The sequence below is a fragment of the Nicotiana tomentosiformis genome, chromosome 12 (genome assembly GCF_000390325.3).
Source record: "Nicotiana tomentosiformis chromosome 12, ASM39032v3, whole genome shotgun sequence".
Lineage (NCBI taxonomy): Eukaryota > Viridiplantae > Streptophyta > Magnoliopsida > Solanales > Solanaceae > Nicotiana > Nicotiana tomentosiformis.
The window spans coordinates 66,409,963-66,554,141 of record NC_090823.1 but is presented as its reverse complement, the minus strand read 5'-3'; the positions used below and the strand labels follow the sequence as shown (position 1 = coordinate 66,554,141).

General features: G+C 40.1%; 4 protein-coding genes and 1 long non-coding RNA gene across 7 annotated transcripts; 3 read left to right on the top strand and 2 right to left on the bottom strand.

The window, feature by feature from the left end:
* Positions 1 to 48,509: 48,509 nt before the first annotated feature.
* LOC138903623 (uncharacterized) lies at positions 48,510 to 63,597 on the top strand. Of its 2 annotated transcripts, none has more exons than XR_011412956.1 (2): positions 48,510 to 57,292; positions 63,296 to 63,597. It is a non-coding gene; the product is annotated as an uncharacterized lncRNA (long non-coding RNA). The 2 variants fall into 2 exon arrangements; XR_011412957.1 differs by lacking the exon at positions 63,296 to 63,597 and adding an exon at positions 60,633 to 60,969.
* A 6,018-nt stretch (positions 63,598 to 69,615) lies between these two features.
* LOC138902791 (uncharacterized mitochondrial protein AtMg00860-like) lies at positions 69,616 to 70,941 on the bottom strand. Its single transcript, XM_070190690.1, has 3 exons — positions 70,840 to 70,941; positions 70,013 to 70,107; positions 69,616 to 69,865 (listed from the first exon to the last, which is right to left on the bottom strand). The coding sequence occupies exons 1-3, from the start codon at positions 70,939 to 70,941 to the stop codon at positions 69,616 to 69,618; spliced, it is 447 nt and encodes a 148-aa protein (XP_070046791.1).
* Positions 70,942 to 71,223: 282 nt separating this feature from the next.
* On the bottom strand, positions 71,224 to 71,694 carry LOC138902790 (uncharacterized). The gene has a single exon (XM_070190689.1). The coding sequence runs from the start codon at positions 71,692 to 71,694 to the stop codon at positions 71,224 to 71,226; it is 471 nt and encodes a 156-aa protein (XP_070046790.1).
* Positions 71,695 to 83,345: 11,651 nt separating this feature from the next.
* On the top strand, positions 83,346 to 109,094 carry LOC104094710 (nudix hydrolase 16, mitochondrial-like). Of its 2 annotated transcripts, none has more exons than XM_009600691.4 (4): positions 83,346 to 83,763; positions 88,881 to 88,995; positions 89,610 to 89,693; positions 108,462 to 109,094. In XM_009600691.4, the coding sequence occupies exons 1-4, from the start codon at positions 83,693 to 83,695 to the stop codon at positions 108,726 to 108,728; spliced, it is 537 nt and encodes a 178-aa protein (XP_009598986.1). In that variant the 5' UTR covers positions 83,346 to 83,692; the 3' UTR covers positions 108,729 to 109,094. The 2 variants fall into 2 exon arrangements, with proteins under 2 accessions (XP_009598986.1, XP_009598985.1); XM_009600690.4 differs by having other exon boundaries at positions 108,420 to 109,094.
* Positions 109,095 to 137,293: 28,199 nt separating this feature from the next.
* LOC138902789 (uncharacterized) lies at positions 137,294 to 137,797 on the top strand. The gene has a single exon (XM_070190688.1). The coding sequence runs from the start codon at positions 137,294 to 137,296 to the stop codon at positions 137,795 to 137,797; it is 504 nt and encodes a 167-aa protein (XP_070046789.1).
* The last annotated feature ends 6,382 nt before the right edge of the window (positions 137,798 to 144,179 follow it).

Here is a 144,179-nt window from a genome sequence, read left to right as displayed (position 1 = left end):
ATTTTGGGGGTTGTGGCCTTCGCGAACGCAAGCACGGAGCCACGTTCGGGATAAAGGAAGGCAGGTTGGGGGGCATCAGGCCTTCGCGTTCACGTAGCATGGGGTCATATGGTCATCGCGTTTGCGATATGGATGTCGCGTTCATGAAGGACGATTTGGAAGCTGGTGACATTTGTGCTTCGCGAATGCGAGGCATCTTCCACGTTCGCGAAGGGAATTGACTGGGCAGTCTGTTTAAAATCCCATTTCGAGGGTTAGAGTTATTATATCATATTGAGTTAGAGAGATCAATTTTGGGCAATTTTGGAGAGAATTTTCACTATTTGGATTGGAGTAAGTGTTTTTGACTCGGATTTGTTATTATTTCATTATTTCATCTTTATTTTTAGAATTTAATTAGTGAATTAAAATGAAGAAACGAGGGATTTTAGTAAAACCTAAAGTGAAAATTGAGGATTTGAAGGTCGAATAGAGGTCAGAATTGGATAAACCTGGTATGGTTGAACTCGTAATTGAATGTGTGTTTGCAATTTGTGAGTTTGACCGGGTTCCGGGATACGGGCACGGGGTTGACTTTTTAATTTCTATAAGATCGAAGCTTTATTGTTTGAAGTTGTTTCCTACGGTATTACTTGTTGATATTAAGTTGTTTGTGACTAGATTCGAGTCGTTCAAAGGCCGATTCGCGGAGGAAGGGGGTTTTGGAGTATTGATTTTTATGTTTTAAGGTAAGTAACACATCTAAACTTGGATTTGAGGGTATTTAACCGTGGGAACTATGTTATATGAAAGGTATTGGGTGACGTACGTGTTAGGTAACGGGCGTGTGTACGTGCACCGGTGTGTTCATGGTTTGAGGTGTCTTTTAGACTATTACTGACAATTTGTTTTGCTATCATACCTTATTATACTCGTGTTTTACCTACTTGTTCAGCTATTTGAACTGTGATTCATGTTAGACATTATGTCTAGGCTATGTGCGATTTGTTTGAGACTTGAAAAGGTTATTCTTGCTGTTTCTGAGCTGTTTTCCTTAATTGTACACATGTTCTCAATCATGATGCTATATCCGTATATGATGTCTCTGTCTCAATATTTCTTATTTGATTTCCCACATGTTGTTGATGTCTCCTATGTGTAACATTGTTAAACTGAGTATTGTGAGATATGTTATCTGAGACTTGAACGGTAAGCCCCATATTGGGCTAAGTATTATTGTTTTTAGGTGACGCATGCACCAGGCCTCACTATTGTGCTATATGATTATGATTAGTGCTTGGGAAGGATCCGCCTCTCCGGAGTCTGACATGCCAGCAGTGGGCACAGGCACAGTGTCTTATGTACGTGCTTGATGATGGACAGTTATGCCAGGCACCCATACCATGCTAAGTGTGAATATTTTGATAGATCCACTATGATATTGTTGATTTGACATGTATACTTGACATGTAGGCATAGAGATGTATTTTTCTCATGCTAACTGATAAATAAAATAATTTATCTGTGTTGGGCTTAACTGTTAAACTTGAAAGCATGCCCAAATTTCTGAAATGTGAACAAGTTGAACATAATATCATTGAGCTGCCTGTTTCTACTGGTTTCCCTTTATATTCTAAATTGTTATTGATTATTGATACAGGTATCTAACTATTGTTTCTGAACTCGTCACTGCTTTCAGCCCAAGGTTAGTGCTGTTACTTATTGAGTATATGGGGTCGGTTATACTCATACTACACTCTGCACTTCGTGTGCAGATCCAGGTACATCGGGTCGAGGTGATTTCCCGAGTTGAGTTGCTAATAGTTGTTGGGAGACTACAAGGTAGTTGCTATGTCGTCCGCAGTCCTTGAAGTTCTCTTTCAGTTATTTCTATCTTTACTGTTCTATTTGTTCAGACATTTGTATTAAAGGATCTTGCTAGTATCTTGTTATTCAATAGTGCTCGTGTACTCGTTGACACCAGGTTTGCAGTCTTATGGTTATGTTCTCAGATATTTCATGATATTTTTCCGTTGTTGAGTTGTTAAACCATGTTATTCGATTTCATAGTTATTATATGACTGTTAGCTTACTTAACGGGTTGGATTAGGTGCCATCACGATTAGTGAATTTTGGGTCGTGACAGATTTAAAGTATTTAACTTACGAACAGAAAATTAAAAAAAAATTTCTTGTTGGGCGATTATTGTTTTAAGAAGTGCAGAAAGAAAATGATTATTGCATATGTCTATTGTTTTCAGCTTTTCTACTGGCTTTTTATTAAACAATGCTTTCCTACTGGCTTTAGACAAGACGATGATTATTGCATTTTGCAGCATGTCATTTATTTTTCAATTCAAACTAAAAATTATTTTGCGCATACATCGTTGTCTCTAAATGCAAGCACTAACTATGCTCTATTAGCAGACAACATTTGGAACTAAACAACTAGTAAATCTCAATTATTATACTTTCTTGAATTTAAAATTAGATTTAGAGTATGAAACGTAATGTGTCAAAAGAGGCGGTCTATTTCTTTTTTCTTTAAGAAAATAACCACACAAAAACTTGCGCTACTCACAATAAATAATTGCCAATCATATTATCTGTATTTTAAAGTTATTTCCATATTCAAGTTCCTATATATCAAATGGCCTATTAAATTGTGTTTTAATGATAAATCTTGAAAATAATTAATGTCAAAAGAAAAGAAGGTCTTGCAAAAATAACATCAAAATAAGATATTTTAAATTAATTACTATACTAAATAAGATAATTCTAATTAATTATTTTGTTAATTAATCTTACAAAGTTGTTTTATGAAATATTAAATTTTCAACTTAAGCTATTTTGTGACATGCATTTATTTTTATGAAGACATTAGCAATGAATTTATGTTTTGCCAATTTAGCCACTAGGCTACATTTACATATTATGTTATTTGGCTTAAAGCTAATCGTCTGCTTGCAAAGTTGAGTGTTTGTTTAGGGCGAACTTGCAAAGTTAATATATGATGATTTACATAGAAATTTGTATCTTATTCTATGTAAAGTTAATATTAATATTATGTTACAAAATAAAATATTATATGATTCGGTATACACCTATAACGCACGTGTGGAGAAATTAATATATTAAAAGTCATAATCTATATCTATATTATATTAAAAGCACGAAGGTCCTTAGCGAAATATCGTTCGCCTTTTATACCCTTAAAAATTATAGTATATATTGAACAAATTGGTCATTTAATTATTTTTCTAATATTTAGGACTTTAAAGTCAATTAAAATATTACACATTAAATTATTTTCTTATTTGAACAAAGGTATGAGACCCTAATATTTAGGATTTTAAGTTAGTATTTTACCTTATAGAACTATAAGGAAAAACATAAAATCTAACGTGTCAAATTTCTGGTAACATAATTATTTGAGGTGTGGATTCCAAATGACAAAGTACTCTTACATGTGAGAAAAAAGTACTGAAATAATTAAGCTCAAACTATATTATCAAACAGGTTATAACATTGAAAATTTATCTCATATAAAGCTTAACATAAATTATATAAAACTGATAAACAAAATAGATAAAGGAAAGAATTAAAAATATCAAAGAAAGAGAAAGTATGGGTTCTTGAATAATAACGGAGGTGCTTCACTTTTTAATAATTAGGGTATAAAAATTATTATAAAGACCGCTAGTGATAAAACAAATCACAAAATCGAGCAAAATCACTTTACATTAAAGTGCTAATGTAACGACCCGGCCGGTTATTTTGAGCGTTAAGGTTACGTTCAGTAGTTTGAGGTCTTGAGTGGCTTCATATTACGTATTATGACTTGTGTACGTGGTCAGATTTGATTTTCGGATGTTGCGGGATGTTTTTGGATGAATGATTCTCACTTTAGAAGTTTAAGTTAAAAATATTAGTTGAGGTTTGACTTTTGTGAAAACGATCCCGGAACAGTATTTTGATGGCTCTGGTAGGTTCGTATCATAATTTTGAATTTGGGCGTATGCCCGAAATTAAATTCGGATGTCCGTAGATTGATTTATGTTATTTTATCGAAAGTTGGCAATTTAAAGGCATAGAATTTTGATAAGTTTGATCGTAGGTTGACTTTATGGCTATCATGTTCGGATTTTGATTTTGGGAATTTGAATAGGTCCATTTTGTTATTTGGAACTTGTCTGCAAAGTTTGGCATCATTACGAGTTGATTTGATAGGATTCGGAGCGGTTGTGTTTTTAGAAATTCTTGAGTTTCATGTAAATTCTATGCATTTTGATGTCCGATTCATTGTTTTAGAAGTTATTTTTATGTTTTGATCACGCGAGCGAGCTCGTATTATGTTTTTAGACTTATGTTGATGTTTGGTTTGGAGCCCCAAAGATTCGGGTGAGTTTCAGACGTGTTTCAGAGAGTTCATAAAATGTTCAGATTTTGCTCGTGTTTCTGATCTCGCATTTGCAAGAAATATGTCGCATTTGCGGGTTTTTCTTCGCTTTTGCAAAGTACGTGTGGCCTGAAGAGTTCGCATTTGCGAACTACCTATCGCATTTGTGATAATGGCCTGGGCTGGGGGTGGATCGCTTTTGCAACCAAGTGGTCGCTTTTGCAAAATTGTCAGGGATCGCATTTGCGATCATACAGTCGCTTTTGCGATATGTCAAGAGTTCACATTTGCGAACAAATCGTCGCATTTGCGACGATAGAAGGACTGTGAGGGTTTCACTTTTGCGGATCATTCTTCGCATTTGCGAGGTTCCCATTTTCGGGGTTCGCATTTGCGAACCTCAGGTTGCATTTGCAACACTTGCGACTGCACATAAAAGCTAAAGGACGGGATTTTGGTCTCATTTTTATATTTTGGAACCCTAAACTCGGTAGGAGACGATTTTGAAGAGAAATTTTCATCTACAATCATTGGATAAATGATTTTGATCAGTTTTAAACTATGTTACATGATTATATATGATATTTAACATCAAAATTTTGGGAATAAAAGTGAAATTTTGAGAAACTTTGTCTATATTTTGAAAAATCAGAATTTGAGTTTTGAGAGTAGATTTGGACTCAGATTTTGAAACAAAACACATATATAGACTCGTGGGGTTATGGATAGTCAGAATCTATCCTTGGACCCGGGTTTTCACCGGGCGAGTCTGGGTTAACTTTTGTTGACTTTTGAGGAATTATGCAAAGATCATAGCTTTATTTATTGGAATTGATTTCTCTTGCATTATTTGATATTATTAAGACGATTTTGGTTAGATTTGAGCCGATCAGAGGTGAATTGTAAAGGAAAAGCTATTTTAGAGTATTGATTGAGGGCTTTTGAGATAAGTATCTTGCCTAACTTTGTGTGGGGGAACTACCCTGTAATGATTGATTTGTTTGCATTATTTGAACTACGTAAAAGACGTGTACTCGAGGTGACGAGTGTGTGCACGGCTTTATATGTGAAAATTTGATTGGTTTAGACTCCTAGGGTCCTTACGCACACCAAATTTAAGTTGCTCTATCATGTTATGTCCTCCATTGTTAAATTCACTCTTATATGCCTTATTTGAAGTTGTTGGTTCATGTTCTATCTTTTATTGTCAAATATACTCATACATGCTTTAATTGTAATTGTTGCCTCCTTATTGTCGTGTTACCTCTTTCATAGTTGAAGTATTCTTAATTGGAGTTATTGTTACATGTTATCTCTTCCGTAGTTGATTACCCTTATATGAAGTTATTGTTATATGTTATTTCTTCCGTAGTTGATTATCCTTAATTGAAATTATTGTTACATGTTATCTCTTCCGTAGTTGATTATCCTTAATTGAAGTCGATGTTACATGTTATCTCTCTTATTGTTGATCTATTTGTAAGGACCCGTAAAAAAATTTAAACCAAAAACTCGGGGTTTCGTGGTGCCAAGATAGATTCCTACATTATTATAGTAGAAATTCTTCGCGGCGAGCTTGCTCGTTGCGGTTCGAACTTTTTGAGTTGAACAGTACCCTATGGACTGAGAGGAAAATGTTTCGCAGAAGAATGCATTTCTGCAGCCTATTATGCAGCTGCATAATCACTCTGCGGACCGCATAATCGCGGCAGAGTGAAGCAGTAAGTTTGGCCAACTTGAGATCAGTTTTGCGGTCGATTATGCGACTGCATAATAGATATGCGGACCGCAAATCGATCGCATAACCCCTCTTGGGTTTTTGCAGAGGGAGTTTTGCGGTGCATTATGCGACCGCAGAACGAGTATGCGGACCGTATATTAGTCGCATACCTGGGCCGTAAGTTCAGGCCCCTGAGGGCCATTTTCGCAGTCACTTTGCAGACCGCATAACCATTATGCGGTCGCATATGCGACCGCAGACCTGTGTCGGGGCACCCATTTTTTTAATTTAAAACCCGACCCCTATTCCGTTAAAACACCCCTTTAGTCCATTTTGAAGCTCATTTATCATATTTCTAGTGTGAGAGAGAGGAGGTTCTAGAGGGAGGGCCTAATTTTCATCAATCAATCTTCAACCATCACTCAAAGCTTGGAAATACTCAAGTAGAACACCCAATTTCTTCATCCAAAAAGGTAAGATTTCATCACCCCAGCTCTAAATTTCAAACATAGCTATAATGGGGTACTAGGGTAATACTTCATGGGTATGAGAGTGGTTCATCTTGCATGCATGTGATAAAGAGTGTGGGAAAAATAAAAAGTGAACTAGAACTATGAACATTTTCCTAATTTTGGGGGGTTCAATTTGATATTGCAAAAATAGATTGAGGTTACTAAGGGTTCCGGATAATTGTAGAGTCTAAAGAAGCGTAATTGAGGTATGTATGGCTAACTCTTTTCTTCCTAGAATCGAACTCCTGGTGTCCGAATATTTGGTGTAAGTTCCGACTTGATACTACTAGAATTGTTTGCCTTAGTGTGTTGGGTTGGAAGGTTCATGTTCCCTAATTGTTTTAAATATTTACCATGTCATCATGCTATTTGAGAACGTAACTATGATTTTCCAAGCTCCTTCCCTTATGTGTGAAATGCCTTATGTGATGGTACTTATCGACATGAATGATGATGTTACTTGAACGAATAAAAAGGGAAAGACTTGAACTGTAAAATGTGTCAAAGTGCCAAGAACTATTTAATAAAAGAGGTTGATGTGCCATGTAATGAAAGATGGGAAAGAGATGTGAATTGAGTGAATAATTGAAAGAGGTTATGTCTCAAGTGAGATGGCCTAGCCGATCGGGCCGAGATCGGATGCCATACCGTACACATGGTGGCATTTGTGTTGGAATTATTGATTTACATTGTAGATATGGATATGTCTCACTTGGGATGGCTTAGCCGGTCTGGCCGAGACCGGACTTCGTGTAAAAACACGGTGGCATTATGAGTTGTGGCTTTGGCACTAAAGATTATTAACCTAAAAAGATGGAAAGATTGAATTGGAAATTATGTGACCCTTACTTGGTGATTCTTTATATTTCTGTGAAGTAATTATTGATTGTTATGATTAGTGTTTGCCTTACATACTAGTACTATTCGACAGTACATACATTCCTTTAGCCGGGGGCACTACATCTTTGAATGAATGTAGGTGGTTCCATCGCAGATAGCGCTGATCGCAAATAGTGGTGTTCTCCCTCACACTCATCACAGCAGTCTTGGTGAGCCCCATTTTTTTCTGGGGTCATGTAGTCTTTCTTTTGTATAAGTTTTCATATTTTGAGATATAGTCGGGGCCTTGTTGTCTGCATTGTCATGTTGATCTTTTGTACCCTTAGAGGCTCCGTAGATGTTTATATGGGTCATGTATGTATGTTGGGGTGGTCGTTGGATCGAGTTGTATTTTGGAAACTTAACTATGACATAATGTATATAATGAAAACTGAACTAGTAACGTTTACATATTTATATAACTGATCTCTTCCCTATTTTTACAAATGGTGATGCGTTCCCTTTTTGGATTATGACTGAGTCGGGTAGGAAAGGTTTAATAGGCTTGCTCGACCGGGTTCACTCGGTTGAGTGCCGGTTGCGCTCCCCGAGGTTGGGGTGTGACACTATTCTTACTTGAAGTAATTATTACTCGTTATGTCTTTCATTGTTGAGCTTTCTATTGTATTGTTGTCATTCTTGTGTCGATTTACTTGTCGTACCTCGTGTTATTATTGTTCTTGTTGCACTCGGTATTGTTGAGCAGGGGGCTATATGTGGTTGTGGTATTGAAAATACTGTTATGGAAATATTGTTGTATATGGGCACATGTGGTGCAGGTTGTTATATTGTGTTGTTATGTTTTTGGCACATATGGGATTATTGAGAGAATTGTTGGGGTGTTTGCACGTCAGTTATTCATGGATAGATATTTGTACATGCGGCGTGACAAGGCAGGCTATATATGTTGGGTTTGTACATATGGCAAGATAAGGTGGGATAATTATTATGCGCGTGTGGTGAGACAAGGCGGGCATTTACTTTATTATTGCGCACGAGGCAAGACAAGGGGGTTATGTTGGGGATGATTTATCATGGCCTGGGGCCATTGTTATTGATGATAATTATGTGGTGGTGTGACCTTCTTGTGTGTGTCATTCATATTACAAGTTTTGTTGTGTTGTTTTCAATGTGCTACTCGGTGTCTCTGATCTTACCTGTTGGTTTGAGCTGTGATAGTACACTTGCACAAGCATACACTGTAGCATGTCACCTAAATCATTCCAAGAGTATAAATCTTGATGATAAATGATCATGTACATGTAGTCTTGTATACCTGCCTTCCGTGTGATGAGTGGATTGTTGGCACGTGAGTTGTCCATACGGATATGAGATATTGATAGTGTTAGCATGTGAGTTGTCCATGCGGATATGAGATATTATTACCGTCGGCACGTGAGTTGTCCGTGCAGATACGAGGTATTAATGATATTGGCACGTGAGTCGTCCGTGCAGCACGTGAGTTGTCTGTGCGATTGTGATTGGTAATGTGGGCACAAGATGTCAAGTGATTAGAGTTCGTGATTTGTGACCCGTGATTTGTTATTATGAGGTGTGGTACCTCAGGGTAATTCTTGTATAAGCCTTGCGTAAGAGCGGTTGATTATTGGGCTACTTGTTTTACATTACTTGGTTTCACTAGACTTTACTGTATTCTGCTTACTTTACGGCGTTATTACCTATTTTCTCCTTGTTACTAATTGTTGCTTCTAGTTTTGCAAGTATTGTATTGTTATTCTTACCATTTTTTGCTTTATATTGATATCGTTCCCTGTTAGTTTTATATTCATACTTGTACAGGTTATTATGTCTAGTAAGTGTCTTGATTGTTCCTCGTCACTACTCCATCGAGGTTAGTCTTGATACTTACTGGGTACCGTTGTGGTGTACTCATGCTACGCTTGCTACACATTTGTGTAGATCCAGGTATCTCGGGGCGTGCTGCTCATTAGATAGTTGATCGAGTATTGTGGTAGAGACTTCAAGGTATACCTACCATCGCGTTCGCAGGCCTCGGAGTCACCTTCTGAAGTTTTACTTTGTACTGTTTATTTTTATTCCAAACAGTGATGTATTTGATATTCTTAGTTATTCTTAGAAAGGCTTATGACTTGTACTACTGGTTTTGGGATGTTGTATATCTAATTTGGATTGTTGGCTTTATATAGAAATCTCTGGTTCATGTTTAATAGTTGATCAGTTAAAATCTATTATTAACTCAGTAAGTGTTAGGCTTACCTAGTCCTAGAGACTAGGTGCCATCACGACTGCTAAGGAGGGATTTTAGGTCGTGATAAGTTGGTATCAGAGCTCTAGGTTCATAGGTGCTACGAGTCATAAGCAAGTTTAGTAGAGTCTTGCGGATCAGCACGGAGATTTCTATACTTATCTTCGAGAGGCTACGGAACTAATAGGAAACTTCACTTCATTCCTTCCTATCGTGCGAGTTTATTGATTTCAGATTTTGATCCTTTGTCATTCTATTCTCTCACAGATAGTGAGGACACGAGCTGCAGTTATTGATGACATTGCCCCAAGAGTCGTTTCTAGGGGCGGGGGCAGGGGCAGAGGCCGAGTAGGAGCATGTGCTACAGCTAGAGCACCTACCAGAGTAGTAGCTCAGGGGCCACCAGTAGCTCTGGTTGGGGGAAAGGCACCGGAGGTGCCTGTTGCTACACTAGGACTTCAGGAGACTTTAGCGCAGTTCTTGAGCATGTTTGGTACACTGGCTCAAGCGATACTGCTTCCGGTTGATCCAACTACTTTACAAACCTAGGGAGGAGCTCAGACTCCCGCCGCCCATACTCTAGAGCAACGGGTCCATATTGGTCAGGTTCCGGGTGTTATGCCAACACAACCTGTTATTCCGGTTCAGCTTGAGGTCAGGCCAGGGGCATCAGAGGAGGAGTAGAAGAGGCTTGAGAGGTTCAAAAAGTATCATCCTCCTACTTACTGTCGCCTAGCTACCGAGGATGCGCAGTGTTTTCTAGAGAATTGCCACCGTATTCTCCGCACCATGGGTACTGTGGAGACAAGCGAAGTTGCTTTTACTACGTTTTAGTTGTCTGGAGCAGCATATTAGTGGTGGCAAGATTATGAGGGGGGTAGGCCAACGGATGCAGCGCCACTCACTTGGGCTCAGTTTTCAGAGATGTTTTTGAGGGAGTTTGTTCCCCAGACCCTCTTGGATGCATGGCGCACAGATTTCGAGCAGCTGCATTAGGACACTATGACAGTATCAGAGTACGCCATCAGATTCAGTGAGTTGTTCCTTCATGCACCTGCTTTGGTTTCTACAGTTAGAGGGCGAGTCCGCAGGTTCATTGAGGGGCTCAATTATGGTATCCGATTCAGCATAGCTCGGGAGTTAGAGTTGAATGTTCCGTTTCAGCAGGTGGTAGAGATCGCTCGGCAATTAGAGGGTATGCGGGGCCAGGAGAGGAAGACAGGGAGGCTAAAAGGCCTCATGGATCAAGAGGATCTACTGATCCTTATTTTGGAGGCAGGGTGCGCGTAAGCCCCATAAAATATTTCCTAAAAACCGAGGTTCTGTGATGCCGGGGTAGGCGTAGAGTTTAATAATAGTAGAAATTCTTCGAACTTTTCCTAAAAATCGGGGTTCTGACTTTTTGGATTGAACAGTGCGTTGGGGAGTTGAAGGAAAATATTTTGCAAAGATAGCCATTTCTGCGGCCCATTATGCAGCCGCATAATCACTCTGTGGGCCGCGGAATGGCCGCAGAGTGAAGCAGCTACTTGGGCCATTTTTGATGTTTTTCGCGGCCAGTTATGCAACCGCACAACCATTTCACGGGCCACACTTGGGTCGCGCAATCAGCCTTAGAATTTTTGTGGAGGGAGGTTCTGCGGTGCATTATGCGACCGCAGAATAGGTTTGCAGGCCGCATAATGGCCGCAGAGTGAAGTAGGCTAGCCCAATTTTGAAGGCCATTTTTCGCAGACATTTGGCGGATCGCAGAATCATTATGTGGTCGCATATGAGACCGCAGATCCTGTCCCGGGGCTTCATTTTTGGGTTTTTATAACCCGACTCTACTTCGATAAAACATATGCCATAGTCAAATTTGAGCAAATTTCTGATACTTTTAGAGTGAGAAAGAGTTCTTAGTATGGGGGACTAACCTTCAAACTATTATCCATCAATTCTTACTCAATCATTGAGGATTAACAAAGAAAGTCTTCATCCTAAAGGTAAGAATCTATGTCCTAGCTCTCAATTTCAAAAATTTACAAAAAATGGGATAATTAGAAAGACAATTCTTGGGTGTGGGGGTTGTTATCTTGCATCCATGTGTTATCAAAGAATGTGGGAAGGTTATGAGCTAAAAATGGTAGAGAATGGGTTGGGGAATGATGGAATCTTTCACAAAAGGGCCTTTAAAATATTAATGCACACCTAGTATTTGATAATGTGCTCAAATGAGCTAGAACCATGATCATCTTCCTAATTTTAGTTCAATTTGTTATATTTCTCAAATAGATTTAAGTTGCTATGAATTCCGAAATATTTTAGAGTCTAAGGAAGCTCTATTGAGGTATGTTGGCTAAACCCCCTTCTTCTTAGAATCGAATCCCACGGTGTTCATGTAATTGGTGTAAGTCCCAAATTGATCATAATAGAATTGGTTATTCCAAATGTGCTTGTGTTGAAGGATATATGCTCAATATGTACTGTAAATGCTTCATCATATCACCTCATCATTGAGGATGTGTTCAAAATAAGGAATATTGTGCTATGAACCCTATGGACGGTCTATGAAACGCATAGGAATATTGTGTTATGAAACCTATGGACGGTCTATGAAACGTATAGGAATATTATGGTATGAACCCTATGGACGGTCAATGAAACACATAGGAATATTGTGTTATGAACCCTATGGACGGTCTATAAAATGCATAGGTATATTGTGTTATGAAAGCCTATGGACGGTCTATGAAATGCATAGGTATATTGTGTTATGAAACCCTATGGATGGTCTATGAAATACATAGGTATATTGTGTTATGAATCCTATGGACGGTCTATGAAACGCATAGGTATATTGTGTTATGAAATCTTGTGGACGGTCTATGAAATGCATAGGTGCATTATGTATGAGATGTATAGGTGTACGGTATGAATAAGCACTATGGACGGTCTATGAAACGCATAAGTGTATAATATATTATGTGTTCCACGTACAGATCATATGGCTCGGTTGACCCTAAAAGAAGTTTAGAATGATGCAAGTATAAAAAGGCTTGATATTTGAACCTACGTGATGTTTTGTAGTCTTTTGATGTACTTTATATGCCTCTTATTTGAGTTACCATATTTTTAAATATTGTTATGTATGCCTTTCATATGAGTACTATTCCACATGTACTCACGTCCCTTTTTGCCGGGGGCTCTATATCTTTTAATGGATGCAGGTGGTTCCATAGCAGGCGGCACTGATCAGTGAGAGCGGTACACTCTCTTCCCAGCAGACTTAGTGAGCCCCACTTCACTTCGTGGTCATGTATATTTTGTTCTTGTATATTGTGTTTGAGGTATAGCCGGGGCCTTGTTATCGGCATTATCATAATACTCTTTTGTATCTATTAGAGGCTCTATATTGGTGTTGGGGAAGTCAAACTAGTTATGTTGTGTTTGAATTACTTGTTCCACTTTACACCATGAAAATGTGTGTGAAATTTGAGATTTTAAAATAAAGTAACAAATGGTAAGAATTGGTATTGCAGACCTGATCACTTTATTGTTTGATTAACGAAAATATGTATTCTCTTTATTCATGGATGAGTTTGGGTAGAAGGAAATCTAACAGGCTTGCTCGGCCGGATTCAATCGGTAGAGTGCCGATCACGCTCCCTGAGTTTTGGGGCATGACAAACTTAGTATCAGAGCCTAAGGTTTTAACGTGTCCTAGGATGTCTCGGAGCCTTGTCTAGTAGAGTCCTCCTTATTGGTGTGTTGTCGACCATATCTATAAGTTGGAGGCTACTTGGACATTTAGGAATAATACCCTTCTTTGATTTTCTGGATCGTGCGATGAAACTGATTGTGAAACTGTTCCTCCTCTAACTCGTGCATTTCTTTAACTTTAAGTACATGGCACCTAAGAAGAGAGCAAGAACTAGCCAAGGAGCCAATGCCGCCTCAGGAGTGAAAGTTGACCCTTTATTTGATGATGCGGGTAAATACTCGAGGGGTAGGGATAATCCCCCGACTACTACACTACCTGATTCCACTACACCTAACCAGGCCACACCAGTTCCTGTACATACTGAGGGTGCATCGGTTCCTCCAAATAATATTCCGGTTCCACCTCCAGCTCCATCTTCTGATTTTGGTATTTCTGATGTTGATCTTAGGGGAGCCATACAGATGTTGGCACAAATAGTGTCTTCTCAGGCCCAGAGATCGAGTGTTGGGCCTAGTCCTTCCAGTCAGCCAGGGGAATCTGCTAGTTCCAGGGAGAACAAGTTTGATGTCTCGCCTGCTTGCTTGGTTATAGGGCTATAAGTGAGCAGTTCTTCAGTTAGATCCTCCAATGTTTACGGGTACTAATCCTGAGGAGGACCCCAAGGACTTCATTGATGAGATGCACAAAACTCTCCGGGTTATGCATGCTACAGAGACGGAGGGAGTGGAGTTGGCCTCCTACCGTTTGAAAGAGGTGGCATATTTTTGGTTTGAGCTATGGGAGGAGTCCCATGAGGAGGGAAGTCCTCCGGCAAGGTGGAGTGAGTTTACCGATGCTTTCATTGACTATTTCTTGCTTGCCGAGACTAAGGCAGCCCATGCCGCTGAGTTTGAGAGCCTGAGGTAAGGTAGCCTGAGTGTGTGGGAGTACCATATGAAATTCACGCACCTATCCAAGTATGTTATTTATATGTTGCCCACTATGGAGGCTAGAGTGTGCTGGTTTGTGTAAGGACTTAGTCACTTGGTAATTAATGAGGCCGCTACAGCTGCCTTGAATTCTAATATGAACTATGGGAAGATGGTAGCATTTTCTCAAGCTATAGAGAACTGTAATTTGAAGAACAGAATGGAGCGAGAGGGTACCAGCAAGGCCCGGTCCGCGGGCAACTTTGGGGAGTCATTTGGCGGGGGAAGATCAGCTTTTAAGGGAGGGTCATTAGGGCCATCCCGGTCTTTTGTTCAGTCTTCAGCCAGTGCACCGCCAGCAGGGCCCAGTCAGCAGCAGGGGAGTCATTTTAGGCCCAATCAGGGCAGTAGAGGACCCCACCAGTAGGGCTGATCAGGAGGGAGATTCCAGCAGCAGCGGAGGCCCCCATGCCCAGGTATGGGAAGATGCACTTGGGGATCTGCTACATGGACCTACCTATATGTTACGGGTACAGATTGAGTGGTCATATTCAGAGGGAGTGTCATTCATCCCGCCAGGGTGCGGGTAGGGGCACAGCACAGCCATCCAGTTCTGCAGCTGCTACATCTTCAGCACCCCCTCCAGCTCGAGGCACTCTAGCACCAGCAGGGCATGGTGTAGCTAGGGGTGGTGTGCAGAGTTCAGGAGGACCCAGCTGTTTCTATGTTATGAGTGCTCGCCAGAGTGCAGAGGCTTCTCCAGATATTGTCACAGGTATATTGACTGTCCAATCTCATGATGTATGTGCTCTTATTGATCCCGGTTCCACCTTGTCCTATGTTACCCCTTATGTTGCTATGGAATTTGGGATAGAACCGGAATAACTTCCTGAGCCGTTCTCTGTATCTACTCTGGTTGGCCAGTTTATTGTGTCTGTACGGGTTTATAGGGGTTGTGTTATCACGGTGCGTGGTCGGGACACCGTGGCCGATCTCATTGAATTGGGGATAGTCAATTTTGATGTAATTATGGGAATGGATTAGCTTTATTCATGTTTTGCCATGCTCGATTGCCGAACTAGGACTGTGAGGTTTGAATTTCCAAATGAGCCAGTTGTTGAGTGGAAGGGGGATAATGTAATGCCAAAAGGTAGGTTTATTTCTTACCTTAAGGTCACAAAGATGATTAATAAGGGGTGTATCTATCATTTGGTCCGGGTTACGGACACCGATGTTGAGGTGCCTACACTCGAGTCTGTGCCAGTTGTGAAAGAATTTTCAAAGGTCTTTCCTGATGAGCTCCCTGGGAATCTGCCAGATAGGGAGATTGATTTTGGGGTTGATGTGATGTCAGGCATGCATCCTATATCTATTCCGCCCTACAGGATGGCACCAGCAGAATTGAAGGGGCTAAAGGAACAGTTGAAGGATTTGTTAGAGAAGGATTTCATCAAACCGAGTGTGTCACCATGGGGCGCACCGGTTCTCTTTGTGAGGAAGAAAGATGGATCACTGAGGATGTGTATTGACTACCGGTAGCTCAACAAAGTCACAATCAAAAACAAATACCCATTACCAAGAATAGATGATTTGTTTGATCAGTTACAGGGCGCTAGGTACTTCTCCAAAATTGATTTACGGTCCGGGTACCACCAATTAAAGATCAGGGAGCAGGATATTTTGAAAATAACTTTTAGGACCCGGTATGGGCACTTTGAATTTCTGGTAATGTCTTTTGGGCTAACAAATGCCCCGACGACTTTCATGGATCTTATGAATCGGGTTTTCAAGCCTTTTCTCGATTCCTTTGTGATAGTATTCATTGACGATATTCTTGTGTATTCACGAGGCCGAGAGGACCATGTCGATCATCTCAGGGCAGTTTAGCAGACTCTTCATCAGCACCAATTGTACGCGAAATTTTCAAAATGTGAATTTTGGCTTGAGTCTGTCACATTCTTGGGTTATGTTGTCTCTAGAGAAGGAATTAAGGTTGACCCTCAAAAGATTGCAGCGTGAAGGATTGTCCTAGACCTACAACGCCAACCGAGATTCGCAGTTTCATGGGCTTGGCAAGATATTACAGTAGGTTTGTGGAGGGGTTCTCTACTCATGCCTCCCCGTTGACTAAATTGACTCAGAAAGCAGTTAAGTTCCAATGGTCCGATGCTTGTGAAAGGATCTTCCAGGAGTTGAAATCAAGATTCACTACGGCGCCGGTGTTGACCCTGCCAGAGGGTACAAATGGGTTTGTGGTATATTGCAATGCTTCAAGGATCGGGCTTGGGTGTGTGTTAATGCAACATGGCAAGATTATAGCTTACGCTTCTAGGCAACTCAAGAATCATGAAAAGAACTATCCAACACATGACTTGGAACTTGCGGCGGTTTTTTTTTGCATTGAAAATTTGGCGTCATTATTTGTATGGGGTCCATGTAGATGTATTCACGGACCACAATAGTCTTCAATATATTTTCAAACAAAAGGAGCTGAATCTGAGGTAGAGAAGATGGCTTGAGTTACTCAAGGAATACGGCATCAATATTCTATATCACCCGGGGAAAGCCAATGTTGTGGCGGATGCTCTTAGCCAGAAATCTATGGGTAATTTGACTCACTTGGAGGCATGTCGAAGGCCGTTGGCCAGGGAGGTTCACCAGTTAGCTAGCTTGGGAGTTCGTCTTGCGGACTCTAGTGAAGGAGGGTAATTGTGCAAAATAGGGTTGAATCATTGCTTGTCGTGGATGTCAAAGAGAAGCAATACGACGATCCATTGTTGGTACAACTGAAGGAGGGGATTCAAAAACATAAAACTATGGCTTTTACTCTTGGCATGGATGATGGTACACTAAGGTACCAAGGGTGGCTATGTGTTCCAAATGTAGATGGTCTCCAGGAAAGAATCATGATCGAGGCTCACACTTCTAGGTATTCCGTACACCCAGGTTCTACGAAGATGTATCATGATCTCAAGGAAGTCTATTGGTGGAGTGACATGAAAAGAAATGTGGCAGACTTTGTGGCAAGATGTCCGAATTGTCAGCAAGTGAAGGCCGAACACCAACGGCCTGGTGGATTGGCACAGAACATAGAAATTCCAATGTGAAAGTGGGAAATGATTAATATGGATTTTATGGTAGGATTACCATGTAATCCGCACAAGTTTGACTCAATTTGGGTGATTGTGAATCGGCTCACGAAATCAGCACACTTCTTGCCAGTTAAATCTACCGACACAGCGGAATAGTATGTTTAGTTGTATATCAAGGAAATAGTCAGGCTGCATGGCACTCCAGTTTCTATCATTTCTGATCGAGGGGCTCAGTTCACGGCAAATTTTTGGTAGAAATTTCAGCAAGGTTTGGGTACTCAGGTGAATCTTAATACAGCCTTCCATCCACAGATAGACGGGCAGGCAGAGCGGACTATTCAGACACTTGAGGACATGTTGTGTGCTTGTGTTCTTGACTTCAAGGGTAGCTGGGATGATCATTTGCCACTCATAGAGTTTTCTTATAATAACAGCTTTCATGCTAGTATTCAGATGGCACCATTTGAGGCATTATATGGTAGGAGATGTAGATTTCCCATTGGGTGGTTCGAGATTAGGGAAGCTGAGTTGATAGAACCAGACCTCGTGCATCAGGCTATGGAAAAGGTTAAAATCATTAAGGAGTGGTTGAAAAGTGCTCAGAATCATCAAAAATCCTATTCGGATGTTCGTCGTGGAGACTTAGAGTTCAAGGAAGATGATTGGGTATTCTTGAAGGTTTCCCCTATGAAAGGTATAATGCGGTTTGGAAGGAAAGGGAAATTGAGTCTGAGGTATGTCGGGCCGTACAAAATCATTCAGAGGATTGGTCAGGTAGCGTACAAGCTTGAGCTACCACCCGAGATGTCATTAGTGTAACCGGTATTCCATATGTCTATGTTGAAGAAGGTAGTTGGAGATCCGTCAGCTATTGTGTCGGTCGCGCTCCTGGAGTTTGGGGCGTGATAGCGCATCATGGTAGAGGCTTTGTGGGTCAACCAGTTCAGTTTGCACTTCAGGCTTTACGTGGTATTTCAGATATCCATGGGTCCCAGAGTTCCCGTACCGGATAACTTCCACAACCACATCAGCGAAAAGGTTGCTTTAAGTCTGGGGATACCAACCATATGGTGAGATTTTATCCCAAACTCTGTACGGATGTGTCACAGCGAGATATTCAGGCTTTAAGCTCTGCTTCAGTTGCTACTATACCTGCAGCGCCAGCTCGGGGTGGAGCCCAAGGAGTTAGAGGTTGTCCTAGAGGGGAAGCCGAGCCCATTATTATGCTTTTCCTGGTTGGGCGGAGGTTGATGCACCAAATGATGTCATTACATGTATGGTTTAGGTTGATTATAGAGGTGTTGGTAGGATTCGCCCTACCTTGCTTCAGATATTGTTGTGTTTTGTCCTTCTTGTACTTTGTTCATGTGTTCATGCCAGTTGGGGGATCCTATTGTGATAGCCCGTATCTATCGTTCTGATTTGGTCGCTATTGTAGGTTATGAGGCTTGGGTGGACTTTTTGTTAGTTGAATACGGTAGGTTTTGATATGATTTCTGGATGGTTTGGTCCGACTTGTGTTTTGGGTGTGCTACAGGTATGGAAGTTTGTTACGTGTTGTAGGTGGTTCTACGAGATTGAGTTAGTAGAGTGGTTTAGTTGCTGAGATGTTTATCTTATTCGTGATTCCAAACAAAGGATGGGAACCTAGTATTCTTTGTGGATAGGTGTGTTTGTATCGGGCTATACGCCATATTGGGGTTATTTTAGGGTGAGATTCGTTGTGGTCTTTGCATGTGTATTGCTTCTTCCTGGTGGAATAGATCTGTAGTACAGTATCGATGGGGAGTTGTTCCTGTTAGACTTGTTTAATAGTTCTCTCATGTGATCCTCCTTCCATAATCAGTCGTATTCGGGTTGTGCTTGTTGGGGATTGAATTGTGATGTATGTACCGGGTGGAGTTTGATGTGTCTTGTTGATCAAGTGAGTAGTTATGAGTTTCACATGTTTCTTGCATCACAGTCAGTGTTGTGAAGGTCTGGAACAAGGTTCTAGTCAATATGAGTCTATTTGCTGGTACTAGGCTTGGTAATAGGTAGCCATTGTGGCTAGAGTTGATGCTATGGGAATATGAGTGATGTGTTATATCGTGAGGTTGTGTCTTGTGGATTTATGCATGATCTGTATGATGGTAGGCTAAAATTGCGGGTTTTAGTAGCTTTACGCACTATAATTTACTGCACTTTAATTGAGTTTGAGCTTTAATCACAAGTATTTTGCACTAATTATGTATTTTATGCCTTGTAGGAGTGATTCCGAGCTATGTAGATATTATGGAATGAATTCAAGCTATTCTGGTGCTTTAAAATCTGAGTAAAAGCTCAAGGATTAAGTTGGGATCGAGTTTGGGGATCAACGGACAATTGTGCATTCAATGAGAGAAATGAAGAATCGAGCAGGACGACACCCAGGTGCACGAGCGCGCACTGGGGGCGCATGTGAGGTAGAAGACCATCCAAAGTGCGCGGCCATATGCGCGAGAACACTCCCAGGTGCGCGGCCACGCACGTCCTATGGAAAAAGTCCTATTTCACGTTGGAAAGGTGTGTTCGTTTGGGCCCGACACTACTTGGTATAAATACATGGAAAAACGGTATTTTTTGGACTTTTTACATACTTTAGACCTAAGGAAGCTAAGGAGAAGTAGGAGGAGCAAGAGCACAAGGATTTCATCATTCAATCCTCACTCAAGACAAGAGTTTGAATGGTTGTATGTTTTGCTTTAACTTAAACTTATTTGTGATGAATTACACCATATATATGGAGTAGTTCTCTTTAGAGATTGATGGATTTGGTGTATTGAGAATTGTTTGTGGATATTAACTCTAGTTTTTATGTATTGGATCATTTTGGGTATTTTAGTTGTTGCATCATTTTTCATATGTTCATATAATCGGAAGAGGCATAACTTGTGATATTTTTGCATTATCTTATTGGTTGAATTCATTGATTCTTCTTAGTAATCGAAAGAGGCTAGTTGAGTTATTGTGTAGACCTAGTTAGGAGGATAATCGAAAGAGGTTCTCCTAAAGACAAATCCACTACGAATTCTTGCATATCTTCACCGAGTATAAATTGGTTCATATTATGAGGTTGAGACCTAATCGAGAGAGGAGTTTCTACTGAACGTCTGAATTAATAATTGAGTGAATTCGAGAGACTAACTTGAACCTTAGGAGTGAATTAGCTAGAGTTAAATCCCAGATAAGTATCTTGCACCTATCTAATCAACCCCTATTTTCTCCCATTGATATCTTCTTTGCTTACTCTTGTCGTGATTATCATTAGCCAATAGTTTTGACTTTTTGTTAATTATAGTTTTTAATCGCATAAATCTCAACGGTTGATCATCTTGGATAGCAACCAAGCTATATAACGCGAAAATTCTGTTTAAATCCAATCCCTGTGAATACGATATTTTTCTATACTATATTCGACTAGCGAGCATATTTAAGTGTGTATTTTGCGCTCGTCAATTTTGGCGTCGTTGTCGGAGATTGGCAATTAATAGTGTTTGAAATATTTTGTGGTACTAATTCAGGAATTTTTTATTTTTATTTTATTTTTCTCTTTTTGTGTTTGGTATTACTTGACTGTACGCAGGCTACAGGTTAGCTTGGTGCATGACTCTATCCTCTGGGAAGGAAGTGCCCCCATACGAACTAGAAATCGAGAAACAACGGCGACAGTTGAGGAAGGAAATAAATCTCCCCGAGAATACAGAAAAGGTTGGACAATCCTCAACCAAGGAAGTTATGGCGGGAGATAAGGATAATGTTGATTTGGCTGCAAGAGAGGCAGCCCAGCAAAGAGAAAAAGCTGCACGAGATACTGAGGAGACAGCTCTTTGAAATGCACAACATGTCTATGAGATTTGAGCTTTAATCACTAGTGTTTTGCACTAATTATGTGTTTTATGCCTTGTAGGAGCGATTTTAAGCTATGTAGATATTATGGAATGAATTCAAGCTATCTTGGAGCGTTGAAATCTGAGTAAAAGCTCAAGGATTAAGTTGGGATTGAGTTCCTGGATCATGGGATAATTATGCATTCAATAAGAGAAATGAAGAATCGAGCAGGATGACACCCAGGTGCGCAAGCGCGCACTGGGCGCGCATGTGAGGCAAAAGACCATCCAAAGTGCGAGGTCATATGCACGATCACACTCCCAGGTGCGCGGCCGCGCACGTCCTATTCCGGAAAGAGTTCTATATCGCGTAGGAGAAGGTGTGTTCGTTTTGGTCCGACTCTACTTGGTATATATACATGGAAAAATGGTATTTTCTAGACTTTTGACATACTTTAGACCTAAGGAAGCTAAGGAGAAGTAGGAGGAGCAAGAGCACAAGGATTTCATCATTCAATCCTCACTCAAGACAAGAGTTTGAATGGTTGTATGTTTTCCTATAACTTAAACTTATTTGTGATAAATTACACCATATCTATGGAGTAGTTCTCTTTAGGGATTGATGGATTTGGTGTAAATCTCCCCGAGAATACAAAAAAGGTTGGACAATCCTCAACCAAGGAAGTTATGGCGGGAGATGAGGATAATGTTGATTTGGCTGCAAGAGAGGCAGCCCAGCAAAGAGAAAAAGCTGCACGAGATGCTGAGGAGACAGCTCTTTGAAATGCTCAACATGTCTATGAAGAGGAGAGGACTCGGAGAATTGCTCAGAATCTACCTTTAGGTGCAGACTAATTCGGAAATATAGCTCCCGGTGTTGGGAGACCACTGGGTGATTAAGGTAGACCGGTCTACAAACAAGTCTTATCAAGTGTGAGACCACCTCCAGTTGCAGCTAACAATTTTGAGTTAAAGTAGGGGTTGCTTCAAACTCTTCAAAACAGTTGTGTCTTCAGAAGAAATATGAACGAAGACCCAAACAGTCATCTAATGGATTTCAAAGAGATTATGAACACCTTTCAATACAATTGTGTGTGTCAAGATGAAGTTTACTTAAGGTCATTCCCCTTCACTCTCAAAGAAGATGCAAAGCACTGGCTTCGAAGCTTACCTAATAGATCGATTAGAACATGGGATGAGATGACCAGAAAATTTCTTGAAAAATATTTCTCATCAGCTAAGATGGGCAAGTTTAGAAGAGAAATCCATAACTTTTGCCAAAACGAGACTGAAACTGTGTTTGAAGCCTGGGAGAGGTTTAAGGAGATAGTGCGAAGGTGTCAACATAGCGGAATTGAACTCTGGATGCAACTCTAGGACTTTTGGGATGGATTGACACCCACCGCTCACAGAACATTAAGTAATGCAGTTGGAGGCCCTTTGATGAAGAAGACTCTAGAGAAGATAGTCACAGTTCTAGATGAGTTATCTGAAGATGCAAATAAGTGGCCCTCTGAAATTGCTGAAAGAAGAAGATTAACTAGTGTTCACCAGGTTAATGCTAATACATCTGTGCAGGTACAACTTGATGTCATGGCGAAAGAGATAAGGAAGTTGACCTTAGCTTTAATACAGAGTGAGAATCACCCAGCTTGTGATATATGTGGAAGAGGACACCCTACTCGTGAGTGTCAGGCCTCAACTGAGGCCACTTGTGATATATGTTATCACCCGGGGGTACTGTAAATGCATGGCAACAAAACAATCCCAGATTTCAAGGACAAGGAGCTCCTGGTTTTGCAAATCAGCCGAGGCCGCAGTTCCAGCCTCAACATTCCACTCAGCCTGGGCTAGAAGATCTAATGAAGTCCTTCATTGTCAAGACAGATGAGAGATTAGATGCTCATGGTTCAGCTATCAAAGAACTTGGCACTGGTTTGCGGAACTTGGAGAAGCAAGTGGGACAAATTGCAACTGTACTATCTGAGAGAATCCCAGGTACTCTCCCAACTGACACTGAGAGTAATGTACTGGGCTATGCGCCACAGTGGGGTTATGTTAGGGTGAGATTTGTTGTGGTCTTTGCATGTGTATTCCTTCTTCCTGGTGGAATGGATCCATAGTACGGTATCGATAGGGAGTTGTGCATGTTAGACTTGTTTGATAGTTCTCTCATGTGATCCTCTTTTCATAATCAGTCATATTGGGGTTGTGCTTGTTGGGGATTGAATTGTGATGTATGTATCGGGTGGCGTTTGAGGTGCTTGTTGATCAAGTGAGTAGTTATGAGTTCCACATGTTTCTTGCATCATTGTCAATGTTGTGAAGGTATAGAACAAGGTTCTAGTCAATATGAGTATGTTTGCCAGTACCAGGGTTGGTAATAGGTAGCTATTGTGGCTAGAGTTGATGCTATGGGCATATGGGTGATGTGTTATACCGTGAGGTTGTGTCCTGTGGATTTATGCATGAGTTGTTTGATGGTAGGCTATAATTGCGAGTTTTAGTCGCTTATCGCACTCTTATTTACTGCACTTTAATAGAGTATGAGCTTTAATCACTAGTGTTTTGCACTAATTGTGTGTTGTATGCCTTGTAGGAGCGATTCCGAGCTATGTAGATATTATGGAATGAATTCAAGTTATCCTAGAGCTTTGAAATCTGAGTAAAAGCTCAAGGATTAAGTTGGGATCGAGTTCGGGGATCATGGGACGATTGTGCTTTCAATGAGAGAAACGAAGAATTGAGCAGGATGACACCCAGGTGCGCAAGCGCGCACTGGGTGCGCATGTGAGGCAAAAGACCATCCAAAGTGCGCGGCCATATGCGCGAGCACACTCCCAGGTGCGCGGCCGTGCACGTCCTATTCCGGAAAGAGTCCTATTTCGCGTAGGAGAAGGTGTGTTTATTTGGGCCCGACTCTACTTAGTATATATACCTGGAAAAATGGTATTTTCTGGACTTTTGACATACTTTAGACCTAAGGAAGCTAAGGAGAAGTATGAGGAGCAAGAGCACAAGGATTTCATCATTCAATCCTCACTCAAGACAAGAGTTTGGATGGTTGTATGTTTTCCTTTAACTTAAACTTATTTGTGATGAATTACACCATATCTATGGAGTAGTTCTCTTTAGAGATTGATGGATTTGGTGTATTGAGAATTGTTTGTGGATATTAACTCTAGTTTTTATGTATTGGATCATTTTGGGTATTTTAGTTGTTGCATCATTTTTCATATGTTCATGTAATCGGAAGATGCATAACTTGTGATATTTTTGCATTATCTTATAGATTGAATTCATTTATTCTTCTTAGTAATCGAAAGAGGCTAGTTGAATTATTGTGTAGACCTAGTTAGGAGGATAATCGAAAGAGGTTCTCCTAAAGACCAATCCACTACGAATTCTTGCATATCTTCACCGATCATAAATTGGTTCATATTATGAGGTTCAGACCTAATCGAGAGAGGAGTTTCTACTGAATCTCTGAACTAATAATTGAGTGAATTTGAGAGACTCACTTGAACCTTAGGAGTGAATTAGCTAGAGTTAAATCCTAGATAAGTATCTTGCACCTATCCAATCAACCCCTATTTTCTCCCATTGATATCTTCTTTGCTTACTCTTGTCGTGATTGTTATTAGCCAATAGTTTAGACTTTTAATTAATTATAGTTTTTAATCACATAAATCTCAACGTTTGATCATCTTGGTTAGCAACCAAGCTATAAAATGCGAAAATACTGTTTAAATCCAATCCTTGTGAATACGATATTTTTCTATACTATATTCGACTAGCGAGCATATTTAAGTATGTATTTTGCGCTCGTCAATTTTGGCGCCGTTGTCGGGGATTGGCAATTAATAGTGTTTGAAATAGTTTGTGGTGCTAATTCAGGAATTTTTCTTTTTATTTTATTTTTCTCTTTTTACGTTTTGTGTTACTTGACTCTGCGCAGGCTACATGTTAGATTGGTGCATGACTCTATCCTCTAGGAAGGAAGTGCCCCCATACGAACCAGAAATCGAGAAACAATGGCGACAGTTGAGGAAGGAAATAAATCTCCCCAAGAATACAGAAAAGGTTGGACAATCCTCAACCAAGGAAGTTATGGCGGGAGATGAGGATAATGTTGATTTGGCTGCAAGAGAAGCAGCCCAGCAAAGAGAAAAAGTTGCATGAGATGCTGAGGAGACAGCTCTTTGAAATGCACAACATGTCTATGAGCTTTGAGCTTTAATCACTAGTGTTTTACATTAATTGTGTGTTTTATGCCTTGTAGAAGCGATTTCAAGCTATGTAGATATTATGGAATGAATTCAAGCTATCCTGGAGCTTTGAAATCTCAGTAAAAGCTCAAGGATTAAGTTGGGATCGAGTTCGGGGATCATGGGATAATTATGCATTCAATGAGAGAAATGAAGAATCGAGCAGGATGACACCCAGGTGCGCAAGCGCGCACTGGGCGCACATGTGAGGCAAAAGACCATCCAAAGTGCGAGGCCATATGCACGAGCACACTCCCAGGTGCGCGGCCGCGCACGTCCTATTCCGGAAAGAGTCCTATTTCGCGTAGGAGAAGGTGTGTTCATTTGGGTCCGACTCTACTTGGTATATATACATGGAAAAATGGTATTTTCTAGACTTTTGACATACTTTAGACCTAAGGAAGCTAAGGAGAAGTAGGAGGAGCAAGAGCACAAGGATTTCATCATTCAATCCTCACTCAAGACAAGAGTTTGAATAGTTGTATGTTTTCCTTTAACTTAAACTTATTTGTGATGAATTACACCATATCTATGGAGTACTTCTCTTTAGGGATTGATGGATTTGGTGTGTTGAGAATTGTTTGTGGATATTAACTCTAGTTTTTATGTATTGGACCATTTTGGGTATTTTAGCTGTTGCATCATTTTTCATATGTTCATGTAATCGGAAGAGGCATAACTTGTGATATTTTTGCATTATCTTATTAATTGAATTCATTGATTCTTCTTAGTAATCGAAAAAGGCTAGTTGAATTATTGTGTAGACCTAGTTAGGAGGATAATCGAAAGAGGTTCTCCTAAAGACCAATCCACTACAAATTCTTGCATATCTTCACCGAGTATAAATTGGTTCATATTGTGAGGATGAGACCTAATCGAGAGAGGAGTTTCTACTGAACGTCTGAACTAATAATTTAGTGAATTCGAGAGACTCACTTGAACCTTAGGAGTGAATTAGCTAGAGTTAAATACTAGATAAGTATCTTGCACCTATCCAATCAACCCCTATTTTCTCCCATTGATATCTTCTTTTCTTACTCTTGTCGTGATTGTTATTAGCCAATAGTTTAGACTTTTAATTATTTATAGTTTTTAATCATATAAATCTCAACTTTTGATCATCTTGGATAGCAACCAAGCTATAAAATGCGAAAATAATGTTTAAATCCAATCCTTGTGAATACAATATTTTTCTATACTATATTCGACTAGCGAGCATATTTAAGTATGTATTTTGCGCTCGTCGATTTTGGCGTCGTTGTCGGGGATTGGCAATTAATAGTGTTTGAAATAGTTTGTGGTGCTAATTCAGGAATTTTTTCTTTTTATTTTATTTTTCCCTTTTTACTTTTGGTGTTACTTGACTGTGCGTAGGCTACAAGTTAGATTGGTGCATGACTCTATCCTCTGGGAAGGAAGTACCCCCATACGAACCAGAAATCGAAAAACAATGGCGATAGTTGAGGAAGGAAATAAATCTCCCCAAGAATACAGAAAAGGTTGGACTATCTTCAACCAAGGAAGTTATGGCGGGAGATGAGGATAATGTTGATTTGGCTGCAAGAGAGGCAGCCCAGCAAAGAGAAAAAGCTGCACGAGATGCTGAGGAGACAGCTCTTCGAAATGCACAACATGTCTATGAAGAGGAGAGGGCTCTGAGAATTGCTCAGAATCTACCTTTAGGTGCAGACCAATTAGGAAATATAGCTCCCGGTGGTGGGCGATCACTGGGTGATTATGCTAGACCGGTCTACAACCAAGGCTTATCAAGTGTGAGACCACCTCCAGTTGCAGCTAACAATTTTGAGTTAAAGTAGGGGTTGTTTCAAACTCTTCAAAACAGTTGTGTCTTCAGAGGAAAGATGAACGAAGATCCAAACAGTCATCTAATGGATTTTGAAGAGATTATGAACACCTTTTAATACAATGGTGTGTCACAAGATGCAGTTTACTTTAGGGCATTCCCCTTCACACTCAAAGACGATGCAGAGCACTGGCTTTGAAGCTTACCTAATGGATCGATTAGAATATGGGATGAGATGACCAGAAAATTTCTTGACAAATATTTCTCATCAGCTAAGATGGGAAAGTTTAGAAGAGAAATCCATAACTTTTGTCAAAATGAGACTGAAACTATGTTTGAAGCCTGGGAGAGGTTTAAGGAGATAGTGCGAAAGTGTCAACATAGCAGAATTGAACTCTGGATACAACTCCAGGACTTTTGGGATGGATTGACACCCGACGCTCGCAGAACATTGAGCAATGTAGCTGGAGGCCCTTAGATGAAGAAGACTCCAGAGGAGATAGTCACAATTCTAGATGAGTTATCTGAAGATGCAAATCAGTGGCCCTCTGAAATTGCTGAAAGAAGAAGATCAACTGATGTTCACCAAGTTGATGCTAACACATCTGTGCAGGTACAGCTTGATGCCATGGCGAAAGAGATAAGGAAGTTGAGCTTAGTTTCAATACAGAGTGAGAATCACGCAACTTGTGATATATGTGGAAGAGGACACCCTACTCATGACTGTCAGGCCTCAACTGAGGCCACTTGTGATATATGTAATCACCTGGGGGTACTACAAATGCATGGCAACAAAACAATCCCAGATTTCAAGGACTAGGAGCTCCTGGTTTTGCAAATCATCCGAGGCAGCAGTTCCAGCCTCAACATTCTACTCAGCCTGTGCTAGAAGATCTAATGAAGTCCTTCATCTTCAAGATATATGAGAGATTAGATGCTCATGGTTCAGCTATCAAAGAACTTGGCACTGGTTTGCGGAACTTGGAGAAGCAAGTGGGACAAATTACAACTGTACTATCTGAGAGAATCCCAGGTACTCTACCAGCTAACACTGAGAGAAATGTACTATCTGAGAGAATCCTAGGTAATCCCAGGTACGAGCTGAAGTACGTGGATCTACACAAAAATGTTTTGAAGTGTATCATGAGTACACCACAACGGTACCCAGTAAGTTTCAAGCCTAACCTCGATAGATTAGTGACGAGGCCATGTCAAGACGCTTACTAGCCAAAAGAAACCTGAACATAATATAATATAATCTAATAATGAAAACAAGAAATAATTGACAACAAAGTAGTACAATGAGGTAGACTAACAACGGATAATAAAGCAATAAAGGAGAACAAGAGTGAACATATGGTAGGAACAACAAGTGATCAAGTACAGTAAAAGTACAAGTAAAATCGAATGAAGAAAAGACGATAACTGTTCAAATCAACAAGTCTTTTCACATAGAATGTATAACAAGAATCACAACCGAGATACCACACTTCAATTTTCACATTTCACAATTCATAATCACAATCTTTCGTATATCGCCGCGTGAGCCTTGCATTTATATCTTTAAAAACATTTTTTTCGAAATAGCTACACGCGTTTTAGCCCCCTTATCTCACATCGTGGCTTCAAGCAATTCCCTTACTAGCAACACGCGGATAATTCCCACCTTACCACTCCGCATGCACATCAACCCCTATCCTTATACCGCCACAGGCCCATCAATATCACAACACAATAATCAACTCGCACCACACGTGCCCATAGACCACAACATTTCCAAGATCAACAATACCAATGTTACCACAAAATATAGCCTACCGCTTAACCATAATGTAAACAAGAATCTTAATAGCAATAAAATGAATGAGAACAACTCAACGAGGAAAGACATACCAATGGTCAACAACTTCAACCTTAATGTGTTAATAGCTTTCACAACTACAACCTCAATAACCCACAATGAAGGTATTCCCATGGAATGGCAACTTCCAATTCAAGTGCAAAACATAAGCTTAACGATGAAAGAGATAGTATGAAATAGCAATTAAGTCTAAATGCATGAGAACTCAACAATGGAAAGAATGGCATGTAACAACTACTACAAATAAATGCATATAAGGGTAACTTTAACAATGAAAACTAGAACATGTAATAACAACTTCAGTTAAGTCATGTAAGAATAAAATTGAGAACAAAAGGTAGAATAAACAATAATAACGTCAATTAAGTGCTTATGAGTACCTAAGAGTCTAAACTGGTTAATTTTACACATAAAGCCCGTGTACACAATCGTCACCTCATATACACATCTTCCACATAGTTTAAATAATACAATCAACCCAAATCCTAAGGGGTAGTTTCCCCCACACAAAGTTAGGCAAGATACTTACCTCAAACAAGCTAAATTAATCCACTAATAAGCCCTTCCTATGCAATCCAACTCCGAACGGCTCAAATCCAGCCAAAATAAATTAATATCATAAATGAAAGCCATAGGAAGCAATTCCAGATAATAAAGATTCGATCTTTAATGAAAATAAAAAAGTCAACCTCGGGCTTGCACCCCGAAACCCAATCAAACTCAAAATTCCGAACACCCATTATGTTACGAGTCCAGCCATACCAAAATCATCCAATTCCGACCTTCAAATCCTCATTTTATACTTTAGAAAAGTTTTTACTAAAATCTCCAATTTCTCCAATTCAAATCACCAATTAAATGAAATAAAAAAAAAGATGGAATCATGAATACTGGAGAAACCCGAGTCAAAAATACTTACCTCTATCTGAATCATGAAAATCCCCTCCAAAATTGCCCAAAACCGAGTTCTACAACTCAAAATATGATAAAATGAACCAAACCCCCAAAATACAGTACTATATAATCTGTCCAGCTGTTGTTCATCGCTAACGCGGGACCCTTATCGCGTTCGTGAAGGCCAAATACTCTTCCCATAAAAAGGCCTTCGCTTTCGCGTTCCCATATCGCGAACGCGATGAAGAAAACCTCCAAGCCTTCATGAACGAGGCCTCTACCTCGCGAACGCGTAGGCTATGCTCCTCCCAGCACTTGTGTAACAAATCGATGGGTCATTTTGTGTAATTGTGCCCGTTTTCCCTTTTGATGCTTCACACATATATATTTATTATTTTATGACTTGCGGGGTTGGTAAGTTTCATTCCGGAAAGCTTTCGGGTTGATTTGGACCCTTTGATTCTTGACTTAGAAGCTTAAAGTAGAAATATTGACCATACTTTGACTTTTGTGAAAACGGCCCCGAAATAGTGTTTTGATGGCTCTGATAGCTTTGTATCGTGATTTCGGACTTGGGCGTATGCCCGGACTTGATTTCTGAAGTCCATAGGTTGATTTATGTGGTTTTGCCGAAATTTGGCAATTTGAAGTTGTAAAGTTTGACCATAGGTTGACTTTTAGCTATCAAGTTAGAAATTTGATTTTGGGATTTAGAATAGGCCCGTTATACTATTAAAACTTGTCAGCAATATTTGGTATCAATTGGAGTTGATTTGATAGGATTCGGACGTTTTAGTTGTAATTCTAGAGATTCTTGAACTAAATTTACTTTGAAATTCATGCATTTTAGTGTTCGATTCATAGTTTTAGATATTATTTTTGTGTATTGATCACGCGAGCGAGTTCGTATGATATTTTTAGACTTGTGTGGATGTTTGGATTGAAGTCGTGAGGTCTCAGATGAGGTTCGGACATATATAGGAGTATTTTGGACTGAAATTGCAGAATCTGGTGTGCTGGTGCTTCAGGTATCGCATTTGCGAATACCAGGTGTGCCATTGCGAGAATAGCAGGGAGGCCTCAGGTATCGCAATTGCGATACCTGGCTCGCAATTGCGAAGTGACTTAGGATTTTGGGTAGTTCGCATTTGCGACTAATATGTCATTTTTGCGAGGAGAACAGGGTTCGCAATTACGAACCCATCTTCGCATATGCGAGAAGTTCCCCAGCCCTGTTAGTGTCGCAATTACGAGATTTCCTTTGCAATTGCGAGGGTTCGCAATTGCAAACCCATGTCGCAATTATGATAAATGCAGTTGAACATAAGGGCTGGAAGTCGGGATATTTCATCTCTCATTCTCTAATTTTAGAATCCTAGACTCGGTAGGAGGCGATTCGAAGAGGGGATTTTCATCTACAAACTTTGGGTAAGTGATTCTAATCTATTTCTAATCATATTCCATCAATATATCTTAGATTTTAATATCAAGATCATGTGAATCAAAGTGAAATTTAGTGAAACTTTGTCAAGTTTTTGAAAAATAAGAATTTGGGTTTTGAGATTCGAATTGGACTCGGATTTTGAAACTAATCACACATATGAACTCGTGGGGTGATAGGTAGTCGGAATCTACCATTGGACCCGGGTTACGACTGGGCGAGCCCCGAGTTGACTTTTGTTGACTTTTTGGGTACACGGGTTATACGTGGTATTTGACCGGTTTAGGCTTCTTAGACTCTTTCCATGCTTTAGTTGAAATATCATATCATGTTTTAAATTCTCATAGTCAATATATTTTTACTTGTATTAGTCTATCCTTACATGTCTTAAATGACTTGTTTAACACTTGTTCTACATCCTACTTGATAAATTGCTCTCATGCTTTAGTTGAACTTGTTGCCCGTTTTATTATTACATGTTATCTATTTCATTGTTGATTTATCATTACTTGAAGTCATTGTACGTGTTATCTCTTTCATTGTTGATTATCATTATTTGAAGTCATTTTTACAAGTTATCTCTTTCCGTTGCTATTATTCTCATTTGAAGTCATGTTATCTCTTCCATTGCGAGTTATTTGTATTTAGTTCGTGGTTACACATTATCTTTCTCATTGTTGAGTTATTGGTGTTGAAGATTGAAGTCTTATTACTTTGAGGCGAAGGGGATAATTGTTCAGATATCTTTCTTATTGAGGATTTTACATTCATTGTTATTGTTGATATTCTTGTACACGTTGTGGTGGAGACATGGGCTATTGCTGTGGAAATATTGATATTGTTGATTGTTGGTAAGTTATGATATATGGACACTTATGGTGCGAGGTGTTATTGTGATGTGATATTGACGCGCATGCGGCGGCATAAGGCTTGGGATCAATGTGCATGCGGTGGTATAAAGTGGGACTTACGTGCGTGTTGCTTGTAGGGGAACTATGTGAAGCCAAGCGGCGTCATAAGGTGGGCTAAAGTGCGTGTAGCTATTTTGGGAAAAGTATTTTCAAAACCTATTTAAATGTAAGGCTCATGCATTGGTGTAAGAAATGATTGTGATTGAGATTGTGAACTGTGAATACGATGCGGTACCTCGGTTGTGATTATTGATTTATAAACGAGGCGGTACCTCGGTTGTGATTCTTATTATACACGAGGTGCTACCTCGTTGTGATTCTTGTTGTTTATCTCATGTTGCAAAGAGTTTTGTGGGAATATTTTTTGTTGTTTTGTTCTTCCTTTTTCCTATCCGTTGTTGTCTATATATGATCATTGTGGTTCTCTCTAGTTGCTTCCTTATCTTATTTCCATGCTTAAAATTCTGGTATTAGTTCATGCTATTAACTTGTTTCGTATCAGTTATTTCTCCTCTTCCCATTATTATTCGTTCTTATGTTTTCATATTGTTTATTTATATCCTAGCATGAGTCTTGCCTTACCTCATCACTACTCTACCGAGGTTAGGCTTGATACTTACTGGGTATCATTGTGGTGTACTCATGCTACGCTTCTGCACATATTTTTGAGCAAATCCAGGTACGTTTGCCTGTGTCGGATGCTAGAGTTGATTTGATTAGCTCCTTTTGGAGGCTTCAAGATATACCTGCTCTACGTCCGCAGGCCTCGGAGTCACCTTCCCCTATCTTTACATCCTTTTGTATTTTCATTCAGACAGTGATTTAGTAGACACTCTAGTATTACTCTGTAGAGCTTATGACTCAGTTCCACCGGTTTTGGAAAACTTTTTGTTGAGATTCTATTTCAGGAATTTATATTAGTTTATCAGACTTGTTTTAGTATATTGTTGATTATTTCTATCACGTATGATCAAATGTTAGGCTTACCTAGTCGTAGTGATTAGGTGTCATCACGACATCCTACGGAGAGAAATAGGGGTCGTGAAAAGTTGGTATTAGAGCTCTAGATTCATAGGTGTTACGAGTCATAAGCAGGTTTAGTAGAGTATTGAGGATTGGTACGGAGACGTCTATACTTATCTTCGAGAGGCTACGGAACTGTTAGGAAAACTTCACTTATTTGATTCTTTATCGTGCGAATTGGTTGACTTCGAAAGCTGAATCTTTGACTTTTTATTCTCTCACAGATGGTGTGGACATGCATTGCTGGATCTGACGATCAGACACCCGTGCCCCTTGCTAGAACCGCAAGAGACACGGGCCAGGGTAGAGGCCGGGGAGGGGAATATGATGCAGCCAGAGCACCTGCCCGACCTGTGATAGAGGAGCCACTAGTAGCTCCAGTAGGGGGCAAGCACCCCAGGCACCTGTTGCCACCCCTGCACTCTAGGAGACCCTCGCACAGTTCTTGAACATATTTGGTACTCTAGCTCAGGCGGGGTTGATTCCACTTGCACCAGCCACATCTCAGGCTGGAGGAGGAGCTCAGACTCCCACATCCCGTACCCTAGAGCAGCGGGTCCATGTTGATTAGGTTCAGCCCGCAGTTAGGGCAGCAGCATCTGAGGAGGAGCAGCTTAGACTTGAGAGGTTCAAGAAGTATCACCCTCTTACTTTCAGTGGTTTGGCTTCAGAGGATGCACATGGTTTTCTATAGGAGTGCCACCGTATTCTCCGCACCATGGGTATTATGGAGACGAATGGGGTTGCTTTCACTACTTTCCAGCTATCAGGAGCAGCATATCAGTGGTGGCGAGTGTACGAGCAGGGTAGCCCAGCCGATGCAGCTTCACTTACATGGACTTGATTTTCAGAGTTATTCTTGAGAGAATTTGTTCCTCGGACCCTTAGGGATACATGGCGCGTGCAGTTTGAGCAGCTAAGCCAGGGTACTATGATAGTGTCAGAATATGTAGTCAAATTCAGTAATTTTCCCAAATATGCACCTACCTTAGTTTCTATAGTCAGAGAGAGAATTTGTTGATTCATCAAGGGGCTCAACTATTGAATTAGATTCGACATGGCTCTAGAGTTGGAGACAGATACCCCATATCAGTAGGTGGAAGAGATTGCACGGAGGTTGGATGGTATGCGGGCTGTGAGAGAGAGGACAGGGTGGCCAAGAGGCCTCGAGGTACTAGAAGATTTAGTGGTGGTCACGCCGCAGCTACAGCTCGTCATGGCAGAGGCTATGAGAGATGTCCATTTCACTCAGCGCTTCCAGCTTCTAGTGGTGCTCCGGTTGTTCCAAGGTCTCAGGTTGCACATTTTGCTCAACCACTTACTAGTGCACCTCCTGCACAGGGTGCCTTCAGGGGTCAGACCAGCCGACCAGGCCCGAGCCAATCCCAGCAGCCACACCCATCGAGAGCTTGCTTTGAGTGTGGTGATACATGCCACATGGTTGGAGACTGCACCAGACTCAGGAGGGGTGCTTTAACGACCCATCGGTGGTTTTGAGAATTTGCATTTCGTTCGGCTATTTGAAGTCTTGATTAGCTTCGTATGATGTATTATGATTTTTGTGTATCGTCGGTTTTGGTTTTCATGTGTTTCGTAATTAGTTTGGGAAGAATGAATTTCATGTTTGAAGCTTTAAATTGAAAGAGTTGACCAAGTTTGACTTTTAGTATTTGACCTCGGTTCGGAGTTTTGATGGTTCTATTGGGTCGGATGGTAATTTTGGACTTGGGCGTATTCTAGAATTTGCATTTGGATATTTCTAGAAGGTTTCGGCACTAATTGGCGAAAGTTGAAAATTGAAGGTTTGGAATGTTCATAAGTATGTCATTTTGGAAGTTGAAAGATTCAAAGTTCATTATATTTGATTTGAGGTGCGATTCATCGTTTCAATGTTGTTATGTGTGATTTGAGGCCTCGAGTAGGTCTGTGTTATGTTATGGGGCTTGTTGGTATATTTGGATGGGCTCGGGTGAGTTACAGACGTGGTTCGGATCAATTTTCTCTCATATTGCATTACTGAAGAGGAGCCGGTTCTGGTGTTGCGCACCTGCGATGGGTTTTGTGCAGGTGTGGTAGTCGCAGAAGCGGTAATGCGGTCGCACCTGCGAAAAGAGGCTGGCTTGGAGTCTTCACAGATACGTAATTTGGGGCGCATCTGCGGCTTTGCAGAAGCGATGGACTTGGACGCAGAAGTGAGATGGAGCGCAGAAGCGCATTTGGCTTTGCACATGCGATTGTGCAGAAGCGGAACACTGTCCGCATGTGCGAGTGATCGACTAGTTAGTGGATTCCGCATAAGCGAGGTTTCTGGTCGCAAAAGCGACGCCGCAGAAGCGGCTATTGTTTTGCAAATGCGAAATTGGGGTAAGTGTTCTATACTCAATTTTGATTATATTTCGTGAATCTATCTTCATTTTTAGTAATTGGATTATGAATTTTACTGAGAAATCGGGGGGTTTTGTCTAAGATTTCATAAAGTGAAATTTTGAGTTTTGAGCATCGATTCGGAGTCAGATTTGAGTAAAACTAGTATGGTTGGACTCGTAATTGAATGGGTTATCGGATTTTTTGAGTTTTGTCAAATTCCGAGGCGCAGTCCTGGGTTTGAATTTTTTGTAGACTTTGGGCTTTTGATTAAAGATTCGACCTTTATCGTTTGGGTTTATTTCCTTTGGCATTATTTGATGTTCTTAAGTTGCTTTTGGCTAGCTTCGAGCCGTTAGGAGGTCAGTACGTAGGGGATGGCATTTTTGGAGTATCGTTTGGCTTGCTCGGTATTGGATTAGGTTTGTTAGAGGTAAGTAACACTTCTAAACTTGGTGCTAAGGGTATGAATCCCTGAATATACATGTTATGTGTTTGGTGTTGAGGTGACGCACATGCTAGGTGATGGGTGTGTGGGCGTGCACCGTGTGAATTATGACTCGGTTGATTCTATGGTACTGTATAATTATCTAATCTTATTTTTATCCATGAAATTTCTACGTGCTAGAGTAATTGAGATGTGATCCATATTAGAAACCATATTTAGGCTATATGCCTCTTCTGTTGGGACCCACTGAGGTCATTTCTGCGTTTTAGTTATTTGCTCAAATTGCATTTATATACCCAGTCATATTCATTCATTTGCATATCATATCTCAGTCTCTGTTATCATTTGTTATCACATCATGTTATCATTGTTTGGGCTGATTGGCATGAGATTTGTGAGCCCGAGAGACTGGAGAGATTTATGACTGAGTTAGGGCCTGAGGGTCGGATTGTGAGTAATATTGATGGATCGAGCTGCGCGTCGGTGCAGGTTCTATTGACTCATGATGGGATCAGGCTGCACGCTGCAGCAGGCCACATTGGCTTTATATCTATTATTATTATATAGATCGGGCTGCAAGCCGCAGCAGACCCTATGGGCTTTATATATATTATTGAAGGGATCGGGCTACACGCCGTAGCAGGCCATGATGGCTTATATTAGTGCTTGGGAAGGATTCGCCCCTCCAGAGTCTGACATACCAGTAGTAAGCGCAGGTTCTATTGATTCATGATGGGATCGGGCTGCACGCCGCAGTAGGCACCATACAGTGCTGAGTGACTGAGTGTGCTGAGTGATAGAGCATGATGAGTGGATTGTGAGACAGTGATATTGAGTACTCCAAGAGTGTGACTACATGAGTTCATCACTATGACATATTGCATTTGACATGCATACTTGACATACAGGCATAGAGATGCATTTCCTCATGCTACACGATTTTTTGACATTCATGATTTCACACGCACATTGACATGTAGGCATAGAGATGTACTTTCCTCATGCTATCTGAGATTTGAACATCTTATCTGTTGTTGAACGTTTTTGGGAAAAATCAAAGATTTGTGACATTACTCATATTTAGGTGATTTCGGTGAAAGATTTGGATTTTACTGTTATACTTGGAAAGCATGCCTATTTTTCCATAACTATGAACGAGCTGAACATCATATCTTTGACTTAATTCTTGTACTACTTTCATTATATTGTTATGAGTTGATGGTGGCTATTGGTGTTGGATTTTGACCGTTTGTCCAAGCTCGTCACTACTTTCAACCTAAGGTTAGGTTTGTTACTTATTGAGTACATGGGGTCGGTTGTACTCATACTACATTTTTGCACCTTACGTGCAGATTTTTGATACTGATGTTGTTGTGTATGGCGGGAGCTAACATTGAAGACATACTTGCGTTCCGGTTATAGCTGCCTCTTGTTCACGGTAGCTTTAGGCTTATGAAATTTTGTTAATATACATTTTGGACAAATGATGTATTTATTTCATACTAGCTTTGTAAACTCTAAATCTTAGAAGCTCGTGATTTGTACTACCAGTCCTTGGGAATTCTTTGTATAAAAGTTCAGTATATTATCATTATTTCTCTCAGTAAATCTCATTTGAATTGGATTGTTACTAATTGGCTTACCTAGCGGGTTGGGCTAGTGGCTTACCTAGCGGGTTGGGCTAGGTGCCATCACGACTAGTTGGATTTTATGTCGTGATAGGTGTACCTCCACAGACTACTCAGGCTCTACGGATTCAGTCAGGTCCACAGACTCTTCAGGCCATGATTGCTGCCCCAGTTGCCACTCTACCCGCACAGCCAGCTAGGGGCGGGGGACGGGCGGGTAGAGGTCACCCCAAAGGGAGAGGCCAGGCCATATTCTATGCTTTTCCGGGTAGGACGGAGGTAGTTGCTTCAAATGCAGTCATTACAGGTATGGTTCCGATTGGCCAAAGAGATGCATCAGTCTTATTTGATCTGGATCCATTTATTCATATATGTCATCTTACTTTGCTCCGTATTTGGATATATCTCGTGATTCTTTGAGTTCTTTTGTTTATGTGTCCATGCCTGTGGGAGATTCTATTGTTGTAGACCGTGTGTATTGGTCGTGTTTAGTTGTTAGTGGTGGTTTTGAGACCAGAGTTGATGTATTATTACTTAGTATGGTAGACTTTAATGTTATCTTGGGCATGGACTGATTGTCTCCCTATAATGCTATTATGGATTGTCATGCCAAGACTGTGACATTGGCTATGCTAGTTCTACCACAGCTAGATTGCTGGTGTACTCCTGCATCCGGGAAGATCATGAGCAGAACTTGAGGATCGTGCTTCGGACCTTGAGAGAGAAGAAGTTGTATGCAAAATTCTCAAACTATGAATTCTGGCTTGATTCGGTGGCGTTTTTGGGTCATGTGCTGTTGAGTGAGGGGATCAAGGTAGATCCGAAGAAGATTGAAGCAGTTCAGAGTTGGCCTAGACCGTCCTCAGCTACTGAAATTCAGAGTTTCCTTAGTTTGGCCGGGTATTTTTTGCCGGTTCGTAGAGGGTTGCTGCACCTATGACCAGATTAACCTAGAAGGGTGCTCCTTTCAGATGGTCTGAGGAGTGTGAGGTGAGCTTTAAAAAGCTCAAGACTACTTTGACTACAACCCCAGTGTTGGTGTTACCTACGGGTTTGGGGTCTTATGTTGTGTATTGTGATACGTCACGTGTTGGCCTTGGCACGGTGTTGATGCAAGACGGTAGGGTGATTGCCTGTGCATCTCGACAGCTGAAGACCCATAAGAAGAATTATCCGATCCACGACTTGGAACTGGCAGCAATTATTCATGCATTAAAGATTTGGCAGCATTATTTGTATGGTGTCCCTTGTGAGGTCTTTACTGATCACCGGAGTCAACAATATCTGTTCAAATAGAAAGATCTTAACTTGCGGTAGCGGAGATGGTTAGAGTTGCTTAAGGACTATGATATCACTATTCTATATCATCCCGAAAAGGCCAATGTGGTGGCCGATGCCTTGAGTCGAAAGGCAGAGAGTTTGGGCAGTTTAGCATATCTACCGGCGGCGGAGAGGCCATTAGCATTGGATGTTCAGGCCTTAGAGAACCAGTTTGTTAGATTGGATGTTTCGGAACCCAGTCAAGTTCTTGCTTGCGTGGTTTCTCGGTCCTCTCTATATGATCGTATCAGAGAGCATCAGTATGACGACCCCCATTTGCTTGTCCTCAAGGACACGGTTCAGCACGGCGATGCCAAGGAGGTTTCTATCGGAGATGACGGTGTGTTGTGGATGCAAGGCCTATTATGTGTGTCCAATTTGGATGGGTTGCATGAGATGATCCTTCAGGAGGCCCACAGTTCGTGGTACTCCATTTATCTAGGTACCGCTAAGATGTATCAGGATTTGAAGCATCACTATTGGTGGAGGAGAATGAAGAAAGACATAGTGGAGTATGTAGCTTGGTGCCTGAATTATCAGCGGGTGAAGTATGAGCATCAGAGACCGGGCGGTTTGCTTCAGCGATTTGTGATTTCCGAGTGAAAATGGGAGCATGTTACCATGGACTTCATTGTTGGGCTCCCACGAACTCAGAAGAAATTTGACGCGGTATGGGTGATTATGGATAAGTTGACCAAGTCGGCTCATTTCATTCCGGTAGTGACTACCTATTCTTCAGAGTAGTTGGCTCAGATCTATATTCGCGAGATTATCCGACTTCATGGCGTGCCGATATCCATCATCTCTAACTGGGGTACGTAGTTCATATCATGTTTTTAGAGAGCTATACAGCATGAGCTAGTTACACGAGTTGAGTTGAGTACTGCATTTCACCCCCAGAAGGACGGACAATTCGAGCGCACCATTCAGATATTGGAATTTATGCTTTGTGCATGTTTTATGGATTTTGGGGTTCTTGGGATCAGTTCTTGCCACTTGCGAAGTTTGCCTACAACAACAACTACCAATCGAGTATTCAGATGGCTCCTTATGAGGCCCTATTTGGGAGACGGTGTCGTTACCCAGTTGGTTGGTTTGAGCCAGGAGAGGCTAAGTTATTAGGCACAGATTTGGTTTGATATGCCTCGGAGAAGGTCAAGTTGATCCAAGATCGGCTTCGTACAGCCTAATCTAGAAAAAAGAGTTATGCGGATCGGAAGATTCATGATGTTGCATTCATGGTTGGAGAGAGATTTTTGCTCCAGGTTTCACCCATGAAGGGTGTGATGAGGTTCGGGAAGAAGGGCAAGTTGAGCCCTAGGTATATCGGACCTTTTGAGATCATTGAGAGGATTGATGAGGTGGCCTACAAGCTTGCATTCCCACCTAGTTTATCTGTGATTCATCTGGTGTTCTATGTTTATATGCTCTGTAAGTATTGTGGTAATCCGTCTCATGTTTTAGACTTCAGCACAGTCCAATTGGACGAGGATTTGACTTATATTAAGGAGCTGGTGGCTAGCTTGGACAGACAGGTCTAGAAGTTGAGATCAAAGAACATTGCGTCAGTGAAGGTTCAATGGAGGGTCATCCGTCGAGGAGGCGACCTGGGAGACCGAGCATGACATGCAGAGTCCTTATCCTTATCTATTCATCACTTCAGGTATGTCCTTATGCATATTCGGTAACGAATGTTTGTTTTAAGAGGGGGAGAATGTAACGACCCGACCAGTCGTTTTGTGTAATTGCGCATGTTTCCCCTTTTGATGCTTCACACATGTGTGTTTATAGTTTAATAACTTGCGAGGTTGGTTAGTTTCATTCAAGGAAGCTTTCGGGTTGATTTGGACCCTTTGATTCTTGACTTAGAAGCTTAAAGTAGAAATATTAACCAAACTTTGACTTTTGTGAAAATGACCCCGAAATAGTATTTTTTTTTATGGCTCGGATAGCTTCGTATCGTGATTTCGCACTTGGGCGTATGCTTGAAATTGATTTTGGAAGTCCGTAGGTTGATTTATGTGGTTTTACCGAAATTTGGCAATCTGAAGTTGAAACGTTTGACCATAGGTTGACTCTTAGCTATCGAGTTCGGAATTTTATTTTGGGACTTGGAATATGTCCATTATGCTATTTAGAACTTGTCCGCAAAATTTGGTATCAATTGGAGTTGATTTGATAGGATTCAGACGTTTAGTTGTAATTCTAGAGATTCTTGAACTTTACTTTGAAATTCATGCATTTTAGTGTTCGATTCGTAGTTTTAGATGTTATTTTCGTATTTTGATTGCGCTAGCGAGTTCGTATGATATTTTTTGACTTGTGTGGATGTTTGGTTTGGAGCCCCGGGGGCTCGGATGAGTTTCAGACATGTATTGGGTGTTTTGGACTGAAATTGCAGATTCTGGTGTGTTGGTGCTTCAGGTATCGCATTTGCGAACACCACGTTCGCAACTGCGAGCATAGAAGGCGGGCCTCAGGTATCGCAATTGCGATACAGTGACTTAGGATTTTGGGTAGTTTGCATTTGCGACTAGTATGTCGTTTTTGCGGGGGGGGGGGGAGGGGGGGAAGGGTTCACAATTGCGAACCTAGTTTTGCATATGCAAGAAGTTCCCCAGGCCTATCAGTGCCGCAATTGCGAGATTTCCTTCACAATTGCGAACCCATGTCGCAATTGCAATAACTACAGCTGACATAAGGGCTAGAAGTCGGGATTTCATCTCTCATTCTCTCATTTTAGAACTCTAGACTCGGTAGGAGGTGATTCGGAGAGGGGATTTTCATCTACAAACTTTGGGTAAGTGATTCTAATATATTTCTAATCATGTTCCATCAATATATCTTAGATTTTAACATCAAAATCATGTGAATCAAAGTGAAAATTTGTGAAACTTTGTCAGGTTTTTGAAAAATAAGAATTTGAGTTTTGAGATTCGATTTGGACTCGGATTTTGAAACTAATCACACATATGAACTCGTGGTGGGTCATGGGTAGTCGGAATCTACCATTGGACCCGGGTTTCGACTGGGCAAGCCCCGAGTTGACTTTTGTTGACTTTTTAAGAAAAGTTTAAAGATCATGGCTTTATCTATTGTAATCGATTTCCCTTGCATTGTTTGATAATATTAAGTCGATTTTGGTTAGATTTGAGCCGCGTGGAGGCGAATTTGAGGGGAAAAGCTATTTTCGAGAGTTGAATTGGCCTAGTTGAGGTAAGTATCTTGCCTAACTTTGTGTGGGGAAACTACCCCTTAGGATTGGTATTGATTGATTCATTTGTGCTATGTGAAAGCCATGTATGTAAGGTAACAAGTGGGTACATGGGTTATACGTGGTATTTGACCGGTTTAGGCTACTTAGACTCTTTCCATGCTTTAGTTGAAATGTCATATCATGTTTTAAATTCTCATAGTCAGTCTATTCTTACTTGTATTAGTCTATCCTTACATGCCTTAAATGACTTGTTTAACACTTGTTCTACATCCTGCTTGATAAATTGCTCTCATGCTTTATTTGAACTTGTTGCCCCTTTTATTGTTACATGTTACTACCTCCGTTCCAGTTTATATGAACCTATTTCCTTTTTGGTCCGTTCCAAAAAGAATGACCCCTTTCTTAATTTGGAAACAATTTTGCTTAAACTTATAATTTTACCCTTAATGAGAAGCTTTTATAACCACACAAATACTCTGGGCCCCTTTTTGAATTGTTTAGGACCACAAATTCCAAAAGTCTTCATGTTTTCTTAAACTTCATGCCCAATCAAATAGGTTCACATAAATTGGAACGGAGGGAGTATCTCTTTCATTGTTGATTATTATTACTTGAAGTCATTGTATGTATTTTCTCTTTCATTGTTGATTATCATTATTTGAAGTCAATGTTACAAGTTATCTCTTTCGTTGCTATTATTCTCATTTGAAGTCATGTTATCTCTTCCATTGCGAGTTATTTGTATTTAGTTTGTGGTTACACATTATCTTTCTCATTGTTGAGTTATTAGTGTTGAAGTTGTGAAAGCCGTATCACTTTGAGGCAAAGTGAATAATTGTTGAGATATCTTTCTTGTTGAGGAATTTACATTCATTGTTATTGTTGATATTCTTGTACACGTTGTGGTGGAGCCATGGGCTATTGTTGTGGAAATATTGATATTGTTGATTGTTGGCAAGTTGTGATATATGAGCACTTGTGGTGTGAGTTGTTATTGTGATGTGATATTGGCGTATGCGGAGCCATAAGGTTTGGGGTCAATGTGCATATGGCGGTATAAGTGTGGACTTATGTGCATGTTGCTTGTGCGGGGAACTACGTGAAGCCATGCGACGTCATATGGTGGGCTAAAGTGCGTGTAGATATTTCGGGAAAAATGTTTCAAAACCTATTTAAATGTAAGGTTCACGCAGCGGTATAAGGAAAGATTGTGATTGAGATTGTGAACTGTGAATACGAGGCGGAGCCTCTGTTGTGATTCTTGATTTATACACGAGGCGGTACCTCGGTTGTGATTCTTATTATACACGAGGCGATACCTCATTGTGATTCTGGTTGTTTACCTCATGTTGTAAAGAGTTTTGATGGGAACATTTTTTGTTGTTTTGTTCTTACTTGTCCTATCAGATGTTGTCCGTATATGATTGTTGACACTTAATTTTGGCCCTCCGTATTTAAAAATTAACTTATGCAGGCTTCCTAGTCAAAAATGATAAAAATATAGTTTTTGCACATTATTTAGCATTAATGTAATTTATTGATAATTATTCCTATTTTTACAAAACATGTGAATTTTTATCATTTTTATGCAATTGGTTAAATAATACTCCCTCCGTTTCAATTTATGTGAACCTGTTTGATCGGGCACGGAGTTTAAGAAAAAATAAAAACTTTTGAAACTTGTGATCCTAAACAATTCAAAAAGGGGTCCAGAGTATTTGTGTGGTTATAAAAGCTTCTCATTAAGGGTAGAATTGGAAGTTTAAGCTAAATTATTTCCAAATTTAGAAAGAGGTCATTCTTTTTGGAATGGACCAAAAAGGAAATAGGTTCACATAAACTGGAACAGAGATAGTACCATTTTTGTGCATTTTTCTAAATTTTAAACAATTTATTGATAATTGTCCTATTTTCCAAATATTAGGATATTCTATCCATTTATTATTTTTTCAAAAAATAAAATAATAATTACTACAACACAATTGTAGTAGTTATATTTTAAAATAAGTACTACAAGATTTTCTAATTAAATAATTATATTTTAATTCATAGCAGAGTCTAGTATTATATGGAAGCCAGTAGAGTTTATTTCAAAAATACGGATCAAGTTCGGTCAAATTCAATGTTCCATCAACGTTTGATGTGACGACACATTTGATATGACATTTGACGTGGCTAAACATTGACGCGACATGACATATGATGCGATTTGACAATATGATATGACTCGATGTGAGAAGACATCTTGATATGTCACATGATGTGACCTGATGTGATATGACTCCCTATCATTTTGACCACACATTTCTTTAACTTTACATTTTTATTTATTTTCAATAAAACAAAGACCGCATCTTTGTTTTTATAACCCATCATATAATACAAATACACACTACACAACACAATGGGGGGCAAGATCAAATTTTTCCACACAAAAACCCTAATCTTATAACTTCCCATCTCTCTCTTTCTTCTAGCTAGCAGCCGCCACTCTCCTAAAATTTCTCTCATCTTTGAGAGTAAGGGTGGCAAGTGGGCCGGTCCAGGCCCGGGACCGGCCCGGGACCTCGAGCCAAACGTGCTAAACGGGCCAGGACCGTTTGCCCCGGTTTTAGCGGGCCTGGGCCGGTCCTATGATTTGGGCCCGTCAGGCCCGGGACCGTTTAGCCCGCCAGGGCCCGGGACCGGCCCGGTCTCTTAGTGGGCCAAACGGTCCCAACGACTTTTTTTTAAAAAAAATATAGCCGTTGGGCTGTCAAAAATAGCCGTTGGGCTGTCAAAAATAGCCGTTGGCTATTTATAAAATAGCCATTTAACCCCCTCCCCCAACTTTATTTTAATCCCAAACTTTTTATAATTATACTTTTTCCCTATTTTTAACTATAAATACCCCATCATTCTTTCATTTTTTCTTATAAAATCATCAATATATCACAATCTCTCTCTAATTTTCTTCTATAATTGCTACTATTGCTTACTTTATTGTTACAATTTGTGAAACAATTGTGAAGTTGGTGAATTGTAATCTTCAACGATAATCAATTTCCAACAAGTTATTCGTCAATTCGGTAAACTCGTTCCAACTCTTAAGTTTTAATATTATAATTTTGTTTGTGTTTATTTATTTTCTATTATTTTATTAATTAAGATGGCTTCCTTAAAAATATTTTTTAGTACAAATAAGGAAAAATCCAAGAGTGACGAATGTAGTGCTCAATCTGTTTCTCCCCCACTGCCCCGTGCTCCCCGAACCAAACTCCATATACGTCCTACACCTGCTATTCTTGATAGCGATAATAATTTATTACAATTTACTGAAAGTCAATTTTGCCATAATATTAGATCTGGTGAACAATTAGACCATGAATTAATGAATGCTCTTTATTCTAATCCAACTATTGATGAAAATGATGACGAGGAAATAGATTTTGATGAAACTCAACCGGATGATGATACACCAACTAGTCCTGCTCCTAATGTTAACCCAACTAGTGGTAACCCTGCTAATCCAAATAATGCCCCATTTGATACTCCTGTTACTACCCCTACTTTTTCTAGACAACCTAGCAAACGGACGAAAATATTTTCCGTTTGGCCATTTTTTACTCAACTAATTCCAGAAAATAAGGCTAAGTGTAAAACTTGTGGCACGGAGTTAGTTTATAAATATTTTGGATCGCGGGGGGGGGGGGGGGGAGGGGGGACGGGAACTTTGGCTAGACACATAATGAAACACCCTCAAGATAAAGTGAGATATCTTCGTTTGAAATCTTTGGCCGAGGGGAAAAGTCTACCTACTCCTAGTCAGGTTGACCCTAGTACCGGTTCAAATCAATTTCAACCGGGAATTAACACTGTTACCGGTGGTATTTTATATTATGATCCAAAAAAAGATCGGGAAGAATTGGCAAAAATGGTAACTGTTATGTGTTTACCCTATAGTTTTCCTTCTGATCCTAACTTTGTGCATTATATTAGAAATAATTTTAATCTTACTTATAAAGGTTTTCCTCGCACAACCGTAAAGAGCGATATTTATAAATATAAACATGAATATGAATAATATTTGCGCTATTTATTTACTCATATAAATTGTCGTGTTGCTATTACAATTGATATTGGTAGAAGTGGTAACGACTGTGATTACCTTACTATTACCAGTCATTGGATTGATGAGGATTGGATAATGCAAAAGCGCATTATTTCTTATAGAATAATTAATTCACGTCACACAGGGCAGTTTATTGCTAGCACAGTTACAGATATTTGTAGATATTTTTACATTAGTGATAAAATAATGTCATTTTCAATGGATAATGCTACTAGTAACACAAATGCTATAGCCTTACTTACCACTACGCTAAATCCTACATTTAGTGATATTTTTCATGTTAGATGTATTTGTCATATTTACCATTTAATTGTGTGTGATGGTATGAGAATTTTAAATATTGAAATTGAAAAGGTTAAAATGGCTCTTAACTAGCTTTTTTATTCAAACCGTAGAAGTAGACTTAGAAAATATTTTAAAAAATGCGATGAATTTGTCCTAAGAGAAAGAAAGGTTCCTAAACCTTGTCCAACTAGATGGAATTACATGTATGAAAGTTTGGTTGTTGCATATGAATATAGAAACCCCATAAACTCAACATTTAATGCACATGTAAGTGATGATGATGAGCACCTTACAAATGGAGATTGGGCTACAAATGAATTTTCTGGGCAATATTATCCTACTATTTCTAACTGTTTAGTTTATATTGCAGAACTTGCAAATTTGTTTGCTCATTTTTCAGAGGGTGGGAAAATTTATAAACTTGCTATTGATTCTATGAGAAAAAAGTTTAAAAAATATTTTTTCCCTATTCCCCCTATTTATGGTATTTCTACTTTGTTAAATCCTTGTATGAAATTAGGAGGTCCTCATTTTTGGTATGAAACCGTTTATAATGGTTTAGCACTTAAAGATGAGGAATTATCTCAATTTTCGGAAACAATAGCCTCAATTAGAATAAATGCTCAAACTATTTTTAATACTTATCAAGTTGCATTAAATCATGCTAGACCAAATGTTCCAACTCATTCTTCTTTTGATTCTCAATCATCTAAAAGAACTGCGGGAGTAAGAGCACTTAGTGCTTGGGCGGGGTTTAGGGGTTCTCAAGGTTCTAGTAGTAGTGATTTTTCACAACTAAATGAGCTTGAAGTTTATTTGTCGCAGGGAATTGAGGAAGTGAATCCCGGCGGTTCCTTTAATCTTTTGGAATGGTGGAAGGACAAAGAAAAATACTTTCCGGTTCTTTCAAGGATGTCCTGAGACATTTTAACTATTCAAGCTTCAACAGTGGCATCAGAGAGCACTTTCAGTCAAGCAAGACTTCAACTCGGTGATTATAGAGCGTCTATGAGGGAGAATTTGGAAAAATCAGTACTTTTCAGAGATTGGATCCGGTCGGAAAGAAGAAATTTTGGACTTGCTTAATCACAACCAGATGAAGACGAAACTTATGAAGAAATGCTAGCTGAACTTGCAGAGGATGTTGCTTCGCCCGGAAGTGGCGATGACCAAGCAACTTTTCCTCCACCACCAACGGAAATTCCTCTGGACCTTGATAGATTTATGAAGTTTGTAAGAGATACCATGTAACTTGTATGAACAAAAATTAGTATGTATTATGTAACTTATATTTTGGCACATCTTGATTAGTTTCTTTTTCTTCTCAATGGTGGTATTAGCACCTTGTTGTGCTCATTTCATAGGGGGATGAAGACTAAGAAAGATATTGCCATATTTTTTAATGCTATAATAAAATTACAAGGCATATCTCTTTACAATAAGATATATATATATATAGCTTATCGAATATAACTTTTATATATATATATATATACACATCTTATATACTATATATATATATATATATATATATATATATATATATATATATATATATATATATACATATTTAATATACATCTTATATATATTATATATACATCTTATATACTATATATAAGATGTATATATTATATATATTCGATATTAAATATTGAATATTAAAATTTAGGATGTTAAATAAAATTTAGGTCACAATTCTATAATAAAATTTACAAAGAATTGCCTTAGATATTTTTTTTTAACATCCTTTTGTCTCTAATATCTATTTAATTTTTAAAAAAAAAATATATATATGTTGGACCCACTTAGCCCGTTTAGCCCGCGATCTGGGACCGTTTAGCTCGGGACCAAGCGGTCCCGGTCCCGGACCGATCCATACAAAAAGCCCGTTTAGGCTCAGACCCGTTGGTCCGTTTAATTTAGGACCGGTTCGAGATCGGTCCCAAAACCGTTTAGACCGACCCACTTGACCCGTTTAGACCCGAGACCGGCCCACTTGCCAGCCCTATTTGAGAGACGGACTCCCTCTCTCTCGTTTGTTGATGCTGCATGTTCTCCTCTCTTGCCGCCCACCAGAGTTGGTCACCGACGACGGCCGGCAGTCCTCTCTCATGCCTCATACATCCAACAAATGGTGAACGGAGCGGATAGAAACCCGCCGGAGAAAGCTTACGCTGGCGACCTCCATTTTCGTCACCTTCTACTTATCCTTTTCTATTCTCCACATATCTAAAAGGTTTGCCGAAAAACATGGTGAAAACTCTTTTTTTTTTGGATCCGGCCAGATCTTGTTGCTTCCACCGGAAAAGGGTGACGCCGGCGAACCCCCGCTCTTACATGCACCTGGATAGACTCTCCTTCTCCATTTTCAGGCCAGGCGTCGCCGCTAGAGATGGTTGTCATCGGCGAGTTTCTTCCCGTCTCTATTTCCCGCACTATCTTGTGTGTGTATTTTGGCTAACATCTCGTTGACACTGTTCTGTTATAATTTAGCTAACAAGAGCAGCTTGTGAAATTCCTTTGGAGATGAGTTTGTGTTCTGGGTCGGTTTGGCTGTTGTTGGTGCTTGTCTTTTCTTTGATTTTCTAGTCTTGTTCGGAATTTCGACCATTACACTGCTATCCGTTTCTCCATAAACTTGTTTTGATATGTATTAGCCTGGATTTGGAGGCTCTGACCGGAAAACGGTGCTCTGGCAGACCCTCGCTTTGCCAGTATTTTTTACTACGTTTTCCGGCGACCTATATTATCTGACAAGTTTATTCGAATGCTACTGTTATACTTCATTAGATTTGAAAATTCTTGTTTGCTCGTGCTGATTTTTGTAATAGGTCTCTCTTGACATTGTCCCACCGGAGTTGGGTTTTGCCGGAAATATATTTTCCGCCGACCTTCGTTTGTTTGGTATTGAATATCTGGTGGACATGGACCCCTGTTTCACTTTGATATCGTTGGGAATATATTATTGTATTATTTCTTATAACTTTGAGATTTGGTACACTGTTCCATTGGATTCTTTGTGTTGGTGATTGCCGATTGTGAACGGAATCCTACACTGTCGAATGAGGCCGGTGAGAATAATTTTTGAGGCCATGATGCCTCGAATGACCCTCCGGACTGGGCCCGAAATAATGAGACGATGATGATAAACATCGGAAAATAAAAGACAAGGATTGGAAAATAAAGGACGAGGACGCGATAAACCAATAAAACCTTCGGAGACGACACGATTAGCTACTGTAGTCGCAATCAAGGTGGTTCCCATTCTCATGTCTAGATGGATATTACACATATCTAAATCTCTTATATTATCTTTTAAACTATTTTCCAGAATTATTTCCCAAAAATAATGTCCCAAAAACATTTTCAAACTATTTCCAAAAATAGTTTCCCAAAAAATATTTTTCCAAATAATCTTTCAAAAACAAAAACATCTTTTTAATCATTTTCAAAAGCAATTTTCCAAAGAACATTTTAAAATAAAAATCATTTCAAAAATATGTCACTTTATCAGTTTGTCTTACTTTACATTTTTTTGCTAATAATTTTATTTCCCTTATCTTGCGAGGTACTTTATCCGAAACGCTTTAGAAAGATGACGCTCGGAGACAAAGACGAACCATGTCAAATTCCCCGCTTCGTACTTCCCGTTCTTGGATGTGCCCAAAACGTAAAGTATAGTAAAGCAGTAAATAGGTGTGTTTGCTTGCTTGCTTTAATATTATCTATTTGCTAAACACTTAGGGGATTGCATCTAGTTAATAATCGGGTTAATTCGTAATATTATATGTTATGCAAGTTCATAAAATTTGTACATGTATGCTAGGTTGTTGAATACATTCATAATGTGATTTGTGATTGACATACATATAACTAGTTAAATTAGACATATATAAAAAAATGAAAACATGTCATCTTTCAAAAATAAATAAATAATTTTGTCTTTATCTTAAAATTGATGAGCACCTTTTCGAACCACTTTATATGTAAATTGTTCTTTAATTGACACACTACGTATAGATATAATTGTAAAGAAGTTGTAATTGAATTGGTGTGATTCTATTGAGAGACTTAGGTCTAGTAGTCATTTGGGTTTGGCTCGCATAAGATGCGTTCAAGACCATGACTCTAAAGGTGGCCTTTGGTTATTCATTGAAATGATAACTCATTTTCGATGCAAATGTTTCTTCATATTGATACAATAGTTTTTTATGCCAAACATTTTGACACATTCTTCCTATATCACCTTAATTCTTTAATCATCAAAATAATTCTTTCACTTTGCTCATTATACATTGAGATAACTCTTTCAACACCATTTGGTCGAATTACTTGTTAAATATCTACTCATGTGCAAATAAATACTCTTTCCCCCATTTTTTTCGATCCTTTAGTATAAGTTTCTTCTTGTTGAGGTCATCCATCTAAACTTTTTAACTCTAATTATGAGTCTTTTCTCTTCAAGTTTATTCTTTTAAGTTCAAGATTTTATTCAAATACTTTGAGTTAACATGCATTCTTTAGGTACAATTCTTTTCATATTATTCAATATACCCTAAAATACCATTCTTTAATGCCGCTTTTATTCTTTCAAATACTACATATTATTTCATATATATTTTGTTAAATATTTTACTATTATGTATCTAGATCTCACTTTACACCCAGCTTATCTTTTGGAATACGATTCCCTTGTCCATTTTACATATAATTCATATGAGTCAATATATTTCAACCATTTCATTTCAAAAATACCAAAAATACTTGCATACTTCATCCGTACATAATTCATTATATATTTGATATCATCATTGTTCATTCTAGTGCACGTTGATCATTATTTTATTCTTTGTAATAGTTGTGAGTATTTGTTAATCATTCTTTTGAACCTTCCCTCCCTTATTTGATCGAGTCCACGGGAACCACATTTTGTGAATCTTAAGGGATGCCTAACACCTTCCCTCGAGATAACTTGAATCCTTACTCAGAATCTCAACTGTTTTGTAGTCCATATTTTAATATATATTATATAGTGTAATATAGGTGTCCTAGTATACCTTAATACTAGGTGGCGACTCTAATTTCGGAGAGCTTCTTTCTGATCCAACAATCTACTAGAGATTCGTCGGCAAGCTCAACTATTTGACTCATACTCGACCGAACCTTTCTTATGCAGTACAACATCTGAGTCAGTATATGCAGCAACCTCATCTCTACACTAAGTTTGGTCCTTTTTATGAATTCAGCCGCTTCTCTTCAGCTCCTCGCCTTTTGTGACTCCGATTGGGGATCTTACATTGATTCGCACTGCTCAGTCTGTGGATCTTTTTATCAATTTGGGTGGATCTCCTATTTCTTAGAAATCCCAGAAATAGCCTTTAATCTCTCTGTCATCGGCTGAAGCAAAATACCGGTCAATGCGGCGTGTCGTCGCCGAAATACTTGGCTTATTCGTCTCCTCTCTCCGATCTAACGGTCACACCTTCGCTTCCGATATCTCTTCATTCTGATAGCAAGGCTGCTATCCATATCGCGAAAAATTCGGTGTTTCATGAACGGACAAAGCACGTTGATTTGGATTGTCACTTAGTCCGTCAACAATTCCTTGCCGGACTTATCTCTCTCTCTCTCTCTCTCTCTCTCTCTCTCTCTCTCTCTCTCTCGTTCAATCACACACAAGTCACGCGAGGGTTGCGTTTTCACCCCTCCGAATCTTCTTTCAAAACTCCTTAGTTTTAGAGATTGGCAAACGAGGTTAACTACGTACCATCTCGCAATTGTCCTTAACTCATGCCCGAATCTAGGTAAATCTACTCTTAGTATTCCTAGTCCATTGTACACACAATCTTGTAGCTTGCTTTAGCTGAATTAATCCTTGCATGTCATTACTTGCTACATATTCTTTGTATATTTGTTGAATATTCTTTGCCTACCATTGTTATGTATCCTTTATCTGTTACATGTACATTCTATTTGTTATCTACTATTAAGTCCTCTATGTCTGACTAAACTCTGGTTGACTTATGTTGAACCTTGACCTTTCAAATATACATACCCATTCTGGTCTTTATGACCATCCTCATAACCATACCATCATCTGGACTCTACCATCTTTTTCAAAGATACGTCAATCTGGCTTGGTACATCTTCCACCGATTCGACGTATTCTTCTCAATCACACCTCACACTTTCACTGTCTTCCATCATTTGAGACAAATCCATGCGCTATGCTATCATCTGTCTCTTATTCAAAAGTTACCAGTCTCCACCACCCACCCAGGAATCCTCATTCACTTCCACATCACATTCTTCTCAAAGAACAATCATCCATTCATGACAACCATACAGATCCCACAATTCTAGTAATTGGCCCGAACTACGTTTTGACATTGTCACGCCCCGACCTCGAGGAGCGCGACCGGCGCTCAACCGAGATACCCTGGTCAAGCAAACCTACTTGATGCCTTCTACCCAACCTTACCCAATAACAATAAAAGAACCACTAACAAGAGATAAGCATGAGAAGGGTAAAATGTTCCACATTCCTTTTCCATTATTCAAAGGATATTCATTTTACGATTTCCAAAATATTACAAGTTTATAATTACGAGGGAAAAATATATTTGCCAAATATCAATACTTATAACTCATTACCCAACATCGTAAACCACCCACAACATGTCTACGGAGCCTCTAAGTACAACAGAAGAGTAGTATGAAAGTACCGGCGACAAGGTCTCGGCTATACCTCAAAACACAAATACAACGTCAAGTGACATAATGCCCGGAATAGAGTAGTGCTCACCAAAACCTACTGAGTAGAGAGTAACTGCTAACGAAGTCAAAGCTGCCCGCTGACGAACAACCTGCATCCATTAAAGATGCAGCGCCCCCGGCAAAAGGGACCTTAGTACATATGGAATAGTACAAGTATGTGAAGCTAAATGTCCTCTTTAGAAATAAAATACCAATATAAGAAAGGAAAAACCATGGAAGCAACGAGTAACAATCAATGATATCCAAATGTCAAGTTAAAACATTATAATTTTCAAAATACGAAAATAATATCATTTTTGGTTGGGAAATCATTAGCACCGATATACCACCGTGTTTTTAACACGCAGTCCGATCACGCCCGATCGGCTAGGCCATCTCTCCACGAACAATGTGGATTAACATGTGATGCGAAAGAAAGGTGTTACCAAGAGTAGGAACCACCATGCGCGTAACATGGCGTCCGATCTCCACCCGATCGGCTAGGCCGCCTTACCACATATGTCGTGTGGGTCAACTTCATCATTTTCAATTCACATCTATCATCAATCTCATCCCAATTAAGGGGACCAATCTCATCACATCAATATTTCTATTTCATCCCAAATAAGGGGAATAATCACAATCCACTCCTATACTGGCACGTGTAGTTTCGAGTGTGGGCCTTACGACCCACCATTCCTCGGCTCGCTAATGATACTCCCAAAAATATTTTGTTTTGCACACAAAGAAAGCAGAAATACAAATACATTCACCTCCCGACCTTTCACACCGTATATAGTTTTATTAATACTCTCAACCACTCGCAACATCATTATTTCATTGGCTCTCTTGGCCATCTATATATATGATTCTTCATCCAAGGCACGGTGGTTGTATCTTATAGTCCACACTTTCATTTCTTTACTTCCAAGGATTATCATCACAAATATCAACAAATAGAATATTCCAGAAATCACAACTTTAGGTTCATTAGTAATGAAGACTTTAAACACAATGGATTTCTTTCCAAGAAATGGAGTAAAATGATTCAGAATCAAAGCACAAGTGAAAATCATAAACGAGTAACACATCATTTATTCTTGAAATACTTTTCCCCAAAAGGGCAATACACAATTTCAACTCATGAATATATAAGAGCTCAAAACACATTGGAAATACTTACAAAGCATAACATTAGTTAAAACAACCACATTTGGGCATGACTTGAGTACCCAAGCTTTTAGGCAACTCTATTTTCCAAGTCAATTTGGAACAGTTGAATCAAGACTCATTTCATAACCTTTCTCACATCACTTCATTTCCTTGGCACCATTGGCCATAAGTATAACTTTCATTATTGGTATGGTGGCCACGCTTTACATCTCCAACCCACTTCTTTCACTTTCAAGCATCCTTATAGATTATCAACAACAAGGTATTTCAAATCAAGACTTCAGGTACACATATGAGCAATAGGAGTTTTAGACGCATGGAGTATTCTTTCCAAGTTAAGCATAATGGACTTTCATTTGAAATACGACTCAAAGCCATAACATTTTAATACACATATTATTCTTGAAGACATTCTCGAAGGATAACATAATGTGATAGGAATATTCGGAACACATTTGAATACATAATTCTCGACACTTTGCTTACTCGGGACAATCGAATTTATTGGGAACAACTCGGAACATGGGAATAAGGAACTCGAGCCAACCATACTTGAAACTTACGGGAACATCATGGAATTCAATTCTAAGAGAGTAGTTTAGCTAACATACATTGCTTGAGCTTTTCTTAAGTTACTACAACGTCCCAACACTTCTAGAAATAACAATCTATAGGAAGATCATAAAAATCAGATAATAATTAAAAGGATTCTCATGGTGTAACTCTCTTAGGAATTTTGTTAAACACATAGTATGCAGAATAGACTATAAAGCTCTACAATAGTAATCCCTTCCTCCCTCAACCAATTTCAACAAGAAACTAACCAAAATGGTTCATTAACCCCACATACTATAACCTATTGTCACATACATGGCCTATTCCCAACCCTACAATATACTTAAACTCATAGCCTCTTGCATGAAAGCTTAGGAGTAGGACTTACTCGGATAGATGATAATCTAGTGACTGGCTTCCTTGATTATTGAAGATTGGTGCAAGAATGGGTGATTAGAATGTTAGATTTCCTCCTTCTCTCTTTAAAATACTCTTACCTCTCTCTAAAATCATCAAACATCCACTTCAAAATGAGCCCCTAATGCTATTTCTCAAAATGGGGTCGGGTTATAAAAATAGGAAAATGGACCCTCCGAACTCAGGTCTGCGGTCGCGGAATGGACCACAAAACAGATATGCGGCCGGCAAAATGGGTCGCAAAAATGATGCCAAGAACTGGGCTGGTCTGGTCCGGTCTGCGACAGGTCTGCGGTCCGCAGACCATTTATGCGGCCATAGAGTGGACCGCAGAATCACTCTAAAACATTCTTCATGCCAAATCTGCGACGAAAATTCGGACCGCGAAATAGATATGCAATCGCAGAATGGACTGCAAAATGACCTTCGAAATTCAACCATTTTTCTGCTCAACTCTGCGACGGGTATGCTGCCTGCGGAGTGCGCAGAGTGGTTCTGCGGCCGCGAAACTGACCACTACCTTTGGATACATAAGCCCAACCATCACTCGACTAAAATCCTAACATACAAGATGCGAGTCCTTTCTTCAAACATCTGGCTATGGAGTCATGGTATTCACTTTCACTCTTCAAATTCAAAGATTCAATAAAAGTCAACCCATTTTGTTACAGGGGTAAGTTGTTAGTCAGCCTTCGAGACGTGTCATGCTCGCACGACTCGGACAAACAAAGAAGAACAAGCGAAGCCTCAAGTCAACACGAAGCAATTTCCCTCCCTCGAACTAAGATTTTTCTTTGGATGCAGGAGGGACAACACAATCTCTGAAACCATCAAGAAATGTCGACATCGCATTCCTGATCGCAATCGGATACACCACTGGCTGCACGGCCTAACTCTGCACCCTCTTAATTTTATAACTTCACCTAAGAAAGACTCTAACATTTTCTCCTTTGAGTTCTGCAGGTACATCATCCCGGGCACTTCATGGGAGATATCATCTGGACTTGGACTTGGGGGAACATCAATCAGATAATCAGGGGAGTAATGGTTTTACAATGAACTCCATCAATTTTTGATGACTTCGCTGCTCTCACCACTTTTCCATATTCATATCAAAATATCGTTCCCGGTTGTCAACCGCGGATGATAATCAAATGGTTCTTGTGGATGGCCAAAAGGTGTATCATACTGGGACTGCACGGGAAATAGCACCCGACATTGGACATTGTGGAACATCAACCTAATAATCAGGGGGGTGTTAGTTACAATTCTTTATTCCATCAATTTATGACGGCACTACTCTCATAACATTTCTATATCTTGATCAGATTATCACCCCGAATAATAGCTGGGGACGATCACCAAAAGGTTCTTGTGGATAGCTGGAAGGTCACAACAAAACATCCCTGTAGTCAATTGGTAGACAACCACAACATTTTTCTCACAAACAGTCAGGGGCGTCGAAGCAACTGTTCGAAGGAGCAACTGGGGCACATCTTCTAGAGGGAGACGCTCTTCAACTCCAGAGATACCACACCCAATCATAGGTACAACAAGGCATCGCTCTGAGTTTGTCTATACCTTGCATTTAATACATATCTTTGATGCAATTAATATAGTTAGTTGCAATGCCTTGAAGTAGAAGAGTAAAGGAAATGTTGAAACCCATACATCTCATACTCTCAAATCTTCACGAACTACGAGTACCTGATTCTTGACATTGTGTCAAGATACGTAGGCAACCCGTCATGGGTCCGGTTTTCCTCGTCCTTAATTGGATGAGTCGGTCAAGTCTGGCCACTTGGGTTGCAGTTGACCGAAGATGTAACACCCCAAAAAATTTTGAAGTACTTAAGTGTAAAGCCCGGTAAAATTTGCAAAGAAAATAATATTTTATGGTACCGGACTAGGCTTACGTGTTTGGGTACTTAGGTAAATCTTAGTACAGCCTTTCACCCGCAGACTGACGGGCAGGCAGAGCGGACTATTCAGACGCTTGAGGATATGTTGCGCGCTTGTGTTATAGACTTCAAAGGTAGTTGGGATGATCATTTACCACTCATAGAATTTTCATATAACAATAGCTATCATGCTAGCATTCAAATGGCACTGTTCGAGGCTTTATATGGTAGGAGATGTATATCTTCCATTGGGTGGTTCGAAATTGGGGAAGCAGATTTGATAAGGCCAGACCTTGTGCATCAGGCTATGGAAAAGATTAAAATCATTAAGGAGTGGTTGAAGACTGCTCAGAGTTGTCAGAAATCCTATTCGGATGTTCATCGTAGAGATTTGGAGTTCCAAGAAGATGATTGGGTATTCTTGAAAGTTTCTCCCATGAAGGGTGTAATGCGATTTGGTAAGAAAGGGAAATTGAGTCCGAGGTATGTCGGACCGTACAAAATCATTCAGAGGATCGGTGAGGTGGCATACAATCTTGAACTACCACCTGAGATATTATTAGTACACCCGGTGTTTCATGTGTCTATGTTGAAGAAAGTAGTTGGAGATCCAACACTCATTGTTCCGGTTGAGACTATTGAGGTAAATGAGAAATTGACTTACGAAGAGATTCCGGTTTCTATTATTGATCGGCAAGTCCGAAAATTGAGAAATAAAGAAATTGCCTCCGTGAAAGTGAAAGTGTTTGACAAGAGGGGTTGCTCTGATGGTAAGCAACCTCCACTTCCAACCAAGAGGTTGTGAGTTCGAGTCACCCCAAGAGCAAGGTGGGGAGTTCTTGGAGGGAAGGATGCCGGGGGTCTATTGGAAACAGCCTCTCTACCTCATGGTAGGGGTAAGGTCTGCGTACACACTACCCTCCCCAGACCCCACTAGTGGGATTATACTGGGTTGTTGTTGTTGTTGTTGTTGTTGCCTCCGTGAAAGTGTTGTGGAGAAACCAACAGGTTGAAGAGGCTACTTGGGAGGCTGAGGAAGAAATGAAGAAAAAGTATCCTTATTTGTTTGAATGACCATGTATTTATAAAGTTGTGATCTAGGAAAAAAAATTATAAGACTTACTTTTTATGAATTTTGTATCATTTGAACAATTGGCGTTAAGGGTATTCCTTTCTGGAAATATATTGCTTATGAGGCCACAGTTGTTATTGTTTTGTATTATGTTATGTCGTTAGAATATGTATATGTTGTTAGGATGTGTTTATGGGGCTCTCTGACAGGTGGATAGGCCTAATTACAAAGGAAATTCTAGCGAAATTTCTGGAAGCAGCTATGCGGTCGACTATGCGACCGCATAACAGTTATGCAGATCGCATAGTGACCGCATACACAAACAAATTTTTGATCATTTTTGTCAGTAATTATGCGACCAATATACGGTCCGCATATCCATTATGCGGTCGCATAACCATTTCGGAGATCTATTTTTGGGTTTTTAAAACCTGACCCTATTTCGTTAAATACACTCTTTGGGCCATTTTTGAGCGATAATCTGATATTTTAGAGTGAAAGAGAGTTCCCTAGAGTGAGAAAGAGTTCTTCAATAATTGTTCTTCAATTCTTGCTCATGTTTTGAAAGATTAAGAAGGGAAACTCACTAGGTCTTCATCCTCGAGGTAAGATTTTATACCCTAACCCTCAGTTTCGAATTTTGTATAGAAATAGATAATTAGCAAGATAATTTCTGGATATGAGGGTTGTTTATTTTGTATGCATGTGTTATCAAAGAGGGTATGAAGATTGTTGAGCTAAAAATGGTAAAGATTGGGTTGTGGGATGATGGAATCCTCCATAAAAGGGCCTTGAAACCTTATGCATACCTTGTGTTTGATAAAATGCTCAAATAAGCTAGAACCATGATCATCTTCCTAATTTTGGTTCAATTTGTATATTTTCTAAAATAGATTGAAGTTGCTAAACATTCCGGAACATTTAGAGTGTAAGGAAGCTCAAGTGAGGTATGTTAGCTAAACTCTTCTTTAAGAATTGAAATTCCCAATATCCTTGTAAGTTTCGAGATGTTGATTATAAATGGAGTATTCCGATAAGTTTTGCGATGAAGATATATGTTCAATTCGTGTTTCAAATGCTCTTATCATATTGCATTATAAATTGAGGATGTGTCCCAAACTATGGATTATATCCACATGTTATAATTTCTAGTCGTGATTTATGTGAAAGTTATTATGCCAAATTGTGTAGAGATTGTAATTGTGATACACCTCCACCCGCATACATTGGGGTGAGGCGGCATGACCTCTTTGTGTGGGATTATTTTATAGAGATTGTGATTGTGATACACCTCCACCCGCATATATATCGGGGTTAGGCGGCATGACCGCTTTGTGTAGGGATTATGGTATTGTGGGACTGCACCTCCACCCGCTTACATTGGGGTGAGGCGGTATGACCGTTTTGTGTATAGTTTTGGTATTGTTGTGGCACTACCACCCGCATACATTGGGGTGAGGCGGCATAGCTGCTTTGTGCTGGTATTGGTATCGTTGATGCATTTCCACCCGCATACATTGGGGTAAGGCGGCATAGCCGCTTTGTGTAGGTTCTTGGTACTGTGGTTATACATCCACCCGCATACATTTGGGTGAGGCGGCAGGGCCGCTTGATTAGAGTTGTGGTATTGTACGTACACTTCCACATGCATACATCGGGTGAGGCGGCGGGGCCGCTTTGTGTGAAGATAGTTACAGAGGATCTCATCTTAAACCCTATAAATGTTATTTATAGCTTTTAATAAGCTTGCTATGGTTTAAACGGTTATCTATATTATTCTATTGCGGCACTGGTTCATTATATTCATCTTGTATTTCTGAATTCTTAAATTAGTGTTTTGTTTTCATACTAGTACTATTCGACGGTACTAACGTCCCTTTTGCCGGGGGCGCTGCATCTTTTAAATGGATGCAGGTGGTTCCACAGCATGAGATATTGATCAGTGATAACAGCACACCTTCTTCCCAGCTCACTTGGTGAGCCTCACTTCATCCTGGGGTCATGTATCTTTTGTTCTTTGTGTATTCTGTTTGAGGTATAGACGGGGCCTTGTTGCCGGCATTATCATTGCACTCATCTTTATCTATAAAGGCTCCGTAGACATAGTGTGGGTTGTATAATGGTGCTGGGGAAGTCAAACTCGTGTGTTGTGCTTGAATTACTATTTCCACTTCAGATTATGAAAAATGTATTTGGAATTGAGACTTTCAAATAAAGTAACTAATGGTAAGAAATTGGTATTGAAACATGATCACTTTATTGGTTGATTAACGAAAACATATATACTATCTTTATTCATGAATGAGTTTGGGTAAAAGAAAATCTAGTAGGCTTGCTCGGCTGGGTTCACTAGATTGAGCACCGGTCGCGCTCCTCGATTTTTGGAGCGTGACAAACTTGGTATCATAGCCTAAGGTTTTAAAGTATCCTAGGATATCTCGGAGCCGTGTCTACTAGAGTCCTTATTATCGGTGTGTTGTCGACCACATCTATAATTAGGATGCTACATGGGCATTTAGGAATAATAACCCTCTTTCATGTTCTTGATCGTGCAATAAAGCTGGTTGTAAGATTGTTCCTCTTTTAACTCCTACGTTGCTCTAATTTTTAGTACATGGCACCTAAGAAGAAGGCAAGAACTGGCCAAAGAGCCAATGTCACTCCAGGACTGACAGTTGACCCTATAATTGATGATGCGGGTGAGCACCCGAGGAGTGAGAATATTCCTCCAGTTACTACACTGCCTGACTCTACTATAACTGATCAGACCACACCTGTCCCTACACCTACATAAGGTGTAATGATTTCTCCAACTGATATTCCAGTTCCACCTCCAGCTCTAGCTTCCGATTCTGGTGTGTCTGATATTGATATTAGGGGAGCCATACAAATGTTGACACAGATAGTGGCTTCTCAGGCCTAGAGATAGAGTGTTGGGCCTACTTCTTCCAGTCATCCAGGGGAATCTGCTAGTACCAGGGTGAACAAGTTTCTTCAGTTAGATCCTCCAGTATTTACCGGGTACTGATCCCGAGGAGGACCCCCAAGACTTCATTGATGAGATGCACAAAACTCTACGAGTTATGCATGCTACAGAGACAGAGGGAGTAGAGTTGGCCTCCTACCACCTGAAAGGGGTGGCCTATTCTTGGTTTGAGTTGTGAGAGGAATCCCGTGAGGAGGGAAGCCCTCCGGCAAGGTGGGGTGAGTTCATAGATGCCTTTATGGATCATTTCTTGCCTGCTAAAACTAAGGCAGCTCGTGCCGCTGAGTTTGGAAGCCTGAAGCAGGGTAGTATGAATGTGTGGGAGTACCATATAGAGTTTGCACGCCTGTCCAAGTATGCTATTCACATGCTGCCCGCTATGGAGGCTAGAGTACGCCGGTTTGTATAGGGCCTTAGCCCCTTGGTTCTCAATGAGGCCTCTACATCTGCCTTGAATTCCGATATGAACTATGGTAAGATGGTGGCATTTGCTCAAGCCACAGAGACCCGCAAATTGAAAAATAGAATGGAGCGTCAGAGTAGCAGCAAGGCCCGATCCGCGAGCAACTTTGGTGGTTCTTCCGGTGGTAATGGTGGTAGGTCGGCATTCAGGGGAGCGTCATCAGGACCATCCCAATCATTCGCCCACTCTTCGATGGGTGCACAATCATCTGGACCCAGTCAGGACAACATGGGACCCCACCAGTAGGGTCTGCCCGACAGAAGGTTTCAGTAGCGGAGGCTTCCATGCCTTAAGTGTGGGAGGATGCACTTTGGGTCCTGTTTCATGGACCTACTAGTATGCTATGGGTGTGGTTTGAGGGGTTACATTCAGAGAGATTGCCGCTCATCCCGCCGAAATATGGGTAGAGGTGCAGTATAGCCAGCTAATTCTGTAGCTACTACATCCATAGCACCTCCAGCTCGAGGCAACCCAGCACCCGTAGGGCTTGGTGCAACTAGGGGTGGTGCAAAATATTCGGGAGGACCCAACAGATTTTATGCTATGCGGAGACATCGGGAATCAGAGGCTTCTCCAGATGTTGTCACAGGTATATTGACTGTCCAATCTCATGATGTATATGCTCTTATTGATCCCGGTTCCACTTTGTCGTATGTTACACCTTTTGTTGCTATGGAATTTGGGATAGAACCATGGTATTGGTATCGTTGATGCATTTTCACCCGCATACATTAGGGTGAGGCGGCATAGCCGTTTTGTGTAGGTTCTTGGTACTGTGGTTATACATCCACCCGCATACATTGGGGTGAGGCGGCAGGGCTACTTGATTATAGTTGTGGTATTGTACGTACACTTCCACCTGCATACATCGGGTGAGGCGGCGGGGCCGCTTTGTATGAAGATGGTTACAGAGGATCTCATCTTATGTCATATAAAGGTTATTGATAGCTTTTAATAAGCTTGCTATGGTTTAAATGGTTATCTATATTATTCTATTGCTGCATTGGTTCATCATATTCATCTTGTATTTCTGAATTCTTAAATTAGTGTTTAGTTTTCATACTAGTACTTTTCGACGGTACTAACGTCCCTTTTAACGGGGGCGCTGCATCTTTTAAATGGATGCAGGTGGTTCCACAGCAGGAGATATTGATCAGTGATAGCAGCACATCTTCTTCCCAGCTGACTTGGTGAGCCCCACTTCATCTCGGGGTCATGTATCTTTTATTCTTTGTGTATTTTGTTTGAGGTATAGCCGGGGCCTTATTGCCGGCATTATCATTGTACTCATCTTTATCTATAGAGGCTCTGTAGACATAGTGTGTGTTGTATAATGGTGCTGGGGAAGTCAAACTCGTGTGTTGTGGTTGAAATACTATTTCCACTTCAGATTATGAAAAATATGTTTGGAATTGAGACTTTAAAATAAAGTAACTGATGGTAAGAAATTAGTATTGCAGACATGATCACTTTATTTGATGATTAACAAAAACATATATATTCTCTCTATTCATGAATGAGTTTGGGTAGAAGAAAATCTAATAGGCTTGCTCGGCCGGGTTCACACGGTTGAGCGCCGGTCGCGCTCCTCGATTTTGGGGCGTGACAAACTTGGTATCAGAGCCTAAGGTTTTAAAGTATCCTATGATGTCTCGGAGCCGTGTCTAGTAGAGTCCTTATTATCGGTGTGTTGTCGACCACATCTATAATTAGGATGCTACATGGGCATTTAGGAATAATACCCTTCTTTCATGTTCTTGATCATGCGATAAAGCTGGTTGTAAGATTGTTCCTCCTTTAACTCCTGCGTTGCTCTAATTTTCAGTACATGGCTCCTAAGAAGAAGGCAAGAACTGGCCAAAGAGCTAATGTCACCCCAGGAGTGACAGTTGACCCTATAATTGATGATGCGGGTGAGCACCTGAGGAGTGAGAATATTCCTCCAGTTACTACACTGCCTGACTCTACTACAACTGATCAGACCGCACCTGTCCTTACACCTACAAAAGGTGCAACGGTTCCTCCAACTGATATTCCAGTTCCACCTCCAGCTCCAGCTTCCGATTCTGGTGTGTCTGATATTGATATTAGGGGAGCCATACAAATGTTGACACAGATAGTGGCTTCTCAGGCCTAGAGAGCGAGTGTTGGGCCTACTTCTTCCAGTTATCTAGGGGAATCTTCTAGTTCCAGGGTGAACAAGTTTCTCCAGGTAGATCCTCCAGTGTTTACGGTACTGATCCCGAGAAGGACCCCCAGGACTTCATTGATGAGATGCACAAAACTCTCCGGGTTATGCATGCTACAGAGACGGAGGGAGTAGAGTTGGCCTCCTACTGCCTGAAAGGGGTGGCCTATTCTTAGTTTGAGTTGTGGGAGGAATCCCGCGAGGAGGGAAGCCCTCCGGCAAGGTGTGGTGAGTTCACAGATGCCTTTATGGATCATTTCTTGCCTGCCAAAACTAAGGCAGCTCGTGCCGCTGAGTTTAAAAGCCTGAAGCAGGGTAGTATGAATGTGTGAGAGTACCATATGGAGTTTGCGTGCCTGTCGAAGTATGATATTCACATGTTGCTCACTATGGAGGCTAGAGTACGCCGGTTTGTACAGGGCCTTAGCCCCTTGGTTATCAATGAGGCCTCTACAGCTGCCTTGAATTCCGATATGAACTATGGTAAGATAGTGGCATTTGCTCAAGCCATAGAGACCCACAAGTTGAAGAATAGAATAGAGCATCAGAGTAGCAGCAAGACCCGATCCGCGGGCAACTTTGGTGGTTCTTCCGGTGGTAGTGGGGGTAGGTCGGCATTCAGGGGAGCATCATCAGGACCATCCCAATCATTCGCCCAGTCTTCAATGGGTGCACAATCATCTGGACCTAATCAGGGCAACATGGGACCCCACCAGCAGGGTCGGCACGACATAAAGTTTCAGCAGCGGAGGTTTCCATGCCCTAAGTGTGGGAGGATGCACTTTGGGTCTTGTTTCATGGACCTACCAATATGCTATGGGTGTGGTTTGAGGGGTCACATTCAGAGAGATTGCCGCTCATCCCGCCGAAATATGGGCAGAGGAGCAGCACAACTAGCTAATATTGTAGCTACTACATCCAGAGTACCTCCAGCCCGAGGCACCCCAGCACCCGTAGGGCGTGGTGCAGCTAGGGGTCGTGCACAGATTTCGGGAGGACCTAACAGATTTTATGCTATGCGGAGACGTCGGGAATTAGAGGCTTCTCCAGATGTTATCACAAGTATATTGACTGTCCAATCTCATGATGTATATACTCTTATTGATCCCGGTTCCACTTTATCATATGTCACACCTTATGTTGCTATGGAATTTGGGATAGAACCAGAACAAATTTATGAGCCGTTCTCTGTATCTACTCCGGTTGGTGAGTCTATTTTGGCCGCGCGGGTTTATAGGGATTGTGTTGTCACATTGCGTGGTCGAGACACCGTGGCCGATCTTATTGAATTGAGAATGGTAGATTTTGATGTGATAATGGGGATGTATTGGCTTTATTCATGTTTTGCCAAGCTTGATTGCCGAACCAGAACTGTTAGGTTCGAATTTCCAAATGAGCCAGTTATTGAGTGGAAGGGTGATGATGTGGTGCCAAATGGTAGGTTTATTTCCTACCTTAATGCCATAAAGATGATCAACAAGGGATGTATTTACCATTTGGTCCGGGTTACGGACACCGATGCTGAGGCACCTACACTTGAGTCCGTGCCTGTTGTGAATGAATTTCTGGGATTATTTTCGGATGAACTCCCTGGGATCCCACCAGACAAGGAGATTGATTTTGGGATTGATATGATGCCAGACACGCATCCTATATCTATTCCACCCTATAGAATGGCACTGGCAGAATTGAAGAATCTAAAGGAACAATTGAAAGATTTGTTAGAAAAGGGTTTTATCCGGTCAAGTGTGTCGCCTTGGGGCGCACTGGTCCTTTTTGTAAGAAAGAAAGATAGGTCATTGAGAATGTGTATTGACTATCGGCAACTTAATAAGGTCACAATCAAGAATAAGTACCCACTGCCAAGGATAGATGATTTGTTTGATCAATTGCAAGGTGCCAGGTACTTCTCCAAGATTGATTTAAGATCCGGGTATCACCAATTGAAGATCAGGAAGCGGGATATTCCGAAAACAGCTTTTAGAACCCGGTATGGGCATTTTGAATTTCTGGTAATGTCTTTTGGGCTAACAAATGCCCCAGCAGCCTTCATGGATCTTATGAATCGCGTTTTCAAGCCATTCCTCGATTCTTTTGTGATAGTGTTTATTGACGATATTCTTGTATATTCACACAATCAAGAGGACCATGTCAGCCACCTCAGGGCAGTGTTGCAGACTCTGTATCAACACCAGTTGTATGCGAAATTTTCGAAATGTGAATTTTGGCTCGAGTCTATCACATTCTTGGGTCATGTTGTCTCTAGTGAGGGGATTAAGGTTGATCCTCAAAAAATTGCAGCTGTGAAGAATTGGCCGAGGCCTACAACTCTAATAGATATTCGCAGTTTCTTAGGCTTAGCTGGATATTACAGAAAGTTTGTGGAGGGGTTTTCTACTCTAGGCCTCTCCATTGACTAAATTGACGCAGAAGACAATTAAGTTCCAATGGTCAGATGCTTGTGAAAAAAGTTTCTAGGAATTGAAAGCAAGATTGACTACGGTGCCGGTGTTGACTCTACCAGAGGGTATAGATGGATTTGTGGTATATTGTGATGCTTCAAGAATCGGGCTTGGGTGTATATTAATGCAACATGAGAAGGTGATAGCTTATGCTTCTAGGCAACTAAAGAATCATGAGAAGAACTATCCAACACATGATTTAGAACTTGTGGCAGTGGTATTTTCATTGAAAATTTGGCGTCGTTATTTATATTGGGTCCATGTTGATATATTCACAGACCATAAGAGCCTTCAATATATTTTCAAGCAGAAGGAATTGAATCTGAGGCAGAGAAGATGGCTTGAGTTACTCAAGGACTACGACATTGATATTCTATATCATCCGGGAAAGGCCAATGTTATGGCTGATGCTCTTAGCCGGAAATATATGAGTAGTTTGTCTCACTTGGAGGCATATCAGAGGCCATTAGCCAAGGAAGTTCACCGATTGGCTAGTTTGGGAGTTCATCTTGCGGACTCTAGTGAAGGAGGGGTAATTGTGCAAAATAGGGCTGAATCATCGCTTGTTGTGGAAGTCAAAGAGAAGCAATACAACGATCCATTGTTGGTGCAGTTGAAAGAGGGGATTCATAAACATAAGACCATGGCCTTTTCTCTTGGCATGGATGATGGTACACTAAGGTACCAAGGGCGACTCTGTGTTCCTGATGTGGATGGTCTCCGGGAAAGAATTATGACTGAAGCTCACACTTCTAGGTATTCCGTGCACCCAGGTTCTACAAAAATGTATCATGATCTTAAGGAAGTCTATTGGTGGAATGATATGAAGAGGAATGTGGCGGATTTTGTGGCAAGATGTCCAAATTGTCAACAAGTGAAGGTCGAACACCAAAGGCCCGGTGGGTTGGCACAGAACATAGAAATTCTAATGTGGAAGTGGAAAATGATTAATATGGACTTTGTAGCAGGATTACCGCGCACTCCGCGCAAGTTTGACTCAATTAGGGTGATTGTGGATCAACTCACGAAATCAGCACACTTTTTGCCGGTTAAGTCTACCGACACAGTGGAGCAGTATGCTCAGTTGTATATCAAAGAAATAGGCAGGTTGCATAGCATCCCAGTTTCCATCATTTCTGATCGGGGAGCACAATTCACTGCTAATTTTTGGAATAAATTTCAGCAATGTTTGGGTACTCAGGTGAATCTTAGTACAGCCTTTCACCCGCAGACTGACGGGCAGGCAGAGCGGACTATTCAGACGCTTGAGGATATGTTGCGCACTTGTGTTATAGACTTCAAATGTAGCTGGGATGATCATTTACCACTCATAGAATTTGCATATAACAATAGCTATCATGCTACCACTCAAATGGCACCGTTCGAGGCTTTATATGGTAGGAGATGTAGATCTCCCATTGGGTGGTTCGAAATTGGGGAAGCAGATTTGATAGGGCCAGACCTTGTGCATCAGGCTATGGAAAAAGTTAAAATCATTAAGGAGCGGTTGAAGACTGCTCAGAATCGTTAGAAATCCTATTCGGATGTTCGTCATAGAGATTTGGAGTTCCAAGAAGATGATTGGGTATTCTTGAAAGTTTCCCCCATGAAGGGTGTAATGAGATTTGGTAAAAAAGGGAAATTGAGTCCGAGGTATGTCGGACCGTACAAAATCATTTAGAGGATCGGTGAGGTGGCATACAAGCTTGAACTATCACCTGAGATGTCATTAGTACACTGGTGTTTCATGTGTCTATGTTGAAGAAAGTAGTTGGAGATCTGATACTCATTGTTCCGGTTGAGACTATTGAGGTAAATGAGAAATTGACTTACGAAGAGATTCCAGTTTCTATTATTGATCGACAAGTCCGAAAATTGAGAAATAAAGAAATTGCCTCCGTGAAAGTGTTGTGGCAAAACCAACAGGTTGAAGAGGCTACTTGGGAGGCTGAGGAAGAAATGATGAAAAAGTATCCTTATTTGTTTGAATGATCATGCATTTATAAAGTTGTGATCTAGAAAAAAATTATAAGACTTACTTTTTATGAATTTTGTATCATTTGAACAATTGGCGTTAATGGTATTCTATGTTTATTAATCCCCTTCTTCAATTGTACCAACAATGGATCATTGTATTTCTTCTCCTTGACTTCCACCACAAGCGACGATTCAGCTCTATTTTACACAATCACTCCTCCTTCACTGGAATCTGCAAGACGAACTCCCAAACTAGCCAACCGATGAACCTCCTTGGCCAACGGCCTTTGATATGCCTCCAAGTGGGCCAAACTACCCATAGATTTCCGACTAAGAGCATTCGCTACAACATTAGCCTCCCCCGGATGATATAGAATATCGATGTCGTAATCCTTGAGTAACTCCAGCCATCTTATCTTCCTCAGAGTGAATTCCTTCTGTTTGAAAATATATTGAAGGCTCTTATGGTCTATGAATACATCCACATGGACCCCATACAAATAATGACACCAAATTTTCAACGCAAAGACCACCGCTGCAAGCTCTAAGTCGTGTGTTGGATAGTTCTTTTCATGATTATTTAGTTGCCTAGAAGCATAAGTTATAACCTTTCCATGTTGCATTAATACACATCCAAGTCTGATTCTTGAAGCATCACAGTATACCACAAACCCATCTGTACCCTCTGGTAGGTTCAACATCGGTGCCGTAGTCAATCTTGATTTCAACTCCTAGAAGCTTCTTTCACAAGCATCTGACCATTGTAACTTAACCGCCTTCTACGTTAATTTAGTCAACGGAGAGGCAAGAGTAGAGAAACCCTAGACAAACTTCCTGTAATATCCAGCTAAGCCCAAGAAATTGTGAATCGCAGTCGGGGTAGTAGGATTAGGACAATTCTTCACCGTTGAAATCTTCTGAGGATCAACCTTAATTCCTTCTCTGGAGACGACATGCCCCAAGAATATAACAGATTCAAGCAAAAATTCACATTTCGAAAACTTCGCATACAACTTGTGTTGATGTAGAGTCCGTAGAACTACTATGAGGTGATCGGCATGGTCCTCCCAACTTCATGAATATATCATAATATCATCAATAAACACTATCACGAATGAGTCAAGGAAAGGCTTGAAGACTCGATTCATAAGATCCATGAAAGCTGTCGGGGCATTTGTTAGCCCAAAAGACATTACCAGAAATTCAAAGTGCCTATGCCTGGTCCTAAAAACTGTTCTCGGAATGTCCTGCTCCTTGATCTTCAATTGGCGATACCCAGATCTTAAACCAATCATGGAGAAATACTTAGCCCCCTGCAATTGATCAAACAAAGAGAACCGGTGTGCCCCAAGGTGACACACTCGGCCGGATGAAACCCTTCTCGAGCAAGTCCTTCAATTGTTCCTTTAGTTCCTTCAATTCTGTCGGTGTCATTCTATAGGGTGGAATAGATATAGGCTACGTCCCTAGAATCACATCAATCCCGAAGTCAATCTCCCTATCTGGTGGGATCCCAGGGAGCTCATCCGAAAAGACCTCCGAAAATTCATTCACAACAGGTACGGACCCAAGTGTAAGTGCCTCAGAATCGGTGTCCGTAACCCGGACCAAATGGTAGATACACCCCTTGTTAATCATCTTCATGGCCTTAAGGTAGGAAATAAACCTACCCTTCGGCACCACATCCTCCCCCTTCCATTCAATCACTGACTCATTTGGAAATTCAAAACTAACAGTCCTGGTTCGACAATCAAGCTTAGCAAAACATAAATAAAGCCAGTCCATCCCCATTATTACATCAAAATCAACTGTCCCAAATTCTAGGAGATCGGCCAAGGTATCCCGACCATGCACCGTGACAACACAATCCCTATAAACCCGTGCGGCCACAATAGACTCACCAACCAGAATAGATACAGAGAACGGCTCATGAAGTTATTCCGGTTCTATCCCAAATTCTATAGCAACATAAAGAGTGACATATGACAAAGTGGAACCGGGATCAATAAGAGCATATACATCATGGGACTGGACAGTCAATATACCTGTGACAACATCTGGAGAAGCCTTTGAATCCCGACGCCTCCACATAGCATAAAATCTGCTGGGTCCTCCCGAACACTGTGCACCACCCCTGGTTGCACCATGCCCTATGGGTGATGGGGTGCCTCGAGCTGGAGGAGGTGTTGTGGATGTAGTAGCTACAGAGCTAGCTGGTTGCACCGCCCCTCTCAATCCCTTTGAATGTGACCCCTCACACCGCACCCATAGCATATAGGTAGGTCCATGAAGCAGACGTCAATGTTCATCCTCCCACACTTAGGACATGGGGACCTCCACTGCTGCTGGAATCTCCCTACGGGCCGACCCTGCTGGTGGGGTCCCTTGTTGCCTTAACTGGGCTCGGATGGTGGTGCACTCATTGAAGACTAAGTGAATGACTGAGATGGCCCTGATAACCCTCCCCTAAATACTGACCTACCACCACCAGAAGAACCACCCAAGTTGCCCGCAGTCCGGGACTTGCTGCTACCCTCACACTCACTTCTATTTTTCAGTTTACGATCCTCTGTAGCTTGAGAAAATGCCACCATCTTCCCATAGTTCATATCAGAATTCAAGGCAGCCATAGCAGCCTCATTAATAACCATGGGGCTAAGGCCCTGCACAAACCGGTGCACTATAGCTTCCACAGTAGGCAACATGTGAATAGCATACTTGGTCAGGCACGCAAATTCCATATCGTACTTCCACACATTCATGCTACCCTGTTTTAGGCTCTCAAACTCAGCGGCTCGGGCCGCCTTAGTCTCGGTAGGTAATAAATGGTCCATAAAAGCATTGGTGAACTCACTCCACCTCGCCGGAGGGCTCCCCTCCTCATGGGACTCCTCCCACATCTCAAACCAAGAATAGGCCACCCCTTTCAGGCGGTAGGAGGCCAACTCCACTCCCTCCGTCTCAGTAACATGCATAACTCGGAGAGTCTTGTGAATCTCATCAATAAAGTCTGGGGGGGTCCTCCTCAGGATCAGTACCTGTGAACACTGGAGGATCCAACTGGAGAAACCTGTTCACCCTGGAACTCGCGGAATCCCCTGGCTGACTAGAAGAAGTAGGTGCAACATTTGATCTCTGGGCCTGGGAGGCCACTATCTGAGCCAACATCTGTATGGGTCCCCTAAGATCCCCATCAGAAATAGTGGGACCAGAAGCTGGAACTGGAGGTGGAACTGGAATATCAGTTGGAGGGACCGTTGCACCCTCAGTAGGTGTAGGAACTGGTGCAGTCTAAGCAGGAATAGTAGATTCAGGCGTAGTAGTAATTGGGGGAATATCCTCACCCCTCTGGTGCTCACCCGCATCATCAAATATCGAATCAACTGCCACTCCTGGGGCAACATTGGCTCCTTGGCCAGTTCTTGCCTTCCTCCTAGGCGCCATGTACTGTAAGTTAGAGTAAAGCATGAGTTAAGGGAGGAATAATCTTACAATCAACTTTATCGCACGATCGAGAACATCAAAGAAGGGTATTACTCCTAAGTACCCAAGTAGCCTCCTCATTATAGATGTGGTCGATACCACACTGATAAGAAGAACTCTACTAGATACGGCTCCGAGACATCCTAGGATACTTTAAAACCTTAGGCTCTGATACTAAGTTTGTCATGCCCCGACTTCGGAGAGCGCGACCGGCGCTCAACCGAGGTAACTCGGCCGAGCAAGCCTGCTGGATTTCCTTCTACCCAACTCACCCATAAATAAAGAGAATATAAACTTCATTAATTAATACCATGATGGTTCATGAACAACACCAGTTCCATCACCATTAGTGACTTCATTTATAAGTCTCCAAAACAATATATTTCACAAACATAGTTTTACAGTGGAAACATGAGATGCAACTACGATATCTTTAGTTTAACTTTCCCACACTAATACACAACCCACACTATGTCTACGGAGAATCTAATAGATATAAAAGAGTACAATGATGGTGTCGTCAACAAGGCTCCGGCTATACCTCAAAACATAATACACACAGAATAAAAGATGCACAACCCCGGAATGAAGTGGGGCTCACCAAGTCTGCTGGGAAAAGGTGTACTGCTATTACTGGTCAATGCCTCCCGTTGTGGAACTACCTGCATCCATTAAAGATGCAGTGCCCCTGGCAAAAAGGACGTTAGTACATGTCGAATAGTACTAGTATGAAAACCAAAACACCTATCCAAGAACTTTGAAATACAACATGAATATGATGAATCATGGTAATAGTCATAGGGCTTATGTAGCCATAAAAGTCAAAACAGATTTATTAAGAACTTCCAATAACACTTATAAATTTCAAGCTACGAATCCTCTACAGCTACCTTTACACAGAGCGGCCTTGCCGTCTCACCCCAATGTATGCGGGTGGAGGTGCAATCACAATACCAGAACTCTATAAAAAGAGGCCCCGTCGCCTCACCCCAATACATGTGGGTAGAGGTTTATTCACAATACCACAACTATACACAAAGCGGCCCTGTCGCCTCACCCCAATGTATGCGGGTGGAGGTGTAATCACAATACCACAGCTCTACACAAAGCGGCCCCACCGCCTCACCCCAATGTATGCGGGTGGAGGTGTAATCACAATACCGTAGCTCTACACAAAGCGGCCCCGCCGCCTTACCCCAACATATGCGGGTGGAGGTGTAACCACAATGCCACAAATTGTGTTCCCAAAATGATAATAATATATACAAAAGAGTTCCCTTTTAATCAACTATTTGCCACCTTTGGCCTTAGCAAGTGTAAATTCATAAAGTTTCATCATATGAGAAATAAGTGTTTAATCACATTGATTCAAAAATAGAGAATCATTAACACACGAGGGTTCTAACACGTTATGCCAATCGGGCATCAATTCTACTAGTTTGAATACTCCACATCAATAGCATTCCATATCCGATCTTTACACGATGGAGTTTTGTAATAACACGGGAATTCCAATACCAAAAAAAAAGTTTAGCCTTCATACATGAAATTCGCCTCTTAATAATACTACGATGGTCCACCACACTAAACAACTTCAATCTATAACAATGCAATACAGCTGCACCAATATTAGTAAGATTTCTATACTTTAAGTCATTTAGACTTTTATCAAACATCTAATGTGCATATCTTTCTAAAACCTCCTTCAATGGAATTTCTTCACCTTATAACCACCTTCCACACCAATGATTCACCTCATAACTTCCATTATCACATGCATGCCCAACACTTTACTCTCAACCCATAAATGTTATCAATTAATTTATTTTACAATATTTACAATACCACAATCTCTAATTATGTGGGTAATTGGTTAATTACCGGGTAACGGGACATTACCTAATTACCTAATAAGTGGATAAAGATTTAAAAAAAAACTACCCCACCCCATGTGGCAGCAAGCCACTAACAAATAAATGACTCATGGTCACATTAGATTAGGTGGCAACATAGTATAATGATATCAAGACAACTTAATCTAGAATTTTGAACAAAAAACCCACATTTCCCATTCTAACATTTTCAAAACAAATTTGACGTGAAGCTCTTGCAAAATTAGTATATGACTTCTTACAAAATTCGTTCCAATTTCCTACAATTCCCACAAAAATATTTAGCAATGTGAATCCTTACAAAATCCTACAAAAGAACACTACAATCAGAATCCACACCACAGGATTGTCCAAACCTAGATAATCAAATCATTGCATTTTATCTTTTTGTAAGCCATACTGTAAAAAGGAGTAGTACTCTTCTACTTAATTTTCTGTAAAAGTTTTGGTGATACTAACTGTACAGAGGAGTCATCCTCCTTAATTATAACGTAACATTACTGCTTCAACGAGAATTCGAGCAAGAATATCATTCGGATTTTTTCCTACTCCATGTATGTTAAGGCTATCCCTTTTTGGCATGATCCATACGACACGAACAAAACGAGCAAATGCACAACTTCCATAAATGACTCTATTCATAGAAATACTAGTGGTGTCTATATACTTGATTCCCTATGTGAATTATTATTATATCTTCTGTTCACGGGTCTTAGAAAAATTCATATTTGATAAAGTTTATTCGACAGGCATATTATTTTTATGACATTCCGAGAAATCTTATTAACGTATTTCTTATGAATTTCATGCATTTATACATGTACATTGACCCATGACCAGATGGCGTTATATATATATATATATATATATATATATATATATATATATATATATGAGATATGGAAAAAGGTTACGGCGTTATATACGCACCACCACCTGATCAACTGGTATATGTAAATGTTGATGATTTTGCCCACAGTGGCCGAGATGATATGATGGGATGCCCTCAGAGGCTTGATGATGTTATGTACACCTATACCTATGTATGACACGATATTTATACGCACGTGCATGATATTATAAATATTTCAGGATTTACAAAGTTATTCAAACTTACAGGTGGATTTCTTTATTTCATGTTTCGTCTATGTCTTTTATGTACTGATTTTCATGCCTTACATACTCAGTACATTATTCGTACTAACGCCCTATTTCTCGGGGCCTGCATTTCATGCCCGCAGGTGCAGGTAGGCAAGTCGACGGTCCCCCTTCTTAGGATCCTTGATCAGCGAGAGTTGGCGTGCTCCACTTGATCCAGAGCTGCTTTTGATTTTGGTACGATATGCTTGTATATAGATATATGGGTATGACGTGGCTCAGTCCCATCTATGTATAGTTGTATTTCTATTAGAGGTCTGTAGATAGTTATGTATAGTTGGATAGTAAGTAGCCTTGCCGGCTTGCCCCACTGTATTTCCGCATGTATATGTACATATGTCTTTTGGATAGGTTTCCCTCGCATATGTTATTCATGTTTATATCTTAAATGCATGCTTAAGGTTGTTCAACAGGTAGGACTCGGGCACCCATCGCGGCCCATCGGTTTGGGTCATGACAAATAATTGGCCTAGACCTAAAACTCCAATAGAGATTCGCGGTTTCTTGGGCTTAGCTGGATATTACAGGAATTTTGTGGAGGGGTTCTCTACTCTTGCCTCTCCATTGACTAAATTTACGCAGAAAGCGATTAAGTTCTAATGGTCAGATGCCTGTGAAAGGAGCTTCCAAGAGTTAAAATCAAGATTGACTACAGCACCGGTATTGACCCTACTAGAGGGTACAGATGGGTTTATGGTATATTGTGATGCTTCAAGAATCGGACTTGCATGTGTATTAATGCAATATGGCAAGGTGATAGTCTATGCTTCTAGGCAACTCAAGAATCTGAAAAGAACTATCCAACACATGACTTAGAGCTTGCAGTGGTGGTCTTTGCGTTGAAGATTTGGCGTCATTATTTGTACGGGGTCCATGCGGATATATTCACGGACCATAAGAGTCTTCAATATATTTTCAAACAGAAGGAATTGAATCTGAGGAAGAGAAGATGACTTGAGCTACTCAAGGATTATGACATCGGTATCCTATATCATCCAGGGAAGGCTAATGATGTGGCGCATGCTCTTAGCCAGAAATCTATGGGTAGTTTGGCTCACTTGGAGGCATATCAAAGGCCATTGGCCAAGGAAGTTCATCGGTTTGCTAGTTTGGGAGTTCATCTTGCGGATTCTAGTGAAGGAGGAGTGATTGTGCAAAATAGGACTGAATCATCGTTTGTTGTGGAAGTCAAGGAAAAATAATACAACGATCCATTGTTGGTACAATTGAAGGAAGGGATTCATAAACATAAGACTGTGGCCTTTTCTCTTGGCGTGGATTATGGTATACTAAGGTACCAAGGGCGGCTATGTGTTCCAAAGGTGGATGGTCTACGAGAAATAATCATGACCGAGGCTCACACTTCTAGGTATTCCGTGCACCCGAGTTCTAAAAAGATGTACCATGATCTTAAGGAAGTCTACTTGTGGAATGATATGGAGAGGAATGTATCAGACTTTGTGGCAAGATGTCCAAATTGTCAGCAAGTGAAGGCTGGGTGGGTTGGCACGGAACATAAAAATTCTGATGTGGAAATGGGAGATGATCAATATGGACCTTGTGGTAGGACTAGCTCACACTTCTCGCAAGTTCGACTTGATTTGGATAATTGTGGAACGACTCATGAAATCAGCATACTTCTTACTTGTTAAGGCTACCGACACAGCAGAACAGTATGCTCAGTTGTATATCAAGGAAATAGGTAGGTTGCATGGAACTCCAGTTTCTATTATCTCAAATCGAGGGGCACAGTTCACGGCTAATTTTTGGAAGAAGTTTCAGCAAAGTTTAGGTACTCAGGTGAATCTTAGTATAGCCTTTCACCCGCAGACTGATGGGCAGGCAAAGCGGACTATTCAGACGCTCAAGGATATGTTGTGCGCTTGTGTTCTTGACTTCAAGGGTAGCTGGGATGATCATTTGCCGCTCATAAAATTCGCCTACAAGAACAATTATCATGCTAGTATCCAAATGGCACCGTTCGAGGCTTTATATGGTAGGAGATGTAGATCTCCCATTGGGTCATTTGAGATTGGGGAAGTAGGATTGATAGGACCGGACCTCATGCATCAGGCTATGGAGAAGGTTAAGATCATTATAGAACGGTTGAAAACTGCTCAGAGTCATCAGAAGTCCTATTCAGATGTTCATCGTAGGGATTTGGAGTTCAAAGAAGATGATTGGGTATTCTTAAAGGTTTCCCCTATGAAGGGTATAATGTTATTTTGTAAGAAAGGAAAATTGAGCGCGAGGTACGTCAGACCGTACAGAATCATTCAGAGGATTGGTCGAGTGGCTTACAAGCTTGAACTACCTCTAGAGATGTCTTTAGTGCACCCGGTGTTTTATGTATCCATGTTAAAGAAAGTGGTTGGAGATCCGTTGCTTATTGTTCCCGTTGAGACTATTGAGGTTAATGAAGAATTGACTTATGAAGAAATTCCAGTTGTCATTCTTGATAAGCAAGTTTGTAATCTGAGAAACAAAGAAATTGCCTCTGTGAAAGTGTTGTGGCAGAACTGACAGGCTGAAGAAGCCACCTGGGAGGCCGAGGAAGAAATGAACAAGAAATACCCTTATTTGTTTGAATAATCATGTATTTATAAAGTTGTGTTCTATGAAAGTGTTAAGAGTTTACCTTCTATGAATTATGTATCATTTGTATAGTTGATTTTAAGGGTGTTCCCTTTTTGTGATATATTGCTCGTGAGGCCACGGTTGCCGTTGTTTTTATGTTATGTTACGTCATTGGTTCATGTATATGTTGTTAGGATTGGTTTCTGGCATTCTCTGACAGATGGATAGGCCCAGTTACAGGGAAAACTCTGGCAAAAATTTTGGAAATTTGGGGAGTTAGTCAAAAATTGAAATTGTTGGTGCGTGTTATATCAGCTGAGTCACATTGGGTGCTAATGGTGAATTTTAACCCTCATTCAAGGACGAATGATCCTAAGTGGGAGAGGATGTAAGGCCCCGTAAACGGTTACTTAAAACCCAAGGTTTCGTGGTGCCGAAGTAGACTTATATGTTGACGAGTCCGCGGTTCGGACTTTTTGGGTTGAATAATGCGTTGGGGAGTTGAAGAAACTTTTTGGAAGTGTAGGGCATTTCTGCGGTCCACTTTGTGGTCGCAGAACTGGTCTGCGGACCGCAGACTCAGGCAGAAATCTGGGCAAATTTTCGCACCATTTAGAGGTCCATTATGCGGCCGCATAATCATTTTGCGGGCCGCATAACCCATCACAGATCCAGCATGAATTTTTTTCGGAGGAAGGTTCTGTGGTGCATTATGCGACTGCAGAATAGGTCTGCGGACCGCAGACTGGTTGCAGAGTGGGGCAGAATTGCCCAGTTCCAGAGGGCCATTGTGCGGTCCATTTTGCGGACAGCAGAAGCATTATGCGGTCGCATATGCGACCGCAGATCTGCATCGGGGCTTCTTTTTTTTCTAATTTTTGACCCGACCCTATTTTAATATATTGAAGTAAAGGGACTCTTTTGAAGCAAAAAACTGATATTTTAGAGAGAATTGAGAGTGTTCTAAAGAGAGGGGAAACCCTAGGCTAATTTTACATCAATCCTTGTTCAAAACTTGGAGAATTCACAAGAAAAACTCACAAGGTCTTCATCCAAGAGGTAAGGTTCTAACCCTAGTCTTCAATTTTGAGTTTGGGTAGAAGATGGGTAATTGGGAGTATGATTTTTGGGTATGAGAGTTGTTATTTATGCATGCATGTAGCTATGAGGATGGTGGGGAGGTAATTGAACTAGTATGAGTAAACTATTGGTGTTGAATTAATTGTGGAGTGAAGGAAATCTTGTGGAAGAACCTTGTAATCAAATTTGCGCACCTAGTGTTTGATAAAATGCTCCAATGAGCTGAAACCATGAATATCTTCCTAATTTGTGTTCAATTTTTCTATCTCTCTAAATAGATCAAAGTTGCTAGGATTTTCGGAACTGTGTAGTGAATTAAGGAAGTCTCAAAGCGAGGTATGAAGGCTAAACTCTTTTTTCTGGTATTGGAATTCCTCTGTTCTTACAAAACTCCATCGTTTAAATTTCGGACATAGAACGCTATTGATGTGGAGTATTCAAACTAGTAGAATTAATGCCCGATTGGCATAACGTGTTAGAACCCTTGTGTGTTAATGATTCTCTATTTTTGACTTAATCATGTTATACCCTTTGGGAAGAAGATCTTGTATGAAATCAATGTGATTAAACACTTATTTCTCATATGATGAAACTTTATGAATTTACACTTGCTAAGGCCAAAGGTGCCAAACAGTTGGTTAGAAGGGAATTCTTTTGTACATATTATTATCATTTTGGGAACTCGAGCTGTGGCATGGTGGTTACACCTCCACCCATATACGTTGGGGGGCGGCGGAGCCGTTTTGTGTAGAGTTGTGATATTGTGATTACACCTCCACCCGCATATGTTGGGGTCAGGCGGCGTGACCGCTTTATGTATAGTTGTGGTATTGTGAATACACCTCCACCCGTATACATTGGGGTGATATCACGACCCAAACCGATGGTCTGCGACGGGTGCACGAGTCCTACTTGTCGAATACCCTTAAGCATGCGTCTAAGATATAAACATGAATAACATACGTGAGGGAAACCTGTCCAAAATACATATATACATATACATGCAGAATACAGTGGGGCGAGCTGGCAAGGCTGCTATAGACAACTATATACCCCAAAACTGGAAGCCGACAAGGCCACATACTATCTAACTACACATAACTGTCTATAAACCTCTATTAGAATATACAACTATACAAGGATGGGACTGGGCCCCGTCATACCTATATATGTATACAAACATATCATACCACGATAAAATGGAGCACACCAACTCTCGCTGATCAAGGATCCTAAGGAGGGGGACCGTCAGCTTGTCTACCTGCACCTACGGGCATGAAATACAGGCCCCGAGAAATAGGGCATCAAAACGAATAGTGTACTGAGTATGTAAGGCATGAAAATCAGTACATAAAAGACATAGATGAAACATAGAATAAGGAATTCCACCTGTAAGTCTAAATCACTATGTAAATCCTGAAGCATTTATAATGTCATGCACGTGCATATAAATGTCGTGTCATGCATAGGTATAGGTGTACATAACATTATCAAGCCTTTGAGGGCATCCCATCATATCATCTCGGCCACTGTGGGCAAAATCATCAACATTTACATACACCAGCTGATTAGGTGGTGGTGCGTATATAACGCCGTAACTTTTTCCCATATTCCATATACATATATACGCGTATATAACGCCATCTGGTCATGGGTCAATGTACATGAATGCAATGCATAAGAAATACATCAATAAAATCACTCTGAATTGTCATAAGACCATTATGCCTCTGATTAATATTATGAAATAAATTTTATGAACTTACGTATTTTCTGAGACCCATGAACAGGAGATAGAATAATAAGACATATGGGGAATCAAGAACATAAGCATCTCTAGCATTTCTATGAATAGAGTAATTTATGGAAGTTGTGCATTTGCTCGTTTCGTTTGTATCGTATAGATCATGCCAAAAGGAAAGAAGGGATAGCCTTAACATACCTAAGCCGATCCTCTTGAAAATCCTTCTAACACACGCCAATCGCGACGAAACACGTAATAGCGAGATCGAAATAAGGAATAATTCGTATGAAATGCTCGAAGCAATAACGTTGTTATTGCAAAATCATCTTTGCTAAAACTCTTTCTTAAGAGATGAGAAATAACGTTACTATGTAAGAAAAGCTTGGGTGAAGCTATTAGAAATAACATTACTATGTAAGGAAAGCTTGGTTGAAACTCTTAGAAATAACGTTACTATGTAAGGAAAGCTTGGTTGAAACTCTTTCTTAAGAGATTAGAAAATATTTTTGAACTATAAATGTTATCCTTAACTTTTAGGTAGGCCCCACATTTCAAGCTTGGTGTCACATTTCTTTCTTAAAGTGTGACACCTTTCAACCTTTATTAATAGTCATTAAATGGAAAAGGGATGGTTGCCACGTTTGGGGGGGGGGTAAATCTTATCCAACGCTTTAATTAATTACCCAATAATTTCTTAATTAACTAGGCAATCTCCCATTACCCAATAATTAAGAATTACCTCAACTTACTTAAAATACTACTCACTTTTTAACATATCTTATACACCTTACTATCATGGTCATGTAGTACCTTGTATGGCACTAGTCCATAAATACCGGGTATTACAGCTCGGACCGTATTTTATCCCAAATCGACAATCTTCAACGAAACCCATCTTCTTTGATTCGTTTACCCTTTAACCTTTACGGCACTTTACTTGTCGCCTGTTATAAGTAGCATAAATGCTTATAACCTCAAAAATAATTTCATCCCCGAGTCTACGTCGAGTAACTAAAGACGAAACTTCAACGTACGAAAACGCGAGATGTAACAGGTGATGCGGCAGGGCCGCTTTTTGTAGAGTTTCTTGTATTGTGATGCACCTCCACACGCATACATTGGGGTGAGGTGTCAAGCCCGCTCTGTGTAAAGGTAGTTGTAGAGGATTCCCGATTTGAAATTTATAAGTGTTATTGGAAGTTCTTAATAAATCTATTTTGACTTTTATGGCTATCTAAGCCCTATGATTGTTACCATGATTCATCATATTCATGTAGTATTTCCAAGTGCTTGAATAGATGTTTTGGTTTTCATACTAGTGCTATTCGACATGTACTAATGTCCCTTTTGCCTAATGTGTATTACATCTTCCACTTCAAACTATGAAAGTGTGTGTATTTTGAGACTTTATAAATAAAGTGACTAATGGTGATGGAATTCGTGTTGTTCATGAACCCTCTTGATGTTAATAAATGAAGTTTGTATTCTCATTATTTATGGGTGAGTTGGGTAGAAGGAAATCTAGGAGGCTTGCTCGACCGGATTATCTCGGTTGAGCGCCGATCGCGTTCCTCGAGGTCGGGGCGTGACAGAGGCCATCCTACATACATGTCCCATTTGCAGCATATAACGGAGCAACCAGCCCCCTTCAACATCTCTCATAATGTGTTTTACGCTGTTGAAAGCTAGATCCACATAAGGTGTGTAATGCATAGCTAAAAAAATTAGTTTTGGGATACGGTAGTGATTCAAATTTACTTTTTATTCTCATTTTTCCGGAATCTCACATAAAAAAAAACTATAGTAAGAAAAAACTCCAAAGAAATCTTAAAAGGAAAATTTGTAAAACAAAAGACCATATTGTTCAAAAGGATAAAACTTCTCTCCCAAAAAGAAAAGGGAGAGCCCGTTTGGCCATGAAAATTTTATTTTTGGATATTTAAAAAACTCCAAAAAGCAGTTTTTTAACATTTTCACTTCAAATTACTCGCAAAAATTCAAAAACAGCTCCAAATTGTATTCATGTCCAAACACAACTCTAATTTTCAAATATCATTTTTACTTGAATTTTTTATTACTTCCGGAATTTCACAATTCTATGTCCAAAAGCCCACTTAACCTTTAAGGTGTGGGCGATGAAGCCTATAACCTATTTGGCCGAGTTTCTCTAAATCCAAAAGCTTTTTTTTCTTCAAAAAAATATTTTTTTTTCAAAGTTGAAGTATTAGGTCAAGCTTTTAGAAGAAAAATGTGCTTTTGAGTAGAGACAGAAGCAGTTTTAGAGAAGCAAAAAATTATAGCTTCTCCCCAAAAATATTTTTTTTTGAAAAGCACTTTTGAGAAAAATACATTTAAAAATATATTTTAAAAACTTGACCAAACACTAATTGCTCAAAAATATTTTTTAAATTAATTAGCCAATTATAAATTGCTTATCACTAAAAATACTTCTGATAAAAATATTTTTGAAAAAAAGTAATTCTCAAAATAAGTTAGATTTTTGAAACTTGGCAAACAACTGTGAGGTACAATCCTGTTGTTCTTATATGAAATGACATGTATTTATGTCATTTAATTAAAGTAAGTTCAACAAACCATTGGAAGGTTGTAACCGACCTGGAACGAAAATTGACCGACTCTGAGCGTACCAACATAACCCCCCTGTTGCTCCGTTTCATGCGCTGCTTTTAGCACCGTCTTTCTTTGCCTCTCTCTCTCTCTCTCCATTACCTTTGTTTTTATTCTTCCTTTCAAAATTTTTCACAAACAAACAAAGGAAATGGAGCAATATTATGGCTGTTTATGAAGGAGAAACGGGTTGAGTACAACGCAGAGGGAATTTTACAAGAAAAGGGAAAGTTCAAGAATGGTTAAAGGCTTTTTGTTACATTGGATTTAGCCGAGGATTGTGATAAGACTAGCAGATTTATTTTAGTAATTTTTTTGTTTACTTTGGGAACATAAATGTCTGAATTGGTGGCTCGGACTGGTCGGCATCAGCAGCGATATGAGGCTGGTTATCGCCTTATCGCCGGGTATTTTCTCGTTTATTTTGGTTTTTGCTAAATTAGGTTTTATTTGGTTTAGGGAAAGTTTGCTGAATGTTGAAGTTTGGTTTCCAAATTTCCTCTTTTAGTTATGTAGTTGTTTTTGCTTGCTTTGATTTGTTTTGGTGTTTGCTGAATTGGGTTTTGTCTGTTTTTGGTAAATTTTGTTGAATGTGGGAGTTTGGGTTCAAGTTTCCTCTTTTCTTCTGATTACGGTGCTTTTGATTTCCTCATAATGAGTGAAATCTGGTTGAATGTGGAGCTCCTCTGTGACCTAGCTGTCTTCCTTGTTTATCCATATTATGAGGATTGATAGAGAGAAATGTGCAAAAGAATGTTGCTATTCTTTCTTTCTTTCTTTCTTCTCCTTTGTGTAATTGGTTGTGAATTTATAAAGATGATGTTTGGGTTTGGATTTGTGTGATAGAGGTGAAAGTCGTTGTAACAGTGGAAGTTCTTTCTTATGCTTGTTTCCAAGAACTATAAAGACCTTGTGAAAATGTGATGGGCATTGTTCATTCTAGGTTGCTTCTTGAAGAGTAGTATTCTTTAATCAAGTAAGTTTTATTACAGAGACAGCTCTAAGGTGGTGCTGTGATGTGACATCAAAAGCAAAAGTCAATTCTTCTTAATCCTGTAAGGAACTCATGAAATCTATCAAGGTTTCAGCCTCATTCAGAGTTTTTAGTCAAAATTGTCCCTTATCTTTAGGAGTAGGTCTAATTTGGTCCTTCATTTATCACCTTGAGCACTTATTGTCCTCTAACTTTACCAAACTTGAGCAGCTTTAGTCTACTAACATAAAAACCAAACGGAGAGCACCATAATTAACGGGTTTCACATAACAGATCCACCCATCTTGAGTTTTCTTTCCCAATCTTTTCTTCCCCCAATGCAGTTCTTTCTCACAGTAACCAAGCAACATCAATTTTTTTTTAAAAGCAAACTATAACCTTGGAATTGCAACATAATGGCAAACTTGGTTGGCGACAACGATTATTACCTACTGATGTGACTGCAATGGTTTTGGTGGCGAATATTTGTAGTGTCAATTTATCCAATATGTGAAGTGCTTCTGGTGTCAATTTAACTGGTTTTGTCCTCTGCCTGAATCTATAAGTGTTTATGGTGTCAATTTTGTTCAATTTGTAGAATTTTTGGTGAGAAAAGCTACTCTTATTTTTAATGAATATTATGTTGCTGAAGTTTTTGGTTAAGACTATTGAAACACAACATTGTCTTGATGCCGTGAAACTAAATCATTTTATGGAGAAACTTTTGAAGAATGTAGTTGAAGAATATTTGAGCTGAAGTTGAAGACGAAGACTACAAAGCTATACTATTAACGAGAACTTTTATTTCGGGGAGTGGGGGGAGGGAGTGGGGGAAGAACATTTTGTTAAGTCTTTTTTTTTGTCTTAACTATCCTGTTAGCAAAAGCCACTGGATTTACCGTTAGTTTTGGTGCTCTTTGTTTGTTTTTTCTGTTAGTAAACTAAAACTGCTCAAGTTTGGTAAAGTTAGAGGACAATAAGTGCTCAAGGTGATAGATGAAGGACAAAATTAGACCTACTCCCAAAGATAAGGGATAATATTGACTAAAAACTCGCCTCATTCACGTACTTCATCCTACACAAAAGTATACAATTGACTTTGATCTCCAAAATGGTGTTAACTTTTCGTTCAAAAACCTCTAGTTCCTTTCCCATATTGTCTACCATATGCGGGGAGGAATGGTTTTCCGGACTCTCTTTTGGCCTTCTTAAGCTCTTCCTATGGGCTATGCCAACAGATGATTAGATCCCTTAGTAGTCCATTTCAGACTAGAAAAATTAAACAAAATCATATATGGTGTTTTGAAGGGTATGAGGAACTGTGGAAAGAAGCAAATATTGAGGAGATGAAAAGAAGAAGAAAGACTATTGGGAAGTTGGAAATTTGGAATAGGATTAGCGGAGCCAACTTGAACTTGGTCTCAGTTTAATTTATGTTTTTATTTTGCCAAAAGTCCATCAAAACATCATTTGGGTAGGAATATGATAAGACCTGGGTCAGTCAGTCATTGGAGAACCTTCAGAGGGATCAAATAATCTTTTAATCTCATAGTGTCTTCTCATGAGTCTCCTTTTTACTATGTCAACTAGAAGAGAGCTACTCCTTATCCTTCCCATTAACGTTACTCTAGATCCTGAGGTCTCCAAACTTGTCCCTTTTAACATCTCTCCTGAGATCACTCGTCAAAAAAGGAAAAAAGATGAAAAAGAAAGAAAGAGTGGCTTATGAGATCAGTCACAACCCGCTTCATGTTTATAGATTCGGTACAAGACATGTTAACTGATCATTTCATTTGGTTTCATCACCATGTCAAAGCGTACTTGCTAATACTAGATAACTCCCACCCGTCCAATCACCATCAGCTCGGTGTTGTGATTCCACAGAAAACATCAGCAGTGGCGGTTACAGCTGATGAATGTGGCAGAAAAAGGACTAATTGATTGGTCTAGTTGAGAGATTGCCTCCTCGCTCATTTCTTTGTCGATGTATGCACCTTGAATAGCTATGTAGAGTGTTTTATTTTAACCATTCACTGTATAAAAACAAGAGAGCACTAGGTGTGACAACAAAAGATTGGTCTGTCATTGATAAGAGATATTAATTTAAATTTATCAAAAGGTAATTTTGATTTAATCCTACAGAAAGTAACATGTGACAGAAGAGAGGGGTATGATAAGATTAACTGGGTCATTAATACTTATATGTGATATTGACATATAGGCATTTCCTGCTTTGCATAGACTCAACGATTGACCTTCTTGACTGCTCTATTTCTATTTTTTCTATTCGTAATGCTGAATGGAGCAGAATCAGACATAACCATAGAATTTTGCAATGGAGCAGAATCAGACATAACCATAGAATTTTGCATTTTAACTGCAGCTGAGCCTTTTAAGTTGCCTAGGTAAACTACGTGTAGGCCTAAAGGATCAGAATCTGAGAGTAGTTATGGAGCTCTTCATGCCGTGTTGGTAACAATAGGCTTTTTGGTGTTCTTCCTTAAAAGGGATAGTTGGTCTTCTGGGCAAAAGGGTGGGAAAAAGGGTGCTGTCGGACTCTTTGGAAGGCACCAGTGCCATAAGAACCTGCTCTACTAAAATAATTGTAGCAGATTGGCTTTATGGAGCAAAATTCTCCAACAAGTATGTGCTAAGTTAGTTGAATCGAATTCTGACTTTGACCTTTAAGGCGAAACTTGACACAAGGAAAAAAAAGGGCAGCTTGGTGCACTAAGCTCCCGCTATGCGCGAGGTCCTTGGAAAGGCCGGACTACGTTGGGTCTTATGATGCAGCCTTATGCTACATTTCTGCAAGAGGCTGTTTCTACGACTACCCGTGACCTCGTGGTCACACGACCACAACTTTTACCTTTGTGCCAAGACTCCCCTTCTACCCAACACAAGAAATACTAGCTAAAACCCATGAAATTTGGATTTAATAAGTTCAAAGCTGAACTTGTAGTTGTTTCACTAGATAGTAAACCCTGTTGATGCTCTAAAAGGTATCATGGTTAAGTTCCATATGTGCCAAAAAGTTTTGTAGGAGTAGAAAGGGTTTACAGCTTCAAATTGATCCGGTTTACAACTTCAAATTGCTCTATGGTTCAAGGCCATTAATTCTCGTTACATCAATGGAGGTAGTGGTTCAGAGGGTACTCTTTATCCTGTAGATATAGGAATCAAGCATGAACCTTCATGGTATAGGATAGGTAAGGTTGATAGTGGAACTGTTATAGTTCTCATATTGCTTCTCAAAGGAATATAGCTGCAAGAATGGTAATTGAAGTTAGTGTAGTTTGGTGGTCAGCTTCTGCTTGTACAGTTTGGTGTTCTTCTCTTGATTAGAAATAAAATACTTATTAGCAGGATGTGATAAATTATTCTGCCTCAATCCTCTCTTAGTTTATCTAAAATGAAGTCTTTCTTTTCTGTTTATTAATGTTAATATATTATTTGCAAGGAATGTTAAATGCATCTCTATCAAAATACTTTTTTGAACAACAAAAGCTATGCCTCAATCCCAAGAAAGTTGAGGTCTCCTATATGAATCCTAACTGCCCTTGTCGTTCCATTTAAGATCATCCTAGTCCACTATTTTATATGAGAAAATTAGAGATAAAAGTAAAGAACACGAGAAGCTTTCTATATTTTTTCGACTGGCATATAAATCTCTGCCAAGTCTACTGGACTCCTAGAAAGCAAGGGACTAAGTAAACATGCTAATATGACTAAAACTTAATCCCAACTAATTGCCTACATATAACGTTTCTTCCATTATACGATATTTTTCGTTAGGTCTACATGGATTCATGAGATATTAGGTCTTTCAAGAATTTTTCAAAATGTGATTTTATGTCTACCTCGTCCTTGTTTAAAATGGGAAAATATATTTTGTTAGAGATGCATTGAACGTTCCTTGTGAATAATTCATTTGACATTGATGAATAGCAAAGAAAGACTTCATTTTGGATGAACAAAATATTGAAAAGAAGAATTATATTGGATCTATCCTCTCTATGGGAAGCGGCTGGAGCTCTAGCAGAGGACTCGGGTCGAATATTCATTATGGACAATGAGTGAAGGAGTGAATAGAGCAGGAGAAAATAATCTAATAGAGGAATGGTTGAACTGCGGCAATGTTGAAAAGTCAAAAAATTGAAAAGAGTAAGAATCAGGTGGAAGGCAAAGAGCGATCACAATAATTAAGGAACCTTGTAGGTTTCTTTGGGTCCAATGGTTAAGTCAAATTTGTTGGTTTTAGAGAGTTCTCTTTCTCAAACTTTTTTGGAAAGACTCTTTTTTTCACATGTAAGAATACATCATTTGAATCATTTATTTGTTCTTGGTACATCTTCTATAGATATACATCATTTTATATCTTTCTTTTGGTATTGGTACATCATCTATAGATTCTGGTTATCAAATAATCTTTTCTTCTAAAGCATTAGGAAGTTATGAGCAACTACTTCTTTACTACATCCTGGGTTTGCATTTAAAAGTATCTTCTCATAATCTCCTTAATCCGAATTTTGACTAATAGAATTCTTGCAGGTGTATTCCATTTAGGTTCAGAAATATGGAAGAAAATGGTGGTGAGACGGCTGAGAAGATAGTTGAAGTACTGATGATAAACTCGACAAGTGGGCCTGGTCTTCTGTTCCCAAAGGTGGGAATTGTTAGTGCATTTGGGTTTTCAGCATTATCCTATTGAAATTGTAATGATTATAATGCCTTTTCTTTTTCTGGCCAGAATTAACTGATGTTATCTGGTTTAATTTCCTGATGGATCTAGTTATTTTATCCTTATCATGGTGTGAAGTTGATTCTTATTAAGTTTAAAACACCAAAGTTACAATTTTATTTTTGTTGAAGTTTGGTGACGGTTCTCTACTTAGGTATGTTCTGGTAAAATGCCGTACCGATATTTAACGTCCTTCATCTTCTACCATTTAACCTGGTTAGATTGTGCTGCATATGAAATTTTATAACACACTGGTTATGCATTTGTCAAAGATTAACACTTGTGCTCATACTTCTGTTTTTTTTTTTTTTTTAAAAGCATGAGTGCCACATAACTTGTTGGTTGCCATACTTTTTGTTCTTTTCTTTTAATTCAAGTGTTCTTCCTGGTGTCTACTTTTGGGCTTTCTGAAGTCATGTGATATTGCTGAATAAATTTGAGTGACTCCTTTGGTTCGTTTGATCTTGTTGTAAAGATCATAAGGATGAGTACCTTACTGGTGCTGCTATTGACATCTCTGGCACATCTTGTATAAATAGGGTGGTTGGGAAAATGATGAATCTGTCGAGGATGCAGCTATTCGTGAAGCTATAGAGGAAGCTGGAGTTCGAGGGGATCTAGTGGTAAGGTCTCTTGATGTATCTGCTTTTGTTTTTCCTTGATATTTGGTTTGCAAGTTGGACGTGATATCTTAGTGCTAATTTCATTTTCTACCATTCGTACATGGAACATATGTTGAAGATAGTGACTACTTACACTGCACAAGTAGTGGTCCTTTTTTCGGAATTAAGTGCTTTTAAATTCATTTATCAAAATGGTCTTCCTGTCTTCTTTTTAGGTAAATGCTTTTTTTCATGTATGATGGGGGAACTGCACTGCATGCCAGGTGTATAGAAGAAAGGAGAGAATCCTATACAAAATGTGATTCTCTGTGACATCCATTCATCTATAGTAGTTGGGTTTAAAGTGTCCCAAAAGTGTACTAAGAATGTTCTACTAATATCTATAGAAGAGTTTCCAGTTCCTTCCATTGATCTTCTATTCCTTTCCATCCATACTGTCCACATGTGCACCAAATGGCTTAGGCCGCAGCATTGTTGATTCAATTCCAAAGATATTCCGTACTGTGCACCATACCTTGTATGCAATTAGATGACGAAGAAGTGCATGATGAGTCATTGACATGCTCCCTTGAGTCATTGGCTTCCCATTACACAACGAAAATCACATTATAGCAATTTATCACATGAAAACTCATTAGACAGTTGAATAAAAGAAGAAGAAACATTTAACCCATTCACAAGTCTCTTCTCATAAATTTCATGCCTCTTTCCACCAAGTCCAACATAATCATCTATGTCATACTCAATTCAAAAGGAAGCAAATTACTCTTGCTTTTGAACTTAGATATTACACTTAATGACTTGATACAACAACCAAGTATAATCCCAAAAATGGGGTCTGGGGAGGATAGTGTGTACGCAGACCTTACCCCTAGCCTGTGGGGTAGAGAAGTTAATGGCTTGATATGCATCAAAATATCACCATCCAAAAAAACAATAAAGTCACCAACATAAGAAATAATAGTGTAGTTCATTACCTCCAAAAATACTTTAGGTGTTCTAGAAAGCCCAAGAATTCGAATAAATCAAAAGACATACCATACTTGGACTTATTTACCAATGGAACATCATCACCTTGTATTCTTTTATGCAATGGTCCTAATTTAGCAATGGCTTTAGGGAACTCCATGACATAAACCTATATATAAGAATCAAAATAGTTAAAAGGTTCAATAACAAAGAAATTGACCAAGCCTTTATCTTCCACCCTCAAACAAGAATTGATTTAGCCAAATTCATCTTCTAATCCAATTGTATCCTTTTTCCACCATCTCATACGCCTCACTACCCCTTTCAAAAGGCTCTCCAAGACTTGGCTGTACAAAATCACAAGAACTAAACGAAGAAAGAGTCAGTGGGTTAGGTAGTAAACAAAAATTTTCCTCACTTACACTCTCTTTGGCTTTTATCACAAGACTAATTTTTTTCTCACCCTTAGCCTCTTTTCCCTTACCAAAGATCTCTTCTTTTTCTTTACTCAAACCCTCTTATTTTTTTCTCTCTACCTCATGGCCTTTTTCTATCTCATGGCCTTCTCTCTTTCCTTCTCTCAAGCTCACTCTTTTCCTCACTTGACATTTCATTCTTTTCACTCAATACAACCTCTCATTTTTCCTCTATTGGGATGTCAACATGCATTTTCTTACTCCTCTCATTCTTTTCTCTCTCATATTTTTTCATATTTTCTTTAATAGTCTTTTCATCTTCATAAATTTGCGAGGGAATCAAAGGCCCAAGAATGAGTTTCTTCCTGTTAACCTCAAGAGTATTTATTTTTTTAATCTATACGAAGTTCTTCTATAGACATACCATGGGTTTCCCACCAAGATATGATAACTATTCATGGGAATGACATCACACCAGATCTTATCCTCATACCTTCCAATAGCACCCCTTTTATCTACCTTTACTCCTTTCAACATGTAGGGTTCAATATGCTCAACATAAGATAAGTTCAATTTCTCTACAATATAAGTGCTAATTGAGTTATAGCCAAACTCTTTGTTAATTCTAAGGGCAGAAATCTTAGATAACACTTTAGCTCTAGTTTGAAAAATAACTTTACCATCGTCTTCCTTCCATACAACATACTGTAAGTTCGACTTTTCAAGCTGTTGAGTCATATCTTGCCTCCTTCATAACTACCTGTTTGAGACATCTTGAAAAAAATATTTAAAGCAATATGTATCTCTCAAATTTGGCTTTTTCCCTCTAATGCTCTCACTTCTCTTGCCTTTTTCTACTCAAAGCAACCCTTGGTCGTTAATATTTAGATTTATTAATAAACCTTACTAATCACAACCCTTATTGATGAAAATACGGAGTTAGGAAAAGAAAGGGAAGTGAAGGTCCAAACCTAGGAAAAATAGAAATTTGTTAGTGGGGAAAAAAAGGAAAGAATTTAAGAAACCCAAAACCCACAAGAATAAGGAAAGAAGTTACCTTAATATTCAAGAACTAGGATCGCGTCTTCCTATTTCCTTTCTTGACTTAGAAACCAAATAACACTTGAATTCTGAAAATTAATAATGAGCAATAACACTTTGATTTTTTTGTTTTTTTAGCTGATTTTCGTTTTTCTTTTTGGGGTTTTTTTGGCTCAAGAAAAATAGAAATTTGTTTTTCTTGAGCCAAAAAAATAGAAATTTGTTAGTAGGGGAAAAAAAGGAAAGAATTTAAGAAACCCAAAACCCACAAGAATAAGGAAAGAAGTTACCTTAATATTCAAGAACTAGGATCGTAGGAAAAATAGAAATTTGTTAGTAGGGGAAAAAAAGTAAAGAATTTAAGAAACCCAAAACCCACAAGAATAAGGAAAGAAGTTACCTTAATATTCAAGAACTAGGATCGCGTCTTCCTATTTCCTTTCTTGACTTAGAAACCAAATAACACTTGAATTCTGAAAATTAATAATGAGCAATAACACTTTGATTTTTTTGTTTTTTTAGCTGATTTTTGTTTTTCTTTTTGGGGTTTTTTTTGGCTCAAGAACCTCCCAGATCATCAACATTGAAATCTTGATTAGACTATGCTCTGATACAATTTGATAACAACATGATAGGGGTCCAAGTATTACTAAATAAAAATAAGGAAATTAAGAAACGTGCGGAAGCTAACACAAAATAAAGATACAAAAAAGAAGACAAAAATTAAAGATAGATTGAATTCAAGAAACTCTAGAAGTTTATTCTTGAGATTAAATTCTAACAACAATTAGCTAATGAAGAATTAATCGTCTTTGGCAGAGAATTAAAAATAAGAGAGAGATTGTGAAACCCGACCCTTTAGAATAGCTTGAACAATAATAAGCCTAAGCTTATCACCCTTCTTGAATACCTAGAAGTGATCTAAGATTTCGAACAATTCATCTTACCACCTTAAGTTGAGTCTTGAAGGTTGAACAATAAATCCAAGAGTAACCACACACAAGAGTGAAAGAAGAATCTCTCAGTTTTTATTGATAATAGTCTGTAATAACCTTACTCCAAAAACAAAGAAGACACCCTTTATATTGGTTGGAGGGGGTCACGAAAATAAGGCTTAAAAAAATTAGGAAATAAAGTCCTAAACTACTTTGAACAACAAGTCTAACTATCTTAGGAAAAGGAAAAACACTAGGAAACAAAAACTAAGTCAATCTTGTAAAGTAACTCCAACAATCTTATGAAAAGGAAAACATAACCTTAACTACCTAGGAAAGCAATAAATCTAGTACCAAAATATATGGAAATAAGTTAAAACCAATCTAGGATAGGATCTTGAAAGTCCCAAACCAATCTTGGATAGGATCTTGAAAATCTTGGAGGCAATTTGTCACCAACTTGCACTCAACTTCTAGTAATGTACCCTTCTTGGTCAGCAAGTAAGTTCTTTTTAAGTTATAAAAATATGGCGACTTCTTGGGCTACAAGTTTGGTCAGACTTTTAGGTGCCAATTGGTCCAAAAGTGGGCTGATTTGGACCTTCATCAAAGGAAGTCTCTTGGGTTCCAATCCACCTCTTCTTGGACATGAATTTGGGCCAAATATTATTGTAACAACTAGCCGATTCATATCCTTTATCCTTGAGCTCTTTCTCCCAATTAACTACTTCTTTATTTGCTCTTGAAGTTCAATGATTTTGTTTTGCACCTCTTTAGCATGAGATCTTGTTAAAGGCCCTCTTTGAGATTCCAAAGCTTCATCCTTGTCGTTAAAGAGAGTTGAGGTTCCTAGGATGCTATCGGGTCTGACCTACAATGGCAAGAGGATAGGGATAGGTATTACAAAGCATTCGTTGATGAAAATAAAAAATTTAAGCTGGAATGTACAGGTTTTGAATGACACTAATAAAAGGAGTACAGTTAAATCACCGATTCAAAAATGGAAGGCAGACATTGTATGTTTACATGAAACAAAGATAGAAGACTGGTCCGATAAGTGTGGGGCAATCGTTCGGTCCAGTGGGCAAAATTGAAATCAATAGGAAATAGTGGAGGAATTATAATCCTATGGGACAAAAGACAGTGGGCAAACAATGGTACTCATCAAGGTTCCTACACCTTGTCATGTATGAAGTTACTCATGAAGAATTCAGATGGTGTTTTACAGGGTTTATGGGCCACACACAAATCTTGAAAGAACGGAACTTTGGCTTGAACTTGTAGCAATCAGGGGTATTTGGAATGAACAACGGGTAATTCCGTAATTGTGGGTGACTTCAATGTCAGTAGGTATGAGAGTGAAAGACACAATTATATTAGAAGGTCCAGAGCAATGAAATCCTTTTCAGCCACTATACTGGAATTTGGTATCATAGACCTTCCTCTATAGGGTGCTTACCATACATGGTTCAGGTGGGAATACTCAATGCAAGCATCCAGAATCGACAGGTTCCTAATCTCCTCTGTATGGTGTGATAGCTTCAAAGCAATTAAGCAGCTAGGCCTTCCAAGAGTGATCTCTGATCACAGACCAATTCTCGATGAGTGTGGTGACTAGGAAGCCAACACTTCTTATTTCAAGTATGAGAATATGTGGCTTCAAGTGGAGGATTTCATTGACAAGGTTAGAAACTGGTGGCAAAGCTACTTGATAGGAGGCAGTCTAGATTTTATCCCTGTGCAGAAATCTGAGGAGGCTAAAAAAAGACATCACCAATTGGAACAGAGAGGAGTTTGGTAAACTAGAAGTAAAAACGAATAAAATGTTGGAGGAACTAGCAATACTAGAGCAAGCAACTGAAGGAAGGGTTCAGACGCGAGATGACAAGGTGAAACTAATGCAACTAAGAGTAGAGTTGCAACATATGGCAAAGGTTGATGAGATATCACGGAGACAAAAATCTAGGTGCCTATGACTCAAAGAAGGAGATGGGTACCCAATTTTTTTTCCATGAAAATGACAAATTCCAACAAAAGATACAATTGCATTGATAAGCTAAAGATTGGGGAAGAGATAACATAAGACAAAGATGCTATCAAAGCTGAAATCTTAAGCTTCTATCAGGGGCTCGATTCAGAAAATGAGCGATGGAGACCTAGTGTTATCTTTGAAAACCTTGCCAAAATCTCCATGGAAGAAAAAGTGTGGATCCAAAGAGCATTTGAAGAGGAAGAGGTGATAACAACCATTAATTCTTGTGCACCAGACAAAGCCCCGGACCCGGGACCTGATGGTTACACAATGGCTTTTTTCCAAAAAGCTTGGGATTTTATCAAACCAGTCATTATGACAGTTGTCAATCACTTCGACCAAAACAAAACAAAACAAAACAACATACACAGTATAATCCCCTACCTCGTGGAGGTACAAAGGCTGTTTCCAAAGACCCTCGGCTCAAGGATAAAATGAAAAGGAGCAGTAGCAATAAGCAGTAACAACAACGATATATAAATATCGATATAGTAAAATAACTCTACAGAAAAAAGAAAAAGAAAAAAGACTACAAGACTAATACTACTGCAACTAGGATGACAAAGGAATACACCCAGCTACCCCCTAACCTTCTACCTTAATCCTCGACCTCCATACCCTCCTATCTAGGGTTATGTTCTCAGTAAGCTGAAGTTTCGTCATGTCCTCCATTTCATCCACCCCTCTCCAATATAATGAGTGACATCCTCGTCAATCTCCCCATCCCCTACTGATCCAAGGTATTTGAAACTTTCTTTCTCGGGGAAAACTTGGTTGTCAAGCGACACTACCACGTCTGTATCACGACTCCCGTCACCAAACTTACTCTCCAAGCATTCTGTTTTGGTCCTGCTCAACTTGAAATCTTTTGACTCCAGGGTCTGCCTCCAAACCTCTAACCCCGCATTTACACCGCCTCCCGTCTTGTCAATCAGGACAATATTGTCTGCAAATAACATGTACCAAGGCACATCCCCTTGAATGTGACGCGTAAGTACGTCCATCGTCAAAGTAAATAAAAACGGGCTGAGAGCCGATCCCTGGTGCAACCCCATTAGAACTGGAAAATATTTCGAGTCCCCTCCCGCAGTCCTCACCGGAGTCTTAGTTCCCTCGTACATGTCCTTAATTACCCTAGTATAAGCAACAGGAACACCACTAGCCTCCAAACATCTCCAAAGGACTTCCCTCGGGACATTGTCATACGCTTTCTCTAGGTCAATAAACACCATATGCAAGTTTTTCTTCCTCTCCCTATAGTGTTCCCCAATCTTCTAATGAGGTGAATAGCTTCTGTAGTCGATCGCCCCGGCATAAATCCAAACTGGTTTTCGAAAATAGATACACTCTTCCTCACTCTCACTTCTACCACTTTTTCCCGTACTTTCATAGTGTGACTTAACAGCTTGATACCCCTATAACTGTTATAATTCTGGATATCATCCTTGTTTTTGTATAATGGAATCATCATACTCCACCTCCAATCGTCGGGCATTTTCTTCGTCCTAAAAATGACATTAAACAACCTGGTGAGCCACTCCAAGCCTTCCCTACCTGCATTCTTCAAAAATTCCACCGGGATGTCATCTGGCCCGGTCGCTCTTCCCTTGCTCATCTTACGCATAGCCCCCTCAACCTCCTCCACCTTAATGCACCTACAATACCCAAAATTGCGACATCTCTCGGACTGCTCCAATTCACCTAGCATAATGTCCCTGTCTCCCTCTTCAAGAGTTTGTGGAAGTAGGTCTATCATCTTTGTCTAATATATGCCTCGTCCGCCAATATCCTTACCTTCTTCGTCTTTTATGCACTTCACTTTGTCCAAATCACGTGCCTTCCTCTCTCTCACTTTGGCTAACTTGTACAACTTCTTATCCCTTCCTTTCATCCCAAGTTCATATAAACGTCCAAAGCTGCGGTCTTGGCCGCCGTAACCGCAAGCTTCGCCTCTTTCCTAGCCCTCTTACCACTCCTCCACCTCGTCTGTGCTCTTTAGTAGCTTCAAATATGCCGCCTTCTTGGCCTCTACTTTTCCTTGGACCTCTTCATTCCACCACCAGTCCCCTTCGTAACCCCTAACACTTCTCTAGCAGCTTCCCTAATGCAACATGCTGTCGTAGTCCACATATTACTCGCATCCCACTACTCCTCAAGGCCCCCATAGTCGACAACTTCTCCCTCAGCTCCTTGGCGTTGTCCTTAGTCACGGTTCCCCACTTGGTCTTAGGTTGACCACACCTAGCCCTCTTCCTCTTCCTTCTCTTAATCTGCAGGTCCATGACCAAGAGTCTATGCTGGGTCGTAAGGTTCTCATTCGGGATAACCTTGCAATTCGTGCATAGACCACCATCACACTTCCTGAGGAGTAGGTAATCAATTTGGGTCTTGGTCACCGAACTCTGAAAGGTGACCAAGTGCTCCCCTTCTTCTGGAAGCTTGAGTTTGCTATCTCCAACTCAAAAGCTTTAGCAAAATCCAACAAGCGAAGTTCCACCAATGTTTCTATCTCCAAATCCGAAGCCCCCATGCACATCGTCATAACCCCTAGCGGCCGCCTCGATGTGGCCATTAAAATCACCTCTGATGAATAGCTTCTCGGTGTGGGGAATAACTCGCACAACCTCATCCAAATCCTCCCAGAAGTGTCTTTTGACCTACTAGTCCATGCCTGCTTGGGGTGCGTATGCACTAATAACATTGACAGTCAACCCTCCAACGACTAGCTTGATAGACATCAGCCTGTCGTTCACCCTCTTCACATCTACCAAGCTCCCTATCGACCAAAATACCTATCCCGTTCTTGCCCTCCGCTGCTCCTGAGTACCACAGCTTATACCCGTCTACATCCCGAGCCTTAAATCCCACCCATCACCCATCTTGTCTCCTGGACTGCTATACCGATCTTCCTCTTCTGAAGAATCTTCGCTAGCTCTATGGACTTTCCTGTCAATGTCCTTATGTTTCGGGACCCAATTCTCAGCCTAGAAGTTCCCTTACCCCTTGCACTACTTGGCCTCCACCCCTGCCCCCCACCCGAGGACATGACTTCACTCTACCATCGCATATCGTAGCCACTACAATCTAAAGAATATTACGCATGCACTACCACTAATCGGGCAAAAGAATGTAATAAAGGATGCAGACTAACGCTACAAGGCTCACACACACTAAACACCAAAGCAAATAGGCAAACAAGAGTTAAGTTATAATTAGAGCAAATAAATTCAACTAAAGGAAGGATATGGAAATGCAAGTCGTATTAAATGCAAGAATCGATGATAATAAAGGACATGCACGTAAATACAACAAAGTGAAACAACCCACAATTTGGATATAAATAACAATAGGGAAAGGCCGTACGATCAAGCAGGATAACTACTAATCAGGTAAGTAACTACTAATCTAAGTAAATAAAGTGCAAGCAAGTAACTACTAATCAAGAAAACAACAAATCCCTAAACAAGAACAAGAATAATAGAACCTGAGTTGAAGTCGAGAATGCCGAAATGCACCTACCACTCCTTGGGGAGCAACACACCTGAAGTCTGGCCTAAGGATCTGGTTCTCGTAGATCTGCAGCAACTACCACGTTCACCCGCGGGCAGCTCACGCGCTTGAAATCCCCCTTCGCGCGTGGCTGGTCTTTGACCGAATAGTGGCCTGTTTCTGTACGCCAAACGCCTAACACCCGCTGAAAGAGATAAAGAGGCATGGAGAAATAGATAGAGAGAAACAAGGGATATAGTGGACCAGCGGTTGAGAGATGGTGCATAGAGAGGGGGAGAGGGGGAAGAAAATGGGAGAGAGAAAGGAGGAAGAAGGGGGAAGACTGACGAGGATGTCGCCGGCGATGGCCTAGGGCCAGACTAGCGACGAAAAAAGAAAAGAAGAAGGGGGGGGATGGGGAGAGACAGAAGATGGAGAAAGAGAACGGGAGATAGATAGATGGGGAAAGATAGAAGGAGAGAGACGGAGGGAGTGAGCGAGAGGAGACCTTACCTGTAAGGTTGCGTCGTCGGCGACTAGGGGTCAAGCCAGCAACGATTTAGGATGTAGTTACCGTTAGCTCTCAAGAGAGAGAGCCCCAATTACATCTCATTTCTCTTAAAATTAAGAAAAAACTTTTCCCACATAATTTCTACCAGTCAATCACTTCTACCATAACTGCAAAATGGTCAGGTCCAACAATGCCTCATTTATTGCAGTTGTTCACAAAAAGGACTACAGACCAATACGCCTCGTTGGAAGTGTATATAAGATAGTGGCTAAACTCTTAGCAGAAAAGTTAAAGACAGTTATGGGGAAGCTCATACCATGGGAACAAAATGCATTTCTCAAAAATAGGCAAATAGCTGATGTAACAGTTATAGCAAATGAGCTGCTGGATGGGAGGCTAAAAAGTGGATTTCCTGGTATTTTATGCAAGCTTGACATAGAGAAAGCATTTGATCAAGTCAATTGGTCCTACCTTCTATCAGTATTGAGGGGAATGAGGTATGGATCAACTGGATCACATTTAGTCTCACCACAGTCAAGTATTCCGTCCTTATTAATAGAACCTCAGTCGGCTTTTCTCCCCTCAAAAGGGGATCAGGCAGAGGGAGACGCGGACCCAGGATTTGAGTATGACGGGGGCACCATTATCATTAGAGTGAATTACCCAAAACTTTATTAGCCAATAAAAGAAGGGAAAATGGCTAAATATACCCCTCTACTTTCGTATATTGTTTATATTTAACCTCATACTATCCGGCCAAATTTACCAATACCGTTATACTATTCGGCCAAATTTACCCCTACCATCAACAAACTTTTAAAAATTACCCCTTGATCTGTTAAGTAATCCAAAATCTTCCAATTTTCTTTTATTTAAATCACTTGTTGTTCTTCTTGCTCCACTATTTTCAGAAATTACTATTGATATGAATGCTAAAGGTACTAGATTATACAAATTATTCATGGATATTTTTAATTGTCATTGCATCCACTTCTCTTTTTGTGATAATGGGTTTAGAATTGGTTTAAAATTTTGTTTATTTTTCAACCATATACACACCGTATAATTCAGGGGGTCTATTTATTGTGTATTATATGTAGCTGCTCATCATGTACGTACATGTATATCCGAATATATTTTGTTATTGCATGGTTAGTATAGAGTTCGATCGACTAACTTAAGAGTGCACACTGCGTAGGCATTTGATTAAAGCAAAGTTGAATTCGACAATGTAAAGTCTCCAAGGAACTTCAACTTCTATCACTAATACTTGCAAAGTCTCCATACCTTTGGTGCAACAATTCATTAAAGTTGGGGTGTTGTAAATTCTTTTGGAATTTGGGCAAGCTACCTAATTTAGATTCTTCAAAACTATACTTTGTTTACTAACCGTTATATTATTTTAATATTTCTCTTATTTGTTTTTTCAATTAAGAAAGCAGGTAAATGTCAACTATTTCAAAAATTGTGGATCAAGAAGAAGAATAAGTGACATAATTAAAATGATTTGTGAGATTCTAGGTCATCTGACGGACTGAGGGATAATTTTTAAAAGTTTGCTGATGGTAGGGGTAACTTTGGCCGGATAGTGTAACGATAGTGATAAATTTGGCCGAATAGTATAGCAGAGGTTAGATGTAGACAATATTCGAAAGTAGAGGGGTAAATTTGGACCTTTTCCCATAAAAGAATACATATAGACTCTAGGATAGACCAGTAAATAAGTAGCACAATCCACTATATAATATAAGCTTGCTAAGCAAAAAACTAAAATAAAGTAAGAAGAGCTTACGCTTTGATTTCATCAGACTCCCCAATTGACCCGCGAACACAAACTTCGATTTCATCAGACTCCCCAATTGACCTGCGAACACAAATTTTAAAATAAGCATTCCAAGAAAAAAAAATTCCTGCACATCCTTGCGCACACATGGACTAAACTGGAATAAACTTTAAAATATCCTTGCGCACACATGGACTAAACTGGAATAAACTTTAAAATATAAAACAAGCTTAGTGGCCTTAATAGCAATTCATGACATACTAATAGTAATATCTACTATTGTCCCAAAAAGAGAACTAAAAAAGGCACAACTTACATCAAAATACAAACTTCAATGTTATAGAATATCTTTAATTGATACTAATATAACAAAAGTACATCATCCACTTATATTTGAACTCGACGCATTTTCATACTCTGAAAACGGTCAATAATAGCATCATTAATTACATTTGCAAATACTTCTTTTTCAAAGTAACAAACTAAACAATCATTTAAAAATGCATCACCAATACTACTACACAATTCATCTTTGATGTAATTCATGGATGAGAATGCTCTTTCTACCGTTGCAGTCGCGACAAGTAAAATTAGAGTCAACTTCACAAGTAAATAAACAAGTGAATATGTCTCCATAAGATTTGCCTCAACCAACGCTTTTGCCAAATCACCAATTCCTTTCAAATCCGAGAATCTAGGGTCACCACGTTGCATGTGCAATATGAAAGTGTCAAGTTGGTGACTAAGATCTCGAAGCTTTAATTTACCAAACTCATCTGGATAATACTTGGCCAATGTCATTATTGTTTCCTTATCAAAATTAGCAAACGAATTAGCCGGATTCAAGCTAGCCATACCAAGAAGCAAGTTACCACTAACAACATCAAAACGACTGTTAAGCTCCTGAAGTTGCAAATCAATCACTGTATAAAAAAGCTCAACACGTAAGTGATGTGAATAAGTAATACTAGAAGGCCTACACTTCGACTTTCCAGGAATATAGAATTCTTCCATATTGGGCACCAAAATGTCATGTTTAGCACAAAACAAATAGACTTCATCCATTAATGATTTCCATCCTTCATATTGCAACCTTTCCTTTGTAAGGTCAAGAAATATCATGGCATTGACAATATCTTGTTCTTTCTTCTGTAAAGCTTTACTTAGCTCGTTCGACATCAACAATACCTTCAACATCAAGTGAAGCATGAACACAAATTCAAATGAATTGATTTTACTCAAAAAAGCTTTTGCTTGCAGTCTATCATTAGCCTCTTGACCTTCATATTCAATCACCCCAATCACATGAACCATAGATGCAAATAAAACAACAAAGTTATCTAATGTTTTACAATGTGATCCCCAACGAGTGTCACCTGGCCTTTGAAGCCCTCGCTATTGATTTAATCCTTTCCCATTTTGAACTTCATCACTCTCTAGCAATTGCTCCAATAATTCTGCATGATGATCCCGAAGTTGATCTCTACGTTTAAAGGATGCTCCAATCACATTCAACACATTAACAACTATAGGTCTATAGCAAAGAAAGTTCCCACCTCCTTATGTTTTTTAGCAACCGCTACAAGCTTCAACGGTAATTGATGAGCAAAACAATAAATGCAATGTGCCGAAGGAGTTTCTTGTAAAACTAAAGCTTTAAGACCATTCATTTTTCCTTGCATATTACTATCTCCATCATAGCCTTGTCCACGTATTTTGGATAGACTTAATGAGTGTTTCATAAGCAAAGGAAGTATTGCTTCCTTCAACGACTTTGCATAGGTATCACGAATACGAACAAGACCAATAAATGACTCGTTCACTTGGCCTTTTTTGTCAACATACCGCAACTAATATCCCGTAATAATCCCCATCCAAATCATTGATTATAGCTTTCAAGGTTTCTTGTGCACAAGCACTCACAATGTCCTTTTGAATTTTTGGCGAAGTCATCATATCATTTTTTGGAGCATGTTTCAATATGACTCTATCCACTTCAGGGAGCCTCTTTGCAAGCCATTCCAAAAGCCCTAGAAAAAGGCCTTTGTTTTTTGAAGAATCACTTTCATCGTGACCTCGAAAAGACAATCCAAAGTACAAGAGAAACCTTGCAACATCGACTGATGCATTTAAACGAATTCGGTGCTCATTTCTTTGTTTCTCAGATTGCTTATCAAAAGCAACTTGAATTGATTGAGATTGATTTGATAAGTCTAGCATCTTGTTGAAACACTTGTGGTGGAGGCTATTTACTTGACCAACATGTAAAGCAAGTTTTTCCGAACCTTTATTCCAAGCCTTAAAGCTCGTTTTTGTGAAAGAGTCACCCGTGCTTCCATGAACATAATCATTTTTGAATAAATAACAACATAAACAAAATGCGGCATCTTTCTTCACACTATACTCCAACCATCTAGAATACAAACCTTTAAACCAACCCGGACTAAATTGACGCATTTTATTCCCGAATAAAGTTTTAGAAAATTTATGATCAAACGGTTGGCAAGGTCCATTTTGAATGTTGTGTCTTCTTACTTCATCCCGTATTCTAGAACTATATTTATCAATGGGTACTCTCTCTCCAGGGTCGGGATTGAGTAATTTCTCATCAAACTCATCTATAAGATGAGAGGAATTGTTTCTAAGACTAGAACTTGGTTGAGAAGAATTAAACTTTGTCAAAAATACGTCTATCTCAATTCACAAAAGAGCAAGAACTTCCTACAAAAAATGAGTTCAATAAATTTAGAGTCTCAAGAATACAAACAAACACAATATCAATAGAGGAATCACACCCCTTAATTTACTTCTTTTTGTATAGCAAGAACGGCAAACTTAAACATAAATTGAAAAAACAAATCGACTAACATGGAGTGTCTGGAAATTTTTTGGCTTTCTCCTTATGAAAATCACATTTCAAATCTCCATTTTCCATCTTAATTGATTGAGTTGTGTTTCCTTAAGATTATTGGTTTCACATACACTCTTACTCTCATTTCCGTTGAGCAAAGACAGAATTGACAGAATATGGAAATTGTGGGTAAAAGAAAATTGGAAACTTACTAAATACTAATACTACAACTCTACAAGAATCTGACAAATTTTCAACAGAAAGAGAAGCCAGTCTTAAAGTTTAACAGCAAAATTAAGAGACCACTAAATTTCAGAGAAAATAGAAGCTCAACCTAAACAAAATCATTTGGGTAATAGATTTGGGGTTTACCAAGAATGCCTTTACTGGGGATTCTTGAACCAAAAATTTTAAACCTAAATAAAATCATATAACATCCATCTCCAATTCTCCATGCTCTTATAATTTATAAATAAAAAATAAGTTTCAAAGTAAGAGAAGCACTAAACAGAGATTCGATGCCCGCTACCTTTTCAAAGTAATGAGAGGAATTGAGATTGAGGAAGAAAGGTTCTCTATTTTGGAGTGAGGAGTGACGGCCTGAGGGCCGAGTTTGACGGAGTGACGTGAGCTTTTGAGTTTTGATTGAGGAAGAACTGAAGAAGGGTTTAGGGACTTAATGTTTTGGGGCTTTTGATTGGGGTAGAATTTTGGAGAAGAATTAAATAATAAAATTGACTATTATGTATAACTATTAAAATATAATTAAATTGAGAAAAGGTAAAATAAAAAATTATAAATTAGTCAATTGTTGACTAGTGACTAATAAATAGTACTATTGTACTAGTATATAATTCCAGTTATAAGAAGTAAAAGAAACTCAAAATTTTTTTTTGTAGAAGGCGGGTTTCGAACCCCAGTCGTAGCAAAAGGAAGAGAACTTATGCACAGAGGTGGACCATTGTTCCAGACAGACTTTCGTTAATAAGGGGGCCAAGAAAAATATTTAAGGGGTCCCCAAAGTATATACAGCTATACATAAAATATATATACAGGATTTTTGCCGAGGTTAACGGGTTCACGTGACCCCTCAAGGCCTAATGTAGGACCGCCTCTGCCCCCTCTTACCCTTTCTTTTCTTAATAGTCATGGAAGGTTGTTGATGATTTGCTTCAGTTACTGTTGCATTTTTTAAGCATAATAAGTTACTTAGTTTTAGGATAAATTTACTTTTTTGAATTTAAATTTCTGTTAGATTTTTTAGGTTTGTTGAGATATTGTAGGTGTTTTGAATTCTTCTTATGCAGATTTTTCTGCAGATTATGTTCTCAAGTTGGCTATTTAAAGCCCTCTATGTTTAATAATAAAGTAGAGATATTTCAATCAATATTTTTAATATTCTTACTGCCCCATCCTTTTATAAAACCCAACAGTAGTATCAAGAGCTTCATTAGTATTACGGGATTTGTGAGTTCTTCTAAAGAATCATTTTCAAATTATTTTTAATCAATATCAATTTTTAAATTTATTTTCAAACATGGCAAGCAACAGTCTCTCTTTGAATGCCCCATAAACTTTCACTGGTGAAAACTATCAGATTTGGTCAGTGAAAATGAAATCATATCTTGAAGCCTATAATCTGTAGGAATTTGTAATGGAAGATAGACCATTTTAACCACTCCCTGCAAATCCTACCCTTGCCCAAACTAAAAACCATTCATAAGAGAAAACCCAAAAATACAAAGCCAAATTTGTGGTTCAAAATTCAGTTGCAGATTCAATTTTTTCTAAAATTATTGAATGTGAGACAACAAAAGAAGCTTGGGAAAAGCTTAAAAAGGAGTACCAAGGAAGTGATCAAGTCGGACAAATGCAGATTTTAAATTTGAAAAGGGATTTTGAATTTCTTAGGATACAAGAAGACGAGACTATCACTAGGTATTCTGATGGTATTTCTTCTATTGTTAATAGAATCAGGTTGCTTGGCGAGGATTTCAAAGATGGCAGAATAGTTGAAAAAATTCTTGTGATGGTTCTAGAGAGATTCGAGTCCAAAATTTCCTCTCTAGAATAGTCTAAAGATCTCTCTACCATCTCTGTTACAGAATTAATAAGTGCTCTTCAAGCACAAGAACAAAGAAGAGCATTTAGACAAGAAATGATTACTGAAGGTGCTTTTTATGCACAAAACAAAAAAGAAAAGGTCAATTATCCTCTTTGCAAATACTGCAAAAAGAAAACACACCTAGAAAATTTTTGTTGGTGGAGACATGGTGCAATATGTGGTATTTGCAAACAAATAGGCCGTGTTACAAAAGTGTGTAAGTTCAAAGACGCTCAACACAATCCTCAAGCACAAACAGCATAATCAGTAATTGAGGAGGAGCAATTATTTTAGAGCAACTGAAGTAAAGGAGGAGTGTTGATGATTTGCTTCAGTTACGTTGCATTTTTTAGCCTAATAAGTTAGTTTTAGGATAAATCTACTTTTTTGAATTTAAATTTCTGTTAGATTTTTTATGTTTGTCGAGATATTTTAGGCTTTTTGAATTCTTATGCAGATTTTTCTGCAGATTATGTTCTCAAGTTGGTTATGTAAAGCCCTCTATGTTTTATAATAAAGTAGAGACATTTTCAATCAATATTTTTAATATTCTTGCTGCCCCATCCTTTTAAAAAACCCAACAAATGTCTACATAAAATGCTAGATAAGGCAAGGCGACTACAATGGATTGAAAGGTTCAGGATAAACAACAGCTCAGGGAACTCAATCACAGTGTCTCATCTCCTATATGCAGATGATACACTAATCTTTTGTGGGGCAAACAAGCTGGAGCTGCAGTACCTTAATCTAACCCTCCTTATTTTTGAATCTGTTTCAGATCTGCACATAAACATGCTGAAAAACATGATATACCCTGTCCGTATGGTACTTGATTGTGGCATTGGCTCATTCCCTACAACCTATCTAGGTCTAATCTTGGGTGCCAAACATAAGTCAGTGGAGGTATGTAATGGAGTGATCGAGAAAGTGGAGAAAAGGTTAGCAACATGGCAAATGCAATACCTCTCAATGGGTGGTAGGGCGACGCGTCCTGGACAGCATCCCAACTTACATTATGTCCCTTTTTCCTATGCCAAGTAAAGTTCAAAATGAAGTTATTGATCTTTGGCCCTGGAAGCTAATCTACAAAGGTCAGTTGTTTTGCATGGACAACTCTCAAAGGTGTTATTCTGACCCAAGACAACCTTTGTAGAAGGAGTTTTCAACTTGTGAATAGATGTCACATGTGTCAATCTAGTTCAGAATCAATCAACCACTTATTTTTGCATTGCACAGTAGCTAGTGGCTATTGATTTGTGGCATATGTTCTTGTCAATTTTTGGTATCAGCTGGACACTACCTCGGAACATTAGGGAAGCAGTTGAAAGTTGGAGCTTTTGGAAAATCAACCAGGCCATCAAGAGTATTTGGAAAATGATCCCAATTTGCATTTTTTGGTGTATTTGGACGGAGAGGAATCGTAGATGTTTTGATGACATTTTAACTTCTAACTAATTGTTGAAAGCTAGATGTCAGCGGCTTCTTTTAGTTGGAGTAATCTCTTCCCTTTAAATGATGTTAGCCCTTTCTAGATTTTATTGGCTCACTGAGCCTGGTCTGACTGCCACTTTTTGCTTTTTGGTTAGCTCCCTGTGCCTAGTATAAAACATGAAATATTGGAGCTACCATCTCATTTTGTGTACTCAATGCATCGTTTTGATGCCAGAAATATAACATCTTACTTCAAAAAAAAAAGAAAAAAAAAGAAAAAAAGGAAGTCGTAGATTTAAAGATAAAGCAGATTCAGTATTCAATTAACTAAACCTCAATGCTAAACTAGTTGGGTCGGGAAGGAAAACTTAATATATCTCTTGTAAATTCTAGATGTCCTCAGGATTTAGATCTTTGGTACACGACGAATCTTTTCAGTAATGCTATAGCATATTCTACTTTTAAAACATTTCAGTATAACCAGTACCCTCTTGGTGCTGCAGTTCCTGATAAGATTTTTGCTTATTAATAACAAAATCTGTCAATTAGCAAGGAGCTCATTTGGTCTGAAGTGTTCATATTGATAGTCTTAATTTTGATACTGTTTGTTTTCTATGGATGGTAAGGGTAATAACTGTTATTTCCCTTACTTTATTGTACTCTAGTCATGATCATGGGTAATGTTATTGATCTACTTCGACCCATCTAAAACTCGCCTTTATGTGCGGGGTAATAATATGGCGTTCATAGGCTGTGGACATAGATATTAGTTCTGTGGTTTTTGCACTCTTGAAAGTCGAGAGAAAATTCATTCCGATTTTTAATAGAAGAGATTCATTAAGATTTAAGTGTTGAAGGGTGTGGCCTAATGGTCAAGGAAGTTGATAGACAGCGGGAGACCAATGTTTAAATATTAATAGTCGCAAAAATTGGTAGGTGATTTCTTCTTATTGGTGGAAAGAATCCTTCAGTACCCGTCCTGGTGAGGGGTAACAAGAATTAAGAAACTCCCCTTTTTGATGTGGTTCAGAACTTCTATCATATATAAGGAGCCTTGTTTGTTACCCACCTTCAGTAAGCGTCTTTTTATGTGCATGTTTTTTATTTACTTATTTCATTTTTTTTCCTGTGTTCATAAGATTCTATACATTTTTATTTTTGCAGCAGTTTCTGGGGTTAAGATTCTATACATTTGTATTTTTGCAGCACTTTCTGGGGTATTACTTGTTTAAAAGCAAAACACTTCAAGACAAGTATAGTCCAGAAGGATTGTGTAGAGCTGCCATGTTTGCGCTGTTGGTAAAAGAAGAGCTTGAATGCTGGCCCGAACAGAGGCTTCGCAGAAGAAGTTGGCTGACAATTCCAGAAGCAATTCAATGTTGCCGGCACCCATGGATGCGACAGGCTCTCGAGGAAGGATTTTCGAAGTGGCATGACAGTGGTATGGCAAGCACAATGAATAACGAGGACTAGTTTACTCCATCTTCGGACCAAAGCAAAAGATTTTTTTTTTTCTGTGAACTTCATACAGAGAAGACACCAATCCTTAAGCTGGATGGTGTGTAATGCCTCAATTTCATTTTAGGACTAGGAACTAAGATAATCCGCAAATAGCTGTTTTAGATGTTGAACCGTATTTTAGTGATTTCTCATTGGTTCCTAGCTTTCCTTGATTGAATAGACTTGAAGGTGAATTGGAGAGAACAGACAAGAAATCTTCTTCATTATTTCTAACTAACTACATTTGGTTCGACAACCTTGTTGTGGATTAACCAAATTAGTCAGTTTAACAAATGCTTTACTTTGTATTATTGTAATTATACATTGCTATTTCTCGTTTGGTGTGGACTATACAAATGCTATGCATGTCATGGGAAAATGTACATGTTCGTTATTACTTTATCCTCGTAATAGGGATGGCAAGCGGGACGGGGTGGGTTCTCTCTCAACCCGCAAAATTTCAACCCGCCCCGCCCCGCCCCGCATAGCTCTTTAACCCGCATCCACCCGTCCCGCACCATACCCGCGTCCACCCGGCCCGCAACTTTTTTTTCCTTTTCAATTTGTCTTATTTTATTTTTGCGATCAATGAACGCGAGAGCATGTACACACGCATAGTCAGAATAAATATTTTACCATCTTAATTTATTTCAATCAGAAGTAATTTTCTCATTTTCTATTATTGTTTAAGTTTTTAATCTCTGTTTTCATATAGTTACCGTAGAGATTTGTATTATACTTATTCGTCAAGTGACCTCATTGTTTTTGTCATAATGGAAGAACATTAATTTATAGTATATGAGATTAGATTTGTTAAAATTAAACATTTTCTACTCCTTTTCAGTTGTGTGAAAAATGAGTATTTAAACCCGCACCGCATCAGCGATTATTTTTTTTTTTTTTTTAAGTTTAACCCCCCCCCCCCCCCCCCCCCCACATATGTTGATATCCGCACTGCCCCGCATATGTCTAAACCCGCCCCGCACCGTCCCATTGCCATCCCTACCTCGTAATCTAAAAGTCAAATAGAAAAAAGGTGAGGCCAAATGATATGATGCAAAGGAGCTAATCTGACTTGCCAAACAATATGGTCTCCATCTTGCAATTTTCTTACGCTCCTGAAACTAAGCTCGTCTCAAGGACATATAAGTTTAAGTCAGTAAAACATTCTACGAGGGAGTTGAAATCAGCTGCTTTTCGTTTTATTGTTTAAAAATTATTATGATATGATATGTTATCCCATTTGAAAGAGAGAAAAAAAAGATTCTTGTGTACTATATTTCACTTTGTATTTTAGAGAATACATCTTGCATCTTTTTTGACAAACAATTCTATATATTTTTCCTTCGAAGTCTTCATTTATCATACCATCGAGAGGCAGAATATACTTAGCAGCAGTGACCACGTGCCACGTGCCACGTGCCACGTGCCACGAGAAGTTATGACTTATGTGGGTGCCTCTGACCACACTTTGAAGAAGATTATCGTCTTTATAAATATAAAGAGATATCGACCGAACAACTTCTTAGAAGTCATATATAGAGGCGTAACAATTAAAAACTTTACCACTTAAACCTTCAAATTTGAAAGATAGAAGGGTCAGCTATGTTTAACAATTTTCTTTTACTTTGAGAAGTATAATTTCTCTATATGCATATTTCACCTGGTTTTTATTTTTATTTAAACTTAACTTCCTCCATATGTTTTTTTGTGTCTGGAGAAACTGGGAGTTGAACCAATGCATCTTGCGTGCTAAATAGTTATAGTAGCCATTGAGCTGAATTCACTCTCTAAAAGGGATGCAGCTAGTCATTTTAATAAGAACATAACCAGCACCTAATACTGTGAATTTTCCATCTTATGGCCATTGGGCTGAATTCACTTTCCTGAAAGGAATGTTCTTTACCTATAAAACCGTACCGTTGAATTTGTAGCGTAGTTTATAGACAAACGTCGATTTGATCCTAAAATGATACATAAATTAAATAAAATGCAAGACTTAGCGTTGAAGTCGAGATAAGATAGTGAATCGCCTGATTCTGGGAGCGGAGCTTCCGAAGGCAGTAATAGCAATACTAATAAGCAAGAAATGAAATGTTATTGAGCTTTTGAATAGTATATAGCATAAGTTTGTCAGAAAATTCGTGTCCCTCTAATGGCTGTTGAACTCACTATTTATAGTTGCACCTAGGGAACAAGGTCCTAGGATCAAGCCCCTCTTAAATGACAATTGTGGGGGCTATTGAAGAATGTGTAACGGCAGGCTATGAATGCCATATTCTCTATAACAGACTATGTATTTAATACTATAGAATATTCTTCATTGAATGCTATCGGGTTGCTTTACTTTCGCCGATTCTCGAGGTAATCATGGCCACGATTTTAGCCGCCTATTCCTTTACTTATGTGCTTCATTCTTCTCCTTTTACACTTCACGATTTTTTGAACTGTCTCAACTTTTCTTACTCATCTCTCTCTTGCTTTCAACTTTCTTAAACCTTCTTCTTTAAAGAAATTCTTACTTCCTTCTGATAACTATGGCCTCCTCTTCCAAGAACTCTAGCTCTTCAAAAAATGAGGAAAGCAGTGATGATGATGCACCTCCTACGGTGAGCACCATTGTCCCCAAAAGGCTTAATACAACCAAGGACTTTGAAGAGAAGTTCCCTTCTGCTAACTCCCGCACATGGGATGTTGGTGTATACCCTTCTTCCATCTGTCCTTCTAGCATTCCTGTTATGAAGGAAGACTGTGGTTGCCATAATTTGAAAATCATTGCTCCCGATCTAGCGGAGCGGGTAACCTTCCCCAAGAAGGGTTTTACGTACGTTTACACGTACCCCTTCACTTTGGGTCTGTTCTCATTGAGCGGGGGTCTTGACTCCGTAATCTTGGAGTTTTGCTTCCGCTATCAAGTCCGCTTTGCACAAGTGAGCCCTTTTGTATGACGGACGGTAGCTTGTCTTCGGCGATTATGCTAGGAGACGGGGGATGAGCTCTCCCTGGCTCGAATGATGAACCTTTATTCCCCCAAGATTTTCCGTGGGGAATGATAAACTTTAGCAAATGTGGTCACCATGCTTTGCTCACCAGGATGGATGGCGATAACGACCGTGGATAGATGGAGCGGTTTGTTGTAGTTTCCACCAGGGATATCATCCCGGCAACAACTCCATCCTTTCCTGAATCATGGAATCGTACACGTTAGTTCAATGTTTGCTTTTTTTCTCTGATCAAAAATTGTTTCATGCTGTTACTGATCCTTCTCTTTTAATTATTTCAGCAACTCGGATGATACCACCAACGGTTGAAGGCTTGGACCAGTGCGTCCAGAAGATTTTGGATGTTACTTTGCCTGGGACCCGCCAGTGGAAAGAACTGGACCCTAAATACGGATGAAAGGCCAAAAATCATGGTAAGTTGATTTTCGAACTAATCTTGTTTTTACCTTGCGTATAAGAAAACTGGTTAACTTCTCTTTTTGTTGAATCCAGGTCTTCCACAAAGCTCTGTTACTGTCCCCGGGGAAGACGTTTTGGCTGATCCTGCAGATGTGACAGGTTGCTGCAGGAGGCCTTCACCCGAACGGGTGTCATCGGTCCTGCTTCCGGTGCAGGTGCTTCCTCTCGGAGTCCCTATCCAGAGAAAAAGCAACAAAAAAGGCGACGTTCCTCTACGACAGAGGGTAAAAATAAAAAGGTGAAGAGCGCCACGCCCGAGCCAACCACAAACACTGTGGAGATCGATGATGATGGGGGAGCCAGTGATGAAGGGGTTTCTTTACATAGAATACGGCGAACTTCATCAGCTCAACAGAATGCTCAATCTGTTGAGCTAGTTACACCAACCGAGGACAACGTCCATGTGCTCTGGGGAGAGTGTGATATAGTGGAAGATGCCAACTCTCGCTTTTGAATCCCAGTCATTGCTCCCGGTACTATGAGGCTGGGTACCGGACCTCTTCCGTCTTTGATTGATGAGCAACCAATAACTAGCACTGTTTTTGTCGTAGCTGCTTCTCAACCGACAACGCTATCAGCTTCATATCCTTCTTTTCCAACCATGCCTTCGCCACCAACAACTTCTACATCATCCCCACTGGCCGCAAATATCCGAGAGGAGGATGTTCCTCCTCCTCAGTCCAAGGTTCATGGGAATTTGGGGCATAACTATTTGCCCCCTTTCCGCAGATCCTCAGAGGAGGAGGAGCTTCTCCCTCTCGGTCTCTACCGAGTGCCATCTGCTGTCCCGACCGGTGGAACTTGCCAATTACCTGAAGCCTTTGGCTTACGAGAAAGATAAGAATAAAATACATTCTCTCTCGGGAGAGTGTATGGTAAACAATGCCATGCACAACGCAGCAATGGTACGATCTTTGTTCCCTTTACTATTTTTTCTAGCTTCGCTGTGACAAGATTTATGATATGAAATTTTGCTTTGTAGGCTAACTTCTTTGCTTCCGAGGTCCTTCAAAGGTTGATCCTTGATAAAGAAAAACTCACATCTGATTGGGATCAACTATTGGCCGAGCAGGAGCAAATTGCTGTTTGCCTCCCGGCACTGGAAGCACAGGCTGTCGAAGCTATTGAGTTGGAGGCTCGATTGCAGCAGAGCGAACAAGATGTGATGACCCTCAGCCAAGAGTCCGCCTTATTAAGGGTACAATTTCAATAGGCCAAGGCTAAGTGGTCTGAGGTCCAAAATGCTATTCTTGCTACGCGAGGTTGCCTCTACTGAAAGACTAAATAATTTGGAGGCAGCCTTGAACTCCAAAGATGAAGAGGCTGCTACTGCTGAAGAGAAGCATGCCCGGATGGATGAAAAGTATAAGAAGGTCATGGATCACAATAAAATTTATAACTCCACTATCCTTGACCTTGATGTCATCCTTCAGGCAGCTAGATCTGAGCGGAATAACCTTTCGACCGAGGTTGACCAGCTTAAGGAAGAGCTTCAGCGCCAAGCAGCTTCCCTCATTGTTGAAAAAACATATTCGATGTATAGCATGAGGAGAAAAACCTTGGAAGAGGCCAAAGTGGGCATCATTGATTTCGATGCCGAGATCGCCAAGGCTCATGAGCTGGAGAAAGCTGCCCGAAGGGGCCTCCCGATTTAGCCTGATGCATCTGACTCTTCTAGTTCCGGTTCTGTATTCTCGAGAACTGAGGAGGAACTTGAAGGGGATGAAGATGAAGGCCAAGGTCCAGAGCCGGCGGTAGATCTTCCTACTTCTCCTGGGGGCGCAGATGCTTCTCTTCCCCCAAGTTCCGGGGATGCAGTAGCTTAGTTTTTTGCTTTTCTTTTCACTTTTCTTTTCTTTTTCTTTTGTACTTATGCTGCTTGGCACGTTTGTTATATATAAAAGTGCTTTTTCATTTAAGCATTGTACAATTTTTTTTGCGTCGAGTTATGCAAGGCTTCGAGTGTACTTTTCCCGATGGAATTTGGATTCCGGGCATAAATTCTTCCGGAATCAACCCTTTTCTCTGAGGGTTTCATAAGAGAGGGCCCTCTTATGTTTACGGCGCTCTTGAAGAGGACGTCTCCTGTTCATTCCGACACTAGCATTTGAAGTATTTGATTAACTTTCAAATGATAAAATTAATTCATCGTTTGGACAAGAAACAAGATAAAAATAAAAGGACTTTACTTTATTCCTTCCATTTTCAAAAGTACATAAGCATTCGTTGTGCTGAAAAGAAATTGCCATTTCTTGTGGCTAATTTGTACAACTTGTTTCTACGGGGTTGGCTACGCAGTCTCCAGTCCTGATGATACATCTTTGTTCCTGGATTTTGTAGTCCCGATTTATGTGGCAGCCATGTTTCCATATTCTCATATCATTCCCCCTATGTTCGAATACGAGAAATGTGAATTTGAACACTGGAAGTCTTGTTCTTTTGATGACTCCATTAGTGAATGGTTGGATAATCTTTGGTTCGATAGCAAGCTTCACTTTCCATTAGGAACTTTGCTATAGAGCCAAAGACAATCTAACCACTCCCCAGTGGCTTACACTCGTGAACGGTCGGGTAACCTTTGGCCCAATAGCAAACTTTATTTCCCGGTAGGAACTTTGCTACCGAGCAAAAAATTATCTAACCATTCTGTAACGGTTCACTGTTTCCATGCCTTGTCGTTTAAAGGTCTTATTTCTGCCGATGATGCTTCCTTCATAGTATGCTTATCGTTGCTGCCTCGTTAAAAATCTTGACAACAAAACCTAATTAGGACAAATACTGGACGAAGGGAAAAAGAGTGTAGCACATACTTTCAGTATAAGCGATCCCCATCAGCAATAATACCTTTTGAAGTGTGCCATGTTATAGTTTCTTGGCAATTTTACCCCGTCTTGATTTTTCAGTTTGTATGATCCTTTTCCGGCGACAGCTGAAACCTGGTAAGGGCCTTCCCATGCTGGACCCAGCTTTCTTGCATTGAGCTCCCGAGTGTTTTGAGTTATTTTCCTTAAAACCAAGTCTCCTACTTTGAAATAACAGAGATTGGCCCTTCGATTGTAGTATCTTTTAATTCTTTGCTTCTGGGCCACCATCTTTATACGTGCCAAGTCCCTGCATTTGTTGAGTAGGTTCAATCTGACCAGCAATGCTTCATTGTTTGCTTCTTCGTCCGCCCGGAAGTATCTCATGGTAGGTTCTCCCACTTCCACCGGGATCAGGGCCTCTGCTCCGTACACGAGAGAGAAAGGTGTCTCTCCCGTGATTGACTTGGCCGTCGTTCGGTATGTCCATAGCACTGCTGGTAACTCTTCGGGCCATTTATCTTTGGCTACTTCCAATCTCTTTTTGAGATTTTGAATAATCACCTTGTTGGTTGATTCCTCTTGACCGTTTGCTCTCGGATGGTAAGGCGATGATGTGATGCTTTTGACTTTTAGGTCTTCAAGAAATTTTGTGATCTTTGCACCTATAAATTGTGGCCCGTTGTCGTACGCTATCTCTTTTGGTATCCTGAACCTGCAAATTATGTTCTCCCATAGGAAATCAACCACTTTACTGATTTTCTGGTAAGGACCTGCTTTAACCCACTAAGAAAAGTAGTCAGTTAAAATCAAAAGAAACCTTACCTTACCGGGAGCCGGTGGCAATGGACCGACTATGTCCATCCCCTATTTTATGAATGGCCAAGGCGACAAAAACGAGTGCAATAGTTATGCTGGTTGGTGCACCAACGGCATATGATGTTGACACTTATCGCATTTTTGGACATATGACTTAGCGTCTTGTTCCATCCGGGGCCAGTAATATCCTGCCCTAATTAGCTTTAATACCAAGGAGTCTGCGCCCGAGTGATTTCCACAGATTCTTTCGTGAACTTCTCTCATGACGTAATTAGCCTCAGAGGCTCCTAAACATCGGGCCAACAGGCCTTGGAAAGACTTTCTATACAATTGGCCTCCCCTGAAGCAGTAACAGACTGCTTTCGTGCGCAGAGCTCGGGATACTTTGGGGTCTTCGGGTAGTTTTTTGTGCTCGACATAGTCGATGATCTCATTTCTCCAGTCCTAGACAAAATTGGTCATGTTTACTTTATAATAACCGTCCACATCTAATACCGAATGCATAAGCTGCACAATCGTACCAGAGTCTAATACCTTCATTTTCGTGGACGAGCCCAGATTGGCCAGTGCGTCTGCTTCCGCATTTTCTTCCCTCGGAATGTGGGTAATTGACCATTCCCTGAACCGTGCGCATAGTCTGGACTTTTGCTACATAGTGTTGCATGCGCTTCTCTTTGGTGTCGAAGATCCCGTAGACCTGATTTACTACCAGTTTGGAATCACATTTTATTTCTATGACCTCGGAGTCCAGTCCCCGAGCCAACTCGAGTCCTGCAATCATACTCGGCTTCATTGTTAGTCAAGGAAACAGTTCTTATGGCCTGCCTTAGGGTTTTCCCCGAGGGCGTGATTAGTACTACCCTGAGCCCGGACCCTTTCATGTTGGAGGCTCCATCCGTGAACAAGGTCTAGACTCCCGATGTCGATTCCGACACCATCACCGCTTCTTTGGTGGCCAAAGGCAGCAGTCTGGGACTGAAATCGGCCACAAAGTCGGCCAAAAGTTTTGACTTAATCGCAGTCCTAGGTTTATATTCTATGTCAAATTCGCTCATTTCGATTGCCCATTTGGCCAGTTGACCTGATAGTTTAGGTTTGTGAAGGATATTTCGCAGGGGAAAGGTTGTCACCATGGCTATCAGATGACATTGAAAATAAGGCCTAAGCTTTCGAGCAGCGACTACGAGAGCTAAGGCCAATTTTTCCAGATGTGGGTAGCGGGTCTCCGCTCCCGTTAAAATTTTACTAACATAATAGATAGGAGATTGCATACCTTCGTCTTCTCGGACTAAAACGATACTTGCCGCTACCTCTGAGACCGCTAAGTAAATCAGTAACTGCTCGCCTTCCTCCGATTTTGATAATAATGAAGGGCTCGATAAATACCTTTTTAAATCTTTCAGAGCCTGCTGGTATTCCGGAGTCCATTCGAAGTTATTCTTCTTTTTCAGAAGTTAAAAGAAGTGATGACATTTTTCTGAAGACCGGGAAATGAATCTGCTTAAAGCGGCCAGCCTTCCTGTTAACCTTTGAACCTCTTTCACATTTGATAGCTGGTCGGGGATGTCCTTGATGGCTTTAATTTTATCGGGATTGACTTCGATCCCCCTTTATGACACCAGGAATCCTAAGAACTTACTAGAGCTGACTCCGAATGCACACTTCTCGGGGTTTAGCTTCATGTTGTGCTTCCTTAGCATGTCAAAGGTTTCTTGTAGGTGTTTAAGATGATCACCTTCGGTCAAAACCTTAACCAGCATATCATCTATGTAAACTTCCATGGTTTTCCCTACTTGTTTTTCAAATATTTTATTCACAAGCCTCTGATAGGTGGCTCCGGCGTTTTTAAGTCCGAAAGGCATCACATTATAGCAATATGTGCCAAAGTTCATTATGAACGAAGTTTTTTCCTGATCCTCTGGGTTCATTTTGATTTGGTTGTACCCGGAATAGGCATCGAGGAAACTCATCAACTCGTGCCCGGTCGTCGCATCAATCGTTTGATCAATATTTGGCAGTGGGAACGAGTATTTTGGGCACACCTTATTCAGATCCTTATAATCTGCGCACATGTGAAATTTATTATTATTTTTTGGAACTACTACTACGTTAGCTAGCCAGTCAGGAGACATTACCTCTCAGATTGAACCGATATCAAGCAATCGAGTTACCTCTTCTTTGACAAATTTGTTTCTGACTTCAGCAATAGGGCGTTTCTTCTGCCTTACCGGAGGAATGTTAGGATCCAAGCTTAACTTGTGCACGACCATCTCTAGTAGAATATCTGTCATATCCGTATCCGACCACACAAAACAATCAACGTTAAGTTTAAGAAATTCTATAAATCGTGATTAGAGCTCGGGTTTAGTCCTGTCGCCAAGTGGAACTTCCTCTCCAAGAATTTCTCAAACAATGTGACTTGCTCGAGTTCTTCCGCTGTGGATTTGGTTGCGTCCGTTTCTTCTGATGCCTAGAAATATCTTGGTACTTGATAGGATTCCGACGAATCCTCCCCTCTGTTGACTTCGTTCGGCTCGGGAGGAGGCGTCGGTCCCTGTAATTGCTATGCCACATGCTCCTTCCCTTTGCTACTAGAAACTAAGTTCGCGTTCATCCCCCTTACTGCTGGTTGATCTCCTCTTATTTGTTTAATTCCTTCCGAAGTTGGGTATTTCAGTAGTTGATGATATGTTGACGGCACAACCTTCATCTCGTGCAGCCATGGTCTTTCAAGAATAATATTATAGCCCACATCACCGTCTACTACTTCAAAAAGGGTCATTTTCATTACCCCTTCGGCATTCATGGGCAGCAAGATTTCCCCTCGGGTGGTCACGCTTGCTAAATTGAACCCGACAAGGAGCTTTGTGGCCGGAATGATGCTTCTGTTCAGCTTGGCTTGTTTCAGCACTCTTCATTGGATAATATTGGCTGAACTCCCCGGGTCCACCAAAACACGTTTAATTTTAAAATCTAGCACATTGAGAGAAATTACCAAGGCATCGTTGTGCGGTATTAGGAGTCCATCTGCGTCTTCCTCCGTGAAGGTGATATCATCCTCAGCGACTTCCCGGAGCCTCTTGCTATGGGTCACCGATACCTTTGTCTTTTTTGCTGTCGAAAAGGTTACACCATTAATCTCGTTCCCCGCAAAAATCATATTGATCGTTAGACGATTAGGATCCTCTCCGGCGTTTGAGGGTTCCGCATTATCCCGGCTGTAGTCGTAGTTGTTCTTAGCCCTGTCACTTAAGAATTCTCTGAGATGGCCATTTTTCAGCAATGTCGGCACCTCATCGCGCAGATATCAACAGTCCCCAGTCCGGTGGCCGTTGGTCCCATGGTAATCGCACCATAGATTAGGATCCATCTAACGGGGGCTAAATCTCATCGGCCTCAGGAACCATGCTTCCTTAATGTTCCTCATAGCCAACACTTGTTCCACTACACTGATATTGAAATTGTAGGCGGACAACCTGGGGTAGGTGGAGTACCGGGGGCCCGATACCTCTTCATCTTGCAACAATCTATTATTCCGGCCGCGATCTGCTCTCCTATCTGTAGCGAACCTATCCGCCGACCGAAAACCTCTGCCGCGTCCTTCAACCCTTTTGTAGGGCAAATACTGACCTCTAGAAGACCATCAGTCTGCGTCGAAATCATCCTTCAACCTTTTCTTATTCTTCTCTCGACCCCGACCCTTGGTTAATGTCGGGAAACCGAGCTGGTCATCCTCAATTCTTATCTTCGACTCGTAGCGGTTGTGAACATCTACCCATGTTGTTGCTTGGAACTCAAGCAAACTTTCTTTCAATTTTTGGGAAGCGTTAGAACTCCTCAGATTTATCCCTTTAGTAAATGCCTTAACTGCCCATTCGCTCGGCACAACCGGTTGAAGCATCTTTTCCTTTTGGAATTTGGTCACGAACTCCCGTAGCAATTCAAACTCTCCTTGCACAATTCTGAATATGTCGGCCTTTTGGTCTTGTACCTTCCTGGCCCCGGCATGGGCCTTGATAAAAGAATCTTCAAGCATCTCGAAGGAGTCTATTGAGTGCTTTAGTAAAAGTGAATACCATGTTAGGGCCCCTTTCACGAGTCCCCGAACTTCTTCAACTAGACAAACTCAATCTCGTGCGGAGCTAAGTTGTTTCCTTTCACCGCCGTTGTATAGGTGGTGATGTGCTTCGAGGATATGAAGTCCCATGATATTTTGGCACGTCGGGCATTTTGAACCACTTCGGGATCAACTCCGGTGCCGCGTTTGATTTGAACGGCAACTGAGTGTATTTTTTTGAGTCTGATCCTTTCAACACTGGCGGTGCACCCGAGATTTAGTCCATTCGTGCGTTTATTTCCTTTATGAACCACATGAGTTCGGTTTTAAAGGGATCGTTCTCATTTTTATTGCCGGATCCACTGCCATTCCCCCCAGCCATGTCGAAGCCATCCTCGCCCCTTGGGGTGTTGTGTTTCAACCGTTTGTGTTGTTTGGTTTGTGGGAGCACCGGGAGGAACTGGACCTCGTCCATTCGTGTTGTTGGAAGCATCCAACAATGCCTGCCTCAACTCTATCATGACATGATCCTGTCATGAGAGATGGCCCATAATAGCCTTTTGTTGTTCCTTCAGGATTCTCATTGTTTTCGCGATGTGCTCGTCTTCAGCATCATCAGGAGTTTCCTCCCGAACTTGTCGTTGATATTGCCCGCCATGGACCGGCGTGGCATCATCCCCCTCGTTGCGGGTATCGCTGATCGAGTCTTCATGTTGATGCTGATTTCCTTAGGCCTCAACGTTGTGTGCGCCATTGACATCATTATCTGCCATTTTTTGTGATTTTTCGCTAAGAAACAAAGAATTAAACAGATTAGTAATAGATGCAAGGATCAACTCAATTACGTAACTGTCTAAGCCCCACGGTGGGCGCCAAACTGTTTACCCGTAAAATGGTACAGTTGAATTTGTAGCATGGTTTATAGACAAGTGAATCGATTTGATCCCAAAATGATAAATAAATTAAATAAAATACAAGACTTAGCGTTAAAGTCGAGATAAGATAGTGAATAGCCTGATTCCGGAAGCGGAGCTTCCGAAGGCAGTAATAGCAATACTAATAAGCAAGAAATGAAATGTTGCTGAGCTTTTGAATAGTATATAGCAGTAGTTTGTAAGAAAATTCGTGTCCCTCTAATGAGTGTTGAACTCACTATTTATAGTTGCACCTAGGGAACAAGGTCCTAGGATCAAGCCCCTCTTAAATGACAATTATGGGGGCTATTGAAGAATGTGTAACGGCAGGCTATGAATGCCATATTCTCTATAACAGACTATGTATTTAATACTGTAGAATATTCTTCATTGAATGCTATCGGGTGACAGACATTCATTTGTCTTTATTAGGAACATTTCCTTCGGGAGCTTTCCGGTGCCAATCGAGACTGCTGCCCCCGGTCTTGATTTCCACCTGTCTCGCTTTTCATCTGTCTCGGTTTCACGTGTCGCTCTATTATGCGAGTATCTAATATGAACAGATTTTACCCTATACAAATGTACGTAGCTAGTATGTTTGTAGGAGAACTACTCGACCAGCACCATGCTTCTAAGATAAAAAAGAAGAAGTTATAGATTGAATTGTGCGAATTTTCCTTCTTAAGGCCTTAAATCAATCTACGAGAAAATCCTACCATTATACCAATGCGAATTATATCGTATAGTCCATAAATCTGAGGCGGAAAGTTCTAACCTTTTTCCTCCTGTTAGACCTTTTTATTTTGAAGTGTGCATTTCCAAACCTGTCTTTTTATTGAAATCGTGGTGTCAAAACCTACAAAGTCAGTGAATGATTGTTTAATTTGGAGTAAAAATGAGTACACAAACAATAAGGTACCATAAGTACTGTAGGTATAACGTAGAGTGTCACGTCCTTTTTGACTTAGAGAAAAATAATTATGATGATCGTGAACAGGGAAGAAATGTCAAATTGATCAATAAAGCTTTTGTGTCGATACCTACAATTAATGCGAATTATATCGTCTAGTCCATAAATCTGTGGCGGAAAGTTCTAACCTTTTTCCTCCTGTTAGACTTTTTATTTTGAAGTGTGCATTTTAAAACCTATCTTTTTATTGAAAATCGTGGTGTTAACATCTACAAAGCCAGCACAAACAATAAGGTACCGTAGGTTAAGACGTAGATGTCACGATCCAAATCCCACCAAAGGGATCGGTGTCAACCTTCAAGACTAGGTAAGTCAATCACATAAATAATATTTAAATCAATAAAATATGATATAATAAGACCGTATTAACAGAAAACAACGAAAGTAGTAATAATATAAGCCAAATATGACAATACCTAATACAACTTCCAAGACCCAGGTAGTACAAAGTTAACTCTAACTGAATACATAAGAAGTCTCAAATACAATACTGTTTAAATGTGAAAATAACAGTATCAACATAAAGAATGGGACTACAAGAAACTACGACGGTCATTCAGCTCTACCTTGAATCTTCACGATCAGTGTAAATACTCGCTCCCTAGGTCCGCTGCCTCCAACACCTGGATCTGCACAAAAATATGCAGAAGTGTAGTATGATTACATCACAATCGACACCCAGAAAGTATCGAGACTAACCTCAATGAAGTAGTGACGAGGTTTAAGTGATGTGATATTCACTAGCTAAAGAACCTATGCAATATATCAATAACTGGTAGCAATAAAAAATAAAAAATAAAAATAAATAAATAAATATATATATATATATATATATATATATAACGGAATACAACACCACAATCTCGTTAAAACATGTGATCAACTCAACGTAGGAAAAATCCATCTTTGACAACAATTCATCTGGTAGAAACAGAGGCATATGGTAGCATGTAAAATACGACTAGCAACTTATTGAAATATATGACGGGAGTATAAAGAAAGCATGTACATGATCAAAATAGCACCCCATTCATCACATGAATATCATAAAATATCATCCTCAAACCATCACATAAACATCATCAAGAGCGCCATCTTTATTTCGCTGCGTGTGCAATAATCAAGAAATGCCATCCTTATTTCACCACATGAATTAATCAAGATCACCACCCTTATTTAGCCACATGTACAAGCTCGAGAGCGCCACCCTTATTTTACCACATGTGCATAACAATAATCAAATTGCACAGAAAAAACCTCACGCCAACACCCAATCAATCCGCCCAACATGTCAATATATGCCACTATCATCACAATGCAATAGGCCAAATTACCATAAAAACATAAGCGCATATTCTATCAACAAGGCGCACAAGGACATGACAACGGATGGATGTTCAATATATAAAGCGTGACTATGGCTAAATCAATTGTAGCAATCAAGTTCATGTAGTCACCAAGTGGTTAAGCGTGTTTTATATAAATCATATCATCAAAATAAGGCATATTAATAGCTTAAGGTCTAATCCGGTCATAAACCACACACGCACCCGTATACACGCTCGTCACCTCGCGTACACGTCACTTTTCACATAGCACAAATAGGCAAATAAGACCAAATCCTAAGAGGTTTTCCTCCGCACAAGGTTAGTGTAACTACCCGAATAGTTGTTTTGTGTATTTGAGCCACATTTTCTATTTTGAAGCTTCCTATGTGTATTTGTGGTTTTATGACTTGCGATGGTTAGTTTCATTTCGGGGAAGTTTTGGAATGATGGATCCCTTAGTTCTTGGTTTAGAAGCTTAAGTTGAAAATATTAACAGAAGTTTGACTTTGGTGAAAACAACTCTGAAACGGTGTTTTGATGGCTTTGATAGGTTTGTATTGTGATTTTGGACTTAGGCGTATTCACGGAATTCAATTCGGAGGTATGTATGTTGATTTGACTTGTTTTGCCGAAAGTTGGAAATTTGAATGTTTAGAAATTTCTTAGGTTTGACGATAGGTTGATTTTATGGCTATTGAGGTTAAATTTTGGGTTTGGGACTTTTAGGTCCATTTTGTTATTTGGAACTTATCTGCAAAATTTGGTGTAATTCCGAGTTGGTTTGATAGGAATCAGACGCTTGGATGTGTTTCTAGCGATTCTTGAGTTTCATTTTGAATTTTATGTGTTTTGATATCTGATTCGTAGGTCCGTATGTTATTTGGATATTTTGATCGTGCGAGCGAGTTCGTATGATATTTTTTAGACTTGTGTGGATGTTTGGCGTGGAGCCCCGAGGGCTCGGGTGAGTTTCAGATTGATTTGAACTCATATTTAGGTTCCTGGTGTGCTGGTGCTCCAGTTATCGCAATTGCAAGTACCAACATCGCAATTGCGAAGTAGGCAGGCATGGCTCAGGTATCGCAAATGCGATGCCTTACTCGCAATTGGGAAGAAAAGCTTGGGGCTGGGTAGGTCGCATTTACGAAAGGGATAGGCTTCGCATTTACGACATTTCCCTAGGCTGTCAGGCGCTGCATTTGCGAGTTGTTGTTCACATTTTTGAGGGTTCGCAATTGCGAACCCAGGGTCGCAATTGCGACTTCTGCACCTAAACAAAAGGGTTGGAAAAATGGGACATAGCTTCATTTGCATATTTTAGAACCCTAGACTAGGTAGAAGGAAATTTTGAGGAGGGATTCTTACCTATAACCATTGGGTAAGTGATTTTGATATATTTTTAATTATATTACATGATTATTTATGAGATTTAACCTCTAATACATGGATTTAAAGAAAAAATTGGGGAATTTTGTCTATGTTTTAAAAAATAAAAATGTGAGATTTGAGAGTCGAGTTGGACTCGGATTTAAAAATAAAATATATATATGGACTCGTTGGGTTTTGAGTAGTCGAGATCTACCCTTGGACTCAAGTTTTGACCGGGCGGGGCCTGAGGTTGACTTTTGGGGAATTATGTAAAGATCTTAGCTTTATTAATTGAAATTGGTTTTTCTTGCATTGCTTGATGATATTTAAGTCATTTTTGGTTAGATTTGAGCCGTGCGGAGGCGAATTTAAAAGGAAAAGCCATTTTGAGTATTGATTTGGACTAGTTGAGGTAAGTATCTTGCCTAACTTCGTGTGGGGGAACCTACCCTTTAGGATTTAGTTTTATTGCACTATTTGAGTTATGTGGAAGGCACATACATGAGGTGACGAGTGTATACACGAGCTTATATATATGAAAATTTACCGGTTCAGACTTTTAGGTTCCTTATATGCATTTATTTGAAGTTGTTAGCTCATGTTTTATCCTTCTTTGTCGAGTTCATTCCTATATGCATTTAATTGAAGTTGTTATTACATGTTCCATCTCTCATTGTCAAGTTTCTTCTTATATGCATTTAATTGGAGCGGTTATTACATGTTCTTGTCACGCCCCAAAACCGAGGAGCGCGACCGACGCTCAACCGTGTGAACCCGGCCGAGCAAGCCTATTAGATTTTCTTCTACCCAAACTCATGCATGAATAGAGAGAATATATCTGTTTTCGTTAATCAACAAATAAAGTGATCATGTCTGTAATACCAATTTCTTACCATCTGTTACTTTATTTTAAAGTCTCAATTCCAAACACATTTTTCATCATCTCAAGTGGAAATAGTAATTCAAGCACAACAGACGAGCTTGACTTCCCCAGCACCATTATACAACCCACACTATGTCTATGGAGCCTCTATAGATAAAGATGAGTACAATGATAATGCCGGCAACAAGGCCCCGGCTATACCTCAAACAGAATACACAAAGAACAAAAGATACATGACCCCAGGATAAAGTGGGGATCACCAAGTGAGCTGGAAAAAAGGTGTGCTGCTATCACTGATCAATATCTCCTGCTGTGGAACCACCTGCATCCATTTAAAAGATGCAGTGCCCCCAACAAAAGGGATGTTAGTACAGTCGAATAGTACCAATATGAAAACTAAACACTAATTTAAGAATTCAGAAATACAAGATGAATATGATGAACCAGTGCAGCAATAGAATAATATAGATAACTGTTTAAACCATAGCAAGCTTATTAAAAGCTATCAATAACCTTTATAGGATTTAAGATGAGATCCTTTGTAACCATCTTCACACAAAGCGGTCCCGCCGCCTCACCCGATGTATGCAGGTGGAAGTATACGTATAATACCACAACTCTAATCAAGCGGCCCTGCCGCCTCACCCCAATGTATGCAGGTGGATGTATAACCACAGTACCAAGAACCTACACAAAGCGGCTATGCCGCCTCACCCCAATGTATGCGGGTGGTGGTGCCACAACAATACCAAAACTATATACAAAGCGGTTGTACCGCCTCACCCCAATATAAGCGGGTGGAGGTGCAGTCCCACAATACCATAATCCCTACATAAAGCGATCATGCCGCCTCACCCCAATATAAGCGGGTGGAGGTGCAGTCCCACAATACCATAATCCCTACACAAAGCGCTCATGCCGCCTCACCCCAATGTATGCAGGTGGAGGTGTATCACAATCACAATCTCTACACAACTTGGCATAATAACTTTCACATAAATCACGACTAGAAATTATAACATGTGGATACATAATCCATAGTTTGGGACACATCCTCAATTTATAATGCAATATGATAAGAGCATTTGAAATACGAATTGAACATATATCTTCATCGCAAGACTTATCGGAATACTCCATTTATAATCAACATCTCGGAACTTACAAGGATATTGGGAATTCCAATTCTTAAAGAAGAGTTTAGCCACCATACCTCACTTGAGCTTCCTTACACTCTAAATGTTCCGGAATTCTTAGCAACTTCAATCTATTTTAGAAATATAACAAATTGAACCAAAATTAGGAAGATGATCATGGTTCTAGCTCATTTGAGCATTTTATCAAACACAAGGTGTTCATAAGGTTTCAAGGCCCTTTTATGGAGAATTCCATCATCACACAACCCAATATTTACCATGCCTAGTTCAACAATCTTCCTACACCCCTTGATATCACATGCATGTAAATAAACAACCCTCCTGCCTAGAAATTATCTTGCTAATTATCCAATTCTACATAAAATTCGAAAGTGAGGGTTAGGGTGTAGAATCTTACCTCTAGGATGAAGACCTAGTGAGTTTCCCTTCTTAATCTTCCAAAACTTGGGCTAAAATTGAAGAACAATTATTGAAGAACACCTTCTCACTCTAGGGCACTCTCTCTCACTCTAAAATATCAGATTATAGTTCAAAAATAGCCCAAAGAGTGTATTTAACGAAATAGGGTCGGGTTTTAAAAACCCAAAAATGGAGTTCCGGAACGGTTCTGCGGTCGCATATGCGACTGCATAATGGATATGCGGACCGCATAATTGCTGACAAAAATGATCAAAAATCTATCTGTGTATGCGGTCCGCATAACTATTATGCGGTCGCATAATGCACCGCATAACAGTTATGCGGTCGCATAGTCGACCGCATAGCTGCTTCCAGAATGGCCCTCTCCTGATCACTTCTGCGGCCATTATGCGGTCCGCAGAGTGATTATACGGTCGCATAATGGACTGCATAGACGTGCTTTTCCGCCAAAATTTTTTCTTTACTTTCCGATGCATTGTTCAACCCAAAATGTCCGGCACTATGAAACATTATTTTCTTTGCATATTTTATCGGGCTTTACACTTAAGTACTTCAAAATTTTTCCGGGGTGTTACAGTTCTATCTTTCTTTGTCGAGTTTACTCATATATGCATCTAATTGATGTTGTTATTACATGTTCATATCTTTCATTGTTGAGTTTATCCTTATGAATTTAATTGAAGTTGTAGAGAGCTATTAATATGTTTTGTGGTTGAAGTTATTGGTTATTGGAATATCTTTCCTTGTTGAGTTATTTTCTATTTTATTTTGTTGTTATTGAGATTCTTATACATATTGTGGCTGAACCTTGGGCTACGTGTTGTGGTGATATTGATATTGTTGTTGTCAAAATAGTGGCATATGGGCACGTATGGTGCGAGTTGATTATTGTGTTGTAATGTGATGCCATGCAGCGGTATAAGGGTGGTGATATTGATGCGCATGCGGCGAGATATATAAGGGGGATTTATGCGCGTGTTGCTATTAAGGGAAATTACTTCATTTGAAACAAATGCGACGATATAAGGGAGCTCAAGCGCATGAAGCTATTTCGAGAAAAATATTTTTTTAAAATTAATGCAAGGCTCACGCGGCTTGTTGATTTGAATGGTTATTGTTTTTCCTTAATTCACTTCACTTGTATTTTGACTGTATTGGATCATTTGTTATTTTTATCATATGTTCACTCTTTGTTGTCATTTATTGCTTTTACTTCCGTTGTTAACCTTATATTGATAATCTACTTTGTTGTCATTTATTGCTTTTACTTCCCATTATTAGATTATATTAATATTCTGTTCAAGATTCTATGTCACTACTCCATCGAGGTTAGGCTTGATACTTACTGGGTACCATTGTGGTGTACTCATGCTATGCTTTTGCACATTATTTTGCAGATCCAGGTACTTCTGCCCGTGCCGGACACTAGTGAATTGATTCAGATTTCGCGGAGACTTCAAGGTATACCTGCTTAACGCTCGCAGGCCTTAGAGTCACCTTCTAGTGATCCTCAAACACGTAAGCCTAGTCCGGCACCATGAAACATTATTTTCTTTGTAAATTTTATCGGGCTTTACACTTAAGTACTTCGAATTTTTTTTGGGGTGTTACATTCTCCCCTGCTTAGGATCATTTGTCCTCGAATGAGGGTAAACATCTATCATTAGTATCTTATGCAACTTAGTTTGTTTTATACCACAAACTAGCAGCCCCAAATTTGACTAATCTCCCTAAATTTTCAAAAATTTCGCCTGAGTTTCCTTTGTAATTAGGCCTATCCACCTGTCAGAGAGCCCCAGAAATACATCCTAACAACATATACATATTTCAACGACATAACATAATATAAAACAACACCAACTGTGGCCTCATAAGCAATATATTTTCAGCATGGCCTTTTCTCTTGGCATGGGTGATGGTACACTAAGGTACCAAGGGCGTCTATGTGTTCCAAATGTAAATGGTCTCCGAGAGAGAATCATGAACGAGGCTTACACTTCGAGGTATTCCGTGCACCCGGTCTCTACAAAAATATATCATGATCTTAGAGAGGTCTATTGGTGGAATGATATAAAGAGGAATATAGCGGACTTTGTGGCGAGATGTCCAAATTGTCATCAAGCAAAGGCCGAACACCAAATGCCTAGTGGGTTGGCACAGAACATAGAAATTCCAATGTGGAAGTGGGAAATCATTAATATGGACTTTGTGGTAGGACTACCTCGCACTCCTCGTAAGTTCGACTCGATTTGGGTAATTGTGGACCGACTCATGAAATCAACACACTTCTTGCTAGTTAAGTCTACCGATACAGCGGAACTGTATGCTCAGTTGCATATCAAAGAAATAGTCAGGTTGCATGGCACTCAAGTTTCTATCATTTCTGATTTGGGGGGGGGGCACAGTTCACGGCTAATTTTTGGAAGGCATTTCAGCAAGGTTTGGGGTACTCAGGTGAATCTTAGTATAACCTTTCACCCACAGACTAACGGGCAGGCAGAGCGGACTATTAAGACGCTTGAGGATATGTTGTTATCTTGTGTTCTTGACTTCAGGGGTAGCTGGGATGATCATTTGCCGCTCATAGAGTATTCCTACAACAACAGTTATCATGCTAGCATTCAGATGGCACTATTCGAGGCTTTATATGGTAGGAGATATAGATCTCCCATTGGGTGGTTAGAGATTAGGGAAGCAGAACTGATAGGGCTGGACCTCGTGCATCAGGCTATGGAGAAGGTTAAGATCATTACAGAACAGTTGAAAACTGCTCAGAGTCGTCAAAAGTTCTATACGGATGTGCGTCGTAGGGATTTGGAGTTCAAAGAAGATGATTGGGTATTGTTGAAGGTTTCTCCTATGAAGGGTGTAATGCGGTTTGGTAAGAAAGGGAAATTGAGTCCGAGGTATGTCGGATAGTACAGAAACACTCAGAGGATTGGTCAAGTGGCTTACAGGCTAGAAATACCTTCAGAGATGTCTTTAGTGCACCGGGTGTTTCATGTATCCATGTTGAAGAAGGTAATTGGAGATCCGTCGCTTATTGTTCCGAATGAGACTATAGAGGTTAATGAGGAATTGACTTATAAAGAGATTCCAGTTGCCATTCTTGATAGGAAAGTCGTGAAGCTGAGAAACAAAGAGATTGCCTCCGTGAAAGTGTTATGGCAAAACCAACAACTCAAAGAGGCCACATGGTAAGCCGAGGAAAAGATGAAGAAGAAGTATCCTAATTTATTTGAATAGCTATGTAATTGTGTCCATGATGTTAAATGCTAACTTTCTATAAAATTTGCTTCCCCCTGTACAACTTATGCTAAGGATTCTCCTTCTTGGTAGTATAATGTATATGGCATTGTGGCCGGTGTTGTTTCCATTGTTTTACATCGTTCTGTTGTGGTTATGTTGTTAGGACTGGTTTTGGGATTCTCTGGCAGGTGGATAGGCCCAATAACAGGGGAGACTCTGGCGAAATTTTTGGAAATTTAGGGAGTTAGTCAAAATTTGGGACTGCTGGTGTGCGAATTAACACTTGGGTCACATTAGATGCTAATGGCGAATTTTGACCCTCATTCGAGGACGAATGATCCTAAGCGGGGGAGGATGTGAAGCCCCTCAAATTTCCTATTAGTCCGAGGTCATAAGCATGCTCACAAGTCCCTTAAGTGTCGTCTTGACTTCAACAAGGGGTAAGGACTGTAAAAACTTAGATGATCATTATATTAAGTGTAGGAGTTGTATTGGATATTACTGAGGGTCTAAGGAGATCCCTAGAACTAAGCCATGATGGGAACTATGCAATGGGCTAAAGTTTCAGATACATTCTGACAAGATTCGACTTCAAATGCATGATGCTACCAAACTATAAAGACTTAGGTGGTCTTATACCTATACAATTAAAGCCCTTTGAGTCTAGTTTCCAATGCATCAAACCAATTATCATTTGGATATTTCTACAAAAGGTTATGGCCATTTTACCAGACCTATATCATACGCGCGCCAGATGCGTGGCCGCGCATATTAGAGGGTATTCTGCCTTGTGTGCACGGCCAGATGCGCGGTCACTTGCCCAGGAGCACAGCCGCGTATGTAGAAGCCCTATAAATACCCCCAAGGCCGGGTAGAGAGAGTGGATAAGTCATTTCTTTGAGCTAGGGCTTGCTCTATCAAGGGGAATCCATCCTATACTTCCCTCCCATGAACAAAGGTAATGTTTTTGGAGTATTTTGAGTTCATTACTACTCCTAAACACTTATATTAACAAGTATTAATCTTGAAGATCTATAGATTTCCATTCAAATCCCCAAATTGGTCAAGAACACTACAAGTTGGGATTCTCAAGAGTTTCACTATAAGTGGTATGCCTACCATATCTAACTAATCTATGGTGATTAATTATGTATGAAATATGTGTTATGACTTATAGGATGGTGATTGGAAGCCATAAGTGCCTAACCTAGGTTGTATTGGTATTGTAGAGATTGTAAAATGAATTAATTGATAACATTTATGGGTTGGGAGTGAAGTGTTGGGTATGCATGTGCTAATGGAATTTGTGAGGTGAATCATTGGTGTGGAAGGTGTTTTTTAGGTGAAGAAATTCCATTGAAGGAGGTTTTGATGCAATTGTATTTCATTGTTATAGATTGAAGTTGTTTAGTGTGGTAGACCATCGTAGTATTATTAAAGGGCGAATTTCAGGTATGAAGGCTAAACTCTTTTTATGGTATTGGAATTCCCGTGTTATTACAAAACTCCATCGTGTAAAGTTCGGATATGGAATGCTATTGATGTGGAGTATTCAAACTAGTAGAATTGATGCCCGATTGGCATAACGTGTTAGAACCCTCGCGTGTTAATGATTCTCTATTTTTGACTTAATCATGTTATACTCCTTTGGGAAGAAGATCTTGTATGAAATCAAGGTGATTAAACACTTATTTCTCATATGACGAAACTTTATGAATTTACACTTGCTAAGGCCAAAGGAGCCAAACAGTTGGTTAAAAGGGAATTCTTTTGTACATATTATTATCATTTTGGGAACTCGAGCTGTGGCATCGTAGTTACACCTCCACCCACATACGTTGGGGTGAGGCGGCAGGGCCGCTTTGTTTATAGTTGTGGTATTATGAATACACCTCCACCCGCATACATTGGGGTAAGGCGGCGGGGCCGCTTTGTGTAGAGTTATGGTATTGTGATTACACCTCCACCCACATACATTGGGGTAAGGCGGGAAGGCCGCTCTGTGTAAAGGTAGTTGTGGAGGATTCCCGACTTGAAATTTATAAGTGTTATTGGAAGTACTTAATAAATCTGTTTTGACTTTTATGGCTACGTAAGCCCTATGACTGTTACCATGATTCATCATAGTCATGTTGTATTTCCATGTCCTTAAATAGGTGTTTTGGTTTTCATACTAGTACTATTCGACATGTACTAACGTCCATTTTGCCGGGGGCGCTGCATCTTTAATGGATTCAGGTGGTTCCACAACGGGATGCATTGACCATTGATAGTGGTACACTTTTTCCCAGCTGACTTGGTGAGCCCCACTTCATTCTGGGGTTGTACATCTTTTGCTCTGTGTGTATTATGTTTTGGGGTATAGCCGGAGCCTTGTTGCCGACACCATCATTGTACTCTTTTATATCTATTAGAGGCTCCGTAGACATAGTGTGGGTTGTGTATTAGTGTGGAAAAGTTAAACTAAAGATGTCGTAATTGTATCTCATGCTTCCACTATAAAACTATGGTTGTGAAATGTATTGTTTTGGAGAATTATAAATGAAGTGACTAATGGTGATGGAACTGGTATTGTTCATGAACCCTCATGGTATTAATTAATGAAGTTTATATTCTCTTTATTTATGGGTGAGTTGGGTAGAAGGAAATCCGGCAGGCTTGCTCTGCCGGTTTACCTCGGTTGAGCGCCGGTCGCGCTCCCCGAAGTCGAGGCGTGACAAACTTGGTATCAGAGCCTAAGGTTTTAAAGTGTCCAAGGATGTCTCGTCGCCATGTCTAGTAGAGTTCTTCTTATCGGTGTAGTGTCGACCACATCTATAATGAGGAGGCTACTTGGGCACTTAGAAATAATACCCTTTTTTAATGTTCTCGATCGTGCGATAAAGCTAATTGTAAAATTGTTCCTCCTTTAACTCGTGCTTTACTCTAACTTATAGTACATGGTGCCTAGGAAGAAGGCAACAACTGGCCAAGGAGCCAATGTCTCCCCAGGAGTGGCAGTTGATTCGATATTTGATTATGCGGGTGAGCACCCAAAGGGTGAGGATATTCCGCCAATTACTACTCCGCCAGAATCTACTATTCCTGCTCAGACTGCACCAGTTCCTACACCTACTGAGGTTGCAATAGTCCCTCCAACTGATATTACAGTTCCACCTCCAGTTCCAGCTTCTGGTCCCGCTTTTTCTGATGGGGATCTTAGGGCAGCCATACATATGTTGGCTCAGATAGTGGCCTCCCAGGCCCAGAGATCAAATGTTGCACCTACTTCTTCTAGTCAGCCAGGGATTCCGCTAGTACCAGGGTGAACAGGTTTCTCCAGTTGGATCCTCCAGTGTTCACAGGTACTGATCCTGAGGAGGACCCCCAGGACTTCATTGATGAGATGCACAAGACTCTCTGAGTCATGCGTGCTACTGAGATAGAGAGAGTGGAGTTGGCCTCCTACCGCCTGAAAGGGGTGGTCTATTCTTGGTTTGAGATGTGTGAGGAGTCCCGTGAGGAGGGGAGCATTCTGGCGAGGTGGAGTGAGTTCGCCGATGCTTTTATGGATAATTTCTTGCCCGCCGAGACTAAGGCGGCCCGTGCTGCTGAGTTTGAGAGCCTGTGGGAGTACCATATGGAATTTGCGCGCCTGTCCAAGTATGCTATTCACATGTTGCCTACTGTGGAAGCTAGAGTGCGCCGGTTTGTGCAGGGCCTTAGCCCCTTGGTTATTAATGAGGGTGCTATGGCTGCCTTGAATTCTGATATGAACTAGGGGAGGATGGTGGCATTTGCTCAAGCTACAGAGGATCGTAAACTAAAATATAGAAGGGAGCATGAGGGTAGCAGCAAGGCCCGAACCGCGGGCAACTTGGGTGGTTCTTCTGGTGATGGTAGGTCGGCATTTAGGGGAGGGTCATTAGGGCCATCTCTGTTATTCGCTCAGTCTTCAATGAGTGCACCACCATCTAGGCCCAGTTAGGGCAATATGGGACCCCACCAGCAGGTTCGGCCTTGAGGGAGATTCCAGCAGCTGCGGAGGACCCCATGCCCTAAGTGTGGGAGGATGCACTTTGGGGTCTGCTTAATGGACCTACCTATACGCTATGGGTGCGGTGTGAGGGGTCACATTTAGAGGAATTGCCGTTCGTCCCGCCGGATCATGGGCAGAGGTGCAGTGTAACCAACTAGCTCTACAGCTACTACATCCACATCACCTCCTCCAGCTCGAGGTACCCCAGCACCCGCAAGGTATGGTACAGCTAGGGGTGGTGCACAGTGTTCGGGAGGACCCAACAGATTTTATGCTATGCAGAGGCGTCGGGATTCAGAGGCTTCTCCTGATGTTGTCACAGGTATATTGACTGTCCAGTCCCATGATGTATATGCTCTTATTGATTACGGTTCCACTTTGTCATATGTCACTCCTTATGTTGCTATGGAATTTGGGATAGAACCGGAACAGCTTCATGAGTCGTTCTCTGTATCTACTCTGGTTGGTGAGTCTATTGTGGCCGCACGGGTTTATAAGGATTGTATTGTCACGGTGCGTGGTCGAGATACGCTGGACGATCTCCTAGAATTGGGGATGGTTGATTTTGATGTAATAATGGGGATGGACTAGCTTTATTCAAGGTTTTTCTAAGCTTGATTGTTGAACCAAGACCGTTGGGTGTGAATTTCCAAATGAGTCAGTGATTGAATGGAAGGGGGAGGATGTGGTGCCGAAAGGTAGGCTTATTTCCTACCTTAAGGCCACGAAGATGATTAATAAGGGGTGTATCTACCATTTGGTCCGGGTTACGAACACCAATGATGAGGCACCTACATTTGAGCTCGTGCCTATTGGGAATGAATTTCCGGAGGTCTTTCCGGATGAGCTCCCTGGGATCCCACCAAACATGGAGATTGACTTCGAGATTGATGTGATTCTAGGCACGCAGCCTATATCTATTCCACCATACAGAATGGCACTGGTAGAATTGAAGGAACTAAAGGAACAATTGAAGGACTTGCTCGAGAAGGGTTTCATCCGGCCTAGTGTGTCGCCTTGGGGAACACCGGTTCTCTTTGTAAGGAAGAAAGATGGGTCACTGAGAATGTGTATTGACTATCGGCAACTCAACAAGGTCACAATCAATAATAAGTATCCATTTCCAAGGATAGATGACTTGTTTGATCAATTACAGATTGCTAAGTATTTCTCCAAGATTGATTTAAGATCCGGGTATCACCAATTGAAGATCAGGGAGCAAGATATTTCAAGAACGGCTTTCAGGACCCGGTATGGGCACTTTGAATTTCTGGTAATGTCTTTTGGGTTAACAAATGCCCCGACAGCTTTCATGGATCTTATGAATCGAGTCTTCAAACCTTTCCTTGACTCATTCGTGATAGTGTTTATTGATGATATTCTGGTATATTCACGAAGTCGGGAGGACCATGCCGATCACCTCAGGGCAGTTCTACGGACTCTACATCAACAAAGTTGTATGCGAAGTTTTTAAAATGTGAATTTTGGCTTGAATCTATTACATTCTTGGGGCATGTCATCTCCAGAGAAGGAATTAAGGTTGATCCTAAGAAGATTTCAGCGGTGAAGAATTGGCCTGGACCTATTACCCCGACTGACATTCACAGTTTCTTGGGCTTAGCTGGATATTGCAGGAAGTTTGTGGAGGGGTTCTCTTCTCTTGCCTCTCCGTTGACTAAATTGACGCAGAAGGCGGTTAAGTTCCAATGGTCAGATGCTTATGAACGAAGCTTCCAGGAGTTGAAATCAATATTGACTATGGCACCGGTGTTGACCCTACCAGAGGGTACATATGTGTTTGTGGTATACTGTGATGCTTCAAGAATTGGACTTGGGTGTGTATTAATGCAACATAGCAAGGTTATAGCTTATGCTTCTAGGAAACTCAAGAATCATGAAAAGTACTATCCAACACATGACTTAGAGCTTGCAGCGGTGGTCTTTGCATTGAAGATTTGGTGTCATTATTTGTATGGGGTCCATGCGGATATATTCATAGACCATAAGAGCCTTCAATATATTTTCAAATAGAAGGAATTGAATCTGAGGTAGAGAAGATGGCTGGAGTTACTCAAGGATTATGACATCGATATTCTATATTATCCGGGGAAGGCTAATGTTGTAGCGGATGCTCTTACCAGAAATCTATAGGTAGTTTGGCCCACTTGGAGGCATATCAAAGGCCGTTGGCCAAGGAGGTTCATCGGTTGGCTAGTTTGGGAGTTCGTCTTGCGGATTCCAGTGAAGGAGGAGTGATTATACAAAATAGAGCTGAATCATCGCTTGTGGTGGAAGTCAAGGAGAAGCAATACAATGATCCATTGTTGGTGTAATTGAAGGAGGGGATTCATAAACATAAGACCATGGCCCTTTCTCTTGGCATGGGTAATGGTACACTAAGGTACCAAGGGCGTCTATGTGTACCAAATGTAGATGGTCTCCGGGAGAGAATCATGACCGAGGCTTACACTTCGAGGTATTCCGTGCACCCGGGCTCTACAAAAATGTATCATGATCTTAGAGAGGTCTATTGGTGGAATGATATGAAGAGGAATGTGGGGGACTTTGTGGCGAGATGTCCAAATTGTCATCAAGTGAAGGCCGAACACCAAATGCCTGGTGGGTTGGCACATAACATAGAAATTCCAATGTGGAAGTGGGAAATGATTAATATGGACTTTGTGGTAGGACTACCTCGCACTCCTCGTAAGTTCGACTTGATTTGGGTAATTGTGGACCGACTCATGAAATCAGCACACTTCTTGCCGGTTAAGTCTACCGACACAGCGGAACAATATGCTCAGTTGCATATCAAAGAAATAGTCAGGTTGCATGGCACTCAAGTTTCTATCATTTCTGATTGGGGGGCACAGTTCACGGCTAATTTTTGGAAGAAGTTTCAGCAAGGCTTGGGGTACTCTGGTGAATCTTAGTATACTCTTTCACCCGCAGACTAATGGGCAGGCAGAGCGGACTATTCAGACGCTTGAGGATATATTGTGAGCTTGTGTTCTTGACTTCAGGGGTAGCTGGGATGATCATTTGCCGCTCATAGAGTTTGCCTATAACAATATTTATCATACTAGTATTCAGATGGCGCCATTCGAGGCTTTGTATGGTACGAGATGTAGATCTCCCATTGGGTGGTTCGACATTGGAGAAGCACAAATGATAGGTCTGGACCTCATGCATCAGGCTATAGAGAAGGTTAAGATCATTACAGAACAGTTAAAAACTGCTCAGAGTCATCAAAAGTCATATTCGAATGTGCGTCGTAGGGATTTGAAGTTCAAAGAAGATGATTGGGTATTCTTGAAGGTTTCCCCTATGAAGGGTGTAATGCGATTTGGTAAGAAAGGGAACTTGAGTTTGAGGTATGTCGGACCATACAAAAACACTCAAAGGATAGTTCAGGTGGCTTACAGGCTAGAACTACCTCCAGAGATGTCTTTAGTGCACCCGGTGTTTCATGTATCCATGTTGAAGAAGGTGGTTAGAGATCCGTCGCTTATTGTTCAGAATGAGACTATAGAGGTTAAAGAGAAATTGACTTATGAAGAGATTCCAGTTGCCATTCTTTATAGGAAAGTCCTGTAGCTGAGAAAAAAATAGATTGCCTCCTATAAAGTATTATGGTGAAACCAACAAGTCGAAGAGGCCACCTGGGAAGACGAGGAAGAGATGAAGAAGAAGTATCCTAATTTATTTGAATAGCTATGTAATTGTGTCCATGATGTTAAAAGCTAACTTTCTACAAATTTTATTTCCCCCTGTACAACTTATGCTAAGGATTCTCCTTCTTGGTAGTGTAATGTTTATGGCATTGTGGACGGTGTTGTTTCCATTGTTTTACATCGTTGTGTTTTTTATGTTGTTAGGACTGGCTTAATCTTTATATATACTATTAAGATTTTATATAGAATTTTATTTAGAAAACGTCTAGAAATATTTGGGATCCTCTCATTGATGTAATATTTAATAGAACTATGTACATTTATTTTTATTTACTTTAAATAATGGGTTGTATCATCACTTTTTTATCAAGTGTTATTCAAATGCTTCAATCTCTTTGTTCTTTCATATTCATATATCAAGATCTGTTAAATTCTTATATCTTTTTCAAATTTAAAATGGTATTTCGATAATTTTAAAATTTAATAGAACATATCATTATTTATGTTTCATATTAATTTTAATATTTAATTATTAAATTTGGTTAACCTTAAAAGCATACGTCAATGAAAAATTATTGTTAGACGACTAAAAAAATAACTATTACGTGTTATAAAAAAAAACTCCCATAAGAATATTTTAATAGATCATATGTTTGTCAATTTTTGTAATTTTTACTAAACATATATTCACTTATCAAAACTTTATCTATAACTTTAATAAAGTAAGATTGAAATAATATTCATGTAACAAAAAAATTCGAAAATCCGAAAAAACCGACAAAATCAAATCAATCCAAACCAATATAGTTGGTTTGATTTGGTTTTGATAAAAATCGAATCAACCCGGATCATGCACACCCCTAGTTTTGAGCAAGAAGGTTACAAATATTTCCTTTGTGTTTTGGGATTCTCTGGCAGGTGGATAGGTCCAATTACAGGGGAGACTCTGGCAAAAGTTTTGGAATTTTATGGAGTTAGTCAAAATTTGGGAATGCTGGTGTGCATAGTAATAGTTGGGTCACATTAGATACTAATTGCATATTTTGACCCTCATTCGAGGACGAATGATCCTAAGCGGGGGAGGATGTGAGGCCCCTCAAATTTCCTATTAGTCTGAGGCTATAAGCACGCTCACAAGCCGCTTAAGTGTCGTCTTGCCTTCCACGAGGGGTTAAGGACTGTAAAAACTTACTTGATCATGATATTAAGTGTAGGAGTTGTATTGGATATTGTTGAGGGTCTAAGGAGATCCCTAGAACTAAGCCATGTTGGGAACTATGCAATGGTCTAAAGTTTCAAATACATTCGCATAAGATTCGACTTCAAATGCATGATTCTACCAAACTATAAAGACTTAGGTGGTTATATACAAATAAAATTAAAGCCCCTTGAGTCTAGTTTCCAATACATCAAACCGTTTGTCATTTGGATATTTCTACAGAAAGTTATGGCCATTTTACCGGACCTATGCCATATGCGCGCCTAGATGCGTGACCGCGCATATTAGAGGGTATTCTACCTTGTGTCCGCGGCCAGATGTGCGGCCACGCATGTAGGAGCCCTATAAATACCCCCAAGGCCGGGTAAAGAGAGTGGCTAAGTCATTTCTTTGAGCTAGGGCTTGCTTTATCAAGGGGAATTCGTCCTATACTTCCCTTCCATGAACCAACGTAATATTTTTGGAGTATTTTGAGTTGATTACTACTCCTAAACACTTATATTAACACGGATTAATCTTGAAGATCCATAGAGTTCCATTCAAATCCCCAAATTGGTCAAGAACACTACAAGTTGAGATTCTCAAGAGTTTCACTATAAGAGGTATGTCTACCATCTCTATCTAATCTATGGTAATTAATTATGTATGAAATATGTGTTATGACTTATGGGATGGTGATTGGAAGCCATAAGTGCCTAACCTAGGTTGTGTTGGTATTGTAGAGATTGTAAAATGAATTAATTGATAACATTTATGGGTTGGGAGTGAAGTGTTGGGCATGCATGTGCTAATGGAATTTGTGAGGTGAATCATTGGTGTGGAAGGTGTTTTTTAGGTGAAGAAATTCCATTGAAGGATGTTTTAAAAAGATATGCACATTAGATGTTTGATAAAAAGTCTAAATGACTTAAAGTATAGAAATCTTACTAATATTGGCGCAAATGTATTGCATTGTTGTAGATTGAAGTTGTTTAGTGTGGTGGACCATCGTAGTATTATTAAGGGGAAAATTTCAAGTATGAAGGCTAAACTCTTTTTCTGGTGTTGGAATTCCCGCGTTATTACTGTATACGGTCAAATTCGAGTTTTGCCCTTCGTATGATTAATCGAGATTGGAACATGATGATCCAAGGTTCATCATTGTAATATCGAGCCATGGTGCGAAGTATATGTTGTCGAGCTCGAGACCCAGAGACCGATCAAGATCGAGCTCAAAGGCCCAGAGACCGATCAAGATTGAGATCGGCCAAGATCGAGATCGACCAGGATCAAGATCGATCGAAGAAACTAAAAAGCCATTATAGCCGCAATTAGGGGGAGAATCTCGGCGGAAATCACGGCACGTATCAAGAAGAGGCCGATTAATTAGCCTATCATGAGAGTCCTTACTGTATTTAGAATTGTATCAAGAGTAGGACTCCCCTACTATATAAAGGGGGTCTGATCATTTGTAAAAGGGGACTCAGATAGTAAAAAGCAATATACTATTCTTTTCTTTAGGTTCTCAATACTCTGTTACTCTGCTCATATTTCATTTGCTATTTCATTTGGTTTAAGGGCCAAAGCTGCACATCTCATTTGGTTTGCTTTTATTTTTCTTTACAGTCAATTTTAATATCAATTTGCATATTTTCTCAGTTTGTGCCAAGTAAAATCACGTGTCCTTAAAATCACATATAAATTCAATTGTTAACCATTTTTAGGGTAAACAGTTTGGCGCCCACCATAGGGCTAAGGATAATAGTGATTGCCTGGTGCTAATTTTCATAACACATACTGCTTTACACTTGTTCTTGTAAGCATTTTTGATTTCGGGATTAGCATGTCGAACTCTCAAGCAGTACCCACACATATCGATAACGGCCTTGGTTTTCATGGCGAAAACAACAACGTAGCCGCCCCAGGAAACGAAGTACTTCAAGTTGACCTCTAGGGAGTACCAGTTGTAGACCCGTCGACGCCAGTTCCAATGTTGCCCTGAATGCAAATCTGGGTGTTGACCCCGAAAATAGCATCTGCAGAGACGTTCGATTAGCCGGTCAGAACTCATAGGGCGGCGAAGAAGGCAGGATCAGCCTTCGAATAATATTCAAAATGTTGCAGGCTCAACAAGCTGCAATAGCACAACCTCAAAATCAGAACCACGCACCGAGTAGGGTCAAACACGAGCCATCATAGGAAATTATTCACAGGGCCGAACCAGTGCTGGGGAGGTCAAATACGAATGAGTCAGGAACCGACCCCGCTATCTTGAAAATGTTCGAGGAGCTAACAAAGCGAATTGAATCGGGGGAGAAGAAGATTGAAGCGAATGACAAAAAAGTGGTAACATATAACTCCCGAGTTGATCAAATTTCGGGAGATCCACCAATTTGAAGGGTTTGGATTCAAAGAAGTTCGTACAAAAGCCTTTCCCCCCGAGCGCGGCTCCAAAGCCCATTCCGAAGAAATTCCGCATGCCAGAAATTCCCAAGTATAATGGAACTACCGACCCCAACGAGCATGTCACTTCTTACACATGGGCAATAAAGGGGAACGATCTAGAGGACGATGAGATTGAGTCTGTACTGCTGATGAAATTCGAAGAAACTTTATCAAAGGGGGTGATAATATGGTACCATAATTTACCACCTAACTCCATTGATATTTTTGTCATGCTCCAAGATTCCTTCGTCAAAGCGCATGCTGGAGCGATAAAGGTCGAGACTAGAAAATCGGACCACTTCAAAGTAAAATAGAAAGACAACGAGATGCTCAGGGAGTTCGTATCTCGGTTCCAAATGGAGCGTACGGATCTGCCCCGGTCACCGACGATTGGGCCGTTCAGGCTTTCACTCAGGGCCTAAACATACAAAGTTCGGTAGCCTCACAATAGTTAAAGTAGAACTTGATCGAATATCCAGCTGTAACCTGGGCCGACATGTATAATCGATACCAGTCAAAGATTAGGGTCGAGGATGACCAGTTGAGGACTTCTTCTGGGTCCGTTTATCCAAACAGGACCATCGACAAAGTTAAAATGGATATTGACCGGGAACCACGGTCAAACAGAGATCGATATCAGCCATACGGTGGAGATCGGAGAAACAACGGGCCTGGATGCAACCCCGTTTGAACTGATAGAAGAAATGATCGAAGACAGAGCTCTCGAGGGCTCATGAGTAAGAGTGCTTTTGATAGAAATGTTGAACCCAAAGAAGCACCATGACTATCGGAATACAACTTCAACATTGATGCATCAGCAATTGTATCGGCCATTGGGCGCATCAAAGATACCAGGTGGCCCCAACCTCTATAGACTGATCCGGCCCTGAGAAATCCTAATCAAATGTGTAAATATCATGGCACCCATGTTCATAAAATAGAAGATTGCAGACAGCTGAGGGAGGAGATAACCCGTTTGTTCAACGAAGGGCATCTTCGAGAATTCTTAAGGAATCGGGCTAAAAACCATATCAAGAACAGAGATTCAAATAGACAGAATGAGCAAGAAGAGCCGCAGCACGTGATCCATATGATTGTTGGAAGGGTCGATATTCCTCAGGGGCACGTATTCAAATGCACCAAGGTGTCGATCACGAGGGAAAAGCGGACTCGAGACTATGTACCGGAAGGGACCTTGTCTTTCAATGACGAGGATGCCGAGGGGATCTTACAACCCCACAACGACGCACTGGTAATATCTGTACTTATGAATAAAATTCAAGTTAAACGTGTTTTGATTGATCCAGGTAGCTCGGCCAACATTATTCAATCGAGGGTCGTAGAACAGCTCGGCCTACAAGATCAAATTGTGCCCGCAGCTCGAGTACTTAACGACTTTAACATGGAAAGCAAAACCACCAAAGGTGAAATTACTTTGCCAATGAACGTGGCCTGGACCATCCAAGAAACAAAGTACCATGTGATCGATGGTAACATGAGGTAAAAAGCCCTACTCAGAAGGCCTTGGATCCATAACCTGAGGGTAGTACCCTCGACCCTTCACCAAGTTCTGAAGTGTCCGACATCGGAGGGAGTTAAAACAGTGTACGGGGAGCAACCCACCGCCAAGGAAATGTTTTCAATTGATGAAGTGATACCGGTATCAGCACTCTCATCAACGAAGGAATTGAAGGGAAAACATGAGGCCAAATAGCAACCACAAATACCGACTTCGACGCAATTGCATGAGCAAGGTATCGACGAGGATGACGACTACTGGATCCCTCGATCCATCATAATTCCCAATGACTCCGATGCCACCAAGTCAACTGTCGAAGAGCTGGAACAAGTCACACTGGCCAAGCATTAGCCCAAATGAAAGGTATACCTGGGCACAGGGCTAATCCTCGAGCTCAGGAAAAAACTTATTCATTTACTTAAAGCTAACACGGATTGCTTTGCTTGGTCCCACCTCGATATGATAGGGATTCTAGCAGAAATTACCACTCACAAACTAAGCCTGGACCCTAAATTCTGCCCGGTAAAGAAAAAAAGAAGGCCCCAGTCCGAGGTCAAACATGCCTTCATCAAGGACGAGGTAACCAAACTTCTCAAAATAGGATCCATTCGGGAAGTAAATTACCCCGAATGGTCAGCAAACGTAGTGGTAGTCCCTAAGAAGGGAAACGAACTTAGAATGTGTATAGATTATAAAGGCCTGAATAAAGCATGCCCCAAGGATTCTTTTCCTTTGCCTAATTTTGATCGTATATCGATGCCACAGCCAGTCACGAGACTCTCAGTTTTCTCGATGCCTACTCCGGGTACAACCAGATACGGATGAACCCGGAGGATCACGAAAATACCTCGTTTATCACTAAGTATGGCACCTAGTGTTATAATGTTATGCCATTCGGTCTAAAAAATGCTGGTGCAACTTATCAACGCCTAGTAAACTAAATGTTCGATGAAAAAATTAGAAAATCAATGGAAGTTTATATTGATGACATGTTAATTAAGTCCCTGTGAGCAGAGGACCATTTAAAGCATTTGTAGGAGACTTTCAATATATTAAGGAAGTACAATATGAAGCTCAACCCCGAAAAGTGTGCATTCGGAGTTGGCTCGGGCAAGTTTCTTGGTTTCATGGTTTCCAATCGGG

What these genes read in the sequence shown, in the direction of transcription:
- LOC138902791 (XM_070190690.1), bottom strand. Translation starts at nt 70,941, where the DNA reads ATGGTGCAACCAGGGGTGGTGCACAGTGTTCGGGAGGACCCAGCAGAT. An exon ending in TTCTCCAGATGTTGTCACAG is followed by an intron (nt 70,108 to 70,839) that starts GTATATTGACTG and finishes GATCAATTGCAG; the next exon opens with GGGGCTAAGTATTTCTCCAT. An exon ending in AGAACAGTTTTTAGGACCAG is followed by an intron (nt 69,866 to 70,012) that starts GCATAGGCACTT and finishes ATATTCATGAAG; the next exon opens with TTGGGAGGACCATGCCGATC.
- LOC138902789 (XM_070190688.1), top strand. Translation starts at nt 137,294, where the DNA reads ATGGCGCCATTCGAGGCTTTGTATGGTACGAGATGTAGATCTCCCATT.
- LOC138902790 (XM_070190689.1), bottom strand. Translation starts at nt 71,694, where the DNA reads ATGTGGGAGGAGTCCCATGAGGAGGGGAGCCCTCCGGCGAGGTGGAGT.
- LOC104094710 (XM_009600690.4), top strand. Translation starts at nt 83,693, where the DNA reads ATGTCTGAATTGGTGGCTCGGACTGGTCGGCATCAGCAGCGATATGAG. An exon ending in GGTTATCGCCTTATCGCCGG is followed by an intron (nt 83,764 to 88,880) that starts GTATTTTCTCGT and finishes GAATTCTTGCAG; the next exon opens with GTGTATTCCATTTAGGTTCA. An exon ending in CTGGTCTTCTGTTCCCAAAG is followed by an intron (nt 88,996 to 89,609) that starts GTGGGAATTGTT and finishes TTGTATAAATAG; the next exon opens with GGTGGTTGGGAAAATGATGA.